The sequence below is a fragment of the Bombus pascuorum genome, chromosome 10, assembly GCF_905332965.1.
Source record: "Bombus pascuorum chromosome 10, iyBomPasc1.1, whole genome shotgun sequence".
Taxonomy (NCBI): domain Eukaryota; kingdom Metazoa; phylum Arthropoda; class Insecta; order Hymenoptera; family Apidae; genus Bombus; species Bombus pascuorum.
In genome coordinates, this window is record NC_083497.1 from 1,933,619 (window position 1) to 2,077,797 (window position 144,179).

At 36.7% G+C, this 144,179-nt stretch overlaps 3 long non-coding RNA genes, 7 other non-coding genes and 2 pseudogenes across 10 annotated transcripts; 3 read left to right on the plus strand and 9 right to left on the minus strand.

Annotated features, from left to right (window-relative positions):
* Window positions 1-30,617: 30,617 nt before the first annotated feature.
* On the plus strand, window positions 30,618-33,522 carry LOC132911144 (uncharacterized). Its single transcript, XR_009658921.1, has 3 exons — window positions 30,618-31,713; window positions 31,875-31,941; window positions 32,049-33,522. It is a non-coding gene; the product is annotated as an uncharacterized LOC132911144 (long non-coding RNA).
* A 4,952-nt stretch (window positions 33,523-38,474) lies between these two features.
* Window positions 38,475-39,419, plus strand: LOC132911048 (ras-related protein Rab-5C-like; annotated as a pseudogene).
* A 10,937-nt stretch (window positions 39,420-50,356) lies between these two features.
* LOC132911170 (uncharacterized) lies at window positions 50,357-89,903 on the minus strand. Its single transcript, XR_009658934.1, has 3 exons — window positions 89,621-89,903; window positions 89,185-89,571; window positions 50,357-50,404 (listed from the first exon to the last, which is right to left on the minus strand). It is a non-coding gene; the product is annotated as an uncharacterized LOC132911170 (long non-coding RNA).
* Window positions 61,662-61,782, minus strand: LOC132911561 (U6atac minor spliceosomal RNA; annotated as a pseudogene).
* LOC132911560 (5S ribosomal RNA) lies at window positions 77,401-77,519 on the plus strand. The gene has a single exon (XR_009659037.1). It is a non-coding gene; the product is annotated as a 5S ribosomal RNA (ribosomal RNA).
* Window positions 89,904-96,406: 6,503 nt separating the features above from the next.
* Window positions 96,407-96,525, minus strand: LOC132911562 (5S ribosomal RNA). Its single transcript, XR_009659038.1, has one exon. It is a non-coding gene; the product is annotated as a 5S ribosomal RNA (ribosomal RNA).
* A 1,749-nt stretch (window positions 96,526-98,274) lies between these two features.
* LOC132911563 (5S ribosomal RNA) lies at window positions 98,275-98,393 on the minus strand. Its single transcript, XR_009659039.1, has one exon. It is a non-coding gene; the product is annotated as a 5S ribosomal RNA (ribosomal RNA).
* Window positions 98,394-105,185: 6,792 nt separating this feature from the next.
* LOC132911550 (5S ribosomal RNA) lies at window positions 105,186-105,304 on the minus strand. Its single transcript, XR_009659028.1, has one exon. It is a non-coding gene; the product is annotated as a 5S ribosomal RNA (ribosomal RNA).
* A 1,750-nt stretch (window positions 105,305-107,054) lies between these two features.
* LOC132911552 (5S ribosomal RNA) lies at window positions 107,055-107,173 on the minus strand. Its single transcript, XR_009659030.1, has one exon. It is a non-coding gene; the product is annotated as a 5S ribosomal RNA (ribosomal RNA).
* Window positions 107,174-108,929: 1,756 nt separating this feature from the next.
* On the minus strand, window positions 108,930-109,048 carry LOC132911553 (5S ribosomal RNA). Its single transcript, XR_009659031.1, has one exon. It is a non-coding gene; the product is annotated as a 5S ribosomal RNA (ribosomal RNA).
* An 11,641-nt stretch (window positions 109,049-120,689) lies between these two features.
* LOC132911551 (5S ribosomal RNA) lies at window positions 120,690-120,808 on the minus strand. Its single transcript, XR_009659029.1, has one exon. It is a non-coding gene; the product is annotated as a 5S ribosomal RNA (ribosomal RNA).
* A 1,353-nt stretch (window positions 120,809-122,161) lies between these two features.
* LOC132911360 (uncharacterized) lies at window positions 122,162-122,705 on the minus strand. Its single transcript, XR_009658983.1, has 2 exons — window positions 122,381-122,705; window positions 122,162-122,312 (listed from the first exon to the last, which is right to left on the minus strand). It is a non-coding gene; the product is annotated as an uncharacterized LOC132911360 (long non-coding RNA).
* Between the last annotated feature and the right edge of the window lie 21,474 nt (window positions 122,706-144,179).

Consider the following 144,179-nt stretch of genomic DNA (forward strand, 5'->3'; position numbering starts at 1 on the left):
GCGCGCCCATTTCACAGGATAACAACATTGACGGAGGTTTCCACTAAATAACTCTCTTTGTTGATTTGTGTTGCGCAATCGTATCCTTTCGTCAAAAATAAATCGATTAGTTGGCAGAATCGAAACGATATATAAGAAATTGTAAAGTAAAATTCATCATATTTTTAACGATCATTAATTGTTACGCTGTCAAATTATAATATTAATTTATTGAATAACGTCTGACAGTTTTAATGGCTGTTGTAAATATCGATAGTAATAACTGGTTTGCTACATAATATATCTTTAATATATCTAAAGAATGAAGTCGTTATATTAATAATTAATTTACACGGAATCCACATGCTTTCCCCAATCGTTTTTATACGTTTTACTGCGTTTAATATTTTCTAAAGAAACAATGGGTGTGCAGCTAAACGTTCTTCTTTCAAATACTTTAGATGTGTAAATTTTTGTTTCTAGTACTTAAAAATAATATGAATTAAAGATAGTGTATGTATTTATTTACTAGATAATTATCAGACATTTTAAAGAATAATTTTAGAGTAATTACCTTACAGTTGTCGAGACAACTTTTAGCATAATTACTTGAACTTTAAAAAATAAGATGATGAATATACAAAGTGCTTAAGTAGCAACGATTAAAGTTATCAAAAATATTTCTTTATCTTTAGGACATCATATGGTGCGAATTATTTTTTTGCTATTAATCGCGAGGGAGATTTTAAAGTCAATTCCATCTTTTTGCATGGAACCGTATATTCTTTAATACATTAATAATTCTAATACGTTAATACATTAAACTTCACAAATTAAAATTAAATTATCTATATAAACTAACTCACTTGAATAGATTAATACTTTCTTTATAGGAAATGCCAAGATGCATAGGTTAATGTATTAAGAAATATATGGTTCTGTAAAGGTTATCAGATGTATGTGAATACAAAGGAACACGCGGATAAATGTAAGGTAGAAAATATATATTTTAAAACTAAAGCGTAAATTCAAAGTTCGGAATATAATTTGAGCTGATCCAGATCCGCACGCTAGCAGTGTTACCCTATGACTGAAAAATCCTGAAGCCATTGTCACGTAAAATAAAAAAGGGAAATCGAAGATGTAAATAAAAGATAAAAATAAAAAAGAGAATTTATTTCTTAACACTTGTTTTTCATTAGCTACAATTTACTTCTGAACTCTAGGCGCAACTTTTCAAGACTGAACCTCTTACAACTTGACTTTCGGCAGAATCTGATTCTTTTTCTTTGTCATCCCTAGATATCCCCACTATCCACGCGTTTGTTAGGCGTTCTCGAACATTCGGCGAAAGGACCGTTGGAATATTGAGGGTTCATTGGCGACACATTTTTATTTCTGTCGTCACCCTATCGGTTCCGAAGCGCAGCCTCATCTCTCATGTGGTTGGCATCACACCATCGTCCCTTGTCTACTGTTTATGGTTTGCCTTCAACGCGATCGATCCTTTATCTATACGCTATCGATGGCTTCAGTGCTTGAAAAAACTAAGGACCAGAAGTGATGACCACTTCAACAGTGGTCTGTTTCTGCTGGATCTGCAGAAAACTCACTTACGCTATATGATGTTCTCTTTAAGCCAAACAACTTTTGTTAAACATTTTTTTTTTGTAACTTTAATGCCCCGTCAGTAACTAAATATATTCTTTATCAATTAATTGTATTCATTTATCGTATTTTTCGGATCCTATTTAAGGTTTTATGACAAAGAAGTTGAGGTGGATAGGTCGTGATAGGTGCGGAGGAAACACTTGAGTGTATTTAACAATATATATTTAACATATACTCTATATGTACACTTTGCGTAGAACTCGCGATTACTATTAGCGGTTCGCGATTACAAGTTCGAATGATGATTGCTTAACATGTCGAGAAACTCGGATCAGTTATTACTACTAACTACCAACTATCGACTGGGGCCAACTACGTCTAACGACTGACTTTCCGCCACGATGATGCTGTAGAGGAAAACAATGATGGGTCTAAGGGCACGAGATCATCGGATTCGTCGAGGGAAGCCTTCGTTCGGAAAGTGAGGGAATTGGACGTTGCTGTTAACTGGTTAATTTCTATGTTGGTGTTGAAGAAGGATGCTAATCGCCCTTGAGAGAGAGTTGCTAGCGGGAAGCATTGTACGTGAGAAAAGCAAATTTTTCTCGTATCATCCCGTAGGAAATCACAGATTTAGGGCAAAGACTTTTTGTTCGTTAGAAAAACCTTAGCTAAATAAATCCTAAGATTTATAGCGGGTCCTTAGGTTAGCTGAAAATATACTGTGAGGGTTTTTGTGTAGCGAGCCACGGAACAGAAACCGTTGGAAAGTTTACTGTCTAGTGCCCCTACAAAGTATTTCGTATTGATCTTTCGTATTGATATAAATGTTTTTGCTTTTACAAACATTGCTATCGTGAATGAAATACGCGGGCGTATCAGTTTTCGTTAAAACTTATCCTCAAATACCGGGTATAGTTTGAATAAAATTTGTGTATATACTCTTCTTTCACTCGTAGCCATCGCTACTTCGTCATCTTATCGTTGTCGATTTCCCCAGATATTTGCCACAAGACAGTCAAAGATTCGCACACTTTCGTAATTCAGATACGCGTTTCAAAGAGATAGAGTAGGTTCCCTAGAGAACGTCTTTGAGGAGAGGATAGGAATAGGCGGTGAACTTATCAGGAATCCAGAAGGAGGAGCCGCAATATAACAATCGAAATCTCCTGTGCCTTGTGTCATTTGTTTGTTAGTTGGTGAGTCTTAAAGTAAGAAACATGAAAAGAAGATTGTCAGCTGATACGAGTAAGTTTTTAGCGTAAAATGTAATCGTTTATTACTCGAAAGATAAGCCTGAATCATTTTTCTTGAGGTTATCAGATATAAAGGAACGCGAATATAAAGGAATATAAAGGAACGCGAGGATAAATTGTAAGGTAGAAAATATATTTTAAATGCAGAAGTGTAAATACAAATCGGAATATAATTGAGCTAATCCAGATCCGCACGCTAGCAGTGTTACTGTTACGTCGAGTGACACTCTCCTCGACCGGACCACCTACCGCGGGCAGGCTGGCAACCAGATGTACGCACATCATCGCGGCGCGCCTTCAATAATCTCAAGGACCCATCCTTATTGTTTACTGCGGAAATATTCGTTCTGTCATGTACGGTGCTGTTACGCCGCAAGGTCTAGTATAGATCGTGTTTTTAACCGTCACCAGCGGTCCGTCGGCGTCGTATACCAATCGTCTCACCTTCCCGACGAAACATACAATGTATCGACGAGCGTATGGCTGCCGCTTGGCCGCGAGTTCCGAGAAACGTCCATTGTGGTCCCTTCTTTATCTTCACAAAGAAGTCGGCCTACGTGACCATCGGCACGAGCGGTGGCGTGATCCTAGGGTAGTGGGGGTTGTCTCCCCGGCAGACAAAGAATCGGTCTAAGATCATCCGTACGCCCCAACACATCGAACAAGCTGTAACGACACTTACAGAAACTATACAAGAAGCAGCCCGGGCAACCACTAAACCTGAAACTACCATTAGACAAATAAAACAAATCCCATCAGACATCCTCGCAAAAATTAGAGAAAAAAGAAAAGCGAAGGCAAAATGGCAAAAACATAGAACAAAAGAAAACAAAAAACACCTAAACAAACTCGCAAAGGAAATAAAAAACAAAATAAAAAAGCACGACAACAACGAATTCACAAAGTTCATAGAGTCACTATCCGCACACGAGAACTACAACTACTCACTATGGAAAGCCACAAAAAAATAAAGAAGGCGATAAAACCAGCCCCAGCAATCAGAAAAGCAGACAACACATGGGCAAGAAGCAACGAAGAGCAAGCCGAAGAATTTTCTAACCACCTATGCAACACATTTACACCACACAACATCAATAACAGCAACCACAACAGCCATATGGACGACGACGCGATAGCCACTAGCACTGCAATCGACAAGCAATACACCATACCCAAAACAACAGCACAAGAAATAAGAAAAATAATAGAAAAAACAAAAAACAACAAAGCACCAGGAATCGATCTAATCAATGGCAAAATATTGAAAAACCTCCTTCCAAAAGCGATACGACTAATCACTATAATATTCAATGCAATACTAAGAATACAATATTATCCTAAATTATTGAAACAGGCACAGATCATAATGTTACCCAAACCAGGCAAAGACCCACATGAAACAACATCTTACAGATCAATATCACTACTCCCCGTGCTCTCCAAAATACTAGAAAAAGTAATATACGCCCGACTAAAACCAATAATAGAGAAGGAAAAATTAATACCAGACCATCAATTTGGATTCGGAAACAAACACTCCACCATAGAACAAATGCACAGGCTTGTCAACGAAATAATACACACAATAGAAAACAAACAATATTGTACAGCCCTATTCATGGACATAGAGAAAGCATTCGACAAAATAAACCACGAAAGCCTAATTCAAACAATCAAGAAACAATTCCCGGAAAAAATATACCAAATAATAAAATCATACATAAGCAACAGAACCTTCACAGTAAAAATCAAGGACGCACACTCCGAAGCCAAAGACATCAAAGCAGGTGTTCCGCAAGGAAGCGTCCTAGGACCCATACTATACACACTATACACGGCCAACATTCCAACAACTACCAATAGCAAAATACTGACATTCGCGGACGACACAGCCGTGCTAGTCAGGCACACTAACCCTGTAACAGCAGCCGCAATACTACAAGAGCTCATCACAAAAGTAGAAAAGTGGCTACAAGACAAACAAATTAAAGCTAACCCTAACAAATGCAACCACATCACATTCACACTGCGAAAACAGATAACACCAAACATCTTCCTGAACGGCACGCAAATAACACAAACAAGGCAAGTCAAATACCTTGGACTTCACATAGATACACACTTCACATGGAAACAGCACATCAAATCAATAATAGACAAAATACAAATAGCAAGGAGACAAATGCACTGGCTAACAAGCCGAAAATCCAAACTAAGCACAGAAAACAAACTGAAAATATACAAAATAATCATAAAGCCAATCTGGACATACGGAATTCCACTATGGGGAACAGCAGCAATGAACCATATAAACAAAATAGAAACAATCCAAGCCAAAATCCTTAGAACAATGGTAAACGCCCCGTGGTACGTTAGAAACGGGGATATACGGAAAGACCTGGGAATACCAACGGTTAAGGAAGAGATTACCAGATTCGCAACAAGATACAGAGTAAGAATAGAAACACACCCGAACCAGCTGGCAGCTGAAACGTGCAACACAACAAATATCGCAAGAAGACTAAAAAGGAAACACCCAATAGACCTCATAAAAGATATAACTTAGAAAAAACGAAGCTGGCACCCCGCTGGGGGTAGCCGCCCACATGCTATATTTATTTTTTATTTTTATTTTTTTTTCTTCACCAACAAGATATAACACTTTACCAAATGTCCATAAGGACAAATTGTAAAATAACCAAAATTAAAAAAAAAAAAAAAAAAGATCATCCGTCTCAAACGAACATTCTAACTGAAGAGTTGCATTCGAAAACTCTATCTGTATGGTTACATCTAAATCAGTCTCAATCGAACACTATCTGAACAGTCACATTTACAAAGTCTCATACGAACATTCATACTGCACATATCGAAAATTGTCGGAAGTCGAGTCGAATCACTAACTGTATTTATCACGAAACAATTTGTGACGTCTTTACAATCATTTACCTTGTTGTTAAAAATACATGTTATCTTAACCTGTTAACACAGTGTTAAATTCATTGAACTACCCCTGTTATCCTAATCGAAACACGGGGAACGACTATTTCGCGGCGTCGATTACGCGAATCGTAGCGAGAATTTACGCCTCTCACTGACGCGTTTTCCTCGCGACCGCGTCTCTCCGCGAACGGTCGTAACAATTACCCTATGACTGAAAATCCTGAAGCTGTCACGTAAAATAAAAAAGAGATATCGAAGACGAAAAATAAAAGATAAAAATAAAGAAATAAAAAGAAAGAATTTATTTCTTAGCACTTGGTTTACACTAACTACAATTCACTTCTGAACTCCAGACGCGACTTCTCAAGACTGAAGCTCTTACAACTACTTCGGCGGAATCCGATTCTTTTTCTTTGTCATCCCTCCATATGCCCACTATCCATGCGTTTGTTAGGCGTTCTCGAACATTCGACAAAAGGACCGTTGGGATATTGAGGGTTCGTCAGGCACCTTGCTTCGGCGACATATGTTGTTGCCGAGTGCCGCCACATCTTTATTTCCGTTATCAGCCCATCGGTTCCGAAGCGCTGCTGGTCCCCGATCGGGACTGAGGTGTGGTTGATGTTACACTGTGTACTGTTTATGGTTTGCCTTCGACCCAGTCTTTTGTCTATACGCTGTCGATGGCTTCAGTGCTTGAGAAAACTAAAGACCAGATGTAGAGTTTTCTTAGAAGTGATGATCACTTCAACAATTTTTATACATGAACTTACCTCACCGACTCTGCAAATATCCACGTATTTTGTGACATCCTGTGTATATGGGCACCGATTTCTTAAAAATTCATTATGTTCATTAGTAGTTTTAAGAAACAACATTGTGACAAAATTAAGATTTCTATTACTATTAAAGTAATACTACAATATATAACATTTTATTAAATACAAAATTTACTTAGAACAAAATAACTATTTTATATATAACATAATAACTTAAAGTATTAACGAACACCGTCCTATTCTCTGATACATCTCAAATAAGAATGAATTTGTTTTATTGCACATTCATCCATTCAACGCATACGCTTGTCTCATGGCGTTTTCCTTTTGTTTTCCTTTTGTCTTCTTTCATTCCTCGCTCGTACAATACACATGTACACACATCTATTTTCCAGCAACTGCAAATGGTTTTCGACATAGTGTTATACTGCATTCATACTGGTCAGAATTGTTTGCGAATTGTTTATGAATAATTCGTAAGCTGTTCGTAAATTGTTCATTGATAGAAGTTCCACCCTACCCACACTAGAGTTTGAAAACAGTTCACCAAAGCCTCGTTTATATTGACGGATATTGTATGTATACATCGTTCATCGACACTCGTCAAAGACGTATCTACATTGTTTATGAGCAATGTCGTTTACTAAAAATGTACTCAGGTATATCTCAGCGTCGATGAGTTGAGGACTTGTTCGAGATGGAACAGATAGTTGAAATCTGTCTTTGCAGAAATGTGACCATCACCAAGCCAATATAATGAACCTTCTCAAGTATAAAGAAGAATACTTTAAACTTTTCAAATTCTTACTTTTAAATAATAAATACATACGTGCACTACTAGAATCGAATATCATATAAATATAAATAATTGATATTAAAACGATGAAAAAATTTTCTACTATAAAATACTACCTTTATGTTTGGCTGTTGATATTCAATGGAAACCTGTTAACGGAATTTAACGACTTTATTTACGTTTTCCAACTTTACCAAAAAGTTTGTGTGTTTAGTACTAATAGATTCTCGACAAAAATACATATGTTAATAACTTTTTATAGAGAACGTGATGACAGATTGATTAACACATCGATTAACACTTTGACTCTCACTCAGACCCGATAATTGCCTTCTCAACTCACCAGCGAGGTCTCGACTCCATGGAAAAATGGTTCCACAAAATAAAAATACTAAATAAAAAAGAGAGCACTTTGACTGCTACGTTGGTCATATATGACCAGCCACGGTTTCTCCTGTGACGCCACGGTGGTCATTGATGACCAGAGCGCTTCAACTTCTTACAATTATAAAAATTGTATGAAAATTGACAATTAAGGCACTTTGAATATAACCGATAAATAAAAGATACTTTGAAATAAAATGTGTCCCATTGAACAATTAAACATTTTTATTAGAACATTAATAAGAAAAGAAAAATGAGAACAAATCTTGCATTTAACGGTGCACTGTGTTTGCATCCATATCTTTGAGAGGTAATCTACGAATATTGTTATAAACATACCTTAGAAAATAATCGTAAATGCTGTTCTATAATTATATAATTGAAGTTAGAAATGTGCACGGATGGTTTGTCGAAATAAACGAAGCCTTGAAATAATATATCGCTATGAACTATTACCAAGGAGCCACGATGGTCACCTGTGACCACCAATAAGATAAACGGTCCATTGGGGAAGAAAGTTGTCTTACATCGTCAATTTATTATTATTTTGCCATTATATGCTTTGAATAATAAAAATACTCCCGTGTCAATGTATTCAAAAATGTATAGTTCTGTTTATAATGTACGAACAGAAATGAATTGGACTTTGTTCGTAGAAACCTTCTTGAGTTCAGGTAAAACTTCTTCGGACTCAAAACCATTGATAAGATTTTTTAGAAGAATTACAGTTGTAACGGCACGTGAGTCATCGGACGATTCGAATCGGGAATAACTCATATTGTTGTGCCTTAGAGCCTTATTGTTAACGCTGTTTCGATCTGATAGATTCAGGAAATAACGAACTCCGGATCAAAACATCATCACCGTTATTTGTAATCGCCAACCGGGATTACATTCGAACTTTTTATAATAACAACTGTAGTTGTAAATAGACGAACGTGCTCTCTAGTATCAGTATCCTCATCGAATATCATGGAGTATCTTTATAGCGAATCATCACGATAGTTTTCATAGCGATCAGCATAGCGAATTATCACAGCGAGTTCTACGATAGAATCGAGTGAGAGACGATTGCGACCGACGATTTAAAATACATTGACCGTTACATTTTACCACTCGTCTCTTTAATACACTAACACGTTTAATACCACTTCACAGTTTTCTTTCCTTCTTCGAAAGTATATGTATGAAATTCTATATTATTATCTGTTAACATCTTTTTAATAATATAAAAATCATTCAAATATTTAGTGTAGGCGCGGCAGACATTTCTTGCGATCACTTTAAGACGGTAAAGTTAAAAAAATTTAATTTACCGAATGTCCAGCTAGACAAATTGTAAAGTACAAATTAAATAATAATAATGGAAAAAGAAGAAACTTTAAAGCGGAAGTCTGAATATGGAGCGAGAATATTTTAAATATTACATCCCTTTTCAAGGTCAGTACAAAGTAAAATCAATATCAGAATGATACGTTTTTTTTTTTTTTTATTTTATTTTGGTTATTTTACAATTTGTCCTTGTGGACATTTGGTAAAGTGTTATATCTTGTTGGTGAAGAAAAAAAAAAATAAAAATAAAAAAAATAAATATAGCATGTGGGCGGCTACCCCCAGCGGGCTGCCAGCTTCGTTTTTTCTAAGTTATATCTTTTATGAGGTCTATTGGGTGTTTTCTTTTTAGTCTTCTTGCGATATTTGTTGTGTTGCACGTTTCAGCTGCCAGCTGGTTCGGGTGTCTTTCTATTCTTACTCTGTAGAATGATACGTCGCTCCCAAAATCGTGTAACACTTGTTTCAAACATTTTTTCGTGTCATCCATAATTTTCGAGATGTTTGCGTGTTTCTAAATGAAACGAACATATTGTATACTATATGCTGAGAATTTTATCGAAATCGGTTGATGCGGAAACAAGCGATAGGTGTCGAAAGATGTAGGCGTCTTTAGGTTTGTTACGAATATAAGCCAAAAGTTGTAAGCGAAAAACTGCGATTTTTACCATTTTTAATCGTTTATAGCTCATAGCAACGTTAACAGATTTCGATGAAATTTCCATCCAGATGTATATCTAACATAAATCTACGAAATGTACTTTTTAATTTTTCATTACATGCTCAGATAAAGAAATTGTAGAAACTGACCTTCGCTATTTTCTTTACCATTCCGACCAACTGCAATTTTTCCAATATTACACGTCATCTAATAATCAAATTGCTCTAACACCTAAAATAACTCAAGTCGTTTGGCCTAATTTTAAAAATGTTATCCTATTTTAGAGAGTGTACGAATATTTTCTACAACCACTGTATATCGTTGTCGAATAATTAACGAAGACAGACGTAACATAACATCGACGATGTGACTTTGCCTAATTATAAATAACTCTCCTTTTTGAAATCTTGTTCCCTATGTTTCTTTATACTTTAAATTTCCTAACTATTTCAAATAGTTTCTTGGGCTGTTTTTACTTTCTTTGTCATCATTGTACATTTTATTGCTTTTGGTCTAGTGCCAATTCCTTTTTTATTACTCAATTTTATCATCCAATTCTACTTCGTCGTATTTTTATTTGATCCTTAATGGGTTTTTATATCCTTGTATATACATGTTTAACACTAAAACTACCACGCCAGTCAAAATGACTGGTTTGACAATTTTATTTTAAAATTCCTACTTCATGTTAAATTTCTTCTCCGCAGTGATGTAATGACTTTTTCAGGGATAGCTAAAGGAATAATATAATAAACTTTAATTTTGTTTTATTCATTTATAATGAAAATAATTTTGCATCATGGCTACTTATACCAGTACCGGTCAAATGACTGATCATTCTGTAGAGCACAGTCGCTGGTATAAGACCTGATTTCTCGTTTTATAAAGCAATATTTTACAAGCCTTGAAAATGTAAACAACTGAAAGCATTCGAATTGTTGCAAAAACTGAGAAGGATATCAATGGAATGCTCTGATATCGAGGATAGTGAATTCTCTGAGTGTGAAGGAAGTGAACCAGGGGAAAAAGAAATTGAAATTTGTAGAGACTAACAGAAATAGTGACATTCGTGACAAAGAAAATGAGTCCTCAGAAAGTGAGTCAGAGAACATTTTGAATGTACGCAAAAGAAGACGTGCTCGGGTACTTTCAAGTTCCGGAAGTGAAACTGAAAATGTACAAACTAGTCCAAATGAAATTGCCGTAAACGGAACCAAGTGGGAAAGAATTCAAGAAGGGTCAGCTTCTGGGAGATTACTCTTGTACAATATATTCAAAGACACATTCGGCCTCACAGGATATGCAAATAAAAATTCATGAAAGATAAAGTAGTTAACGCATTTCCTCTACTAATTGACAGCCATATGTTGCAACGTATAATATCTTGCACCGAATCAGAAGCCTCTCGAGTTTTGGGTAAAAAATGGACCCTTACAGAAACAAAATTGAAAGCATTCCTTGGAATATTGTACGCACGGGGGGCATACGAAGCGAAAGATTTGAAACTTTCATATTTGTGGAATACAAAATGGGGATCAAGCTTCTTTTCCAGCACAATAAGTTGGAATGAGTTTCTTGAAATATTGAAGTTTATTCGATTTGACAAAAAGATGATAGAAGTCAACGTTTGAAAAATGACAGATTTACACTAATATCATCCGTATGGGATAAGTTTATTGAAAACAGCCAGAATTGCTATAAACCTGAGGCAAACATTACGATAGACGAGTTACTTTTCCCAACCAAAGCCAGATGCAGGTTTACGCAATATTTACTGAATAAACCTGACAAATTCGGAATTAAATTTTGGCTGGCATCTGATGTTCAAACAAAGTATGTTGTAAATGGATTTCCTTATTTAGGAAAAAGCGAAAAGGACCTACCTGAAACCCCTAGGACTATAGGGATTGGGGTTGCGCCCAACCAGCGCGCAAGGTACCCAGTACCTTGTTACCTGTATTAGTTAGGCCTGCAAGGACTGTCATTCATCTCAGGTCGAATGGGTAGTGTTAAAACATTCAAAGCTCTTAGATATTGTCAATTATATCAAAAGCTTATATACTATTGTATTATGGAACAATGGTAAGTATTCTATCATTGAGCCTTTTTGAATTTTCAGAATCTTTTTTATATCTAATTCCTTTCTTCTATCAAATATCCGTAAAGTTTCCGTAATATAACTTTATATTATTCATAGTATTGAGCTAGATTCGAAGAAATTTATTTTTCGCAGATATTTATTGATTTTTAAATTTTTAGATTTTCATTTATCAGAGTAATCAAATATTCGTACTATGTTAAATGAATAAATTATTTTTCGTATCATTGGAATATTTTTGATAATTCACCAGTTTACAAATCTTTCTTTTAAGTTCCAAGTTTCATTTTGAAATTCTAATAAATTAAATGGTTATGGAAACCAACTTAAAACAATTCACAACGTTTATTTTATATATTGAATTATTGGAACTTACAACTACAATAATTATTGGAATTTTATCAGAAACATTATTTGAATTGTTCTTAAAATCTTATTTTCACACGCCATATTTCTCAACTCAAAATTCTATTGCACACGAAGGCCATACCAGAAATATATGGAAAGACCATTTTTATTGAATTCCTTTTATGTCGCTTGGTGGCTAAAAGAAAGTACTATGTATATTTTAATATGAAATATACATTTTTTGAAAACAAATGATACATTTGCGATGTTTTGTAAGAGAGCTATATCAATTATCATTAGTTCAGTTGTTATATTAGTTTAGCTTTACAATTATTACTATTATTAATTACTTTTAGTGCAATTATTATTAACATCTTTTTAATGTTCCAAAAACCAAGGACTCTTTTTACAGAATGGACGTGTATCGTGTAAGAAAAGTCGTGTAGAAAAGGTCGTGAAACAATTGATTTGTAACAAAGCATAAAACTCGTACTAAACTATAGCAAACTGTGAAAAAAGCAATTTAACATACAGAAATGCATTAGATAACAACATTTTATTCAATAAATATACGAGAGAAATGGTAGCATGTTCAGGTAAATAAGAAAGATATTTTTTTTCAAAAGTCGAAATCTTATTTCTCGTCGCTCCTTATTATGTTTTGTATCTTATACAGATTTAAGAAATTTAAAAAAATATAATCTCAATTGTCTTCAAATCAAATCAAATCAAATCAAATCAAATTCGTTTTACTTGTTCAAGTACTGAACATTCAAACTGATGCTTATCGAACATACTCCTACTCTAATTCTAAAACACCTGTTTGTCTATCTCACAGCGATAACAAAATATGATTCGTATCTTGACGAAAGCGTTTGTCGATTTCCTGGATTTTTTTTTTATTTAGTAGATTATTTACAATCAATTCTCATACAGAATTTTAAGTAAATTTTTTTGGCGTGGTATTGTAACTTGGATTATAAAAGTTTATAGTATGTTTGATTCTAGTTGAATCTAATGCTTCGATCTAAGGGGTATTGCCTTTATAGTCCGCGGATCTGATCCATCGTGTCAAGTAATTGGGAAACTAACGCGTTTTGGTGGTTGTTAACTCTTATGTTATATCTGCTTCTGAACTTGGATATTTCTTCTTTGACTGTGGGTATCTTAAGGTCGCGATGTATCGTTTCGTTGGTAACGTACCAAGATGCATCTATTAAGGATCTTGATTTCCTGGATTTGAAGAGAAAACTGAGTAAAACGTATTAAGAAATCGTGCAAATACGAACGTGTTAAAGAAGTCGCATATCTGTAACCAAAACGTGTTAAATAAACCATGTAAAAGGTAATAAACACTGTGAAAAAACTATGTAGAAGTAAATAAAACCGTGTAAAACTGTATCCTATAAAAAATGTGCCGCGTAATAAGAGACCCAGGTGCATATGAAATTTAAAAATTGCTCTTTCATCAGAAATGGAACATCTGGCGGATCATATCTTTCATTTACGGCTTTCATATTACAGATATCCGAATCTACATTGCCGTCAATGTATTTTCATCGATGTCTTTACCGGTCCCTTAATTTTTATTTCTTTCCGGTCATTGTCCTTTGCTTTTGTCTATTGTGTAAGCCGCTTTCCCGTTCCCTGTGGATATCGTCGATGCTTCGAAGCTGGAAGTTTCGACGGTGCAATCGACACGCTTGGACGAAGTTACGAGGACATAACGTTACGTATAGAACATAAACGTAAAACGAGCAACGTAGCACGTAAGTCGTAAAAGCTTGGCAGTTGGTAGAACGCCATCCAATACGAATACAATCGCTCTGGGGCTGCAGCTAGCTGAGTTCTTCTCTCGATGCGCATATGTGTCGGCGTGTCTGTGAGCGTGCATAAAGTTTCCTCGAAGTAGAACTGTGAGCTGCTGGTATTAGAATGTATCGTGAGTAACGATATTCGAGTTTTACGCTCGAAGCGGTAGAAGTTAAAGGGCGTTTCATACGAAAGGACTGGGCTTCATCGGGAAAGCCGTGTTGCGATCACCGCAGAAAACGGTAAAACGGAAACGAGAGTTCGTAAGTCGAGAATCGGAAAGGGAATCGCGATCACTTGGAATTTTTCTTTTGGGAGATTTTCCACAATATCAAAGACGAGTACGAGGTGGGCTTTACTTTTTTATCAAATGCGTTGGTATAATGCGCGACATTGAAAATTTCCAATCAAAATTTTCATCCACTAACTGCAGTGTTATGGTACTTATGAGATTCAAGACAATGTATAAATGTTAAAATATGAAAAATATAATCTGTTAAAAAATTCATAGGTTTTCGAACAGCGAGGTGCGAAGAGTCAAATATAGTCGAGAAGCGAGAAAGTTAGTGGATTGTTGATTGTTAAATAAATTATATTATTGAACACCGAGAGTATTTCTTGTGCACCGCACGCCAAACACCATTTCAATATGAAAATATAAAATATATAACGATCTCCAATTTGCTGCTTCGTTTTTGAGAAAATTATGATTGAACATTTTTCATATACGCGGCCACTTGCAACGCTCGTGACATGATCGATCTTACTATACGTTAGTATTATATTTTGACAATATTACGAAGAATATTGATTAATACTACATTTTAGCTAAGACTTACAGTTGTTGAAATTATGCCAATGAATTTTTATTTATTTATTACACTTTTTGAGAAGATCAAGAAAGAAAGAAACGAGTGAATATAATACACACAGAGCTAAGAAAAATCACGTAATAAAGACTTTGTACGATTTAAAAATGAGGGAAAAGAACAGCCAAAAAAGTCGAGATAGTGAGTGTACGAATCTTCCTGTCCATTAATGCAATTGTTAGCAGCAACGTTAGTTCGATGTGAAGATAGATAGAATAACGGATAAAACCTAATAATAAAATGAAATTTTTCCAAGCGAGCTTAGAATCGTATCGTAATTATGGCAAGTTTTCGGAATATTGCTTATGGATTTTAATGACAGTGTGTAATAACGGATTCAACGTCGTTGATAAATAAGTTGAATAAAAGAGAACCAATGTTAGGGTCCGAAGGAAACTTCTATCTGTCTAGAGAATGTATTGATACATCTAACTGCTTGAACAGGACCTCTTAGATAACATGGCAACCAGGGGAGTGTCTCGTAAACTTGTGTAACGTTTATTTGCAGAATGCTTCGTTCAAGTAACATTCCTTACCTATGTATGTAGTCGTATCTATTTGTTCCTTATCATTGTCATTTCCTCTATCTTGTTCTGTTTCTTTTGTCCTGCCACTCCATTTTTAGCTTCTTTTTGCGAGGGAGTATTTCCTGTAAAGATGCGCAGAACGCTCGAGCGTTTCAGCGTATAATCTTTATGGAGTCCTTGGAAATTAAACTTAGTGCTGAGTCAGCAACTATGTTATATTCGTTGTAATTTACAAAGCTAACAACCTATCTTATAACGTGTATAAAGCTTCCAATTTTGATATAACGAATAAAAAGGAACCTGGCTAACACGATAATTCGTTTTTTTAATTGGTTATTTATAATAATAAACGATTATTGGCGATTCAATTGAAATCAGAAGTTGTATTTTATAATTTTTGGAAAAGACTAGTTTGGTTAAAAAATTTTGTGATAATTTACCTAAAATTATGTAAGTTATCTTTTATAGAAGAGAAATTAATATTAATTAATGTAGGATTCAGTATAATATCTGAGCTGCCTTCTAGAACTGCAAAATTTTTGGTCTGAATGCTTCTTTCTGGAAATATTTTGGACCAAAAATGAAGTCATTCTTCACGGAAATGATGATTTTAGCAGCACATCTTTATGAATATTTAGCCGACAAAGGTCTTGACTTTAAAAATACGCGTAAAGCCGTGATCAGCGTCCCATTTTTATTTCTTTCTAATATTTTATGAAAAAATTGGAATTTACTATTTTCTTATATTAGTGAAATATTTTTGTTAGACTTATGCTTTGCGCTTTAAAATTAATGTTTTCAGTTTTTGAATATTGATTAATATAAAAATTATTATAGCGACAATATGTCATTCTATATGAAGAATCGAAAATTCTACTTGAAAATAAAATTTTCACGCACCGTTTGTAAGGCTTTCTTGGTTTACTTGTTTTCGATATTTTCTTACTTTAGTTACGTGTAATTCTTCGTTACGTTCACACGTTTAGGTCATAATTGCCTAAAAGAATTAAACAACCCTTATACCTATCATATCAGTAAAAAGAAAATCTAATATCGATGATAGCAGTGAGAAGTATGTTATTGCGGATAGTGATTCGGTACGTTCTTCTGATAATGATAGTGATGGTAGCGATATTGTTTTCCTATTGTGTTTCATTGTTTCGTTTGTTTTCATTGTTTCCTACGAGTGTTTCAAAACATTTGTAGCGGTACGTGCGTTAGAGGACATTTCGAATCGAGGATGCCTCCTGTGGTTGTTTTCCACGGAGGATTAACACAGTTACGACGCACGAAATGTAATAAACGAACTCTGGACAAAGCAATATTCCCGCTACGTGAAACCGTCAGCCGAAGTCAAGTTCAAACCTTCCGGTACTATCTGACCAGTATAAATAGACGACCATGCCCTTGTGGCATGGACCACATCTTAATCTACATCAGAGGTAAGACTTCCTCCCCGACCTTAGGGCTCTTTCGCACGCGTCATCGTCTTATCGTCATAACCTACATCGAGCCCCTCAATCATCCCCAAAACAAAACATATATTAGCCGAGACTTCAACAAGCTCGGCCAGTTCTTATTCAGCCTTTCTCTGGTTCGATATATAATTCTACATCTGTAAAATCATTGTAATCATTGAATTTATAATAAAGTTTGATAAAAGAAAGTTAAGAGTTGGGTTACGGTTCAATCTTTTTTTACAATCTAAGTCTCAAGTTTACGTGACATTCTTCAAACATCATCAGTCGAGCGAATCAGTATAGCAATTGGTATCAGTATCGAGTATCCTTGTAACGTATAGCACCGAGCGAGTGTCACAGATGAAATTCTAGCAGGCATGGTCCGCGCGACATCCCTTATGGTCAGGCCACCTAGGCCTACCCATCGTCAACAGTGACCCGTATTAGGCCCAAGGAACCCCCATAAACCGCATCTGTTAACTATTAAGCTACGCCGGTCCCAAAAATCCGTTGGTTTATTGCACATCCTCGCTAATTACGAAGAAAGCAAATGTGTCCTGCGAAACTGCTGGGTTTTCCCCAAGAACAAAGACACCCATGAGCCAAATCTGCAGAAGACTTTCTCCTCGTATTATGTTTATTAACACTGGTCATAACCAGTGGGCATCGCGGATCGTTACCCTCGCTATTCTACCCAAATGAGTAAACAGCGAATCCGTGTCCTTCGTTCAGAAGGACACACCCTAAAATAAAATTTCCTAACTAATAAAAATACTACTAAAAGAAATTGTATCATCACGGTATTGTACAAATTGAGAAAAAAAATAAAGAACTCAATCTCCTATTCGGAAATTGACAAGTTTTTTTTGTTTTATCTTAATTTTTTACGTAACACGAGCAACGCTTACGACTAGCTCTGTATTGTACATTTAAAAATACTTGTGAATACATTTGACGAGATTACCTCGTCTCGTCATTATTTAAATTAACACGTTTCACCGTCCACCAGATTATTAATTTAAACTAAATATTAATTTAACAGATTATTAATTTAAACTAAATATTAATTTATAAATTGTTACTGATGCATTATCCACTTTTAAATAACAAATCATTCTTCTTCGCTGATTAATCGATCATAATTACTTCCCAAACATCTTAAAAGTATTAGTTGTGCCCAAACGTGTTTATTGTTTCACAATTCCTTTCGTTTGGCCGAAATACATATATTATAAGACGCATACATTTTGCGCAGGTTCGAGCACACGGCTAAATATCTAAATGGCTCGACGTATGACCGAGAGTTAGCGGGTAGGACAAAGGGTTAACTGTGTTTTACGAAGTTCTGGTTTATGACTACTATTTTCCTCTTTTCTCTCTTACCTGCTGCTTTTTGATTTTATTTCTCGCGCATTTTATCATAACGCGTACTTTGTTTCCAGTATTCTTGAATCCTCCGTAGTTGATATATTTTATTTATTTACTTTATTTATATAGTGTTTTATAGCGCAATCTGTATTTGTTTGTTCCCGACATTTTACTTTTGTAGAGAAATGATTTTTTTAATTGCTTTCTTCCGTTGCAAAATTTTATATATATTTTTTATTAAAATAGTGGGAATAGAATTATATCAACTGAATAACAAACCTTTTTGCTACTTAAATTGCCTTCAAATTTCATTCTTAATTTGTTGATTGTCTCCTAATGGTACCATTCTTTAGCTTTAAACAAGGAAAAATGTTATTAAATGATATATATTTTTACTGATTTTGAATCATTGAATTGAAACAGCTACCCAAATTACGTTGAGTTTTTTTTATATTTTACGAAACAAATAGAAAGAGTAAATATTAATTATATATTCATTTTAATTGACATGGAACTGCACGAAAAATATTTTTTGTCTATTTATATTATTTGCCTAAAAATAGAACTTTTACATAAAAGGAGATACAATACCGTTGTGATAGACGTTTTCCAAAATTTTCAGCAAAATTTAGTCTTCCAAGAACTTGACAAGTAGTAATTGAATTCATTGTAATTGAATTGGAGAACGTAATCTAAAATAGCATTGACTTTCATAGATCATATCAATACCGCCAGTTGTTTAGCAAATAATTTTTTTCTGTGCAGTTGAACTTTTAACGACCTTTCTGATACTAGAAAAAAGTCAAGATTAACCAATTTCATTCCAAACCTCTTCTACCTTCGATTTTAATGTACGAGAATGCTATTTTGTTCCCTCAAAATGAAATTCTCGAGGATATTCAAATTTATGTAGATAGATATTTATCGGGTAATAATTTTTCATGAATTATTTACTTTTACCTAAAATCATTATTTGTCCCATTTCATGATGTATCGTGTTCCATTTTCCGCTTCTTACTTAAATTTAAAACAAAATAGTTTATTTGCCACAAATTATTTGATTGCATATAGAAATATTATTTCCTTATATTTACATGATCAATTTAAATTTTCACCCTTTATTTAAAAAATCAATTTCACACCAATTTTATATTACAGCTTCAACGTTACTTTGATCGTACATATATATAGCGGAATCGGTTGAAAGGCACGGCAGGATTAGTTTGTAAAAACACAGACTTATAACATTGACATATATTTATTTGATCACATAACATTTATTTATTTGGTGCAGCGACATCTAGCGCTGAATGCTCGTACCATACTCGACAGGTATTCAACAACTACATGGTAAGTGAATCTTCTCGAAAATCGACCTCATTCGCGCGTACGATCAAATTCCGATCGCGACTCCGTTCGGGCTATTCGAAGCGGTAAATACTATGTTCGGATTTGGCAACGCAGCACAAACGTGTCAGAGATTCGTCGACGAAATTACGCACGGTTCAGATTACGTTTACGCGTACATCAACGATTTGCTGGTAGCCTCGGAAGACGAGAAGCAACACCGCGAACACTTACGAACGCTATTTAATCGCCTAAACGATTACAGCGTGGCAATAAATCTCGCGAAATGTGAATTAGGCGCGCGTGAAATCATATTTTTCGGGTATACGGTAGATGTCGATGGAATAAAACAGCTAGCCGAACGCGTGGATGCGATAATAAAAGTTCCGAAGTCCGCGACTGTTAAGCACCTGCGAAGGTACTTCGGTATGATTAACTTCTACCGACATTCCATACCGGAGGCCGCGAACATTCTCCATCCGCTTAACGATATGTTGAAAATCGTAAAGAAGAGCAACGCGCACATGACATCGATCAGAATAGGCGAAAGATGGCTTCCGCGAGTTAAACCACGCCCTCGCTGGTGTCACGTAGGAAACACAAAAAATTACGAAATTGATAGATCACCGGTGATCTGCTTGCGCCGCAGTTCGAACGTTTCACAAATAAGATAAAGAATTGAACTTTAGATATAGTAGTGAGGTGATATTGAGTATAGTGCGTTAAATAATCACTCGGTGTTTAGATCAACAATATATTTATTAACAAGTGTCTTTTGATCGCGTATCGCTCTCGGTTTCGCTAGTCAATCTTCCTGCCCGGTTACAATTCGACTTTTTCGCTTCCTGGTTCAAATTTAACTGTCGATCGGATTCAATTCTTTCCTTTCTGTCGCCCCTCAATATCCCCACCATCCACACGTTTGTTAGGCATCTGCGATCGTTGTCATGCACGCCTTCTTCTCGAACATTCGGCGGAAGGACCGTTGGGATATTGATGGCTCATTAGGCACTTCGCTTCAGCGATATACATTGTTGTCGAGTGCTGCTGCAGTAGTAACATTTATTGTACGAATCCAGAACAGAGTGACGGTTCAGAGTGTTAGAGAATGTCGAGAGCTGATTTTAGGAAGGTTTATATCTGCCGATTTACCAACTTTAACAAAAATAACCACAGCGACATTTGCTGATGATACAGCTTTATTAGCATCCTACTCGGACCCGGTAATTGCCTCCTCAACTCTCCAGTGAGGTCACGACTTTATGGAAAAGTAGTTCCACAAATGGCGTTTCAAAATAAATGAAAATAAATCTAGTCATATAACCTTTACGTTATGAAAACAATCCTACCCACAGGTGACCATAAATAATATTCCAATTCCAAACAAAGATACAGTCTTTATCTGGGTATAATTCTGGACAAAAGAATGACACGGAAACAGCATATCGTAGAGAAATCCAAATAACAAATCAAAACTAAAAAAATTCTATTGGCTCAATGGCAAACGCTCCAACTTAAACATGCAGAGTAAAATAATGCTATACAAAGCCATATTAAAATCTGTTTGGACCTATGGGATTCAACTATGGGGAACAGCGAGCAATTCCAACATAAAAATTCTCCAACGATTCCAATCAAAAGCTCTAAAATCCTTAATAGATGCACCTTAGTATGTTATCAACGAAACAATACACCGCGACCTTGAGATACCCACAGTTAAAGAAGAAATATCCAAACTCAGTAACAGATATAATACAAGAGTTAACAACCACCAAGACCCATTAATTACCCAATTACTTGACACGACGGATCAAATCTACAGACTAGAAATACAATACCCTTTAGATTGAAACATTAGATTAGACTAGAATCAAACATACTACGAACTCTTATAATCCAAGTTACAGTACCAGGCCAAAATAATTTACTTATAATTCTCAATGAGAATTGATTGTAAAAAGTCTACCAAATAAAATAAAAAAAATATTAAAAAAAATTTTTTAATTTATAGCTCTGTGACACTGACGCCACGATACTAGCCCATCCGATACCAGGCACGCCAGTCAGCCGACATGACCGTTAGACAGTAAACGCGTCCGATTACGCGGCTTGTAGCAGCGTGTGAACGACACATTGCAGCCGCTGGGATTCCTTACGAAAGCTCTCACTTCCGCACAGCGAAAGTACAGCGCATATAATCGCGAATTACTCACGATGTACACAGCGGTTAAACGGTTTAGACATGCCGTGAAAGGGAGAAACTTTGTGATTTTCACGTACGCGTTTAACCAAAACCTCGATATGTGTTCGGTTCACCAATTCCGACAGCTCGATTATATCGAGCAGTTTACGAGCGACATCCGGTATATCAAAGGTCTAGGCAATAACGTGGCTGACATTTTGTCCCAGATCGAAGCGATAGGAAAATCCGTGGACCATCAAACTCTCGTTGTCGCGTAAGAGAACCATACCGAGTTACGTGAAATCCTCAACTTCGACATGTACGCGTTACAACTAAAAAAGCTACGTTTCCCGATTAGGACATGGAAGTATTTTGTGACGTGTCAGGCGAAACCAGGAAGTACGACAGTATGTACCAAAAGTCACTAGGCACATATCTACAACTGCCTTAACATAGAACGTTAGCTGACCGTCTCAAGCACGTACACGTACACATACACATTATCGTTGTAGCGGCACACGAGCCATACGACGAGGTGACTCGAGAGCGACTCGTGTTCTTGTTTTGCCTCGGGACATTGACACCGCCTTGACGCACGAAACGTAACGATATATAAACTCCGGGCAAAACAATGTCGCCGCTGCGTGCAACCGTCGATCAAAGACAAATTCGAATTTTCCGACTCTCCCCCGACCAGTATAAATAAACGGACGCGATCGTGAGCGAGTCAGTTATTATTCGAGTTATTGTTGGAGTCATTATACGAGTTATCATACGAGTTGCTACACGAGATACTATACGAGTCATTATACGAATTAGTATCTACGAGTTTCTACCGAGTTATCGACGAGTATCTAGCGAGCATTTTATCAAGTATCAATTAGCAATTCGATTTTGCGATTTTTACTTTGTACAAACGACTCAGCGAATATAGTTTGTATACTAAATTATCATTGTAAATATATTCGACGATTACAACAACGAACTATAACATCGAGTAAATCTCACGATCAAACCTCCTATATACCAGTCCTCCACATCGTAATGCGATATTCGCAAGGTTACCGATATTGTCTAACGTGTATCGACCGTTTCTCACGTTGGCCCGAAGCCATCCCCACCACCAATATGGAAGCGTCAACCGTTGCTTCAGCTCTCCTTTCTTCCTGGATAGCTCGTTTTGGCGTTTCCTTGAGAATAACATCCGATCAATAACGCCAAATCGAGTCCAAACGGTTTGAAGAACTATGTCAGTTGCTCGGCGTCAAGCATTTGCGCACGACGGCCTATCATCCAGCATCCAACGGTATGGTAGAGTACATTGAAAGTTGAAAGCAGCAATCAAATGCCATGATACGAGCAACTGAATAGAAATTTTGCCGATTGATTTATTGGGGATACGAACTGTCAATAAGGAAGACCTGAACGCAACAGCTGCCGAAATGATTTGTGCCACTGGAATACGATTGTCAGCAGAATTCTTTGTGCCAACGGTTCAGCAAGCGTTTTTGAATACGCTACTCGGTTAAAAGAACGAATAGAAAAAGATCAAGCCACACCCGATCGCACGACATGGAACGAAGAAGATTTTCATTTTCCGCAAACTCGCGTCATCGCCATACGTATCTTCGCGTAATTACAAAGCAGTCAAAGGCTCCTTACAACCACCTTACGAGAGGCCATATGAGATAATACAATGAGGCGATAAAAGCTTTACAATAAAAATGATTACAACCCGCTTTCGATATACCCGACGACATCGAACAGCAAGACGAAAACGACACAGAAACCCGCAACGCGTTCATTAAGTAGATTAAGGAAATAAATTTAAATAGAAAATAGAATAAATTTGGCATATAGAATCTATCTGCGCGGAACAAAGACAGCCCTAATACTCAACAAAAAAAAAAAAAAAAAAAAAAAAAAAAAAAAAAAAAAAAAAAAAAAAAGAAGACGCTAGCACTGGTGATGAGGGTAATGTAACGGCACAAGGCTGTAAGGAAAGATCCAGGGTTGAAGCGTACGAGTTGATCACATAGTCCACGAAACGACGTCCGAGGCCAAGATATAGTAAAAAAGAAAACGCTGTAACTTACGAAAGAGCGCAAGGGGCTGCGACAAGAAAAAATCTATTTCCCTACTCAGAAAAAGAACGCTCGTGACAGAGAGTGCAAAGCAACAGTCCGAGTCCGGCTCAAGTAACACGCGCTAGTAACATTAATAAATGCACTGTTAAATTAATACGCCGAGTATTCTTGATATGACTATCATGCTTTCCTTTGAACTTGTTGCGCCATGCCGATGCCATTTTTTCCCCATCGTTATTTGGTTGACATATTCTTTATGTCACCTGCTCCACCAGCTTACCAGTGCTGTCTCGATGGTTGTATCTTTTACCATGGGAATAATTGATCTGTTTCGAATATAGTATCGTTAATCAGCCACGGTTTAAGAGATGACTTATTTTCAAAGGATCGAGGTCATTGGGAACCAAGAATAATGGGATTAATGGCCTGAACTTCAAATTCACTTCAATTGCTATCACGTTAGTGGATAATTCTTCGTATGCGAACGATGTGTTTCCTACCATGAAAATTATGTTGTGTTTGAGTGACCTTGTTGCGGCTGCCCATAGTCCGCCTAAGCATGCTGCGCGAGGTGGGATGAAATGCCAATTTATGCGCTTGTTTAACAAATAGTTTCATGATTGCATACTATATCTGCCAATTGAATCGCATGTGGTGTGTGTTATGTAGGGTGTTTCACACGCCTGTTCTTCGATAGAAAGAATTCTCGTTGAGGAGTATTCCTCTATGTTCGTAAAGATTTTAACATCGTACGGTAGTGCTGTAGCGGCACATGAGTCATAGGAAGAGAGGGAGGACTCGAGAGCGACTCGAGAGCGACTCATGTTGTTGTGCCTCGGAATACGGACACCGCCTTGACGCACGAAATATAACGTTAGATAATCTTCGGGCACAAGAATGTCGCCGTTGAGGGCAACCATCGATCTAAGACAACTTCAAATTTTCCGACTCCTCCCATCTCCGACCAGTATAAATAAACAGACGCGATCGCGTCTGAGGCAGTTATTATCGGAGTTATCATACGAGTTATTACATGAGCTACTTATCCGCGCTATTATTTGCGATTAACAGAGTATAGAGTTATCCGCGAGCGTTCACACTCTATCTTTGCGAATACGTTGTACGAGAGTCTATCGACGGTATTTATATATTTATATTTATTTAATTTATTCCAAATACATTTGACGGATTGCAGCAGCAATCTCTCCCGTTATTTTATAATACTGATCCTCTCACAATCCACCACAGTGCTTGAGCATTGCGTTGCGGATTGTTTCGTGTTATTGATAATTTCCTACCGTTTCGACCGTGACGATCCAGCTTACTTCTGTGTTATGTAATCGAATGAGTTCGGTCGCTAGGCTAATTTTATCTACGCGAAGGACGGTCCAAAACAGACGAGCTCCAAAGAGACCATTGACATCAGAAGATCGATCAAATTTGGGATCAGCAAATATTAAATTTTAAATTGTTGCGATTAATATTTTCCGACGAAACTAGTGACGATACTTCAATAAGAATTAAAAATGTTTATTCTGCCGTATAATTACGGGTGCGTAACTGGATTCGCGCTCGATTTGATTCATTTTTGATGTCATTTGATTGGTGCCGTGTAAGGATACAATTCTTTGCGTATTTGCCGAGACGCTTGCCCATTTTCTCGGATGAAACATGTGTCTCGCGGCAAGAATCCAGTAAGTCTATACACGGTTGTGCGTCTCCGTTGCGATTAGAACAAGATAACAGTTGCAAGTATATGGGACGAATGGCATTAGATGTGTTTGAGCTGGCTGCGATGAATGAAACCGTATTCGAATACAGAAAAGAATGGTACCGTTTATAGTAATGCGTGCACCTGTCTGCTTAACATTCGTAAACGGAACGAGTACTACGCAGACAATTGAAGCAAAAGTTTTTTCCTCTTAGGAGATTTAATCAGTCCGGTACGAACATGGACACGAATTTCTCGCAATTTCGTAAGGCGTGAGGACCATTGCAAAAACTACGCGTGATGATCGATGAATGATTGTCGTGGAGTTCGATTGAATTCGCAATTCTGATCGAATACCTTCCTGATTCTGATTGCGCAAATTATACCGACGGGGTGTAGATTCTGGTGATGTTTGATATTCTGATCCTACAGGTTTTAGTACATTGCCGCGATCTTGTAAAGATTTGAGTAGTTCCTTAACTCTTAGGACTGGTGTGTTTGATGGGTTTCGCGTATTAGCCTCGGCTTTTGCATTTTTAATTACATCTAGAGCGCGTTCTTTACACGTATTAAACGCTATTTTTAAGTTAATACGTTCCTGCATTGACTAATCTAAATAAATCTAAATATATCTAAATGCGACATATTCTGGCTCTAAATCGTTTAAAAAAACTTGAATGGCATTTACTGACCTTCCTTCATTAATTTATATATAATATATAATATCAAGTACCGCTTGAAACGAGGCTACTTTTCTCTTGTACGCTTCTTGATTCAGTTACAACTGTTTAATGCAGTTTTCTTAACTAGGAGCCATAGTGGATTCGCCTGAATTTTTGGGTTTCGTTGAAAACTCGTTTCTAGGAAAACTCTACCTCTGCTCTGTTCAGTTTTCGCTTTCCTTTGTATACCTGTGAGATGACCGTTGGTGGATTTGCCCACGAGAAATACTCTTGGTTTTCAACAAAATATTTATTAAACTATTAACAAGCAACAGTTAACAATTTACGATCAACAATTAACGATTAACGATTAACAACAATTCACGATTAACGATTAACTTTCAAGAGTCAATAATCACGTGTCTCTAGTTGTGTTTGCTTCACTATGAGAACCTTTCGCATTTCACAGGTCGGGACAGAATGAATCTTTGGTTCGAAACCAAACGAAGTCTTTCCTTCTTAACCCTCAATATCCCCATTACGTACGTGTTCATTAGATGTCCGTAACGGTTACAGGAAATGCATTTTTCCGAATATCCAGCGGAAGAACTGTAGGGATATTAACGGTACATCAGGCCTGCCGACCTTATTCTTCGAAGGTATAGCGCTTTGTGTCACGAAGCCGTTGGAATTTTCTGTGGTCGAGCATCGTCATACCTGTTAGTTGGAGCCCGCCGTTACAAAGGAAAGAAAATTTGATGAAATAAAAAGTAAAAAAGAAGGTCATATTATTGTTCTCTTGAATATTAATGTCGTTTGGGTTACAATATTCGGTATTTCTGCGAAAAATAATTTACACCTTGGACAGTTTGACGTTAAAACCGTATTCTTATATGGAAATTCGAAAGAAGATATCTACATGAAACAACCTGAGGGTTTTGATGATGGTACGAATCGCGTTTGTAAGTTGATAAAAAGCCTATATGGTTTAAAGCAGTCTCCGAGATGTTGGACGGAACGTTTGAAAAAATCCATTTTAAATTTAAGATTTTATCAGAGTAGCACAAATCCTTGTTTTTATGCTTATAGAGAAAATAACAAATTAATCTTCCTGATTATATACGTAGATGATGAACTGGTAGCAGTAACAGTATTTGAATTTCTAATCGATAAACTTTTCAATTATTTGAATAGAGAGTTCAAAATTACGAGTACAAAAGAAGTAGAGTTTTCTTGCAGTTAAAATTAGTGGGGCCTGCTGCTACTCTATCATAAAATCATATCTATTCAATAGGCTGTTTATGATTAAATACATAGATGATATAACCGCAACATTCCCGATAGAAGCTGGCATACCCCAAGGTAGTGTACTCGAACCTCTGTTGTTCACTGCGGATTTACCAACCTTAACAGAGATAACCACAGCGACATTTGCTGATGACACAGCTTTATTAGCATCCCACTCAGACCTGATAATTGCCTCCTTAATGCCCCAGCGAGGTCTCGATTCTATGGAAAAGTGGTTCCACAAATGGCGCTTCAAAATAAATGAAAATAAATCCAGTTCTATAACTTTCACGCTGCGGAAACAATCCTGCCCACAGGTGACTATAAATAATATTCCAATACCAAACAAAGATTCAGTCAGATATCTGGGCATGATTCTGGACAGAAGAATGACGTGAAAAATCACACACATTGTAGATAAATCCAAACAACTGAAATAAAAACTAAAAAAAATTCTACTGGCTCATGAGCAGACGCTCCAACTTAAACACGCAGAGTAAAATAATGCTATATAAAGCCATACTAAATCCTGTTTGGACCTATGGGATCCAACTATGGGAAACAATGAGTAATTCCAACATAGAAATTCTCGAACTATTCAGGTCAAAAACTCTAAGATCCTTAATGCACCTTGGTACATTACCAACGAAACCCACAGTCAAAGAAACAATATCCAAGTTCTAAAATCCGCAGACTAAAAAGACAATACCCTTTAGATTGAAGCATTAGATTCAACTAGAATCAAACATACTATAAACTCTATAATCTAAGTTACAGTACCACGCCAAAATAATTTACTTATAATTCTCAATGAGAATTGATTGGAAATAGTCTACCAAATAAAAAAAAAAAGCATTTCGATTGAGTTTCGCACGAGAAATCACCCCCGTTCGACTCGTGCTACGATTTTCGATACACCCTGTATACTTTTTTTGTCTACCGTAGATGTTACTAGCTTTCCACCTTTTCTGTTATCTAATTTATTTTTAAATCTGTAGTTTAATTCGCTCTATGTGTGCCACATGATGTAAATTACTGGATAATGTGAAATTTGTTAAAGTTTCCTAATAAATGTAAAATGTAGATGTAAAATGTAAAATGTAAACGTGTATTTAAATACGTAAAACAATTCACCGCCTGAGACTCTTTTCGTGTTGGCGACTGCGTTTTGACTTTGACTGTTGTCGAAATTTGACTCTGACTGCCGAGCTTTGTCTTCTGTCGATTGACTCTATCTGTTATCTCTATGAATTGATCGTTTGTCACCGACTTTTTGCTCTCGTGTCATTACGGAGGAAAGCACAGAGTGGCTTTATTTTAGGCACGAAGAAAACGGATTCGTTGCTCACACTTTTCCTTAGGAAAGTGAAGGTAAGTCAAAGTGTTTACGTTTTGCCGTCGGACCTTATGTTTATTTAGGGTCTGAATAACGGTACTGTAACATATATCGGCTAGCCTTTTCCGGAAATTTTTGTGGAAGCTACATATATAGAGTTATACGAAATACGTATTAAAAATTTGTATTAAAATTCTAATAAAAATTGAATTAAAAATTGTATTAAAAATTTGTTTAAAAATATTTATAACTAGATTAACCTTGATTTCCGGAGAGTTTAACAAAAGATTGACCTTTGTAACTATATTAACACCTTCCATATATAGTTTTTCCGTAATTAAAGGAAGGTTTTAATACAAGACGAAGCAGTACAATAGAATAACATGTAAAAAACTTTTATTCTTTGAATATACAGTATCGGACGAATGTATTCGTACATCTTTGAAAATAGAATAACTTTTTTTTTTAAAAAAGTTATTGAACCACGACTTAAGTTCTTTCTAGAAAATAAAAGGATTAATTTACTGTATGGCATGTAATTTTGAATAAATTGCAATTGGTCGGAATTATGAAGAAAAAAGTAAAAGTGGCTTTTTTTATCTGGACCTGTAATAAAAATTTAAACAACATATTTTGAAGATTTGTGCTAGCTATGTACATGCTAAAATTTCCATTGAAATCAATTAACATTGCTATGAGCTAGAAACAGTAAAAAATAATAAAAATCGCAGTATTTTCTAACTTTTGATTTAAGATCTAAATATTTTTTTCAATGATTTTCGCTTGTTCATATATAAACTTATTTCGATAAAATTTCAACATGCACATAGAAGGTATAAATCATCAAAATATTATTATTTTGAATGTAAGAAGCAATCTACTTTTTTCTTCGCGATTCCAGCCAATTGCAATTTTTGTCAAAAATTTAATAAAATTTTTTCAAAATCTAATAAACTAATGCTTCTCATTTCTCACAAAAAATCCAAATCGTTAGGTCCAATTTTTAAAAAGTTATTTTGTCTTAGAAGCTGTACAATGTACGATATAATCTGCTGTGTTGTAAAAGAAATGAAAATTTTATAGGTATAATACAAAGAACTAAAATAGTTTGAACTCTATTATCATAATTTATTCCTTATTACACCCTTCGTTATAGCACACATGTTTAACGTGTCTTTGATTAACGTTAATGAATCAATATAAATATAAATAATACGTATATAATATATAATATATAATATACAATTATATAACATATATAATTATATAATTATATAATACATATTATATATTATATATGTATATAAATAATCAAATAATATGTATTTGAATAATATCCATAATATATACTTGCATAATAAATAAAAGCCTAAAATTAGCTCTAAGAGAAGAATAAGAAACTATTTTAATGCTGAATACGAATATACGATTAGCTTAATATTTAAAGAGTAACGGTACAAGGCAATTAGGAAAGTAAGAATTTATGACACAGCTGTGAGGGATGTAAGAAGGGTGTTGGCTTAAAAATTTTTGATGGCTTAAGAATGTCGTAAATCACTCGGTAAATGAAGCAAATCTTTATATTTCCCCTTCCCGCGTTTTAAGCGGTCGGCAGCTGGGCAAATGGGGGAAATCAGTCGTCAATAAATATTGTTTTCCATCTTACGAGAACCGATGGGTATGGAGTGGGGCTGAAGGACGTCCTGAACGACTAGAGCTCTCTACCTCCGTCTCACAACCGTAGCTTGTTCGGACGAGATCACATGGTTTTTCGGGGCCGATACTCATACTGTGGGTGATAGTGATAGTGTACTACGCAGCAAAGCTTGTATTGCAGTGTGTCGTGTTTTGTGTATTGCTTCTTTTACTTTAAACGAGAAATGTCAACGAAACCAACTCTCAGTTCACTGAAACGTCATCGCACTCTAATTAATGCATCCCTCTCGAGGTTCAATGCTTTCTGGCGTACTCATGGAAGAATTGCATCAATCGAAACGATTTGTGAGTGGGTAGTGAAGAGTTCGTTATTAATTGATGATTATATGTTTATTCAAGAACAAATTCATAGCTTCTTCATAAAGGGAAGTGCGGAGGAACAAGCTCACATTGCATTAACGGACAGTTTTGAGGAACTTTTCTATGAACTGATGAACGAGGCTCAGCAATGTATAGATTTTTATATGTTTCGAAAAGCCACTCGCTATTAACAGCGAGAATCGGCCAACTAAAAATGAATGCATGTTCCGCAATGTCTGCAGTCGCGGCTACGGTAAAATTACCGTCTATTCCACTGTCGTTCTCGCATCACTTGCATGTACTTCTGCGATAGCGTCGAATCGCTGATCAATCAAAACGAATCCTTGAGCAACATCTAACGATTTCACCATTTATATTTGACGATATACGATAACGACAACTATAATGCCGCATGGAAACTTTAGTAGATTTGGAGAATGTTTCTTGAACGGACATACTAAACTCGAGCAATGGTCATTGATAATTACAATGACACAATCTCATGGAGGGATGATCCTTTGCAGTCGATCCATGTTTACGAGTCCACAGATGCGTTCTTAAATTCTTTTCAGTGGATCATTGCACGCAGAGAAATTTAGAAATTATTCTATGTAAATTAAAGAAATTTATTCTAAGAATCGTGGATATTTAGTGGATGCTATTCGTATCGCTACTTCAGAACATTTTTGCTTCCGTACTATGGTGGTGGTGGTGAAGGAGGGTTGCCATCCGTCTTTACGTTGCAAATTCGACCGTATCACCGAGATGTATCGTGGCAAGGGTGAAGAGACCGACTTGTCAGACCGACAGTCTCAGAACAAGCTGAACAATATCCAATCCTATGCATTCAACACATATACGGGTATGTATATAAAGTAGTTTATTATATAATCATTGTAATTAATTACATTGCCAATTCATAGAATTGAACATAATCTCTAGTCATTGTATATCCATATACACTGTATATAATAGAATCTATAGTTATAGTATAGTTAGTAAAATTATACTGTATAACTGCAGACGAAAGCGCATGAGCGAAAGACACGGATAGGAGTCGCAAGGCTGTGACACTCAGAAGACACCAATGGTAATGAATTAATTACAATGAATTAATAAAAGGTGTTTACACATAAACACATATATCTATTTTTTACTTTCTATGTTATACGTTGTTTTAATAAGAATAAATTGCAGATTCCTACTCGATGCGCGTCCATCAAATTTTGTGCTTTCTACAAACCCCGAAGCTGTCCATACGACTATCATCGTGAAGAGGTTGTAGAACTGCGGTTGAATGAGAACCCCTTAAAAGGTCAAAAGTTCGTTCTCTTTGCGTGCACCCTGCGTGACATCCTCGAGGGTCGCTAGTGCCGTTGCCTGGCAACGCTGCTTATATTCGACCAATGAGCGAAGCAGAGAAAACAAGAAAGAAAAGGGATAGAAAATGGATGGAAAAGAGAGGGGAAAATAGGATGGGGAGCCCCTTCCTTTCCTTTTTCTACCTCCACTCTCTTTTCCCGCAACTAGCTTTATTTCTACGCACTACTCGACTCATCGTCAAGCGCTAGAGTTCCCCTTCTTACTTTGAAGGATGCCAGCCTTGTATCCGAAAAACCACACTTCTGTCTTTGAAACTCCCGTACTTGCGCCGTGAAAGACCCCTGTTTCCTCCTTTGCATTTGCTGCACCTTTTAGAAGATTCAGGAGCGCTCGAAAGAGGGAACTTTAATATATGCTTTCGTTCCGAGATTGTTTGTGCACGTCCTTGGCTCTTTGCGCACGACTTTATCAGAATATCGACGTCGTTGGAAATCGCAAAAGTTCAACGAAATATTGATTTTATAGAACGTTGACAAAACATTTCTTCGAAGATACAAACCTAGCGAATTAGAATTGAAAGACACCTAGTTTTCACGCGTTTCCTCACCAGCTTCGATTATCGTCACGTAATTGTCGCGCTCTGATTACACTCGGTCGTCCATTAATTGTACGCAAATTATGCAGCATACTTGAACCTAAATTTATGACTCGAAATTGCACGTACGCAACAGCCGATAGTTCGACGGTACAAAGCACCTAATAATTTCGCTCGGAAACGTAATCGTGACAGGTGATTTCTAAAATAGAAATGACAAGCTAGTGGTCTTAAAATTCTAAAACGAAGAATTAAAATTCCAAGAACGATGTAGTAAATATAGAATTGATTGTAATTTATCTTGTATCATTTCTAGATCTTAGAGAAGATGTTGAGCATAAATAATGTTAATGGTAACGTCAGACAAGAATGACTGCGGTAGCGATTGTTATATTCAAATGGAGTAAAGAAAAATAGGAAATAAGAGTTAAGCTTAATGTTCTACGACAACCGAAAATACAAAATTATCAAAATACAAATAGTTAGACAATAAAAATATCCACATTAGATAACGTAAAAGATTGTAAGTTACAGTAGGAGACACGAAATATCCCATTTTCAATATTGCGTCATATGCGTAGCAAACAGAGATTAATGTTTCGACAATACCAGAAGTGAATATTTTTTACTCCGTTTCAATAGTCTACAATGTTCATCTCGAAGAAAAATTATGGTAGTGTGAAGCAATTACTGTTCTTGTTTTTCATCATTTTTCTGACACTTAATTAGCACGTAAATACCTTATTATGAACAATACAGTTAAATACAATGTTATTTCTTTACTGGACAAAAATAATAAAAACTGGTGCTCTTAACAAAGCTGTTTTTTTACATTTCTTATTTTCCGCCTTATCTCGCATATCTAAAAACCTCTTAACGTGTCGTTTAGTTGAAAATGCGTCGTGATTTTATCTATCTATGTGGTCATTTACCTCAACAACGGACAGATTCTATATCAATTTCAATCAAGTCGATCTTATCTTATTCAATCTAACTTAATTTGCAAATAGATGATATGCAAAGTCATTAACAATGATTTGTCACAATAATCGTGATTTTTTTATCTTGAGTGAATTTGCTCACAGTGATCGTAATTCTTGATTTTAACACTAGAACTACCACACCGGTCAAATTGGCTAGTTTTACAATTTTATTTTTAAATTCCTACTTCATGTTATATTTTCTTTCCGCAATGACGTAATGACTTTCGCAACTAAACTAAAAGAATAATATAATGAATTTTATTTTGTTTTTTATGTATTCAAACCGAAAATAACTTCGTATCAAGATTATTTATATCAATAACAGTAAAAATGACTAGTACTTGTCAAAGTGTAAACGGGTGATGTAATCTGTTTACCGAATCCCAATTAACCTCGTTTCCTCGTTTTGTACAACTTTGCGCACGTTTTGAACATTTTTAGCGCGTATCATTCGATATGACGATATCAGTTATCAGGAAATTTCAAATCGATCGCTAGATCGCTAGATGCTAACACTAGAAATATCATAGCAGTCAAAATGACTGTTTCTACAATTTTATAAACGCGTCAACCTTTGTTTAGGTCGATTATGGTCTCAGATGGATTAATAATACCAAAAATATATTACATAACATGGAATTGCTTATGTAAGAAAATGATAAATCAATAAATATAAAAATATTCTATTATTCCGTATTTTTTAAAGACCAATCATTTTGACTGGCTTTGGTAGAAATAATAAAATAGCTTCGTGTTAACTATCGGTAGTTCTAGTGTTAATTGAATTATTTCTTATAAGATACTTTTATATTCATTGCGTAGGAACATTTGCTGATAATGTTAATTTAAGATCAATTTTCGTTTTCCTCATACTCTCTTTTCTTTATCCTATATCAGTATCTCGAAGAGTAAGCTATTAATTTCTCTCTAGATTTCAAAATCGTATTATACTCTCCAGCAATCAGAAGCGATCACGAAAATTCATAAATCAGTATAAAATAATCAGTATAAATGTCATCGAATCACTCGTGATTCTAAAGTAGCAGTTCGTTTCTACGAATAAAGTCAATGAATAAATATCAATGAGTGTCGCTTCTTAAAGCTGTAGTTTACAACAATGCTATATTAGTTCCATCTACTGTAAATATTGTTTTTGTTAAATCCAAGCTGCCAACATATCGCACGCAACTTTGCATTAGATAGGTTCGTGTTCTGTAGCGTGAAAGCTGCGATGCGCACAAAGTATTCCCTGAATTCAATAAAACGGAGGAAGGTAGAATGTAGCCTCGTAAACGGGTAATCTGCTATTCAGGTCATAACCTAGTACGCGTCAAGCCAGCGCGGTCGTTTTCTCGGCAGCTATTGTGCTTCTCTATTGTGATTCTCTCCTCCTACTTTGGGACTCTACAAGATACGATGCAGAGAACGAAAAGGACAAACTTGGGGAAAAGGCTGTAGGGATGCGCGCGACATTTATAACTCACTACTCTCGGATCGAATGGTTATTTCCGAAAATTATCTTGGATATGATATTTTCAATGACAACAACTAGAATCAACCTTTGTTACAATACGAGCAACTTTTCAGTTTCTTACGAGTCGGAAATTATTAATAAGGCCAGAATTGGAAACGGTGAACATAATAACTAGACTCGGATATTTATCCAGATTGATATTTTGATAAACACGACTGAAGGAATAAAAGCTAAGTACAGACTTTTTCTCTTACTTAATATATATATTTGTTGAAGTGGTCACCACTTCTAAGAAAAATCTACATCTGGTCTTTCAGTTTTCTCAAGCACTGAAGCCATCGACAGCGTACAGACAAGACTGGGTCGAAGGCAAACCATGAACAGTACACAGGCAACGTTGGCTTCACGGTTTTCAGCTCAATTATATTCCGATTTGTATTTACACTTTAGTTTTAAGATATATATTTTCTACCTTATAATTTATCCACGCGTTCCTTCGTATTCACATACATCCAATAACCTCAACAATGTTATAATAGATACTATAGATTGAATATTTTATATATTTTCCAGCATTATACACGTGCATTGTGTATATTTTTTAAACATCAGCAGTTTAATAATTTAAAGAATTTTGAAATTTACTTTCACGGAATTGTTAATTGTTCTTGTTATTGTTAGTTGTTTTGTTAATTAGTATACGTTTTTAGAAATACTTATCTTTTATACATAAGATATTTGTATATTTGAAATATTCATTTTAAGCGATGGCTCTGAAAAATAAAATTATTTATATACTTTGAGTATATAAATATCAACATACTTTCAAATCTACCAGATTAAACGTAGAATTGATAATATCTGATTTAATACTTTTCATATTAAATATAGAAGAGATAATTGTATGAAATTTTTCCTCGATTTCAAGAGTATTTTCGAAAGCTAGTTAATTTAATTTAATTGTCATTTACTTGTTATTTTTATCTAAGAATTCAAAATAAGGCAAAAGGACGTTTAATTAGTGAATTAATTTATAAACTCTGATATTGATAACATAGAACTTTCAATATATTTACTAAATTTATCATTATTATTTCTACCAATAGAAGGTAGAATTAAACCGAAGATTTCCTCATAGATAAAGATTCAAAGGATTCGTGTTTATTGGTCAAAGTATACAACAAAATATTATAGAGATAGTTTATGACAGTGCAATGTTTATATTGAACCCAAGCACATACTATGTATACAACGGATGAGTGTTTACAAATTTTCATTATTGATTGCCCTAAATTCATATGCTTTGCTTTCTCTTTTCTATTTATTTTTGTTTTTTACATATCTATTATTGTAGACATTGAAACAGTAGTTTATAAGTAGAGTTTAAAACTGATTTTTACATAGATTTCTGTTGAAAATGACAACGTGAGTTCGTGCTCGCCAATCATATGCAGATGCGCTAGTTACAATAAATAATAACTAGAAGATTGTTCTAGATACAATCGATAGATTTAATCGATAGGTTTAAGATGTTCTTTTGCTTTTATCCCTAGTCCATGTAGGAATGTGCAATAAAGTTTTTTTTCGGCTCAAAACGGTGTGATAGATTTATCCAAAAAATAAAATAATAGTTATTGTGATCCTACCTCTGAATATAGAAATAACAACAGGTTATGGGCCCAGGTTCAATAATTAGTTATTATTTTTATTGAAAATAAGATAATCTAAAAACAAAAAAAAAGTGCGTGATCGATGATTCAGTGTTGAATATCATAAGGGCGCTTTATCCAATATATAATAATTGCTTACGTGATAATACAGTTATCAAAAGAACATAAAAATGTCGAGGGGGAGGGGTTTAAGTATTGAAAAGCAAAATAAAGAAAATTACGACATATGGAAATTGCAAATGGAGACAATACTCATTAACGATGAATTGTGGGAATATGTAAATGGTTCAATAATTAAATCTGAAACAGCGGATGAAGCCTCTTTATGGAATAAAAGGGATGGTAAAGTCAGAGCCGATATTATTCTTATCATGTCATGTGAAGCATTGCAAAACATCACATGAATTATGGAATAAATCACTTAAATAATTTTTTCAGTTACGTGGATAAATTAAAAGAAATGGATATTGTAGTCGCTGATGATTTGTTGTCAATCCTATTATTATATAGCATCCCGAATACATACGAAAATTTTAGATGTGCGATCGAATCTCGGGACCAATTACTTACCCCAGATGCGCTTAAGATAAAATTATTAAAAGAAGCTAATTCTCGTTCTAATTCAAATGTTGTGAATGATCATCAAGAAGCCCTACGAATGAAAGATTCAAATAAGTACAAAAGGTAAATAAATAATAAAAATAGAAATTCTTCAAATAAAAATAGATTTATTAAAGCTAATAAAGTAAAACACATTGAATGTTTTTATTGTCACAAACGTGGACATAAGGTAAATCAATATTTGAAGAAGAAAAACGATGATCATAAAGTTCAACTAGCACAAGTTCCTGAAATATCCAAAACTGAAGAATACTTACGTGCTTCTAATATTCAGGATGAAGATAATCAGAGTAATAGTATTATTACTGATGTTTCATTGAATATAAACATGGAACTGCCAATGGAATGGTGCATTGACAGCGGTGCTAAGTCACATATGTGCTGTGACATAAACTGTTTTGAATCCATAGAACCAATCAAAACTCAAAAAGTAAAATTAGCGAATGACAAATTAGCTGAAATCAAAGGTAAAGGTACTGCAATATTATTTAATTATATAAAAAAGCAAACAAGAAATTTCAATTGGAAAACGCATTATAAGTACCAGAATTAAAAGCAAATTTGATCTCAGATCTCTTTGATCTTTGATATATTTGGAAAGAAGGATGAAATCGTTATTACTGCTATTTGTAAAAGGGATTTATATATTGTAGATACAAAACCCGAATATATTGGTATGGTATATGAAAACAGAAATACACTTATGGATTGGCACTATCGATATGGACACTTAAATGAATCTGGTCTTTGGAGATCAATAAATTAAAATATGGTAATTGTTTACCTAACGTAAGATTGAGTAAAAATGAAAATTGCATTCAAGATAAATTTGTGGTCAAGAAGGGGCAAGGAAGGCCAAACATAATATCAACAGGAAATACAAGTGTAAGTGGTCAAGGTCGCTGATTAGTTGAGACAAAAGGACAAACGGCAGCAATTGGCAATTGTTGCAAGTGATTATCCAAATCTGTGATCGTGGCTAAGTGGGATACAGCCCAGAGGCCGAATGGTTTAACACAAGGGAAGATATGTCAGTTTAAGTTGGTGGAAAAATCAAGTTTTGTCTTGAGCTTTGTGAAAGGACAGTTCCATGAGTACCAAGAAAGTACTATTAGAGCTGCATTTTTAACACAAACTGTATGCCTGGATGATATAACTGTAAGTTTGAGATTTGGGATACAGCAGGGCAGGAACGTTATCATAGTCTTGTACCAGTGTATTATCGTAGTGTGCAAGCAGCCGTTGCTGTATATGATATAACAAACCAAGACACATTTGTATATGCTCAAATATGGATGAAAGAACTGCAACGACAAGCCAGTCCAAATATAGTTATACCATTAGCTGGAAATAAAGCCGATCTTTCAAATAAAAGAGTTGTAGAATTTGGCGAAGCTCAAACTTATGTAGATGAAAATGGCATTCTTTTCATGGTAGCTTCAGCCAAAACAGCGCAATTACTTAATGATAATTCGACTGAGACATAGATGAATTGTTATCCAGACCTCTTGACCTTTGCTTTTATCCCTAATCTATGTAAGAATATGCTATAAAGATCTTTTTAGGTCAAAGCGGTGTGATTTATCCAAAGAATGAAATAATAGCTATTGTGATTCTACCTCTGAATATAGAAGTAACAGTTTCACGTTGTGCGATTGTGTTGTAGTATGTATGATTTGTATGTATGCAGTATGTATGTATGACAAATATGCTATATATTTTTTCATTTAACTTATCTATCGATTATCACAATATCATAGTACATTTCTGGAAATAAAATCAGAACATTTAATTGTAATACTTGTTCCGTAACCTTGACAAACAGTTCAATTTTATGGGATGGAATTGCGAAATGGCCATCAGGTTTTATAAATTCTTGGAAATAAGCACGCTACGTGGTTTTACATTGCAATGTTATGGGACTTTGTATGGGTTTTGTATGCATTTTCCAATAATAATCTTAATATTTGTAACTGGAATACTTAATACTTAACCTCTTAAGTACGATACACTGCTATAGTAGCTCCCCCAGATGTCATCTTATATTACGACGCGTCATTATAGTGGCTCACTCTACTACTCATTCGGTCACCGTTTGAATTAAAGAATCTTTGTCACATTTTTTTACAATATACAGACAGAATATATAGTTTTTGTTTTTGATACGCCAGTGTCATAATACTATTATTGTCAAATATACTATTATTAGATGCTCTTTTTAACACGCCGATTCGTATCCTTATAATATTTTAGAATCTTCAACCTCAAAATGTCGCATCAAATTATAAAACGAAGAGCAATTTGAAAAACACTATTATGCTATGAGTGTGAAAATTGTGACGTGGGTCTATGTGTCGTACCGTGCTTTAAAATATATCACACTCAATTGTATTATTAATTATTAAAGTAAATTATTAAAGTTAAATTATATGCATCATATCTTTAAGAAAAATTATAATTTAATTATCAAAAGCTTCGTTCCAATGGGTTTGCGTAGAGCACAAGAATGCAGTGTCGTATCGTTTACGTGTAATTCGCGTTAAACTCTGCCGTACAGAAAAACAGTCTCGCGCGAAATTTAACCGTACCTAAGAGGTTAAACATCGGACATACATATCTGGATTTCAGAGACTGAGTATTAAGTCATATTTCTCAAATTTTAGAGAGTAAATCAAAGCTACAATTACCTTGTAACATCATATGCACTTAACACTTAGCCAACCGCGCGCGCCACAGAGAGCTATACGTTTCCATCGCGCTCGGACAAGCCAAGCTATCCACAGCACATTTTTCCAAGTATCGAGGACTAATATTCACTACTTAAACTACAAAGAAGTCTAAAAATTATTTAAGTGATCAATTATATTTTGCGGTAATGATTTTATTGAACGATTTCACATATTGTTCATACAGATTAAAAGTATATATTAAAAGTATAAAAATATATAGGTAAAATTACAAACATTAAAGATGACTAAAGATAAATAACACGACTTGAACGTGAAATTCATAATGCATTTTAATATTGTTTTACAATGTGGTATCGTTCGATTATAACTTTCTTTAGTCATAACTGATAGTGTTGTGTCAGCCGACTTTCTACCTAGACTTTCTACCTGAAGATTCTCAACGACTGACTGTAAATTCTTTTTTCTTTTTCTACCCTTTGCAAGTATATCCCACCAGGGCAGGGGATTCAAACTCCCGATGGCGTCGTTTTCAGCTTAGGACCTTAACGAACGTAGCTAGCTGCCCCACGACTGACCGTAAATATCAGAAAATTTTAGCTAAAGTCTTTCAGATCAAACAAAAATCTTTTTACGAAAGCGTTTTCTAAGGTTTATGGTTTGTTACGGGAAAACACGGGAAAGTTAGTTTTCCTCACGTGCGATGCTTTCTACTACCAACTTTCTATCTAGGGCGGCTAAAACCCTTCCTAGTCCACAAACAGTCTTAATAGCCAATCAGAAACAATGTCTATTACCTTCACTTTCCCGACCAAAAATGTCATTAACAAATCCGATGGTTCCGTGCGTTAACACACCCTTCACTAGCTCTCCTCCGACACAGCATCGTCACTTTCGTACCACTTTCTTTTTGTCGTTAGAACAGTCAGCAAGTCTGTAACGGGTTCTACCCTTAAACCAGTTCTTCTTCGTCGTTAGAACATTTAACAAGTCTGTAACGGGTTCTGCCCTTAAATCAAAGTACTACTTCCTTCTCGTCGTTGTAGTAGTCAAAACGTCTGTGACGGGTTTCTTACTAATTTTGTACCGACGCATCAGTGTAACTATTCATCTTTACAAAGCTGCTGAAATAGACGATATTATAACATATTAACACAGTGTAAACTCAACCTAACCACCCCTATTATCGTAACAGAAATAAGGGGATCGATCAGTTCGTGGCGTCGATTGTATAATCGTGACGGGAATTTACGACTCCCGTTGACGTGCTCTCTCGCGATCGCGTCTCTCCGCGAACGGTCGTAACAGATAGTGTAACTGTTGAATTAATTTTAGCACCACTAGATTGGTGTATTTTATTATATACTGTACTTTATAAAAGCAGAAAAAATGGCGCAATTAATTGGGAACAATTCCAGGTAAACAATAATTGATAATAACAAAAAAAAAGAAAACGCATTGGAAAAGTAAAAAAGGGAGATCTCCTCGTTCGGTCACGCAACGATGTATTTTACAGAGAGGAGATCTCCCTATTCGGTTGACTAAGTGTTAATACGATTTTTACACTTTTATATTAAAAACTAAACTATTTAGAACGGCAAAATTTTTACATTTTTTGACAATAAACTCTGGCTCTGCAGTCTAGATAAGTTTATATTTATGAACTCTTTGCGGATGTCACGTAGGAGGAGAAATCAGGAAATTAACAGATCACCGGTGATTTAGTTTGAACGTTTCGTAGGTAAGGTAAAAAATTCGGACTTTAGATATGATAGTGAAATTTATTGTATGAATCCAACAGAGTAACGGTTCAGAGTATTATAACAGACTGTGTCGAGTGCTGATTTTGGGAACGTTTATATGCTAGGGTTTGAGTCCTCTGGAGAGGTTATCGCCGGGTGCCTTATCCTGTTACTGTCTTCTTCTTGAAAAGTAGGGTTTCAGTCTGTTGCCATGGATTCTTCGCGTTTGACCATTAGAATATTCAATAAGATAGGTAGGTGGATTGGATAAGAGGACTTCTGCTGATCCTAGCCATTCTGACCGCTATGTACCCACTTTATCTTTCATTTAGAATATCGTTTGTGTTTTAATAATCTTTCATATCTGATCTCTCTGACATCGCCTTTTGTTTGATTAGGTGATTTGTCTTGCTTTGTACTGTCTTTGTATTATTATTACATATGCATACAGAAAATAATATTATGCCCATGTACATATATGTGTATGCAAATATACAGTGTGCTCGGTATATCTCGAATCGTTCAAATGTCTCGAATGACATGAATAATACGAAAAAGCGTTTCAGACAAAAATTGCATTTCATGGAGAGGGAAATATGACACCCTTATGTGTTTGACCTTGACAGTACAATTTTTAAATGTAGACTTCCGTCTTTCATTTGGTAATCGTAAAGCTGATAGTCGGACGTTTTCGATACACTATAAACTTGTATTTTTCACATTATACAGTATCGTGATATAATCTTTCAAATTCGACAGAGTAGTAATTAGTGTTAACATAACTAATGTTTAACATAAGTAATGTTTTTGAAAACATTAGTGTTATTTCGTCCAGTCGCGGGGAGACGCGTCAATGGGAGTAGTAAATTCCCGTTACGATATACGAATCGACACCGCGAGCAGGGCGATCCCCTTATTTCGGTTAGGAGAATAGGGGTGGTTGTGGTGGAATAACTGTAGTCTACAGTTATCTAATGTGTCTGACTCATCTCGTACTATTTAGGAGGAAAGCTCGGTGTGGGTGTACCCTTGGTCTTGGGAAAAACCAGCTGTTTAGCAGGGCATATCTGCTTTCCCTGTAATTAGCAAGAGTGTGCAATAAACCTAATGACTGTTCAAAGGACCATCCATAAACCGAAAATATTTGTGTGAATCGAAATTAAGCTGAAAAGATTCGGTTTATAGTGGTTCCTTGGGTTTCTTGCAGGTCAGTGTAACGAGGGGTAGGCCTTGGCGGCCAGACCGAAAGGGACGTCGCACGGACCGTCTCGCGCGACGTAACATACTCCCCCCGTTGAGAGGATACCGATCAAAATTCTATACCAGCTTAATATTAAAAAGTCAAAAGAATTTAACGAATAGTTAATTAAAAAAGAAATCTTGCACGATTTCCAGAAGACCTCGTTTCGCTTTGCACAAACATCGTTCAGAAAATTGTAATTTCTGGCATAGACGCGTACTGCAGAAAGGTATTTTAACGGTCCATAAAAGTGAAGTTGCGAAGATCATATAAATTCCTGAAAAAACAATAAATTCCCTATAACTAGGAACTCTTTTTATTGACATCTCAACAAACATCTAATATGATATTTTAGTGACTTTTTAAATGATTCTAGCAAGATATGTTATTGAATTTATTAAACATTAATAATAGAGCAAGGATATACTTACATAAAGTTTGTATATTAAGTATCATAGTTTTGTAGTATGTACAATATGTCGGATAAGTATCAATGTATTCAACAATGTGTTTTGTTAGAACAACGAAAAATTACGTAAGAAGTCTTATGTGTTAAGTAATATGAAGAATAGAATTAAAGACTATTTTAACAGTCATCGTTTGAATACTTGCTGGCAGATCGAGATAATTTAAATTTCAAGATATAATATTCCATAATTCCAATAATTATACCATTTTCTATTTCCAGATCTGTGTTGCACGTGAAATTTTATACGCGCATGTGTCAAAATCTAAGTATAGAAATAAAAGATCAAACGAATAATTTATTAATAGATTAAAATTATTCAGAAATATAAGAAAATCATTTTGTGACCATGAGAAAATAAAGAACAATTCACATTCTTTCTTTCTTCTTCTCTTTCTTTCTTTGAAAAGTCGATAGGTGACGCCTATTCAATCGCTTTGAAGTAGGAGATTCAAACAAATGTCGTTAATCCCAAATTAATCATTCTTCCAAGTTTGAATGATGGAACGGTCCACATAAGTACCTTGTGCACATATATGCATCACTGTACGTGCATACGCGTGTCTATATATACATGTCGGAAATGAAAAGACACCGGAGTCTGTACAAACGAGTTGTAAGCAGACTTTTATTGCTGTTTTTTGTAACCTTCAGCTAGTATTGCACACCAAGGTTAATTTTTTGGTAATGTCCTTTGCTACATATAAATGTATCAATGTGCTCCCTATCATATTTTATTGTAATGTGACACTGCTAGAGCGAGGATCTGGATCAGCATATACTTATGCTTATACTTATATCTACTTCGATATATATATATGTCGGAGATGAAGGGACGCCGGAGCCTTTCCTTCGGAATATTTGGGAAGGTCCCCAATACTTTAGTTCAGACTTTTTATTATAACCGCACTTAAACAATAGAACTGAGAAATAGCTGTTTATGAGTCAAGTCAATTATGATTACTCGAGATTATGACAGTGGGCTTGGGCTCGAAGTGACATAATGGGATTAGGTCACGGGAGGAACGTGTACCTAACAGTGGTATAAAATAATTAAATAACTCTTCTTAAAAACAGGGATTGACCCGAGGAATACGGAGAGGAGTATATAAGGGCAGTTCCACTTGGACTGAGGTTCATTCCAATAAGTTCGACTAGCCCAGTGAACATGTACATCGAGTTTCTAATTGCAATCGTCGTCCCGTTGACCGTGTATTCGTTATCGAACCTAAACTCATCGTCACCGACATCTCAATTATTCACTCAACTTGTTAACCTTTACAATACATTCGCTTCAATCAAAATCTTCTGGTATACAACAATGATTTTTTTTATTTTTTTATTTTATTTTGGTTATTTTACAATTTGTCCTTATGGACATTTGGTAAAGTGTTATATCTTGTTGGTGAAGAAAAAAAAAATAAAAAATAAATATAGCATGTGGGCGGCTACCCCCAGCGGGGTGCTAGCTTCGTTTTTTCTAAGTTATATCTTTTATGTATACAACAATGATGGACAAGAAAGATTCATTACACGCCCCGTTTTCCAAAGACGACCCAACATATATATATTTGTCTATGAAACGGAAGTGGGTTCGTGAGGTGCATTGATCCGGTGCAGAGTTTGTGTGTGCAGTGCAGCAACGTGGATTGGTTGGACCGGTGAGAGAAGAGATCGGCGAGGAGTAATAGACAAGTAGACAGAGAAAGCGAGAGCGAGAGTGAGAGAGAGAGAGAGAGAGAAAGGGAAAGAAAGAGACTCGCGGAGGGTCGAAATGAGCTGTTTAAAGGATGCCCGCAGGGCCGTAACGAGAATAATAGTACACCGGATGATGCTAAGGAGGAAGTAGAAATAGAAAGAATGGAAAATACTGGTAGAGTTGTGCGCCTTTATCATTCGTTTATTACTCAAATGTAAACAATTTGGTTAATTTCATTATCGTTTGCATATTTTCGTATATTTCAAACTTCGTACGTAATTATCTGTAATTTTAGCAACCACGTGCACATGTATATGTTACAAAGTTTGAAACGGTTGTAAATACATACCATATACATTTTTGCTACATTCTAACGAATTTGAATGCAACTTAATATTTTTGTCACGTCTACAAAGGTTCAAAAGATCATCGTGATATAATTGCTAATTTATTGCGTTAATAACCTAGTTGCTGAGTTGTTGTTTGGCTACTTGATTACATTCATTATATGATATATAGAATGATAGTTTATATTGTTTCCTGGTATCTGTGTATACGAATATAGAATATTACCAAGAATCCGAATATTTTAACGCCTTAACGTCTTTATGACAGAACATTTATAAAGTTTAATATTTTAGAAAATGCATAACAAAATGCTTTAACCATTATACCAACATCAATTAACTGCGTTTTCTTTAATTCGCCATCGAGGTAAATAAGAATTTACTTTTTTCTTATCAGGAAATTTTGCTAATAATTCTCTGCTCTCATTACCAGTTTATGTCGTTGGTTTGCTAGAAAATCGATACATCCAAAAAATTATATTTACTATCTAACAAGAAGAATGTCAATCATAAAAAAATCATAATATTAAAGTTATTAACTGAATGATAAAGGTAACAAATTTTCTTACCGTTAGATGATATTGCTAAATGAAAAGAAGTCTAACTAATATAATAAGTGCAGTATAATAAGTATAAGTGCAAACAGAACATGTGTCCAAATATTATAATATGTACATTCAAAACTCCATATAATAAACATATTTTCAATAAGAAAAGATAGCTGCGGTAGATTATTATTCAGATTTTTATTCTTACCTCGAATCTTCTTTTTATCAAAATGTTCCAGCGCAGATTTACTTTTAAGTAAGAGAAACAATATTTTTGTTAAAAGATTTATTGCATAATCGGTGCTGCAAATATACATATATATATAAATATAAATAAATATACATATGTAATAAAAAGTAATATTTAGGTAAGAAGTGATGAAGTACGTTATGTAAAAGGATATTCACGCAGTTCGTGTCGGAAATGATTTTTTTGAAGCTTGAACTTTCTGATAGGGAGAAAAAATTCTTGATTACGATACTGGGCTGTACTACGGGAAAAGCGTGGAGTTCGGTCGCCTAGCAACTCCAAAGCCGTATAACTCGTATAGCTTCTCATGTCATGTGTACCTACCAAAGTAAATACATATGTGTGCTTTATATACGTACGGATAGCTAGAGAGCTGTTACGTATCTTTGTACACTTATAGCGTACATAAGTTTTCAACCCCGTAACCCACTGAACCCTCTTGTTCGCGCACTCTTCCATTTACCTCTCTTTCGAATTGTTTCTTCGACTAAAAATATTACTGAGAAGTACGATTAGTGTCGATTTTATAGTATAGTTTGTATTCTAATATATGATAAAAAAATAAAAATATACAGAGCGTCTCAACTAATCTGAACATTCTACTTTCGTTTACTATAATCAGAGTTTAGTTATAGAAACTAATGCATCAATGTTTACAATTTTACTCAATGAGTAATGTTGGCGTAGAACCTGTGAGCAAACGTGTTTACTGATATTAATCGAGCTTCAAGCGGTGGAAAATTTCTGAAAACATAAAGAAGATCCCAGGTCTCAATTAGTTCATTTTTCCAGATTTTCGTGTTACACTATTTCCACTAACAATGTTAAAATAAATTTTCCTCCAACAATCTTTTAATCGCGGTTATTTCACTAGCTGCGTCAATTACCTAACTTTTATGGATCTCTTATATTCAAGGTCATGTGAAAGTGACAGTATTACAGGTCCTTGAATTCGCCTTGATCTTAACTGTCACATCGCAGTGTTAAAGTATGTAGCCTCGATTAAAAACTTCCATGAACTTGAAATCTCGAAAGAGATGGTCTTGAGGAAATCTCTTGCCTATTATCACGTTTTCCCCTTCGAGCCAGATATTCTTCTTTGATATTTTTTCGTATCATAAAAAATAAGCCAACTGTGCACGTAGGATGCTCAAGTTAGGCGGAACATCCTGTATATCTCTTTGACTACGTGGTTTTGACAATCGCCGTGACAGTTGGAGATCGGTCGCCTAGATGGCGCACGATGCTCAGAGAAAAATACTGTAGCTAAGCGCCTGTAGCGGATGATGCGAGGAGATTGAATTTAAATTATAACGCTGAAAAAATTGCTATTATAATCGTCAAATATATTTCGAATAGATATTATTATAAGGGTTTGTAAGTTCCATCGATAGACGTTCGTACAATCGTAGTCACGAATATAGATAATAAAATGCTCGCGGATAACTCAAAGACTCGTATACTCCGTTAATTCTCAAATAATGACTCGGTAATATGTCGGTAATAGTTCGATGATAATAGCTGCTCGGTCGCGATCGTGTCTATATACTGGTCGGGGGGGGGGGGGGCAGTCGGAAGATCCAAATTAGTCTTAGAACGACGGTTGTCCTCCACGGCGACATTGTTTTTGTCTAGAGATAATCTAACGTTAATTTCGTGTGTCGAGGCGGTGTCCGTGATCCGAGGCACAACAACAACATGAGACGCTCTCGCTTCGCATCGTCCTATGACTCATGTGTCGCTATGCGTCTATCGGCGCTGTTCGCGCGAAAGGAATATACAGTAGATTCTCAATTATCCGAATTAATTGGGGAACAAGGTTGTTGGGGTAAAATAGTTTACGGATAATAATAGGACGGACGATTACTCGCCTAACGTACATCTTGCTGTAGATATTTGAAAAAAGAAGACAAATATTAATAATAGCAATTACAAATGATGCAATTAAATATAATTCGATGAAAGATTTGCGAGCTAAAAATATTTTTATCTACTGAATCACACAACTGTTTTAGTGGATTTAATTTGGTAAAGTAACATTCCTTTGGTGCCTCGTACCATTTTAATCCTATTTCTAATAGCTTTAATCGCTTTAATAGCCTTAAGTGCTTAAATGCTTCAAATGTTGAGCAACATTGCCATCGCTATTATATTCGTATCCCGATTCGTTATTCGAAGCACACATACCACTAGTATCATGGTCAATTGAAGAAGTTCCATCACGTTAAAACCATTTTATCACGTCGACGTTATCGCAATCACCGAATGCTGCAATTGTATTCAGCGTGGAAGGAGTTTCTTCTAGATCTGTTATAATTTCATCTTTCACTTTTTCCACGAAGTGCATTAGTTTTTTTATGTCTTTTTTAGTATCACATACTTAGCGCCAGTCCAAGCGTATACTATACCACTGTATAACAGCAATCCTTTAATCGCTTCCAAAGTTGTATCATCTTTTTGCCAGTTGTATCGTTGATCATCGATACAAATTTTTGTAGGAGATTAAACTTTTTAGATGCGAAACGTGTTTGGACAATGGAATGTTTGTATAATAGAGAAAATAGAGAATTTGAATAACAGGAGTTTCGGCAATCGAAGATCTACCGTATATTTATTTCTCGACCATTGCTTGATATAAAACATTAAGATGATATAAAAATTGCTTGATATAAAACATTAAGTTGATATAAAAATTGCTTGATATAAAACATTAAGTTTACAAATCATAAACTTTTAATTCAACTTCTTAGGTACGATGCGTCATTATAGTGGTTTTCGTGGATGTCATCTTATATTACGACGCGCCACTATAGTGGCTTTCGTGGATGTCATCTTATATTACGACGCGCCACTATAGTGGCTGTCGCGGATGTCATCTTATATTACGACGCGCCACTATAGTGACTTTCGTGGATGTCATCTTATATTACGACGCGCCACTATAGTGACTTTCGTGGATGATCATCTTATATTACGACGCGTCACTATAGTGGCTGACTCTACTGACTCATTTTGTCCGTTTGAACTAAACGATCTTTTTAATTTGTCTTGCTTCACACTTTTTATAACAGTGTTAACAATATAAAGGCAGAAAATATAGTTTTTGTTTTTGATACGCCAATGTCAGATATCAATGGTTGCTTTCCGTTAAAATAAATATATCATTATTAGATGCTTAAGATGGAAAACGAAGAGCAATTTGAAAAATACTATGGCGCAATTTTTTTTGTTATTTGATAGATTATTTATAATCAATTCTCATACAGAATTTTAAGTAAATTATTTTGGCGTGGCACTGTAACTTGGATTATAAGAGTTTATAGTATGTTTGATTCTAGTTTAATCTAATGCTTCGATCTAAGGGGTATTTCCTTTTTAGTCTGCGGATCTGATCCGTCGTGTCAAGCAACTGGGTAACTAATGGATTTTGGTGGATGTTAACTTTTATATTATATCTGTTTCTGAACTTGGATATTTCTTCTTTGACTGTGGGTATCTTAAAGTCGCGATGTATTGTTTCGTTGGTAACGTACCAAGGTGCATCTATTAAGGATCTTAGAGTTTTTGATTGGAATCGTTGAAGAATTTCTATGTTGCAGTTGCTCGCTGTTCCCCATAGTTGGATCGCGCTAAAAGTATGAAAATTGTGACGTAGGTCTATGTGTCGTACCGTGCTTTAAAATATATCACACTCAATTGTATTATTAATTATTAAAGTAATTATTAAGGTTAAAGTATATGCATCATATCTTTAAGAAAAATTATAATTTAATTATCAAACACTTCGTTGCAATGTGCTTCCATAAGGAACAGCGTTATCCATCACACATTGCAGTGCTGTATCATTTACGTGTAATTCGCGTCAAACAAAGAAACAGCTCCGCGCAAAATTCAGCCATACCGAAGAGCTTAAAATCTAGAACCTGTATCCTTAAAATCTAACTGGTTGACTAATGTATAATAATTATGTACATATAATAAATAAATATTTATTAATTATTGGTAGTTAATTAAAGACAGGAATTGTTACGTCCGGTGACTATATATAAACTACAATAGAATCCATCCTTCATCACTAGCTGTGCAAATATAATTCGTCAAAGCGCAATAATACTAAGAAAGGGTCCTAAAAGAAAACATTTTTACATTACCTTAATTTCTACAAAAGATCTTTCAAGTCGAGGCATTCCTTAGGGTTATTTTCCAATCAGATAAAAGATGGGAAAAGCAAGCTTCACCGAACTTCACGATTTTTTCATCCGTTGACCAGGCAATATCTCGATTGGTTTTCCGTTTATTGATCAGTTATCAGTTTAACTTGCTATTTATACCTAATATTATATTATTCTAACCGAAATAGGGGATCGACCGACTCGTGGCGTCGATTATCAAATCATAACAGGAATTTACGACTCTCGTTGGCGCGCTTCTTCGCGACCGCGTCTCTCCGCGAACGGTCGAATAGGAATAGTCTCACGAGAAACGAAATTCCTTCCTAATTCAGCTATGGTCCATGAATTAACATTTTTTTAAAAACAAACTGAGAGTATAAATTTGTTTGCATGATATGACTGGAAAATTCCAGTGCTCCACAAACAAAATATCATTTAAATGAAAAAAATACAGAGTGTTATACATTTCGCTTTATATCTACAAAACTGTCGTACGTAAAAGAATTTCAGTAGAAAGTTGTAGCTAATAAAATTATCCGTGAAATGAAACCTGTTACGTCGTGGTAAACGTGACTTTTAGATTGCGTAGAAGGCCATTTTTCTTAAACAGTGTTTTACGAAAACTTTAGTAACAATTATCGCGCAACATGATACGTAAGCACTAATAATACTAAAATAAGGTACCAAATTTCCAGTTGATCCGTTTGCTATTTTTTGTACGATTAATTCGTCAACTTACAAAACAGGAAATTTTTATTTGCAATAGAAATAAAATACAATATACAGAGTGAGTGAGAACATGTGGGAGTATGTTACCAACGAAACGATACATCGCGACCCTGAGATACCCACAGTCAAAGAAGAAATATCCAACTTCAGTAACAGATATAATACAAGAGTTAACAACCACCAAAACCCATTAGTTAGCCAACTACTTTTTTTTTTATTTGCGTTTATTTTACAATCAATTCTCGTTAGAGAATTTTAAGTAAATTTATCTGGCGTGGTACTATGACATGGTTAATAAATGTTTATAATATGTTTGATTCTATTTGAATCTAGTGCTTAGGTCTAAGGTGTAATGTCTTTTTAGCCTGCGGATCTGTTCCGATGTGTCGAGTAGTTGAATAATTAGAGGAGTTTGGTGGTTGTTAACTCTTGTGCTATGTCTATTGTTACTTTTGGATAATTCTTCTTTGACTGTGGGTATCTTGAGGTCGTGATGTACTGTTTCGTTGGTGATATACCAAGGTGCATCTATTAGGAATCTTAAGGTTTTCGATTGGAATCGTTGAAAAATTTCTATGTTGGAATTACTTGCTGTTCCCCATAGTTGGATTCCATATGTCCAGGTTTTAATATGGCTTTGTACAGTGTAATTTTACTTTGCGTGGAACAGATATAATATAAGAGTTAACAACCACCTAAACCCACTAGTTTCCCAATTACTTGACACGACGAATCAGATCCGCAGACTAAAAAGACATTACCCTTTAGATTTAAACATTAGATTCAACTAGAATCAAACATACTATAAACTCTTATAATCCAAGTTACAGTACCACGCCAAAATAATTTATTTATAATTCTCAATAAGAATTGATTGTAAAAAGTCTACCAAATAAAAAAAGCCTCGCCTATTATTGTTATTGAATATCGTTCTGGTTATGAACAATCCTTGCGGACTGTTTGTAAAATTTTCCCTAAATAGATGAAGGAATTCATCATCCATTAATGAATAACAGTTATTTTATCCAATATTTAGTTATTTTATAGAATTACACACTGATCGTTATTTTAACAAGCTTCTGTTTATTCAGGAAAAGCCTTCGAAAACAAAAAGATATTCTAGGAACGTATTGAAACATTTTTTTAACAAAAGGATATAAAGTTATATAAAATTGTTATGATGAAGTTATTCAATCAATAAAGAGTAGAAAAAGATTAAATGTACATCTTCCAATTATAATTGTCTATGGGAATTGATTGTAAATGGTCTACTAATTTAAGAAAAAAAAAAAAGAAAAAAACATGTAGGAAGCAGATTAAAATAAGTTCGTGTAAATGTTGTAGCTAATTTTGCGATGCCAAACATTTCTTAGATCAACGATTTCCTGGCAAATGGATAGCTCGCGTTGGATAACTCTTCGTCAACATGACGATCAAAGTCGCAGACAAATTCGCGTAAACTGTTGGAACCAGTTCGACAATTTATGATGCGATATTTCACGTTTTTGTTCAAGCTAGATTTGGTCACTTGGAGCAATTTCTCTGAAGGTAAGTAAGCAATTGTTACAGCATGAAAGTGGAACGAAGGAGGAAGAAGATTTTTTTTTTTATTTTTATTTTGATTTTTACAATTTGTCCTGAAGGACATTTGGTAAAGTGTTATATCTCATTGGTAAATAAAAAAATAAAATAAAATAAATATAGCATGTGGGTGGCTACCCCCAGCGGGGTGCCAGCTTCGTGTTTTCTAAGTTACATCTTTTATGAAGAGGAGGAAGATGCTGAGGAATTTGCTGCCGGGGTCAATGAGCAGGTGCATCACACAGAACGGACAAAGGATCCTAAATTCTTCTTTGATATTCTGAGAGTAACGAACCAGACTGGTGGCTTGACCACCAAGCGTAAGGTTTCTGACTGAAACAAATTTCTCGAACGAACGATCTTAAAGTAATCCGATGTCTCGCACACCGGGACAAAATTTCAAAGATCCGATATGGAATTCGATGCCTCTAAAACTGTCGTTTCGTTATGGGAATCTAGTAAGATCACCTGCGTGAGAAACATAATTTATTGTTTTGTTTGTAACTTTAGCTATGTATAAACGTCGTGTGATGCGCTAATATGAGCAATTCGTTGAATATATTTTTATTTAAATTTTTTAAAAACTTACAAGCCTATTTAAATGATTAGTTGAAACCAGGTGTGTGTAATGTAGAAGTTTAAGTGTTAATTTGAATTAAATAATTATTCATTTTTATCATTTAAATTTATTATTTTTTAATTTCTAATTTAATTTAAATAATTTTTTGATTACTGCATTTGCTTAAAGTATAGTTAATAGTGCAGTTCATGAAGTTTATAAACTACGATGATTTCTAATAACTTATCCCACAGCATTTCACTCGCTTAATAATGGCACCGTGATTTTTTCACTTATTTATGAATACATTCAAGGATATAAAAATTCCACTATCACATAAAAATTATCTACTATTTCTCATCAGAATTCCTTCTAATTTTTTATTAAATATTTACTCGCAGATCGTAGGTAATGTTAATTCTTTAAGCCTTGCAAAACCGAATTTTTTGTAGGGTACGAGAAAAATCTTTCTTTACCAACTATTAATAATAGCAACACATTTTTCATACTAAAATTTGAAATCAATTTTATCAATAACAGATACACTAGGATTTCGTATGACGCGATTAAACAATTGCTACTGCTCTCGTATAACGTAATTTAGAAAATAACAGTGAAAGTAAAATATTTCTTAATGAAATAATATTAAAAACAAGATTTCCAAATAAAAAACACATAAACTCCGAGGTTGAAGAAATTGTATCAATACCCAAAAACTATTGTTGGTAGAACTTAATTTTAAATGTTTCTAACAGAGGTTAGATTTCAGTTTCATCAGCTTTTCCATTTTAAATTATTCTACATATATTGCTTAAAAATAAAATAAAACGCATGTTGTTTTTTATTATATTAAAAAATTCTAAAATTCTTATATCGAAAAACATTTTAACGTTAAACGCTTTGGATTTCGTATAATACGAAAATTTTTTCTTGTTATATGTTGCATATATGCAGCATTGATCAGTGAGAAACAAAAGCGATGAAGAAAAGGTTAAATATGATAAAAATAAATTGTGATTCAAGCGAATTTACTGATTTGAATCCAATTAAATCAGATTGTATCTTACTTTTACTGTGGCGCAAATTTGCATTCTTTGTGACGTTATCTAATTATGTCAAACACATTCGACACGAGAACAAACTTCTCTCGAACGACCAAAAATTGTTTTGCGTTTGTAATAAAAAATAAGTGAAACTAATCAATGTGGGAATAAGAAAACGCGTTTTAGACAATTTCTATTTAAAAATGTGGCATGACACATATGTCATCGTGTAGTCGTGATAATTTTGATGGTCAAACGATCATGTGACATAGCACGCATGTCATCCGAGTAAAATTTAAAGAAGATACACACGCAAAAGGTAATGATATTTCTGTATTTCAAGGACAAGAAGATTATATAACATTATATAAGGAAAATAACTTTTCTTCGTCGCTTTTGTCTTTCACTGATCAATGCTGCATATATGCAACATATATCAAGAAAAACGGGAAATATACACATTTTACTTTATAAAAATTTCGTATTATACGGAATCCAAAGCGTTTAACGTTAGTTATAAAAGAAAAAAAATATTTTTACAGTCACTGCATTTTTCGGTCATTGCGACGAGAAACTAGCGTATATACTATACCTTGGATTTCAAATATGTTAATGAAAATATCATCGATGGGAAGATATTGCGAGGAATAAAAAAAACGCCGATCGTTATTTCTTTGCGGCTGCGGTGAGGTCGGCGCGAGGAAGACTATGAATGCGGGAAGATATGTTGGATAAAGACAGCGCTTTTACCAAACCACTGCTCTGTCAGATACCCACCTTTCACGGACGACTTCGTCTAGACCTACAATCAGGGCAAGATGGTAGACATCTGCTGGCCATCTGCTAGCAGCTTTCCGAAGAACCCTGATGGACAACAGGACCCTCCCTCTGATTCCTCTCACAAGGTGCACAAGATGCGTGTCCGAAATCAGAAGCGAACCTCCTCGGTTTTTTCTTTCTATCTTTCTATCTTTCTTCTTCTCTTCCTCTCCTCTTCTCTGCATCTCTTCTTCTTTCGTTACCCCGTTGCTCTTTGTCGTTCAGTGGCGTGTAAGTATCGGTATGTTCGACGCAAGGTGTGACTCACACGAGGTCCGATCCAGATTTAAAGCGCTATAAAAACACCTGTATTCACTGATTCATAAATGTGAGGTCATATTCGCGTGCAAGTACAGCTCTTTAAACAAAATGAAAGAAGGGAAATTATTTATTTATTCTTTCAAAGTTATATTCACGCAGAGCAGTTATTAACACGCGTATTGTTTTATAGAAATTTGAATTTATAACCTAAACCAAATCAAACAAATTAATATGTTGAAGAATTTTCTATTTTAATAAATTCTTTAATGTATTCTCTATTATAGCTTGGTACTGTCCCTTTTATCGCCGCTGCCGTAAATAAGACGAATTATGCTACACGGAATTAATCTTATTCCATGTGAAGGGCGTGAGTAAGTTTTTATTATTTGAAGGACGTGAACGATTTTATTTTATATAACCGATTTTTACTGTCGTTTGTTTTGTTTGCCGTTTTCATTTGAACAATAAAGTTGGGATTACTTAAAGAATATCGTTACATGGGAAATCATTACAGGATTTTCTTGTACAATGAATTTTCAGTTTGATAATAAAACAAGTAAAATTTTACAAATATATTTTACAAAATTAGAAGTCAGCTGATTTTCGTAAAGCTACAGATAAAACAGTAAAAACTATATGTTGCTACAATAGGAGTCATTTGTCAATACTATTATTTTAGTATTATTGATAAATTAATATTACAACACAAAGGGCATTCAGTTCTTATTAACCATGTAACAGTATACAATACCAAGAAAAGTTTTTTTTTTAATTAATATTTCTTTTTATTTTTAATTTGTGCTTTACAGTTTGTCCAGCTGGACATTTGCTAAATTATCAAGAAGAGTGTAATCGTCTTCTTAAAGCTTAGTCCAGTCTAATAGATATTGTCTGTAGAAAATTTATATAGATTGTCGATTATGTATGTAGACTGTCGATAGGTAATGTCGTGTGTCCACATCTAATTTATGCATTGACATCAATTCTTCTTTTCCACTCTAATGGAAAACAAAATACAGATAACATACCAATATTTAGCGCGGAGTGCTTCTGGACTTGTATTGATCATTCCATAAGTAACTTTTCTTATTGATCAAATTAAATGACACATTATTTTACAGTTATTGCTTAATTCAAGAATATGTTTGTTATGCGAGACATATTTTACGAAAAATGCCACAAAAATTAAGAAAGTTTGAATGGAAAATTGTGAAAAGCCACCTTCCTTCGATGTCAGATTATCACCTTTCCGATTTTTAAAACCGTCTCAATGGAAAATTTTTTCACTGAGAATACGACGTCCGACGAGAGGTCGATCGATTCTTCGGATTAAAACACAAAAGTAATAAATTCAATAAAGTATTGAAAATTTAAAATTAAGATAGAAGCAAGTTGTAAACGATAGCGGTAAATTCACGTATCTTAGATTAAAGTTCTTGTGTTATTTTCAATTATCTATCTCTCTGGGCTAGGCATAAGTTTCTTTACTTAAGTTTAATATATTTTTAAATATATTTATTAAGTTTCTTACTTTAGAAATTGGAGCAAAAGATTTTAATTAAACAGTATTTATAACTATCGCAAAATTCTTGAAGACTCAAATTTTTTGTGGCTATATATTTTAGTTAACTAGAAATTTCCACAAGAGTGAAACGCTTACTTTGAATTGATAAACATAAACTATGCATCTATATACAGGATATCTCATCTGATACTGACATCTTAATTTACGTCACTATTATTATTTGTAGCGAAAAATATTTTACAGTTTATTAGTTTTTTTTTGTAAATGGACGCGTAAAGGTCATAAGAAAGACAACTTTATTTTTTCAAGTGGAATTATACTTTTTAATACATTAATCGATACAGCTAGATATTCTCTATGAAAAGTTAATAACATATTTATGTCGAATGACTATTAGTGTTACGTCCGGTGGTCCTTTACGTTCGAGGGAGATCAGCTGTGCACATAAAATTAAGCGTGTTACGACCGTTCGCGGAGAAACGCAGTCGCGAGCAAAACGCGTCAGCGAGAGGCGTAAATTCTCGCTACGATTCGTATAATCGACGCCGCGAATTAATCGTCCACCTGTTTCGGTTAAGATAACAAAGGAGGTAGTTCAATGAATTTAACGCTGTATCAATAGGTTAATATAGCTTGTATATTTAACAACAAATTATATAATAATAAAAACGTCACAAATTATTTAACGATGAATACAGTTAATGTGTTACAGAAATTCGACCCGACTTTACCATATCTCTCGATGAATTCGTTAGACTAAGCGACTTTAATTTCAATCGTCAAACATCTCGATGTATGTCGTTTGAATCTTCAAATGAGATTGATTACCCTTCGATCATTTCTTTGTCTTCTCGGGGAGACGACCCCCACTACACCGGGTCACGCCACCGCTTTCGCCTATGATCACGTATGCCACCTTCTTTGTGTGGATGAAATAACGTACCGAAAACGATGTTTGGAACTCGCTGCTTGGTGACAACTATGCGCTCGTAAATACATTGTATATTTTCCGTCGGGCAGGTAAGACGATCTGTCTGCGACACTGTAGAACCAAGAGCGACAGTTACAAATACGGCCTATACTAAGCCTCGTGGCGTAACAAAGCGGACCGCAATAATCCTAAGGAACTGTCATAACACGAGGATTCTTTATTTATTGTTAAAACCGTTAAGTGGCATAAAGCATTTTCGAGACAAAAGGTTCCTTATTGTTATTGCTCCAACAGATAAGAACTAGGGAAACGTGATTTTCTAATGTTTCCCGGGATTCCACCCGCGAGCGATCAGTGGTGGGGCGATCACCACCGAGCAAGAGTTTTCTTTTGCAACAGCATCGTCACCGGACTTTACTGGTTCATCGACTTTAGAACAGTTAACGTCTCTTTACCGGGTTTTCACCCTTCGATCATTCACCTAGTTAACTTTATACCTTACTCACCAGCGTAACTATCTTTTCTCTACAAAGTTGTTGGATATATATAATATCTTTGAACTGTTAATCAAGTGTTATTAATTAAATCACCTCTATTATCCTAACCGAAATAGGGGATCGATCTGTTCGTGGCGTCGATTGTCTAATCGTAACGGGAATTTAAGACTCCCGTTGGCGCGCTTCCTCGCGATCGCGTCTCTCCGTGAATGGTTGAAAAACAATTGGTTTAGTAGATATTTTAACTTGTGTTTTATAAAACTTATCGCATGAAACACAAGGAAAAACGTAAGGCACTACTTCTGTATTTCTTTTTCTTACTATAACATAGCACTATGTTTGTATTTGTTACTTTGTATAAGACAGGATGTTTGTTTAAATATCGCGTTGCTTCTGTTACGAGAATAAAAGCCATTTATTGTAACCTGAAAATACGTAAGCAACTCCTTTCATAAATAATACTGTTTAATTGTACAATATATCTTAACAGGGAAGAGGTTGTCCTTTCTGTTTCTTAAATTCAGTGCGCTCTTTTTCTCTACATCTTCTAACAACGTCTATTATAATTAGTAATATCCTCTACTCCTTTCTTTATGATAAATTACCCGTTGTCTTTGTGGTGGATTGTGTGGTGGATCGATATTATAAAATAACGAGAGATTGCTGCTGCAACCCGTCAAATATATTTGGAATAAATTAAATAAATATAAGTAAATATAAATACCGTCGAGAGACGCTCGTACAACGTATTCGCAAAGATAGAGTATGAACGCTCGCGGTTAACTCGATTGTCACGTGCCGCGACCCGCGCGATCCGTGGCGCGAAAGTAAAATTGATAAATTCTTTTAAAGCGAGATAATTTAAAACGTTTATTCGAAACCGTGTTTACAGTATTTGAAGTGAAAGGCAGTTAAAGCCGCTAAAAGCTATATCTTGCGAAAACTCTTACACAGTCACCCATACACATGAAAGATATAACTTTATTTTTATAATTTTATATAATTTTATTTTATTTTTTTCACCAATAAGATATAATACTGTACCAAATGTCCATAAGGACAAATTGTAAAAAAAATTGTAAAAAAAAATTGTAAAAAAAAAAAAAAAAAAAAAAAAAAAAACAGTCACCCATACAGGCATTTGAACAGGACACTTACACAGGTCATACTCATTACCGTATAGAGAGTGCGGTTCAAAATATTTAAGGGATCATGGGTCATTACCTACGTCTAGTCTGAGAGTAACTGGCCAACTGTCAATAATCTCCATACGTTGTTAATTATATCACTCGCTTATATACATTTGGTTTTGTAATTCTGTTTAATAAATATAATTGAATATTATTTTAACACTAACATTGTGTCTTCCACAGATTATTAATCTTAACTTTAAGATTGAATTCTAACAATTGTCAATATCGAAATCGAGTAAGATTTGAATAAATCATTACATATTGTTAATTTAATTTCGAATAACTTTAATCCTCTCCCGTGCCAGTATTCCCGCACATAATAGGTTAGCCGAAAGTGGAGATTATTGCCAGTTGCATTAAACGTCAGTTGACGCTACCTTCTCGTCGGCTACTAAATAGAACGTTACATCGATAACTCGTAGACTCCGTTAATCGCAGATAATAACTCGGATAAGTAGTTCGTGTAATAATTCGGATAATAACGGACGGGGAGAGTCGGGAAATTTGAATTCGTCTTAGATCGACGGTTGCCCTTGTCACGTAAAATAAAAAAAGAAATTTAAAAAAAAAACTTTATTTTTTTCTTGTTTGCAATACACTTCCGAGCTCTAGGCTTAATTGTTCAAGACTGCCTTGGATGATTTTAAGGAGAGTATTTAAATTCTTTTATTCGTGGGAGTGGAAAAAGGCTTCAATCATATATTTCTGAGAACGGATAGAGTGACCGGATGTTATCCCCATGGTCACTCATGCTAAGGCGCTTGGAATTTCGCTATCTTATCGCTTTGTATAGTCGGATTTCGTCTGTGACGCCCTCAACGGCGACATTGTTTTGCTCGAAGATTATTTATCGTTATATTTTGTGCGTCAAGGCGGTGTCCGTGTTCCGAGGCACAACACAACATGAGTCGCTCTCGATTCGCCTCGTCCTATGACTCATGTGCCGCTACATCTTTTACCAAAACTATCTTCTCCTTATCATAATATGTTAAAATTCTTGGTGCATTATACAGATGTTGATGTTAATTTCTTCTGGCATTGATTATATAAAATAAATCTATTTCGTAGTTGGAATCGTTTCTAAAAATTGTTAGGTAATTATTGCAGTATTGTAACTACTATAATTAGTTTATTAATGATAAGTAGATTAAACAGATTGTAATTGAACAGAAAACAATGGCTATTAAACATGAACTAGTCGCAGCAAACGTATAATAATTAATACAACTAAGTAATTAATTAACGATTCTCGTTAACGCAATCCGCACTCTCTGACTTCTCAACTCATACAGCTGTTAATTCGTTTATTGTCCCCTAACAACCCCTTGTCTTTTGTCTTAGCCTCACTACGTACATGCTCAGCAACCGCTTGTTTATAATCCGCACAACACCCTCCAGGCCCCTCGTCCATGATACTACATTATCTGCAAAAGCTTATTCTACGTCGATTTCAGTGACCTCGAAATATGTTGTCACGCACATGATTCTGAACAATTTTTCCCATAAACGTTACCGTTGCTCCACCTTAGCTTTTGAGATATACGCAAAAATATTTTTATCACCATGCACTTTTAATACTATATATGTATTTTTCAAGTTATAGTCTTTTCGGTTAAATTAAGGTTATCGATTAAAGCTCAATCTACATACTTTTTTTTTTTCTTTTTCACGTGGAGAAATCCTCGTGGACACTCCGCTACTGCGGACAGAGTTTTAGTCGGACTCTTACTGACTAAAACTCCACGATGGCCTGCTGCGCGTATGATAAGAACGCTCCGTGCTCTCGTTCTTTGCGAATTACTATCTGTGCATTCCCCGCAACCCCTTAATCGAGCCGGTCCTAATGTATTGGCATAAAAAAAAATCTGGTAAGTGCCGCCGCTCTGGTAAGTTCACTAAGACATGTTAGAAAGGCGATTTATATGTTCCATTTTTGTCTAAAGGGAATGCTGACCGTCTCTCCTTTCATACTACGCTCTACTCTCAAGTACTCTCTACTTTCAACTACTAATTCTAAGTAATTTTTCATTTTCTCCATATTTTTGTTTAAACTCTGCTTTACTCAAAAAAGTAAAGGTAACGTGTAGCAGTAAAAGCTATTGGATGATATTCTAGGAATCTGCAAGGGTATGTAAAAACTTGTGGGATTTTTTTGAAGCACAGAAACTTGAAGGAAACTGTTAAATGTATATTAAAATACGCGGTCGATCAACGCGACGAACGTAATTTTTTCCCAATAATACGAAAACGTATTCGTTGTAATATAATAGAGAGTGACGATGAATAAAATATTAATCTTTGAAAACAAAATGTTTTTTATTTTCCTCAACACGTTATTTTTTTTCTCGTGTGTCTATCGAATAAAATGTTGTTATCGAACGCAGTTCTATATCTCAAGTTGTTTTCTCTATTGCTTTCTTATTCTCGGTTTGATACAAGCTTCGTACTTTGTTGCAAATCGATTGTTTCACGACTTGTTTTACACGACATTTTTTACACCGTACGTGCTCACCGGGTGGGAAGAAACTGGTATGCTAGTATACTATATATTACTTTTTTGTTGTTAAATTTACTCGCATGTAAATATAAATGAGAGAAATGAAAAATTTATACTACAGATATGATCCTATAGATTCGTATGTATCTTGTGGATGAATATTTAATCAAATTGGTATCGTGTACGAGCATTCATCGCTACATTAAACTGCATACAAAAGGTTCGTATACGTTCCACGGCGAGCTAATTAGGAATTAACTCTGCACGGTTTATGGTTCTGCACGAGCCGCTCGTTAAATTAATCTTCTCTATGTGGACGTCAATTCTCCATTGTGGTTGCATCTGGTCCGCTTATTTTAGCCAAGGTTTTACAATTAGTGTGAGCCTCGCTATTGCAAAATTTAAATTGAAATAATTTCCATTTGTTCCGTTTTATTTTTAAAAAGTCTTCTTATCAAAAGCTTTCTGCTATATTTTTATATTAACACGTTGACGCCGGCGTGCGCCATCGGCAGGTCACACGTGCCTGTTCCGAGGGGCGGCGATGGGTCACACATGTATTTCACAAAATAGGTAGTACAAAATAGGTCTATATTATTTTATCTCAACATTATAAGCAGACATACAATAGTAAAAACATAACAATTCAATATTATAAATTTAACGTAACTATTTCCTTTTTTCATGCAATTTTTTAAAACATGTTAGACAGAGTGCCAGCTGGTCCTTACAACGATCACAATATATTGTTACCTTTTTGGTTCTTTTCGCGGCATACTCTCTACCTTTTATTTTAGAAATACGTTTATAACATTCTTTACACCGCCGTTTCGTTTTGCTCGCGAGCCCTTGGTACGAGTGCAGAAAATGTAATCGTTTTTTGGGCAGTACTTCATTTTCACTTGGCATTTCTTCTCTGTGGGGATTCACTATATTTAAAAGGTGGTAAATAATTTCTTCGCGAAATTTTAAAATTTTAATACTTTTAGTACCCCATTTTCTATGTATATACCACGCATTTACGAGGCGAGTCCCGCATATTAATTCCATTACAATTTATTTATATTATTTTATGGTTCTGCGCAAACAACTATAATAGGATGACGTCTGATCGAATAGATCAACCTCCTTTTTAGCATCATTATAAAAAAAACACAGTGTTTGGCTTTAATTTACTATTTTTTTTTTTACTATTTTTCCCCTGAACAATAACACACCTATGATTTTTGGAAGTAGCTAGCATACATACTGGCCTTTTGTCAGTCCATTTTACGTAACCTAACACTATTTTCGTCGTGCATGTTCCTTAAGCGCACCGTTGTTCTCCGACGGACATGCATGACTATTCTTTTTTCTTGTACGGAATTGAAAAATTTTTTGATTCGCACCATGAACGTTTCTCATAGAAAACTGTTCACAGAATTGCGTGCGATGGTCAGAATTCGCGTTAGACCTCTACTTTTTGAGAAAAATCGAAAAGAGTACAAAATTAGGTCTAAGCTGATCCCGTCAGATTTACTTAACACTTATAGACATATGGAAATTGATATTGCCAAACGATTGTATATCTATGTATTAGTTGAAGTCCACGGAATTCATTGAACCCAACAGGAATCGTATAGCTTTTCCTATAAATTGAGGTTAAAGTTGAAAAATTGCGGTCGTGTCGAACAATCTAATGTGACCCAGCGCCGTTCCACGAAGCAGACAGTAAATTCGGGCACCGCCTCACGGAGAAAACCATGAATATCGGTGCCGGAGTCAACGTGTTAAAAGTATTTCAACATTTTTGTATGTTATAAGCAAAAGCTTTTATATCGTTTATACTTGCACAGTTCGATTAAATGTGGTACGAAGAAGGTATTGCGAAATTACTCTGAAGAATGATAAACATATACAAGATTCAGTTTTTTTACTGTCACAGTTTAATTTATAACATATACTTTATACTATTCCTTTAAATCACTTCTATATTATTTTCTATTTACTATCTAAAATAACTTTGCAACCTAACGTAATAACGTTAATAATTTATTATAGTACATCTCGGTATCAGAAAATAATGAAATAATTAATGTTTTCTAATTAATATACACCGCAGAAAAGAAAGATTTGAAACTTATAGTAAGTTATTTCGTATGTACGTGTTAGAATTTAATCTTAAAGTTAAGATTTATAATCTGTGGAAGATACAATGTTTATGTTAAAATAACATTCGGTGATATTTATTAAACAGAACTACAGAACCAAATGTATATAAGCGAGTGATATAATTAACAACTTATGGAGATTATTGATAGTTGGCCAGTTACTCTCAGACTAGACGTAGGTAATGACCCATGATCCCTTAAATATTTTGAACCGCACTCTCTATACGGTAATGAGTAAGACCTGTGTAAGTGCCCTATTCAAAAGCCTGTGTGGGTGTCTGTGTAAGAGTATTTGTGCCTATGCGTGTAATATCGTTGTATTCCAACAGTATGCACTATTTGAACACGCTTAATTAAGAATCAGCTCGATATACGCGTAATCGACAAATTTTCAAATACGATTTTCTCGGAAACGAAATTACAGGAAAAAAGATTGTTTGGTTTTGTCTAGTCTTGCAGTTAGGAATTATGCAAATTCACATATGTTTCATAAGTTTTCCAACTACAGTTTCTCAAGACCGAAACCTTCACTGCTGTAGCTTTGTTATTGATTTTGATTTACTTATTTTGCACCACAGAATCCCCTGGCTTTACTTATATCACGAATATAGATCAATAACATATATACAGTACTTTCACTAATTAGCGGAAAGCCTGTAAAATAAAATAACTTTTTCAAGATTGGACCAAACGAGCATTTCATTTTTTGAGAATTTAAAAGAATTAGTTTAGTAGACGACGCGTAAAAACTTTATTAAAAAAATTGTAATTGGTCGGAATCGCGAACAAAAAGGTAACGGTCGTTTTTGCAACTTTTTTATCTGGACCTACAATGGAAATTCAAACAATACATTTTTGAAGATTTACGCCAGTTATAGAAGAGAGTCGTGCAGTACCGATCGATATTTGTTCTGGTTTTTCCAGCAGATATTTGAATAAACTTTTATTTGAATAAACAAATGAATATAACAATTCTGCGTAACACAGTTCATACCCACTTTGTGTATTCTATTGTTTTCACTGTTTTGACACGTCAAACATGTAGGTTGATCTTTTTCTATTGTGTATACTATATTTATATATACTATAATATTTATATATACCTTTTTTAAATTACATAATAATATATAGTTATATAATAATAATTATTACATAATAATAATATTTATATATACCTGGAAGAGAAGGGCAACACAAGACGGGGAGGAATGACAATAAGGAAGCACAGCAAGGAGGCAAAAGTCCAAAAGTTGCCATAGTTTTAGAGATATATTATATAATGGAGTGCAATATAACAGAGTGGATAAGAGGGGAGGTAGATATATAAGAAAAGAGTTTAGATAGATATAAGGGAGGAGGCAATAAGGTGGCTTTTCTTCTCCATTTTCTCTCTGTTTAGCCTGTCGAACGCTGTTTTTAAGTCCGCGAAGCAGGCATATAGTTTCCCCTTTTCTCCGCTCAACTGTTTATCTGTTATGTGGTTTATAACGAATATTGCGTCGGTCACTCTTCTTCCTTTCCTAAATCCGAATTGGCTTTCTTCCAGTTTGGTTTCTATTTCTGCCTTCAGCCGTTCGTTCAGTATCCCTGCGTAGATCTTGTGTGCTGCGTCCATTAGTGTTACTCCTCTGTAACTTTTCGCTACTCTCTTGCCCCCCTTTTGTATATCGGACATATTACACCTTTTTTCCAGTCTTCTGGTATCCCCTCCCCATTCCATATTTTCCTTAACAAATCCCATAGCTCTGCCCCCACTTCCTTCAGTGCATACTTCCATACTTCATTTTCCAACCCGTTTCCCCCATTGTTTTCTTCTCCTTCAAGTATCTTAGTTGGTAGATCACCTCTTGGTATGTAAATATGAAACCGGAATTTTCATATAGAAAATGCACGTTTATTGTATGAAAATGATTAAAAATATTTTATTCGAAGTATTGCCCATCGCTAGCTATACATTTTTCCCACCTGTCTGGTAATTGATGGATGCCACGCCAAAAAAACTGTCTCTCTTTTGAGGCAAACCAGTCATCGAGCCATTTTCGTACATTTTCGTAAGAAGTGAAGTGCTGGTCAGAAAGTGCGTGTCCCATCGATGCAAATAAATAGTAATCGGACGGAGCTAAGTCTGGTGAGTAAGTCGCGTGCGAAAGTATTTCCCAACTGAACGCTTCAATCGTTTCCTTGACCGGTTTCGCTGTATGCGATGGTGCATTATCATGGAGCAAAATTACTTTGTGTTGCCTTTTTTGATATTTTGGTCGTTTTTCACGCAAAGTTTGATTCAAATCGATCATTTGTTGTCGGTAACGTTCAGTATTAACGGTTTCGCCAGGTTTTAACAGCTCATAATAGATCGCACCCTTCTGATCCCACCAAACACAGAGCATTGTCTTCCGTCCATAGCGATTTGGTCTTGTAGTCGATGTCGATGGATCGCCTGGAGCTACCCATGATCTTTTACGCTTAGGATTCTCAAAATATATCCACTTGTCATCGCCAGTCACAATTCGGTGGAGAAATGACTTTCTTCTGTATCTGGCGAGCAGCATTTCGCAAGTGGTTTTTCGGTTTTCCTGCTGTCTTTCATTCAGTTCATGTGGAACCCATTTTCCCACCTTCTTTCCCATGGCTTTCAAACGTATGGAGACGGCTTCTCGTGTCACGTTTAATTGATCAGCGAGTTGTTGTTGCGTTTGAGCGTCATCCTTATCCAACAATGCTTGCAATTCGCTGTCTTGAAATTTTTTCGGTGGTCTTCCACGTCCTTCGTTCCTCATTTCAAAATTGCCACTTCTGAATTTTTTAAACCACTCAAAGCACTGTGATTTACCAAGAGCATGCTCACCGTAAGCTTCGACAAGCATTCGATGCGATTCTGCAGCAGTTTTCTTCAAATGGTAACAGAAAATCAATGCTGTCCGCAAATCGTAGTTTCCAGGCACAAAATTCGACATGTTCAACGCTATTACAAACTATGCAGTTGTATGAAACTTGTATTGTTGTAAGTCCACTCCTTATCGTACTCCTTTCCCTGTTTGTCGCCATCTGCCGTTTCCCTACCTTACTTATTTTTTGTCGCGTTTCTGGCCTCCTAACCTCTTCTTTTCTAGTTTTTTTTATTTGTAGCTCACTCTAGTTCTTGACTTCCTTTTCTCTTTTCTCTCTTGTTTACTATTTACAGATGATGTTTCAGTGCCATGTAAATACACGTCACGCAACAAACGGCATATTATATAAATTTTAAAAATATGCGATTTTCGCTATAATGTTATATTAAATGAACTTTTAGAAATTTAAGTAATGTGCCGTCTCTTACGTGATGTAAACTGTGTATTTACATATCACTAACGTATGATTTGTAAATAGTAAACAAGAGATATAAAATAAAGTATAAAAATAAGAAATCTAGGAAATAAAAATTTTGGACTTGAATATCATTTTTGATATCATTGTAATCTTCCCAGTGCCTCCGTTTTTCAATTTAAACCTTTTTTCTGTAAAAGCATTGTTTCTTTCTGTATGCGGAAAACCCCGTCGTTCGTACCTTTATACCTTTTTTAACACTAGAACTACCGAAAGTTAACCCAAAGCTATTTCTACCAAAGCCAGTCCAAACGAGTGGTCTTTAAAAAATACGTAATAATAATTTTTATATTTATTGATTTATTACTTTCTTACAGAAGAAATTCCATGTTATATAGTACACTTTTATTAATCCATTTGCAATCATGATCCCTAAAAGAGGGTTGGCATATTTATAAAATTGTAAAACCAGTCAATTTGACTGATGTGGTAGTTCTAGTGTTAAACAATGACGTCTAATTTGTCATAAATTTCAAATACATACATTTCATTTCTGATGACTTTGCGAACCACTTTATTTAAAAAGGTTGCTGTTTACCATTTTTTCCGCTTTTCGGATATTTTGGAAGCTAATTCGACTGGTTTTCCTAAGCCGCGTGACGCTGTTGCCGAAAGATGGCACCTTCTTCATCTTTCGTAGCAGGCTATCCTAACTGCACGAATGGTAATATGAACATTTTTTTTCTTTATTTATTTAATTTGTACTTTACAATTTGTCTACCTGAACATTTAGTACATCTTTCTAACTTACATGTACATGATGTAATATTTCCCCTTATAGTTAGAGGGCTCCATATCTAAAAGGCTCTGTAGGTCCCTCGTCCATAACCTTCACCAAACGCGGAGATCTCACTTTTTGACTTTTGCAACGCGTTTTCTTTTTTTTTTTTTTTTTTTTTTTGTTATTATCGGTTATTGCATCGCTTTTCTGCATCGCTTTTCTGCTTTTATAAAGTATAGTATATAATAAAATATACCAATCTAGTGGTGTTAAAATTAATTCGAAAGTTACACTATCTGTTACGACTAAATAAGGTTATGATCGAACGATACTACATTGTAAAAAAATATTAAAATTTTTAATTATGAATTTTTAATTTCACGTTCAAATCGTGTTATTTATCTTTAGTCATTTTTAATGTTTTTAATTTTACCTACATTTTTTTATACTTTTAATATATACTTTCGATTTGATGTTTTGTATAAACAATATGTGAAATCGTTAAATAAAATCATTACCGAAAAATATAATTAACTACTTAAATAATTTTTTACTTTTTCGTGTTTTAAGTAGTGAATATTAAAAAAATGAGCGGTGGGAACGTATAGCCGCTGTGGCACGCGCGCTTGACTATGTGTTAACATGTTGACGCCGGATTGATCCATCGGCGGGTCACACGTGTCTGTTCCCGAGGGGCATTCACAAAAGGGGTATTTCACAAAATAGGTAGTACAAAATAGGTCTATATTATTTTATCTCAACATTATAAGCAGACATACAATAGTAAAAACATAACAATTCAATATTATAAATTTAACGTAACTATTTCCTTTTTTCATGCAATTTTTTAAAACATGTTAGACAGAGTGCCAGCTGGTCCTTACAACGATCACAATATCTTGTTACTTTTTTCGTTCTTTTCGCGGCATACTCTCTACCTTTTATTTTAGAAATACGTTTATAAAATTCTTTACACCGCCGTCTCGTTTTGCTCGCGAGCCCTTGGTACGAGTGCAGAAAATGTAATCGTTTTTTGGGCAGTACTTCATTTTCACTTGGCATTTCTTCTTTGTGGGGATTCACTATATTTAAAAGCTGGTAAATAATTTCTTCGCGAAATTTTAAAATTTTAATACTTTTAGTACCCCATTTTCTATGTATATACCACGCATTTACGAGGCAAGTCCCGCATATTAATTCCATTACAATTTATTTATATTATTTTATGGTTCTGCGCAAACAAGTATAATAGGATGACATCTGATCGGATAGATCAACCTCCTTTTTAGCATCATTATAAAAAAAAACACAGTGTTTGGCTTTAATTTACTATTTTTCCCCTGAACAATAACACACCTATGATTTTTGGAAGTAGCTAGCATACATACTGGCCTTTTGTCAGTCCATTTTACGTAACCTAACACTATTTTCGTCGTGCATGTTCCTCACGCGCACCGTTGTTCTCCGACGGACATGCATGACTATTCTTTTTTCTTATACTGAATTGAAAAATTTTTTGATTCGCACCATGAACGTTTCTCATAGAAAAATGTTCACAGAATTGCGTGCGATGGTCAGAATTCGCGTTAGACCTCTACTTTTTGAGAAAAATCGAAAAGAGTACAAAATTAAGGCCAAAGATAGTCCCGTAAGCTTTACTTAAGCGACATAGGCCGGGTGTACTGCTGAAACTGGTGAAAATCTAATACGAGTTTCTAACGCTAGTACTAGTTCGATTAAATTTTACTGATATCTCACTTGCACTATCTGTCCATTTATTTTTGTCCTTCACTGTAATAACAATATCGACTTAAACTATAGTTTTTAGACTTGAATGCATATGCACTTAATTAATAGTAGTTAATATAATAATAACAATAATAATATAAACATAGTTAATAGATATAATTACTTTATTAAGATATTTAACGTGACCTTAGAGTCGAGATTACTGCCTGTCGATTGGAAGTGGATCAGGGTAATACTCATTACGAAACGGAGTAAGCAAATTCTAACGACTTTCGATCGTTGTATATAATTTCGTCGATAGTAAAAAGTATCGTTATTGGGAAAGTATCGTTAAGACTAAAATAGAAAAGACCATCGATCAGGATGGTTTGTGTCAAAATCAACATGATTGCTGTATGAGCAAGAGCTCGATCGGTACAATTAAAAGAATCATCGAATCGGTCGAGGTCCGTAAAAAAAAACGCATTCAATTTCCCTAAAAGTGGAACGAAATTATTATTATTATATTATATGTAATTATCTTAGTATAGAAAAGTTACATGCTATACTGTTGACGCTCTTAAAAATTATTTTGAAGAATATTCGATGAGTTTCAAATTGAAGGAAAGATGTTCAAGGAAATGCCTCAGAGTTTCATACTTGGAGCTGTATTCAAAAATATGACGTGTGATGTATTTAGCTCCTTACACTCGACGACTTTTCAGTCGAGATGATTTTGGGCTTATGTTCTTTTTTTATATTTAATTTATGCTTTACAATCTGTCCAGCAGGAGATTTGGTAAATTTTTGTAACTTTGTTGCTAAATAACGTGTTAATAATAACGCTACCCTCAACGGGATACCATCTTCGAGTTCGTCTATTTTATTTCTTTAGTGAGGTCAGTGGCATGTCTTCTTTTTATATGAGTTTTGCTCGTTTCCTTGCCATTCTTTTCTTGTATTTTTTGCGTATCTTATCACATTGTTGACCGGTCACGAGTTATCTCGTGTTTTCATGACCAAACGTTGCTGACTGGCCACGAGTAAACTCGTGATGCGCTTTTTTTCGCATCAGCATCGTTTTCTCAGTACGCTGTTGGAGATCATACAGTGCAATTGTTGGTCAGCATATCTAAAGCTGCGTCTCTCGCTTATAAGACCCGTCAAGTTGCGTCAGAATTTTTTTTTTTTTTTTATTTTATTTTGGTTATTTTACAATTTGTCCTTGTGGACATTTGGTAAAGTGTTATATCTTGTTGGTGAAGGAAAAAAAAAAATATAAATAAAAAATAAATATAGCATATGGGCGGCTACTCCCAGCGGGGTGCCAGCTTCGTTTTTTCTAAGTTATATCTTTTATGTCGTCAAAAATGGAAAAGAAATTATATAGATGATACAAAACCTACGTGCATATTATACTACAACAAGCATATGAAAGGGGTAGATCGTGCAGATCAGTATTTGGCGAACAGCAGTATTTTATGAAAAACTTTAAAGTAGTCTAAGAAATTAGCATTTTTTCTGATAAACTGCACCTTGTTCAAGGCATATAAAACGTACTGTACCTATCTACCAGAAAATAAAACAAGATACAAAAGATTGATACTGGAAGTAGCTAAAGAATGGATAACTGTGGATTCCAAAAAATGCAGCATTGCACCTGACACTTCTCTAATTTCTAAAACAGCTCCTTATAATGAGGCACCCTTCAGGTTTCAGGACAACTAAATGACCACGTCTTAGAAAAAATAGTCACTGGCAGAAAACTAAATCCGACCAGAGCGTGTAGAGTATGCTCTTCAAAAGGAAAACGCAGCGAAACTTTTAGGTTGCCCGAAAAATTTCTTTCGTTTTATAAGGAAATAATGGATGCATAACATTTTCCGTTTTATGCTACTTTTTCATACTTAGATCAGTCACCTCTTGACTGGCTTTCCGTTCATTGATCAGTCATCGATTTAACTTGTTACTTATACCTCGCTGAGAATACATCTACACGCATCACGCGTAACTAAATCTGCAAGGTTGTTGGAATAAAGTGTATATTGTAACCTGTTAATTCAGTGTTATAATCAGTTCAAGCATCTTTATTATCCTAACCGAAATAGGGGATCGACCGACTCATGGCATCAATTACGAAATCGTAACCTACTATGTCGTTTCTAACGACACGTCGAATCGTAACCTACTAAGTATAGTATAAAGAGTGGTCGAGAGTTTAGATTAACATCCTAAGCGCTCGACGGCTCCGCCCAATAGTAAACAACGTGTCATAATTTTCAACACCATGTGAGAACTCGACGATAGACCAAGGACGATGTTAGCACGTGTACGTTACGCTACGCACCCTCGACCAGGTACGCACAAGACGCACCATGTGCAAGACGTCCATATCAGTTCGACAGTCACAGATTTCCGTCTCACTCTCACGAAACATTGATGAAAACACACACACCCTAGACGGACAGTTAGAATGTATAAGCACCAGGAGCTTCGAGGGAAAGCAGGATATAAAATTAAAAAAAGGATATAAAATTATATAAAATTGTTATGATGAAGTTATTCAATAAATAAAGAGTAGGAAAAAATCAAATGTACATCTTCCAATTTAATTTCGGTTACATTAGGTTGAACTTTCAAATAAAAAAAAGCTGATTGGTTGCTATTAGACGACAAACACATGGAAACCTTTTAGATTATAATGTGTATAATATACAAAGAAAATTACAGAAATGGGACTAATAAGCTAGATATAATATATATGATAGAAGATCATTTTCTGCCTTGAAATATAAAATATCAGCTCTAGAAAACAATTTTGAACGTTTAAAATATCAACGTAAACGTTTAACATTGTACAAACTTTTAACAATTATTGTAAACGTTTAAAACAATGGAATAAATAATGTGAAGTATGTTATACGAAATTGTTATATTCATTTGTTTATTCAAATAAGATACTAATATGTGATAAAAAAAGCCTAATAAATTAATAAAAATTAATAAGCATTTATGGAAAAATTAAGAAAGAAACATAATTTTTGATATATTATTTACACGAACCAATTTTTTAAAAATCATTTACATAGTCAGATTCGTCGTCGAAGAATGCGAAATTCATTCATCCACAAAATTTAAAAAATAATTAGAAGGTCGTTATTTAATCGCCTAATTATTTTATTATATAGATATATGTAGTATTGTGGAAAGGTCGCCTAAGAAATAGCCGATGAACTATAAACAAAGTTGCGAGAAAACCTAAGAGCCGACAGATCAAAACGGTAAGGAAACATCAATAGGCCATAAATATATCCTCGGTCCTTCAGTCAAATAGTTACTCAGAAGAAGGCGTACGGCCATGAATGCCGACGGTTACAGAATTTTTTTTTTTATTTGGTTGTCTATTTACAATCAATTCTTACAGAGAATTATAAGTAAATTATTTTGGCGTGGTACTGTATCTTGGATTATAAGAGTTTATTGTATGTTTTATTCTAGTTGAATATAATGCTTAAATCTAAAGGGTAATGTCTTTTTAGTCTGCGGATCTGATCCCTCGCGTCAAGTAGTTGGGTAACTAATGGGTTTAGGTGGTTGCTAACTCTTATGTTATATCTGTTACTGAATTTGACTTTGGGTTTTTAACTGTGGGTATCTTAAGGTTGCGATGTATCGTTTCGTTGGTAACGTACCAAAGTGCATCTATTAAGAATCTTAGAGTTTTTGATTGGAATCGTTGGAGAATTTCTATGTTGGAATTGCTCGCTGTTCCCCATAGTTGGATCCCATAGGTCCAAACAGGTTTTAATATGGCTTTGTATAGCATTATTTTACTCTGCATGTTTAAGTTGGAGCGTTTGCCAATGAGCCAGTAGAATTTTTTTAGTTTTGATTTCAGTTGTTTGAATTTATCTACGATGTGCCGTTTGCATGTCATTCTTCCGCCCAGGATCATGCCCAGATATCTGACTGTATCTTTGTTTGGAATTGGAATGTTATTTATGGTCACCTGTGGGCAGGATTGTTTTTGCAGCGTGAAGGTTATATGACTGGATTTATTTTCATTTATTTTGAAGCTTCATTTGACGGTTACGGAATACGTACGAATTGAAAGTCTAGTTGCGAGGAGTTACTTACTTGCGAGTTGAGTCGAGAAAGAGTTGAGAACGAGTTGCGAGTCGTTATGAGTTGTTAATTGTTAGTTGTGAGTTGTGAATTATCAATTTAGTTGTCTTAATTATATCACATTATTGCATTAAGTTCATATTAGATAACCATCGTTTACTGTTTAAATCACTGTAAATAAATTCATCTATCAATAAATTTATCATATGGAATAAAAATCACTGAAAATCCTAATTTCTCGTAATTCTGATGATCACTCGATATATAAATGTTTATAAAACTTAAAATGCTATTTTTGGCAAAACGTTTCTATTTTATGATGCAAGATTGAACATACTTGAGAGAAAGAATTTTAACTTAGTAAATTATGTAAATATAATATAATATACACAGTATATATAATATTTATTATAACTGTAATATATTGTACTATAGAACATTCTGAACATTCAAATCCTTGTTATTTGAATACCCTGATATCTGTTATTAACAGATACTTTCTTCTGATAAATACTATCATTGTATTATATGTATTATTATATGTATAATATGTCTTTCATAGTTGCGAAAAAAATCCCATTAAAATACTGGATATAAAATTTTACTAAGAAACTGTATGAGTGAATGCATAAGAAATTAGTATATATAATTTTGCGATTGACCAGCTTTGTTTATCAATAATCATTATGCCGTAAACATAAATTTTACGCAAATTGGAATTACGACGAAAATCATAAGAATTTGGTTACGCCGAAGTATTCGAGCCATTGGAAGAAGTGTTGGTTTTAGGAAGAGATGATACTCAGGTAGATAATAAGATAGGTACAGATTGAAACATTAAAAAAATGTACCTAACTCTATTGTGTGGAAAATTTATGTAATTCAATAACCAAAAAATATGGGATTCTCACGTTTTCAAATATGTTGACAATTTCTTACTAACTTTTTTTTTAGCTTTATTTACATGAATAAAATTTAATATTAGAAAAAAGATTATTCTATTGCATTTTAATTTTAATTTCCTTATTCAAATATGTGGGACTTTACTAGACTACACAGACCATACAAGATGTTTCGGATACTGCAAATGAATTGAGTATGATTTTACGCGAAAAAATAAGTCGAAAATATATAATAAATTTTTTTCATTCGAGACTTCATTTACAAAAAAATCGAGTTAGAAAATTTGTCAAGTATAGGTAAACTAGGCTAATTTCAGTCTGGACGAATAATCGGCAGGAGGTTATTCTACGTGTGAAAGTTGAAAATGTAAAACAAAATTTCTTCATAGGACGCTATATTTCTGAGAATATTTGAAAATTGACCAAGTACGCGAGTAGCAGGCATATTCTTTACTAAACACATTGAAATATTATTTTTTTTATATAAAGTTTTATATTGTTCGCTCATTTCCACATGTGGGATAACCTCTCGCTGATTGTTAGTCGTACTCATTAGCCAAATTCACATATTATTATGCTAATCGAATTTTCAAACTCGATTTTCTCGGAAATGAAGCCTCAAATGAAAACGTTTATAGTATATTTTCGACTTGTATTTTCATGTAGAATCATCGCCTCATTTGTATTATTAATCCTGAGACAGCCTGTATTATGAATTTAAAGGATTAATCTACAAAAATTTGAAAAGCAAAGTGCGAATTTTTTTGTTAACTTGACAAGATCTCTTTTTGTCACGGTCAAGTATATCTTCTGCATTTTTCCGAATCCATAATATGAATATCGTTTAATATATTCGTCGCATGAGTAGCTAGCGATATAATGGCAAGCGGTACAAATATCCGACGGATGAATAGAGACAGCCAAAGATGGAAAAAGATTTTGTCGTATTTTTAAACTCATATCACGGTAAACGGCGTTTACTATTGCGTCACTACGAGTCAAGCATCATTTAACGGAACGATATTAGGAAATCACCGGCGAGCGTCATTATAATTCGCTCTACATAGTCTGCACATTCAATTCCAAATACAACCGATTTCCTATATAATTTTACGCGGCGATGTGTCCGTGTGATTGAATATTCTGAACTACTATTGAATGGGGTCATTTAGTATGCTTGCTATATTCCTGGCCTTCGTAGCTGCATTTGTCCTAAGCTGTTAATCTAGGCAATCCAATAAGTAAATACCATCCAACTAAACAGCCATTAAATCTGAAGATCATTTCAAACTATTTGATCAAACTGTTTTTGGAAGTAATAAACGTATATTTATAGTTTCTTTCTCTAAATTTCCTTATTCTTAACGCTTAGCCAACCGAATAGGGAGATCTCCTGTTTGTAAAGTACATCACTGCGTGACCAAATGGGACAACTCCCTTTTTGAATCTAATGTCACGTCGGAGACACAAGAAATTGCGAAATTACCAGATCGCCGGTAATCTCCTCGCGTCGCAGTTCGAACAAAATAATTTTTTCACGAATAGGATGAAGAAATTGAAATTCGTACATGATAATCGAATTTATTATATAAATCCAGCAGAGTGACGATTCAAAGTGTTACAACAGAATAATGTGTGGAGCACTTATTTAAGAGGGTTTTTATATTGAGTTTTTAGCCCCTTTGGAGGGCTTATCGTCCGGTGTGTATCAGAGGTGGTGAGATAATAGACTGTTTACGAGATACTGAGAAAACATAAGCAAGGCTGCTTCGAAACGTAAGTGCCGACAGACCTAATGAGTCAACCATATGCCTACGGTCTTCCCGCCAAATACTCGGAAGAAGGGGTACGTAACCACGGGAGGGGATGTGTACCGAACGCGTGCGTAGTGGGGATATTGAGAGGTGACAGAAGAAACGAAAACAATTCTCCGAATAGAGATCAGTTATGAACTAGAAGCGTGTTTTGTTTTTGACAAAACCTAGTATTTGAAAACGGAGGCAGATAAAATTTTACACATCTGGATTCAAATAGGTTCATCACACATTCGTATGTCCTATTAGATAGTTTCTGCATATTAATATCGAGTAACAAAATTATTTCTTTCAGCCAACGCTCATACCGCGTTGAGAGCACTCGTTCTCGTCCGATCACGAAAGTTAAGCAACGCTGGGCACGGGTAGTACTTAGATGGGTGACCGCTTGGGAACTCCGTGTGGTGTTGGCTTTTTCTTTTCTTGCCACATTTTTTATTTTTTTTTTTTTTTAATGATCCATGATCGTATACACCGAGAAAAAGATATTAGGTTGGGATCAGTGCCAATTTTTCGGCCGGCGTGGGACGGCCAGTCAAACTAGTACGTACTAATTTTTGACGAATTTAACTGCAGCTCGTGATGACAAGCATGCGCAAAATACAGAATCCACTTGGCGGTCAACTAAGGAACTGGATGAGGGGGAGAAATCGTATTCATGACGATGACTTTGTCGATCACCTGTGCGAATTTTTGTGCCGCTGTTTTTATCGTCATAACAACATCGATTCGATGGCATCGTTGATGGAAGCGATCGAAACACAATACATTTTTTAAAGAGCTAGCAGATGTCAAGAGCATGTGACTGCTGATGTCTCCGGATCAGTTAGGTGCTGCTGTCTGTGTGGTCCACTCATTGGACGTATGAATAGAAGCCAGTATGGTGTCAAATGACATATAAAATACTGTAATGCCCAGTTTTATATAACCATAACTTTCGAACCACTGCATTCTGCAACTTGAAACTTGCATTGTCAGATTTTATGCAACGGAAGCTCCATGATTGCATAAGAAAGTCAATAATTTTTTATCTTCTGAATAAAACCCAAGGAGAAGAAGAATTGTTTTTTTATTAGCCTCACACGAACTACATTTGCGTAAAGATTCCAATTTGTTTGAATCTTCGAGTGGTGGAACTTCCCTTATAAGTTACAGTATATATACATTAGCAGCAAGTGACTTGTAATTTCTACATATGTATATGTTATAACTTTAACCTAAGAAGACTTTACTCTTTCGTAATTCCGAGATAATTGCCGTGCAGTCTCTCACAATCCGCTTACCAAAAATGCATCGTTGTCTCCCCTCGTCCTATGGTCAGATTCTTTAAACAAAGTCTGTATTCTTTAACGATACAACATCGGATCGCCATTATCTCTACCTTAATATATTGTTAAATTATTTCGCGCATCCTCTAAGCTCTAAACGGTCATATCCTCGACACCTCATAGCTCGGCGACTTCGAGTCGCCGGCTATCGATTATTTTCGAAACATTTACTCAAGCACCCTGCCGTGCTCTTTATTGGGTCCTCAGTCCAGCCATAAATTACGGTAAGGCTAAATAGTGACGGGCTATCGACCATTAATTGTCACGAAGATGCATTGCCGCTAATATATAAATATCTAATATATATACGTACGCTAATATATTTATACATCTTCAGATCACTTTGAAATATTACCAAGTAATATTATGATGATCGGGTTTCATTGTACTGCTAATAAAATTTCAAAATGTTTCGTAGTCATGGGTCACTGTATATTGCACTGTATTTATAAACACGAACATTGCCATGATTAGCTGCTATCATTGATGTAGCTGTCGGTCTGTACCATCAGTTTTATTTTTATTACCAAATAAAAATCTTATTAACGATGTACCGAAGAAAAGAAAGTTAGTACTTACGTGTATATCTGATGGATTTTCAAAATTGTTTTTCTAGAAAATCAACATTTTGCATTCCCGACGAAGATGCATTGCTAGTTCTTGCTCGTTTTTAACTACTTATTTACTCCCTGTTTTTATTCCCATAACGTCCTTTACCCTCAAATCTTCAAATTGGGATACAACGTGAAAAATTGTATTAATTTCTATCTCTGTTAATACAAAAAAATAAATTTCTAAAGTTTATGCAAAAATATGTGTAAAATATTTACTTTCGTTTATTTTTGTTAGAAATTGTAATTTTTTTATTATATTCCACTATTTTATCGAATACCACGAAAGCTCAACTCAAACATAAAAAATTGATGCTTCGTGTCTGTGCAAAAGCGATCACCATTGACAATAACTGTGTCGTGATTATTTTTTTAAATTCTGTTTTCCTGACTATGATCGATGACGTTCACGTTATTGTTAGAATTTATGAAAAAAGTCGTCGTCCATTTAAATAAGCACAATAAAAAAAGTAAAATAATAACGTCCTGTTATCCACGAATCGATGCTGCTTTCGATACTTTTCATCATTCTTTTACCATTTATTTATTTTTTTTTTTTTTGTTATTCCGTAATTTTAAGACAGGATTGACTAGCAAACTTTTATTCAAATAATTATTCAAATAAAACTTTTTTGTATATTTGTTTTATACTAAATATTATTTTATATCATATTTATTAATGATATACGGAACTTCTACTCTTTTTACAGCAAACGTATTTGCATGTGCAAGTGTAACCTTTTTATACTTTTTAACTTTCTCGCTTCTTGATCCGAAAAAATGATATTATGTTCCTCATACAATTTCTCATGCACAAAAGACATTTATTTATTGTCTTATTTCAAATAATCAAATATTTCGCAAATTATTTAAGAATAATTTACTCGAATAAGATTTTGGAATTTATTCGCAAACAACTTTATTTTCAAATAAATTCAAGGTAATTTGAGGTAATTTGTTCTTTTCATTTCAAATAGAAAGTGCGTAATACAGTTCCACAATACTTTGCATTTATGTTAATAGAATGTAAACGAATGTAATAGAATGTAAAATTTACACTTAATGTGAAAAATTTGATACATGATTAAAAAAAAGAAAGAAAAAAAATGCAAAATTTTTCCTACCATGGTATACGTCTGATCTTGGTGATATTGATTATTTTAATCCCCGTAATGTCACGTTTCCGTGAAACCTTTAGGAGACGAGAGATGCAAGCGTATAAAGTATAAAGAATGTGGTCGATATGACAGCGCTCCTTCGCATCAGCGTGCCCCTTTGAACGACTACGCCGTGCCGCGCCGCCGGCAAACGAACAGGAATTTTCTAAACGATGCTTGCGTGTCAACGATGTGCACGCACTTCGACGAACATTGCAACCGCGACGAGCACAGCGTTTGAGATCCGCCATCATCGTTTCACCCTAGCGCAGCACGCACAGCGAAGGGTAATTGCGCGCACTTGTTATAGGGGTGGAAACGGTGAAAGCGATGAATGCAGTGCACTGAACTTCGTGCACCGGGCATGTCACTTGATGGAACCTTCGTTGGATCTTTTGTCTTGATTGGAGGGTGACAAGCACTTTATATGTAGAGAAATTATTAAGAATAGCTTAACATGTTTGTTCAACAGCGTGACAACTTTTTATCCAGGAAATCTTATATGAATTTTACTTTTTATAAATATATTTGATGCACTAAACAGTTTAAAGATAGCTTGTCAAAAATCATTTATGATCTTCATTGACTTTAAATAAAGAAACCAAAATATACATATGTATAACTTGAAAATAATCATTTGTACGCTATTAAATATCCAACAAATATACATGTATGGAATGTACCTATCTATATGTATACCTCAACAAATTAGCTAGCATGTTTATTCAATTTGAAACGCCTTGACTTTTTTCTGTAAAGTTAGTTAAAGGATAAAACATTTCGTACTGTATAAATTTCTTAGAAAATCGTAACTTTAGATAAGACTACATTATGGCAATAATTAAAATCATTTTAATTCAAAAATGAAAATATTTCTTTAAAAATGTATATACAGTGTGTCGGAACATTATTTTCCATAACTTTAGGAGGTGATTCTACACCTTCGGATCGCTGGAAATCTATTCAAAAAATGCACTGTAAAATTAACCATTAGCATGATTTTCAATTTTTTTATTGTATCGTACTCATTGCAAGGAAAAGGGTACTCAGGTACTCACGTAGCCAGGTATAAAAGGTACTCAGAAAAGGGTCGAAGCTCAATAGTTCTTCTGAAAAAGGTATTAAAGTTGCATTAGTTCTCGAACTTATTTTATTTGCTTGTAATGTACTTATATTTTGTTGAATAATAAAGAATTACAAAAAAAGATAGCGAAAATAACGAAGTAGAAGAAGAGGAAGAAAAAGAGGAAGAAGAAGAAGCAGGAAGACATTCAAAATAAGAGACGAAAGTTAGATTAGGTAAATAATATATTTATAATTTCGGCTTGGATATATGGTTTATAATGTGTATATATCTACACAATAACATTTAATTTTTGCAAAATACTTTTTCGTATCTACGCACTTTTTTTTAACAATGTTACCTATATCATTTAGATTGTTGAGAATTTTTTAGTCTATGAAATTTACCTTATTCTCATCATTCTGTAATATAATACGCTGACAATTTTATTTAACCAAATTCAAACATTATTCGTTGTAATGAATTTCATAATGTAACTCACCAATGACCCACCGTGGTATTTAACGCGTTAAGAATAGTTTTGTAAGTATCACGCCTCCATTCTGTCGAGATCACGCTGTGTACATAGTGTTTCCTGGGTCAGTGGAATGAAAAACATTTAGGTTGTGGCGTATGATGTGAGGAGATTGAATTTAAATTATAACGCAAGGATTACTATTGCAATCGTCAAGTATATTTCGAATAGATATTATTATAAAGGTTTATAAATTCCGTCGATAGACGTTCATACAATCGTAGTCGCGAAGATAGATAATAAAATGCTCGCGGATAACTCAAAGACTCCGTTAATTCGCAAATAATAATTCGGTAATAATTCGATGATAATAACTGCCCACTCGCGATCGTGTCTGTTTATTTATACTGGTCGGGGGGAGTCGGAAGATTCAAATTAGCTTAGAACGACGGTTGCCCTCCACGGCAACATTGTTTTTGTCTAGAGATAATCTAACGCTATTTTCGTGTGTCGAGGCGGTGTCCGTGTTCCGAGGCACAACAGCAACATGAGACGCTCTCGCTTCGCCTCGTCCTATGACTCATATGTCGCTACAAGGTTATCGGCGAATAGTATCGAAAACATGTAGAAATGGCATTCAAATATTAAAACAGTGTTTAAACAGTCCATTTACTATTTTTTCCATGCATATAATACTGGAAGAGATGGAATATGAATTGATGCCGGCAAGAGAGCAGCTAAATACAAAGAACGAACGAAAACGAGAGGTGGAAACAAAATAATCAAGGAATAACGAAGAGAGATCAGTTTGAAGCCTGAAGAAGAAATGTGAAGTGGGAGAGGGCTAGAACGAGGTGCTATGAACAGAAAGATAGACAGAAAGATAGAGAGACAGATAGACGAAACCTACTGGAACGGAACGGATGCTCGTGGATTTGGTACAGGTAAACCGAAATGAGTAGAGGCAGCAGAGGAACAATATGAAAAACCGCGGAAGGAAGATGTAACAAGGGATATTGGAAAGTTAGAGAAGACAGAGCAGAGTATTTAACCCTTTCGCTGCGACCACTCAGAGACGAAATGCTCTCTGAGCAGTCAGCGTGACAGTAGCAGATCTGTCGCGCGAATGGCACGATACTCGGAGAAAGATACTGTGGTTGAGCGCCTATAGGCGCTGTTCGCAGCGAAGTACAGGGAAGGCATCGAGCAATGATCGCAAGATTTAGATGCAGAAATGAAAGAACAGCAAACAAATACCGGAAAAAGGCAAAGGACAAAATGTATACTACGCGGAAAAATACGAATAATAAAATAAAGAATACGAGGGAATGATTAGGACGGAAGGATAGATAGAGACAAGAAATAGCAAGAAGACAAGAAAGAGGAAAGATATGGATGAGGAAGACAATGAAAAGAAGGGAAAAGCCAAAGATTAAATTTTTAAGTTAACAAAAAAAAGAACTTTCTTTTATTTATTATGTATTTGAAAGTAACTTACGTTGATATATTTGCTTTTTGCTTTCTAAAATTAGCGTCGTATTTTGTTCTTCTCTATTTTTCTTTTAAGAAAGAATTGCAATCAAAAATCTCCTTTTTCAAAGCTGCAAGGCAGAAAAATAAACTATTAGTACTACTACAATTTACTATTCAATAACATAGTCATTAGTTAAATTAATACTAAATCCCAGTACTTAAAAGTAGATATTTAAATATACTAAATACTAAATAGATTGTGGATACTAGAAATTCGTTTCAAATATTGATTTAAAAATCTTATTGCTAATATCCGTGTATCAATCCATTGATTTTAAATAACATAGATATCTCACCGCATATCACTCATGTTTCTGGTAATCTAATACAATGAAGTTTCGTGTAACACGGATCTAAGAATAAATCACTGAAACTGTCTGTTCATTCAATTGACGGTACAGACTAAATTAAAGTTTTTCTCTACGATAACAGATTAGTCATACAGGCGATTATATTTGCCTAAAGTATTTGTCATATACACTAGACGTATTGGTTTAATAGTTACATACTGATAATGTTTAAGATATGTACTTGTCTCTTACTAATAAATAACGAAAATCGCCTCGACATTCAATTACTTTGGGAGAAATAGTAAAAACCAGTTATTACGCCGCGATTGGTCATATACCTTATACGTACACAACAAATATGTGAAATGTGCATTTCGAATATTCCTTACAATACATTTTTACAATTATTCCAATGTATCATAGGGTTAAACTTAGAAAGACTCACTAGATTTCGATTTGGTATTTGGTATAGTTTACGTTACAATAAATTATAAGTACTAATATATGTCGCGTTATAGCTAGGTTTAGGGGCGTGTAACGAATCTTCATTCGGACTAGCTCTATCGTTGTTGTACAACAGAGATTATATTTACTGGTATAAATATGATTTTTACAAAGTTTGACAAACAACCGTGATGATTAGACACTCGAGATGTTATTGACAATGTTCTTAGGTTCAATAACGAATCCACGATCAACGGGATAACTTTTTGTTAAACTTGGAATATATTTTGAAACACAAAGTAACGTTCATTGTGACGCTCGGTATATACTGCACGTAAAGACAATGTGAAAAACTGTCCAAGGTGATGGCAAGAATAAAAGACTGATGAAAACTTTCCTCTCCTTACGATCGCGCTCGTTTTGTTGAATATTGGCCGAGGATACCAACAAAATTGCAGCCGCCGTTGCTAGGCAGACCCCCAGGTAGCTGCAACCTTGCTTTTACCCGGGGTTTGATTATTAACACAACGTGTGTCTCATAATATTGACACTTCTCTGTTAAATAAAAACGTCCATCTCGTGACCGTGGCCACGCTCAGCGACCAATCACGTCACCCCGAGCCCAAGCTCACCGTCATAAATCCTGGGTAAACACAATCGGATTGAATCACAGCAACTACTTCTAAGTTTCACTATTTAAGCACAGCTATAATAAATAGTCTAAACTATAGTATTGGGAATCCTCTCGGAAGTTCCAAAAGAAAGGCCCCGATGTCCTTCCATCTCCGATATATATATTACTTATCTAATCTAATAAATAATAATAAAGTATAAATTCTTATAAGCAGATTATTTTAGATGCTAAAATAAGTGAAAAATGTACAGTAATATCTTTCTTGTTTTCAAGAAAATAGAATTTAAACACGTTTAGATAAAACCGATACACGTGCACTAGATTAATTTCCAAAGTTAATTTCCTGGGAAACGAAGAGTCATATGACAAAATCTCATTGTACACTTTCGATTTATTTTTCACGGAGAATCGTTTCCTCGCCGATTGTATCATTAATACTGGAGCATTCTTCGTGATTATCTGATGAGTTTAATTCACAAGATACTACAATGGTACTGCATATTGTGTTTGCTTACTTCTCAATGTTTTGTAAATGTCGATGGCTGTGTCACGTACGAAATACCGCAGACAAAATCCGACTAAACAAAGCGATAAGATAACGAAATTCCAAGCGCCTTAGCATAAGTAAGCACCGGATAACATCCGGTCACTCTATACGTTCTCAGAAATATATGACCGAAGCCTTTTCCCACTCCCACGAACAAAAGAATTTAAATACTCACCCCAAAATCATCCAAGTCAGTCTTGAACAATCACGCCTAGAGCTCGGAAGTGTATCGCAAATAAAAGTTCCTTTTTTTAATTTCTTCTTCTTTTTTTTTTCTTTATTATTTTACGTGACAGCTGCGTGACGCCAACCACATGAGAGCAGGCCGCGCTTCGGAACCGATGGGCTAATGACGGAAATAAAGATGTGGCGGCACTCGGCGACAATGTATGTCGCCGAAGCGAGGTGCCTAATGAACCCTCAATATCTCAACAGTCCTTTCGCCGAATGTTCGAGAACGCCTAACAAACGCGTGGATAGTGGGGATATTGAGGGATGACAAAGAAAAAGAATCAGATTCCGCCGAAAGTCAAGTTGTAAGAGTTTCAGTCTTGAAAAGTTGCGTCTAGAGTTCAGAAGCAAATTGTAGCCAGTGAAAAACAAGTGTAAGAAATAAATTCTCTTTCTTTATTTATTTTTTATTTTTATCTCCTATTTACATCTTCGATTCTTTTTTTTTTTATTTTACGTGACAGTTGCCATACCAGAAGATATGCAAGAAAGAATTTTACACGCTTAGTTATAGTGGCAGTTTTCCTATGGGTATCGTGCAAAGAATTGTTTTATATTCCTTATATAAAGAGGCCTTGTATCCGTGGTGGACAGTGAGACGTGTTGTTGGTTAAATTAATAACGAGTTGATTTCGTTAACTATATTTACAGATATTTTAAAATGTAGAATACAAATTAATCGCAAGCGTTGCTCGCTCGATGATATTCGTTATAAGATTGCGCGATACTGCGGTACTGATACCAATTGTTATGCTGACTCGCTCGACCGATGATCTCGATGACTCGATACTGATATCAATTCGCGCGACTGACTATATCTGGAGAACATGGTCGTCTATTCATACTGGTCCAGGGGGGGGGTACCGGAAGGTTTGAACTTGTTGCCGGTTATCGGTTACACGTAGCAGCGAAATTGCTTTGCCCAGAGTTTGTTCATTATATTATGTGCGTCGTACAGTGTTCATCCTCTGTGGCAAATCAACTACGTGAGACATCTTCGAACCCAAATGTCCTAAGACGCATACATATGCCGCTAATGAAAATCATACTGAGCAATAGCTATGGAACAAACATTTTGCACAGAAAACAAGGAATGTTAATCTTCCGAATCTCTTTTAAACTAGCATGACTTTTTCATACAAGGTCATTTGAAAATCGTTGTGTTGTAGATTGTTCAATTTGTTTTGACGAAAAATGTACGATGACATTAGTAACTCGAAACAAAAATCTTTAGAGAAAAAGGTAATGAAATGAGATTTCTAAAAAAAACAATTTTGTGATTCAACAACTTTTTCTATCGGCAAATATAACACGTATAAGACATTCAAAGATAAGGAAACCAAGTTAGAGGAAATACTCTGTATGTTGGAAAAAGACAATACTTACCTTGACGACATACTTCAAAGTCGTCGGAATCGATCACGTATATCCTATTCTGCATTACTTTCATTTCTTTACCTACATTAAAAAGCGAAGATTAGAATATTTTCACTTACTCAATCACGATATGATTCGTCAAACGCTATATTCAGAATTGGGCAATATTTTATTCGGATAATAGATAACGGACAAAAGGAAAGAATCCAATTTTTTTTCACCAATGAATAAATATTTATTCGAATAAGAAATTATACAAAAAAAGATATCTGAATAAAAATTTACTCGAATACTTTATTATGAGGATTTGTTTATTCGGATAAAAATTTTCTTATGTTATATCGCGGATGAACAAGACAAGAACATATAGATTGAACTAAATATGAAATATATTCTTAAGCTTTATTGTCCAATTGCTGTTATTTTGGTTTTTATTATTGCTCTTTGATCAATTAATTATTTTATAACTTAATAATAGGAATTGGACTAATCGTGAATATATGTATGTACAAGATTGTACGTATTTGTGAAGAATGTATTCGTAAAAGGATTCGTACAAAATTACGCGAAAATAAACAACTGTTCTTATCATGGTTCGAATAAATAGAAAACATAATTTGTTACGAATAATGAATAATTATTACGCGGATTGAATTCAAATAAAATGAATTTATCTGTATCACAATCTTAGACACGTAGATATTTATTTAAAACAAATGAAATTGTTACGTCGCGTGATATGGCCGTGCGACGTCCCTCCTGGTCTGGCTGCTAAGGCTTACACATTGTTACATTGACCCGCAATAAACCTAAGGAACCACCATAAACCGAATCTTTTTAGCTTAATCTCTATTCATATAAGTATTTTCGTTTTATGTATGATCCTTAAATTAGTCCTTATGTTTATTGCACGCTCTTACCAATTACGGAGAAAGCGGGTGTTCGTCTATCGAAATAGCAGGTTTTTCTCATGAACAAGGACATCCATGAGCCACATCTACAGGAGACTTTCTCCTCATAATTTTATTTATTAACGTAGGCTACAACCAATGGGCATCGCGGATCGTTACCCTCACTTTCCTACCGAAAAGTGTGAACAACGAATCCGCGTTCTTAGTTCAAAAAGGCACACACACACCGAGCTTTCCACCTTAACAGTACGAGACGGATCTACTACTGTTCTTCCAATCTTCGTGTAGTCAAGTCAACGGTCTTATCCTTAGATCAGTCAAATCTATTGTTCTTTCAATCTCGACGTAGTCATCTCATGAAGTCAGTAAACTCCTGATCCAGTAACAGGACATCATTCTCACTACGGTCTACGCGACATCAAGTTAATATATTAAATATATCTTCCGACACGGCGTAATAATAAGTGTAATAAATTATTAAAAAATATAAATTTTATAAAACTGTTTATTACAGTTTTATTACACAACAAACACTCCTATTATACCACAACAAATAAGGGGATCGACCTGTTCCTGGTGTCGATTGTTATAATCGTAACGAGAATTTACGACTCCTGTCGACGCGCTTCAAAACGCGATCGCGTCTCTCCGCGATTGGACGAAAAAGCATAAATAATGCCCAACTCTGACTGTAATGTCAAATTATGTGCATATGAGGTGGTAGGACGTGTAGGGTACCAAAGAAATACTCCATGGATTGATTTAACAACAAGTTTATTAATGTGGCGAGAAGACTTGACAGTTTTACTAGCGCGTGTTCGCTGTCGACTCGACTTCACTAATCACTCGCAACGCTCTCTCTCTCTCTCACTCTTCCTCGTTTCCCTTTATATAGGGTGCCGAAATTCCCGAAAGTTCCAGGGTACGGAAGCTGTTCTTTTTATGTCGAAAGCCCTTGCGCTTTTGTAAGTCCCAGGGTTTATTCTTTTACGACGTTTCGCAGGCCATGTAGCTAACACATGCGCTTAACCGTTTTAGCGCCACGCAGCGCAATCGCGCTGTTCACGTACTGTGTAGACTGTATCGCGATATTTCTTCGCGATCGTCGATTCACTACGCGCTCGGTTTCGAATGTAGCTTGTCGCGAGTTATATCAGAGTTCCCTCTCGTGTTTACTTTTTTGTAAATAACCGTAAATCACCTGCGAAGCGCAATCACGTCGATCGGCATTTTTCGCAAATAAATGAACGAGGCGCTATCGCGCTACATGGCATAACCCGACACGGATTCTTAAAAACCCCTGGCACTAAAACGGTTAATCTCTTAGGTACGGTTGAATTTTGTGCGAATTACGTGTAAACGATATAGCATTGCAATGTGTGACGGACAATGCTGTTCTCTATGCAAGTACATTGGAATAAAGTTTTTGATAATTAAATTATAATTTTTCTTCAAGATATGACGCATATACTTTAACTTTAATAATTTTCCTTAACAATTAATAATACAATTGAGTGTGATATATTTTAAAGCACGGTACGACACATAGACCCATTTTTACAATTTTCACACTCATAGCGCGATAGTGTTTTCCAAATTGCTCTTCGTTTGCTCCATTTTGAAGCGACATTTTAACCCCTTGGCCTATAACCACGAGCGAGACTCGTGGTAAGGGATTTGTGCCATAAGCAAAAACCACGAGTCTGACTCGTGGTAATTTACAAATTGCTAGTGATTCATTATCCACTTTGAAATAATAAATTGTGTTTGTTAACTGATCAATTGATCATGATTACACCCTAGACGTCTTAAAAACAGTATTTGTCCTCAAACGTTTATTATTTCACAATTCCTTTTGTAGCACCTTAATATACATGTCATAAAAAGTATACATTTTGCGCCAGATCGGGCACACGGCTGAACAGATGAATGGCACGGCGCGCGACCGAAATTCTTGCTTACTATGGCTCGCGCGATCGGCAGATAGCGTGTAGGTCAAGGGGTTAAGGTTGAAGATTTTAAAAAATTATAAAGCTACGGATCGACATGTTAAAAAGAGCATCTAATAATGGTATATTTATTTTATACGGAAAGTAACAATTGATATCTGACACTGGCATATCAAAAACAAAGACTACATATTCTGTCTGTATTTTCTCAACTCTTATAAAACATTGCCAGGACAAGAAAAGTATGAAACACGACAAACGAAGAAGGTCGTTTAGTTCAAACGGTGAGCGAATGAGTCGGTAAAGTGAGCCACTATAATCCCACTAAAACTCGTTATATAAGTAGTAGTAATGACACACGTATGTGAGTATGAGTGTATGGAAGTATGTGTATGCACAGCGTCTCGAAAAACAGACGAATGCAACTGTTTCGTTAGTAGTTTGGTATAGAAGATAGTGAGACAGAATGCTGAGACGTGTGCAAATGTATATCGACGAAGATCCTGTAAATCATTTATTAAATAAATCTGAAACTATCTTAATATAAATTCTAAGTGTGATCTAAGTGTTCCTTTACTTTTATTTCGGCAATTAATATCCACAATTTTTAACAATCAGTTTTTTGTTTGTGGCTGTTTGGTACATAATATGTGCATTTACTATAGTTGCTCCTAAGAGTAAATGTAGTGCTAATTTCCGATATCGTTTGATGCCTTTCCGTATCGTAGTGGTATATGAGACCATCTGGTCACTTCTGCCGATACCACTTTTTCCATTATTGTATGTAATTACCGCCAAAAGGTTTCTGTTTCGAAGGACGTCCGAGATATATAAAATTGCAGCTTAAAATTATAATGGGTGCATGTTTTGTTGATAATATTCTAACATCTCGAACATCTCTCCATTTGAGCATCACAATACCCTTCTTATCTTCCCGTGCTATCATTTCTCTTCTCTTCAACGGGTACGACGTTACGAAATTGGGCGTATATTTTTTATTGTACCCTACAATTCCAACGACATGCGTCCTAAAGTTAATTCTTCTCAGCACTTGACCTATCATCCGGTTTTCATCAAATCCCTATGGACGAAAACTCAAAGAAATACACCGCTTTCTCAACACCGCAAGGACATTTCCAATTTAACAGAATGCCTTTTGGACTCAAAAACGCACCAGCCACATTCCAAAGAATGATGGATACAGCGTTATGCGGATTAATTAATAAACACTGCTTTGCATATTTAGACGACATTATTATATTTGGAAGCACTATTCAAAAACATAATGAGAACTTAGCCATAGTATTACAAAGACTAAGAGAATTAGGACAAAAAATCCAACCAGATAAATGTGAATTTCTAAAACCAGAACTCGAATATTTAGGACACATAGTAACGAAGGACTAGGAGCCGTACTATCACAAGACGGACACCCGTGCTGTTACATCTCTCGAACGCTAAACCCTCCAGAGAAAAATTATACGACTACAGAAAAAGAATTATTAGCTATCGTATGGGCATTGAAACGACTACGACAATACTTGTTAGGACGAAAATTTGTTATTAGAACAACAGACCATCAAGCCTTGAAATGGTTGAATAATTGCAAAGACCCGTCGTCTAGATTAATGCGATGGAGACTAAAACTAGAAGAGTACGAATACACGATCGAATACGTTAAAGGCAAAGAAAACCCAGTCGCAGATAGCTTATCTAGAATTCACGCGATTCAAAAAGTAGAAATCCCTGAAGGAACAGTAGCCTTAGATTTCTTACAACATTTTACTAAATGGAAAAAGAAGCCAGAAATCCCAAAACGATTAGAAATGAAACCTAACGATCAATCCTTCTATCAGTTAACTAAAACAGAATTAGGAGAGTTCGACGAGGCAATATGGTTACGGAAAATCGACAACATATTACGAAATAACAAGAAAGTAGGTATAGGAGACAAGAGGTTTGCAGAATTAGAAAAAAACCAGATCAAACTCATACTTATATATTTCAATGATACCCGATACCCTGTCATTTTCGCGTGGGACCTAATCCAAGAATTAACCGAGGAAGAGATAGAGAAAATAATTCACGAAAATCATAACGGTACGATAGGACATTTAGGGGTACAAAAGACCTACCAAAGAATAAAGGAACGATATAAAATTCCATGTTTATTGAATAAAGTCGAAGAGTTTATAAAGAAATGTGAAGCTTGTCAAAAGGAGAAATTAACGCGTATTAGACCGAAAGAAGAACCAATAATATCTGACACACCATTACAACCTAACGACAAAATTGCTATGGACATCATAGGACCTATGACCAAAACTAAGAAAGGAAACCAATTTATACTCTCAATACATGACGAACTGACAAAATACTTGATCCTAGTACCACTAAAAACACAACGGACAGAATCCATAATAAATGCACTCTTAGAACACTACATTTACATATTTTCTGCACCCAAAACAATTCTAACAGACCAGGGACAAAACTTCATTAGTGAACTTATGTTAAAATTCGAAGAGGCATTTAAGATTAAACACATTAAAACCACTAGCTGTCACCCTCAGTCAAATGGATCTCTAGAAAGAACACACGCCGTAGTAAAAGATTTAATCCGTACAAGTCTGCATGATAACAATGATAAAGAATGGGATGAGATATTAAACTTCATATGTTTGGGTTATAACACAGCCGTGCACGAAGGTACCGGATTTTCACCTTTTAAACTAACGTTCGGTAGAGACGCAAATCTACCATCGGCAATCGCGAAAACTTCGAATTCAACTTACAATGATATGTTCTCACTCTGGCAAAAGCAGTTAAATAAATCTTTAGATATCGCGAGAAAAACATTAATAAACAGTAAGAAACGATACCTTCGAGACCAGAAGAGAAAGATAGTTCCAACTCAAACGGTATTTAAAGAAGGAGATTTTATATTAATCTATAATGATCACAAAAGGGACAAATTAGACACTGAATGGTTAGGACCATACAGAATCCACTCTGTCAAAACTCCTTATTACGAAATCTTAATTGATAACATTATAAAGAAAATACACGGTAATCGTTTAAAACCTTACTTTCCAGGTCGACGCTCCTCTTTATCAGAATAATATCCGCGCAAATAAATATTACACCACTAGAAGGAAACTCTGTATTCATAGAAAACATAAGGAAAGGATATTTGTATAGCGATACTGCCAATATTATTGTAGGATTAGACACTAGCGACATACACGAGCAAATAAACACGATGGAATTACATAAATCGACAATAAACTCACGCGCAATCAGCAAAGAATACACTGAAGAGTTAGACAGTTTACAAACTCGTATCAATAACCTGAAACAACTCGCAAAACACTTGAAAACGTTAATACACACCCGAAGCAAACGAGGTTTACTTAACATCATAGGTTCCGTATCGAAAAGCCTATTCGGAACTCTCGACGAGGACGATCTTACACTCATAAACGAAAACATAGATAAACTATTCGACAACAACAATAAAATCAGGACTGTAATAGCAGATCAGACAGCACTTATTAGGAAAATTGTAAACTCGGAAAACCTAAATCACCTAGAGGAAACATATAACGATGTATTAAGACAACAACAACAGGCAAATATCGACAGATTTACGCTTAAAATGATTATGAAACTCGACACCGCGATACAAACTTTACACTTTCAATTAGACGAGATACTTAACGTCATAATATTAGGCAAACAGGGAATAATTAGTCCACAAATACTCGACCCCGATGAATTTATAGAAAACTACGCCAAAGCAATAGGCAGGCAGACGTACAACACCGCAATCTCTGCCAAAACCGAACATTTTCAGTTCATACTCGACATCAGTGATCTTAAAATCTTCACAATAGGTGACAAAATATTCTTTAAAATCATAGTACCTTTAGTCTCTAACACGGAATGGAATATATTACAGGTATATCCTATCCCGAGTAAGAGAAACGGAGTATTTTTGACTCCAGTAGTCGAACATCAGATCTATTTAACTTCAGGACTTTCATTTATAAACACTGATATCGAATATCTCGACAAACTTTGTAAAGAACGAGCCGGAACCACTATATGCAAGCAAACAATACCAATCCATGACAGAAACTCGAGAACCGATTGTCACAGCGAAATAATAAACTTCAAAAATCATATCGAACATTGCCAAATAACTGTGTTTAAGATTGAAGACATTAGCTTTATACCACTCAGAACTAGCAACAGCTACATTGCGATACCGGCGAACCCGATAGAAATAGACACAATTTGCCAAACGAAACACACCTTGCAAAAACTTGACAAGCCCTCTATTATAAGAGCCAACACTTCCTGCGATTTATTGTACAAAGATGAACACATGCGTATAGGCGAGACGAAACACGAAGTCAAATACGAAATCAAAACTAAGATCCTAGCGCTCAAAACAAACGATAGCTTCACTCATCTGTTAGATAAACTCGAGCGAGCACCAAAGATAATAGATAACTTACAAGGGTATAAGACCACGATCGATAAAATAGGTGACGAGATAAAAAATCTTAATTTCGAACATAGAATCAAGAGTATACAGTATTGGGGGTTAACCACGATCAAGATATTAGGGTACATAGCATTAAGCATGTTAGGTATATACGGATTAAACAAGATGGGAGTATTCAAATGCGTCAAGAAATGTATACCGAATAGTTTATGTATTAATTTATTTTGCTGTCGAAATGAAACCGTGATCAATAGCCACAATGCTACATCCCCACCAAGCGCCCCGGTCGCAACATCCAACATCCATACCCCAACCGACTCATACCACCTCGAAGAAGAAGAGGAATCAGCTGTGATTTTCAAGCCACGTCGAGTCCGATTCCACAAAAGTCTCCTGAGGAAAACTTGAGGGACCAAGTTCAATCTAAGAAGGGGGGAATGTCACATACGAAATATCGCAGACGAAATCCGACTAAACAAACAGATAAGATAGCGAAATTCCAAGCGCCTTAGCATAAGTAAGCATCGGATAACATCCGGTCACTCTATCCGTTCTCAGAAATATATGACCGAAGCCTTTTCCCACTCCCACGAACAAAAGAATTTAAATACTCACCCCAAAATCATCCAAGTCAGTCTTGAACAATCACGCCTAGAGCTCGGAAGTATATCACAAATAAAAGAAAAAAAAAAAAATAAAAGTTTCTTTTTTCTTTAATTTCTTTTTTCTTTATTATTTTACGTGACACATACATGGAGACATCCTGCTATCGATGTAATGACACTTTCAATACTTTCTCATGTTTCTCGAACTTGTTAAAGCGCTTAATCAATTTTCTGACCAAGTGTTCCGATAATCGGTAGGTGTCTTGTATACAAAAAATTTCAAGTAACTCTACAAGAAAGAATCTAATGAATGCATGCATTGAAATACAAGGAAGCCATTTTCAGCATCTTTTATGGAAATAGTCAGGGATGAGATGGTAGAACACAGAATTCGCTACATCTCGTAAACGAGATACAACAGAATATACATTGATGTAAACACTTTTTATAGTTCTTGTATACTGAATTCAATTATTAAATATTACTCACTTATTATAAAACTTTCTGTATATTCCGAAAAGCTTTTTGGGAAAATAGATACCGATCCCAACCCAAACCAATCTCGCTTACTTACAAATTACAGGCTATTGTGACGCCAACCACATCTCAATCCCCATAAGAGACCAGACAACGCTTCGGAACCGATAAACTGATTACGGAAATAAAGATATAGCGGCACTCGGCGACAATGTATGTCGCCAAAGTACCATCAATATTCTAACGATCATTTCACCGAATGATCGAGAAGAAGGCGTGCGTGGCAAAGCTCGCGGAATCCTAACAAACGCATGGATAACGGAGAAATTGCGGGCTGACAAAGAAAAGAGTCGAATCCCACTGAAGGTCAAGTTGTAGGAGCTGCAGCCTTGAAAGATCTAGGTGCTGGACCCTACAGTACCCGGGAACCATCAAGCAGTCCGGTTGGGGATCCGGACGGCCTCTGGGAGAGGACGCGACGTAACATGGCAGCACGCCGCGCCATTTGTGGACAGAATGATGTGCGCGGGGGGAGGGGGGCCTGGTGTGTCGCCTCAGCGGTTCCCGGGTATCCCTCGATCGCAAGAGTGACGGTCATCGTGTCAGAGAGTCCGACACTACCTCACCGCTCTTCCGCCTAGAAGCGCGGCGGGTGTCCGTGCGGATTTCCTCCCCGAAAAAAATGAAAAATAAAAGGGAAAAAAAAGCCTTGAAAGGTCGCGGCTGGAGTTCGCAAGTGAATTGTAATCAGTGTGAACAAAGCGGTGAACAAAATTAAGAAATAAAATCTCTTTTTTATTATTATTATTATTTTTCATCTTCGATTTCTTTTTATTTTTTTTTATTATTATTTTACGTGACAAAAACAGTGGCACAAAAATTCGCACAGATGATCGGCAAAATTATCGTCATGAATACGATTTCTCCCCCTCATCCACCAGTTCCTTAGTTGACCGCCAAGTGGATTCTGTATTTTGCGCATGCTTGTCATCACGAGCTACAATTGAATTCGTCAAAAATTAGTACGTACTAGTTTGATTGGCCGTCCCACGCCGGCCGAAAAATTGGCACTGATCCCAACCTAATATCTTTTTCTCGGTGCATAGGATCATTAAAAAAAAAAAAAAAAAAAAAAAAAAATGGCAAGAAAAGAAAAGCCAACACCACACGGAGTTCCCAAGCGGTCACCCATCTAAGTACTACCCGTGCCCAGCGTTGCTTAACTTTCGTGATCGGACGAGAACGAGTGCTCTCAACGCGGTATGAGCGTTGGCTGAAAGAAATAATTTTGTTACTCAACATTAATATGCAGAAACTATCTAATAGGACATACGAATGTGTGATGAACCTATTTGAATCCAGATGTGTAAAATTTTATCTGCCTCCGTTTTCAAATACTAGGTTTTGTCAAAAACAAAACACGCTTCTAGTTCATAATTGATCTCTATTCGGAGAATTGTTTTCGTTTCTTCTGTCACCTCTCAATATCCCCACTACGCACGCGTTCGGTACACATCCCCTACCGTGGTCACGTACCCCTTCTTCCGAGTATTTGGCGGGAAGACCGTAGGCATATGGTTGACTCATTAGGTCTCTCGGCACTTACGTTTCGAAGCAGCCTTGCTTATGTATCGTCGGTCTCTCGTAAACAGTCTATTGTCTCACGCTCAAGAAGGACACCCGCTGAGTAATCAGGTAGACGATACATCCTCCCTACTACAGCTATTGAAACAATAACGAAAAAGTAACTTTTGAAAACGACACTGGAAGAAACTACTTGTTAGACAAGATTGAGAGAACACCTAAGATCTTTAGTCATATTCCAAAATATCAAAATAATTTGAACCAGATATATGATCAAATCAATCAACTAACGTATTCTCATCAAATACAATCAATTAAATCATGGGGACATTCATTTCGGCAGATAGCAGGTTACGTTGCCTTAGGATTGACAGGGATCTACCTTTTTAACAAAATAGGGATATTCGTTTCTATCGAAGAAATGTTTACCGACGAAATTGTGTATCCACCTACTATGCTGTAAAACAAAAAATAACATTGAAAACATTGCGACAATCCCTACACGCCTAAATAATTATACAGAAGTACTACAGACACCACAGGCATCAACAATACTCAAAAGCATAAGATACCACGACGAAGAAGAACAAATATATATCGAGCCAGCCAGAGTCCAATTCCACCGCTCCACACTGCAGAAACACTGAGATTTTTGAGGGCCAAAATCAATCTGCGGAGGGGGTTATGTGACGCCAACCACATCGCAATCCACATCAGAGACCAGACCGCGCTTCGGGACCGATGGGGTTCATAATGGAAATAAAGAAGTGGCGGCACTCGGCGACAATGTATGTCGCCGAAGCGTGGTGCCTAATGAATCATCAATATCCCAACGGCCATTTCGCCGAATGTTCGAGAAGACGTGCGTGACAAAAATCGCGAACGCCAAACAAAAGCGTGGATAGTGGAGATATTCAGGGGTGAAAAAGAAAAGAATCTGATTCCAGCGAAAGTCAAGTTGTAACAGCTTCAGTTTTGAAAGTTCACGGCTGGAGTTCCGAAGTGAATTGTAAAGTGAAGTGTGAACAAAGCGCGTTAAGAGGTACATTCATTTTTTCAGTATTATTATTAATCTTCGATTTCTTTTCTTTTTTATTATTATAATTTTACGTGACAATGCCATCTAATCGATGTTGTTATGACGATAAAAACAGCGGCACAAAAATTCGCACAGGTGATCGACAAAGTCATCGTCATGAATACGATTTCTCCCCCTCATCCAGTTCCTTAGTTGACCGCCAAGTGGATTCTGTATTTTGCGCATGCTTATCATCACGAGCTGCAGTTAAATTTGTCAAAAATTAGTACGTACTAGTTTGACTGGCCGTCCCACGCCGGCCGAAAAATTGGCACTGATCCCAACCTAATATCTTTTTCTCGGTGTATACGATCATGGATTATTAAAAAAAAAAAATAAAAAATATGGCAAGAAAAGAAAAAGCCAACACCACACGGAGTTCCCAAGCGGTCACCCATCTAAGTACTACCCGTGCCCAGCGTTGCTTAACTTTCGTGATCGGACGAGAACGAGTGCTCTCAACGCGGTATGAGCGTTGGCTGAAAGAAATAATTTTGTTACTCAACATTAATATGCAGAAACTATCTAATAGGACATACGAATGTGTGATGAACCTATTTGAATCCAGATGTGTAAAATTTTATCTGCCTCCGTTTTCAAATAATAGGTTTTGTCAAAAACAAAACACGCTTCTAGTTCATAACTGATCTCTATTCGGAGAATTGTTTTCGTTTCTTGTCACCTCTCAATATCCCCACTACGCACGCGTTCGGTACACATCCCCTACCGTGGTCACGTACCCCTTCTACCGAGTATTTGGCGGGAAGACCGTAGGCATATGGTTGACTCATTAGGTCTGTCGGCACTTACGTTTCGAAGCAGCCTTGCTTATGTATCGTCGGTCTCTCGTAAACAGTCTATCAACAGTGGTACTCTATGTACCGACGAAACCATTGGAAAGTTCTTTGCTGTTGAGTGCCGATACAACATTTCTAATCTCGTTTTACATGGGGAATCACTCCAGTTCGACTTTTATCACGATTTTCGGTACACTCTGTATATCGTATATTATACAGGCTGTTTCATGCTAAGCAGAATATATTTAAGGGAACGAATCTAACTACTAAAAAAAAAAAAAAAAAAAATGTTGATATCGACATATATGCCATTTGAACTCGTTTAGGAGGTTTAGCGACTTTTATACCCTAACATTTCGTGTCTGGTTACCTTCACACGAGATGCTCAAAATGACTTTTTTGTATCTCGATGCATATGTCACGACCGGCTCACTTTAAAATCGGAGATAAAGATGTGGCGGCACTCGGCGACAATGTATATCGCTGAAGTGCCTAATGAACCATCAACATCCCAACGGTCCTTCCACCGAAGGCTCTAGAAGAAAGAGCGCGTGGCAACGGCCGCGGACGCCTGGCAAATGCGTGGACGGTGGGGATGTTGAGGGATAACAAAAGAAAGCGATCGGATCCGATCGAAAGTAAAAAATCATAAGAGCTTCAGTCTTAAAAGGTCACGCTTAGAGCTCTGAAGTAGATTGTAAAACCAAGTGTTAGAAGAAAAATAAAGTTTCTTTTTTTTTATTCTTTTTTGTTGTTCTTTTGCATAATTTTACGTGACATTTTGGCGATCCTGCCAGGATAGTGAAAAGTGTTTGTTCGGAAACCAAAAGACATTCATCATCTACGGAAGATAGAATTATTTGGGACTACGGTCATCCGCAACAACAAAGTAACTATCACGAACCAAGCGAAGTGACAATAAAAGTGAAATCAGCGCAATAATGTCTAAGGCAACCGAATCTCAAACTTCAACCTCAACTGACCCAATGTTGCGAGCGATATGGGACAGTATTCAAAAACAGAATGAGAATATTGCCCTTTTACGAGAGGAAATGTTACGTTTGTCTATGCAAAATGACGAAGAGAACAGACACAGGACAGCAGAAATCGAGAATCTCGGGAAAACCGTCGCAGAGCTACGGACTGGGTTCGGATCCCCTGCGACCGATGACTTTGCTTCCATTATCACCGAAGACAATGAAAGTGCGTCGACAGCAATCAGTCGCACCGGGAATATGGCAGAAGCACGCAAACTGTCAGGGTTAGCAGCTCCAGACATCCCACCTGTTCACCTCAACATCGAACAACCCGAGGTGGAAGAAAGAGGCTATTTTCCGCCCGCTTCTCCCACTCTACGAGCTAAGGATGCAATACGCTACATCCCAACGCTCAACGGAGATGATGATGTAGGAGTTGAATACTTCATCAAAGAAGTGAGAAGTATGAAGGATCGCTGTATGGAGCAAGATCTGTTGCTAAAAGCAATAAAAGTGGAAAAAATCGTGGGAAAAGCAGCCCAAAATATTCGCAACATTCCTATTGAGTGTTACAGTGATCTGTACGACGCACTGAGAAATAACTTAGCAGCACAAGTGACTTCGGATGAGTACCAAGAACAATTACGAGAGTTGAGACAGGGGCGCGAGGAATCAGTGCAAAGTTTTAATATTCGGTTTAGAAGAATACTCAACCGTTTGCTGTACGCAGTAACCAATGAGTACCCACAACCACTGACACGTAAAATTATCACCGAAGAAATCACGAAGAAGACTGTTCGTGTGTACCTAAAGGGACTCAGACGCGACATAGGGCGAATATTATTAAGCAGTGAACCCTTGAATCTTCCGGAAGCTGAAAAAAAGGCAGCCGATGTAGAACGCTACTTGCGAGAAGAACGACAACCTAATTGGTCATGTAATCGCTTACCTTCCGCTAGTAATCGCGCAAACAACCAGCCAATGCAGGTAAGACGATCTAATGTACCATCAAGATCGCCTAACACGCCAGCAGCTCAGAAACCTGCTACATTTAACCAAATAGAAAATAGACCACCTGCTGAACGCGCGCAGATGAAGTGCTTCAAGTGCGGAAAGCTGGGACATATTGCCAACAAGTGTCAAAATTTTCTACCACCGAGCCAGCGCGATCGACCACCCGCAAGGATTCAGGCAGTCCAGGAAAGGGACGAAATACAAGGAACAACATCGAACCAGGAGATGGACGAACCGTACGAGACATACGAGTCAACATCGCCACGGGAAGACTACTCGCAATACCTTTGTCAACCGGAACCGAAGAGCGAGTATTTCTGGTCGACACAGGAGCAGGCATAAACCTGGTGAAACGTAACAAAACTGTCAACGCGATACAAATAGGGCCTAAACAAAAATTTTCTATGGGACGAGACAAATACGAAACTAACGAATACGTAACGAAACGAATTTTTGGACAAAATCACATTTTTCACATAGTACCGAACAACTTCCCTATTATCGAAGATGGAATCATTGGGCTACCATGTTTAGAGAAGTATAACTATTCAATATCCAATGACAAAATCCGACTAAACGACAAAACCATTTTATTTCAGAAACCAATACACTTAACTCCTGGAGAAAACAGAGTTCAAACAATCTATCTGGAAGGCAAACCAACTAAAGTATGTTTTATCAATACTGGTGAGCAAAACATTGAAATTTCTAGCAATATTCAAAATTCTCATGACTTTTCCAACGTATCAAAACTAAAAAGCCTAGTGAGAACAGATCACATTGAAAAACCAATCCGTGAATCCATCGAAAAGATTATTCTCCATTATATTGACATCTTTAATTTAGAAACCGATCTTTTGCCCTGTACTAATTTAACTCAGCACACAATTTCGTTAACTAAAGACAAAATCATTAACACACGATCGTATAGACCACCGGAATGTCACCGTGACGAGATTTCGCGACAAATAGGAGACATGTTGAAGAAAAATATTATAGAAGAATCCGAATCTCCTTATAACTCTCCGGTATGGGTAGTTCCAAAAAAATTAGACGCCTCAGGAAAACAGAAATGGAGGATAGTTATCGATTTCAGGAAACTAAATGAACTCACAGAACAAGACGCTTACCCTTTACCCGATATAGACGACATTTTAACACAATTAGGAAACGCAAAATTCTTTTCGGCACTTGATTTATCCTCAGGATTCCACCAAATTCCAATGAACGAGAAATCTAAAAAATATACCGCTTTTTCGACACCGCAAGGGCATTTTCAGTTCAATCGAATGCCATTCGGACTTAAAAACGCACCCGCTACCTTTCAAAGATTAATGGACAGAGCCTTGACTGGACTTGTAGGAAAATACTGCTTTGTTTATTTGGACGACATAGTGATATTCGGAAAAACGATTCAAGAACATAACGAAAACCTCGCGATAGTATTTCAGAGACTCAGAGAATTAGGACTTAAATTGCAACCGGACAAATGTGAATTCGTAAAACCGGAACTAGAATACTTAGGCCATGTAGTTTCATCCGAAGGAGTTAAACCAAACCCCAAGAAATTAGACGCTGTAAAAAACTTTCGATTACCCCGCAATGCCACGGACGTGAAATCATTCTTAGGTTTAGCAGGTTATTACCGCAAATTCATTCGAAACTTTTCCAAAATCGCGAAAAGCCTTACAGACTTAACAAAAAAGGACACACCATTTCATTGGACTGACAAACACCAGACTAGCTTTGATACTTTAAAAGACAAACTCTGTAATTTCCCAATATTAGCTTATCCAGACTTTAACAAAACCTTTACCTTAACTACCGACGCAAGTAACGAAGGACTAGGAGCAATACTGTCACAGGACGGTCATCCTTGTTGTTACATTTCAAGAACACTGAATCCACCCGAACGAAACTATACCACGACAGAAAAAGAACTTCTAGCCATCGTATGGGCCGTGAAAAGATTAAGACAATACTTGTTAGGACGACGCTTCATTATTCGAACCGACCACCAAGCTCTTAAGTGGTTGCACAATTGCAAAGACCCTTCTAGCAGACTGATCCGTTGGAGACTTAAACTCGAAGAATATGACTATGAAATCGAATATACAAAAGGTAAAGATAACACAGCTGCAGATGCTTTATCCAGAGTTCACGCGGTAACTCGCGACGAAGTAGTTAACCTCGACCTAGTAATTGATCACACTAATTCATTCAACGCATGGAAAGAGAACAACGAAAATCCGAAACTCTTAGAAATTAAACCGAATGACCAAACATTTTACCAATTAACTCGAAACGACTTAGGAGAATACGACGAGACACTTTGGATCAGAAGACTTTACAAAATTCTTAAAGATACAACAAAAATCGGCATAGGAAATAACGATTTCACTGAATTAGAGAAAACGCAGATTAAACTCATGCTAATATATTTTAACGACACGTACAAGAAAATTACTTATGCACCTAATCCCATCTTAAAACGACGAAAACGAAATACTACAAGCAATAAAGGAAAACCATAACGACACCGTAGGACATTTAGGGATACAAAAAACGTATCAACGGATCAAGGATAAATTCAAAATTTCCGGACTTTTAGAAAGAGTAGAAAACTTTGTGAAAACATGCGACACATGTCAAAAGGAGAAACTAACACGTATCAGGCCCAAAGAATCCCCACAAATCTCAGACACGCCACTTAACCCTAACGACAAAATCGCTATGGACATCATAGGACCGATGACGAAAACCAAACGCGGAAACCAATACATACTTTCAATTCACGATGAACTTACGAAATATCTGATACTAGTTCCCCTTAAAACGCAACGAACTGAATCCATAATTAATGCGCTCATTGAACACTATATTTACATATTTTCGGCACCAAAAACGATCCTAACAGACCAGGGACAAAATTTTGTTAGCGATTTAATGACGAAATTTGAAGAAGCTTTTAAAATCAAACACATCAAAACAACTTCATTTCACCCACGGAGTAACGGATCTCTCGAAAGAACGCATGCCTCAGTTAAAGATTTAATTCGTACTACATTACACGACAATGACAAAGAATGGGACGAAGTACTTAATTTCATTTGTTTAGGGTACAACACCGCGAAACATGAAGGAACAGGATTCTCTCCCTTTGAATTGACCTTTGGGCGAAAAGCTAACTTACCTTCCGCAATATCCAAATTCCCCACACTTACCTATGATGATATGTACTCACTTTGGCAAAAACAACTGAATAAATATTGGGAAACAGCTCACAAAACGCTTATTCAGAATAAGCAACGATACAAGCGAGACCAAGAAAGAAAGATTGTTAAAACTCAGACCGTGTTTAGAAAAGGAGACTTTGTTTTAATTCACAACGACCATAAAAGAGATAAGTTGCACATTGAATGGTTAGGACCTTACAGGATTAACGATGTGAAAACTCCTTATTACATTATTTCTATCGACAATGCTAAGAAAAAGATACATGGTAACCGACTGAAAGCGTACTTTTTTCAGGATAATGCTGACCCTAGCACTAGTAATAATACCCTTAATTAGATGCCTTGAATTCACGGGATAGGAATTACGCTTTGTAAACAAACCCAACCAATTCACGATCGAAAACTACAACATGATTACGCCTCTGAAATTGTTAGCTTCCCGAACACTAACAAATATTGTAAAATTGCTATATTTAAGATTAACGAAATAACTTTTGTACCATTACATGCAGAAAACCAATTCATAATGATCCCTAAAAAAAAAGGGGGGTAAACATATCCTTCGATCTACATTTAAATAATTCCATTCTACTAAGATCTTAGAGGACCAAGATCAATCTAACCAGGGGGGTATGTCACGACCGGCTCACTTTAAAATCGGAGATAAAGATGTGGCGGCACTCGGCGACAATGTATATCGCTGAAGTGCCTAATGAACCATCAACATCCCAACGGTCCTTCCACCGAAGGCTCTAGAAGAAAGAGCGCGTGTCAACGGCCGCGGACGCCAGGCAAATGCGTGGACGGTGGGGATGTTGAGGGATAACAAAAGAAAGCGATCGGATCCGATCGAAAGTAAAAAATCATAAGAGCTTCAGTCTTAAAAGGTCACGCTTAGAGCTCGGAAATAGATTGTAAAACCAAGTGTTAGAAGAAAAATAAAGTTTCTTTTTTTTATTCTTTTTTGTTGTTCTTTTGCATAATTTTACGTGACATCATCGTCATGAATACGATTTCTCCCCCTCATCCAGTTCCTTAGTTGACCGCCAAGTGGATTCTGTATTTTGCGCATGCTTATCATCACGAGCTGCAGTTAAATTCGTCAAAAATTAGTACGTACTAGTTTGACTGGCCGTCCCACGCCGGCCGAAAAATTGGCACTGATCCCAACCTAATATCTTTTTCTCGGTGCATAGGATCATTAAAAAAAAAAAAAAAAAAAAAAAAAAAAATGGCAAGAAAAGAAAAAGCCAACACCACACGGAGTTCCCAAGCGGTCACCCATCTAAGTACTACCCGTGCCCAGCGTTGCTTAACTTTCGTGATCGGACGAGAACGAGTGCTCTCAACGCGGTATGAGCGTTGGCTGAAAGAAATAATTTTGTTACTCAACATTAATATGCAGAAACTATCTAATAGGACATACGAATGTGTGATGAACCTATTTGAATCCAGATGTGTAAAATTTTATCTGCCTCCGTTTTCAAATACTAGGTTTTGTCAAAAACAAAACACGCTTCTAGTTCATAATTGATCTCTATTCGGAGAATTGTTTTCGTTTCTTCTGTCACCTCTCAATATCCCCACTACGCACGCGTTCGGTACACATCCCCTACCGTGGTCACGTACCCCTTCTTCCGAGTATTTGGCGGGAAGACCGTAGGCATATGGTTGACTCATTAGGTCTCTCGGCACTTACGTTTCGAAGCAGCCTTGCTTATGTATCGTCGGTCTCTCGTAAACAGTCTATTGTCTCACGCTCAAGAAGGACACCCGCTGAGTAATCAGGTAGACGATACATCCTCCCTACTACAGCTATTGAAACAATAACGAAAAAGTAACTTTTGAAAACGACACTGGAAGAAACTACTTGTTAGACAAGATTGAGAGAACACCTAAGATCTTTAGTCATATTCCAAAATATCAAAATAATTTGAACCAGATATATGATCAAATCAATCAACTAACGTATTCTCATCAAATACAATCAATTAAATCATGGGGACATTCATTTCGGCAGATAGCAGGTTACGTTGCCTTAGGATTGACAGGGATCTACCTTTTTAACAAAATAGGGATATTCGTTTCTATCGAAGAAATGTTTACCGACGAAATTGTGTATCCACCTACTATGCTGTAAAACAAAAAATAACATTGAAAACATTGCGACAATCCCTACACGCCTAAATAATTATACAGAAGTACTACAGACACCACAGGCATCAACAATACTCAAAAGCATAAGATACCACGACGAAGAAGAACAAATATATATCGAGCCAGCCAGAGTCCAATTCCACCGCTCCACACTGCAGAAACACTGAGATTTTTGAGGGCCAAAATCAATCTGCGGAGGGGGTTATGTGACGCCAACCACATCGCAATCCACATCAGAGACCAGACCGCGCTTCGGGACCGATGGGGTTCATAATGGAAATAAAGAAGTGGCGGCACTCGGCGACAATGTATGTCGCCGAAGCGTGGTGCCTAATGAATCATCAATATCCCAACGGCCATTTCGCCGAATGTTCGAGAAGACGTGCGTGACAAAAATCGCGAACGCCAAACAAAAGCGTGGATAGTGGAGATATTCAGGGGTGAAAAAGAAAAGAATCTGATTCCAGCGAAAGTCAAGTTGTAACAGCTTCAGTTTTGAAAGTTCACGGCTGGAGTTCCGAAGTGAATTGTAAAGTGAAGTGTGAACAAAGCGCGTTAAGAGGTACATTCATTTTTTCAGTATTATTATTAATCTTCGATTTCTTTTCTTTTTTATTATTATAATTTTACGTGACAATGCCATCTAATCGATGTTGTTATGACGATAAAAACAGCGGCACAAAAATTCGCACAGACGATCGACAAAGTCATCGTCATGAATACGATTTCTCCCCCTCACCCAGTTCCTTAGTTGACCGCCAAGTGGATTCTGTATTTTGCGCATGCTTATCATCACGAGCTGCAGTTAAATTCGTCAAAAATTAGTACGTACTAGTTTGACTGGCCGTCCCACGCCGGCCGAAAAATTGGCACTGATCCCAACCTAATATCTTTTTCTCGGTGCATAGGATCATTAAAAAAAAAAAAAAAAAAAAAAAAAAAAATGGCAAGAAAAGAAAAAGCCAACACCACACGGAGTTCCCAAGCGGTCACCCATCTAAGTACTACCCGTGCCCAGCATTGCTTAACTTTCGTGATCGGACGAGAACGAGTGCTCTCAACGCGGTATGAGCGTTGGCTGAAAGAAATAATTTTGTTACTCGACATTAATATGCAGAAACTATCTAATAGGACATACGAATGTGTGATGAACCTATTTGAATCCAGATGTGTAAAATTTTATCTGCCTCCGTTTTCAAATAATAGGTTTTGTCAAAAACAAAACACGCTTCTAGTTCATAACTGATCTCTATTCGGAGAATTGTTTTCGTTTCTTCTGTCACCTCTCAATATCCCCACTACGCACGCGTTCGGTACACATCACCTACCGTGGTCACGTACCCCTTCTTCCGAGTATTTGGCGGGAAGACCGTAGGCATATGGTTGACTCATTAGGTCTGTCGGCACTTACGTTTCGAAGCAGCCTTGCTTATGTATCGTCGGTCTCTCGTAAACAGTCTATTGTCTCACGCTCAAGAAGGACACCCGCTGAGTAATCAGGTAGACTAAACATCCTGCATACCACAGTTATCGAAACAATAACGAAAAAGTAACTTTTGAAAACGACACTGGAAGAAACTACTTGTTAGACAAGATTGAGAGAATACCTAAAATCTTTAGTTATATTCCAAAATATCAAAATAATTTGAACCAGATGTATGATCAAATCAATCAAGTAACGTATTCTCATCGTATACGATCAATTAAATCATGGAGACTTTCATTTCGGCAGATAGCAGGTTACGTTGCCTTAGGATTGACAGGGATCTACCTTTTTAACAAAATAGGGATATTCGTTTCTATCGAAGAAATGTTTACCGACGAAATTGTGTATCCACCTACTATGCTGTAAAACAAAAAATAACATTGAAAACATTGCGACAATCCCTACACTCCTAAATAATTATACAGAAGTACTATAGACACCACAGGCATCAACAAAACTCAAAAGCATAAGATACCACGACGAAGAAGAACAAATATATATCGAGCCAGCCAGAGTCCAATTCCACCGCTCCACACTGCAGAAACACTGAGATTTTTGAGGGCCAAAATCAATCTGTGGAGGAGGTTATGTGACGCCAACCACATCGCAATCCACATCAGAGACCAGACCGCGCTTCGGGACCGATGGGGCTCATAATGGAAATAAAGAAGTGGCGGCACTCGGCGACAATGTATGTCGCCGAAGCGTGGTGCCTAATGAATCATCAATATCCCAACGGCCATTTCGCCGAATGTTCGAGAAGACGTGCGTGACAAAAATCGCGAACGCCAAACAAAAGCGTGGATAGTGGAGATATTCAGGGGTGAAAAAGAAAAGAATCTGATTCCAGCGAAAGTCAAGTTGTAACAGCTTCAGTTTTGAAAGTTCACGGCTGGAGTTCCGAAGTGAATTGTAAAGTGAAGTGTGAACAAAGCGCGTTAAGAGGTACATTCATTTTTTCAGTATTATTATTAATCTTCGATTTCTTTTCTTTTTTATTATTATAATTTTACGTGACAATGCCATCTAATCGATGTTGTTATGACGATAAAAACAGCGGCACAAAAATTCGCACAGACGATCGACAAAGTCATCGTCATGAATACGATTTCTCCCCCTCACCCAGTTCCTTAGTTGACCGCCAAGTGGATTCTGTATTTTGCGCATGCTTATCATCACGAGCTGCAGTTAAATTCGTCAAAAATTAGTACGTACTAGTTTGACTGGCCGTCCCACGCCGGCCGAAAAATTGGCACTGATCCCAACCTAATATCTTTTTCTCGGTGTATACGATCATGGATCATTAAAAAAAAAAAAAAAAAAATAAAAAATGTGGCAAGAAAAGAAAAAGCCAACACCACACGGAGTTCCCAAGCGGTCACCCATCTAAGTACTACCCGTGCCCAGCATTGCTTAACTTTCGTGATCGGACGAGAACGAGTGCTCTCAACGCGGTATGAGCGTTGGCTGAAAGAAATAATTTTGTTACTCGACATTAATATGCAGAAACTATCTAATAGGACATACGAATGTGTGATGAACCTATTTGAATCCAGATGTGTAAAATTTTATCTGCCTCCGTTTTCAAATAATAGGTTTTGTCAAAAACAAAACACGCTTCTAGTTCATAACTGATCTCTATTCGGAGAATTGTTTTCGTTTCTTCTGTCACCTCTCAATATCCCCACTACGCACGCGTTCGGTACACATCCCCTACCGTGGTCACGTACCCCTTCTTCCGAGTATTTGGCGGGAAGACCGTAGGCATATGGTTGACTCATTAGGTCTGTCGGCACTTACGTTTCGAAGCAGCCTTGCTTATGTATCGTCGGTCTCTCGTAAACAGTCTATTATCTCACCACTTCTGATACACACCGGACGATAACCCCCCCAAAGGGGCTAAAAACTCAATATAAAAACCCTCCTAAATAAGCACCCGATGTATTATTCTGTTGTAACATTTTGAACAGTCACTCAGTTGGATTTATATAATGAATTCCATCACCATATACGAAGTTCAATTTCTAAGCTTTATTCATGAAACGTTCGAACTGCGACACGAGGAGATTACCGACCATCTATCTTTGTGATTTCTTGTGTCTCCGACGTGACAACAGCGTGGCCACCTTTGAACTATGCCCCGGCGACACCCCCGGCGACACTCCTTCCATAAGAGCCAAACTCACAGTATATAAAACTTTCGAAAATATGCTCTGAACACTCTGTTCTAACATTCTTAATAGTCATTCTGTTTAATTCACATAATAAACTCTGCCAGCACATCTAAAGTCTGAATTTTTCTTACCTTGCTCGTGAAATCATAAAAGATGTAACTTAGAAAACACGAAGTTGGCACCCCGGTGGGGATAGCCACCCACAACTATATTTATTTTTATTTTATTTTTTTTTATTACCAATGAGATATAACACTTCGAATGTCCTTCAGGACAAATTGTAAAAACCAAACTAAACTATAAAAAAAAACCTTGCTCGTGAAACGTTTAAACCTACGCGAAATCATTCGAACGACGCGAGGAAACCACCAGATTTCTTAACTTTAGCACTCCCCGTGTCTGTGACGTGACACTTGTGTGAGCGTTAAATACGCAATACTAAAAACGTCATGGAAAAGCCTAATGAATTACATCGAAGACAGCATACAAAAAAACGCGGAAAATAATAGTACGATAGATAATATAAAAGGAATTTCGTCGTGCATTGAATGCAATATCAGTTTTTATGATTGTGATAACGGTAACGTGATAGAATGGTCTCAACGTGTTACGTCGCGTGAGATGGTCCGCGCGACATCCCTCATGGTCAGGCCCGCCTAGGCCTACCCATCGTCACAGTGACCCGTATTAAGCCCAAGGAACCCGCATAAACCACATCTGTTAACCATTAAACTATGGTCGTATAAACATCGCCGGTTTATGGAGGGTCCCAAAAATCCGTAGGTTTATTGCACACTCTCGCTAATTACGGAGAAAGTAGATGTGCCCTGCGAAACTGCTGGGTTTTCCCAAGAACAAGGACACCCATGAGCCATAACTGCAGGAGCATTTCTCCTCATATTTTGGTTATTAACATTGGCTATAACCAATGGGCATCGCGGATCGTTACCCTCGCTATTATACTGGAAGGTGTGAACAACGAATCCGCGTCCTTAGTTCAGCAAGGGTACACCCACACCGAGATTTCCTCCTAAATAGTATGAGAAGGGTCAGTCGTCACTGCTCTTCAAGTCATTACGCTCAACGGTCAAACACTGCTCTACGACGCCACGTAGAGTCAAGTCACTTCTCGTCAACGATTCGGTCAAACACGTCTATTCTACACATCGGAGAGTCAAGTATTGCTATTACGCTCATTGGGCAGTCACGTCTACTAATCTAACGCGGGATCGGCATTCAACGCGCTAACGCTAACAACCCTCGGGTTAAACATTGTACTTTCCGCCGACATCTAAACATTCTCTGTATATGTTCCACGTGGTGTAATCGGGTATAAATATATTTACATTAGATAGTTATCTAATAGACTAGAGTTATTCAACCACAACTACCCCTATTATCCCAACAGAAATAAGGGGATCGGCCTGCTCGCGGTGTCGATTCGTATAATCGTAACGGGAATTTACGACTCCCGTTAACACGCCTCAAAGCGAACGCGTCTCCCCGCGACTGGACGAAAATACACAACGTGATGAAACTTCTTCAATTAACTATGATACTAGTGATTTGTGTGCTTCGAGTAAAGTAATTGGAACGTAATTATAATGACAATGGTGATACTCCTCAATATTTTGAAACATTTGAGGCTTGCGAAATAAAGTTAAGACGGTACTAGTCGCAAAAAGAATGTAGCTTTACCAAATTTAATAAGCTAAAAAGATTGTGTGATTTAGTAAATAAAAGAATTAGGACCCACAAATCTTGAATCGAATTATATTTAATTTCATCATTTGTATCGCTATTATTAATATTTATATTCTTTTTCTGAAATATGATCATGCAAATGGCATCGCAGAGAGGGTAAATAGAACGATAGAGCCGGGCCGGTTGATACTGTATACAAAAACAAATCTATCGCTGTTCTTATGGGCCGAAACCATGAACACCGCAGTGCAGGCAGGTCATAACAAGACGGGGTCGACGAGACAGGACAATAAAACGCCGTATGAATTTGTCAGTTGTAGAAAAGTTTTCTGTATTGAGTGTACGCGTGTACGTGCCGAGCGTGAGAGATGTAATATGGAGCCGCGACGTAAAGATTAAACCTGGACAAGTATCGATGGAAAGTGGTAATTTCAGTTTGCCAAAAAATAACGAACGCGAAGATATGCATGCGCAGAGCGATGAAGTACAAACGTATGAAAGTGCAGAGAGCGAGCAGAAAACCATAGAACAACCTTAGGTAGTTAGCGAGACTGTGAGACAATTGAGGGATAGACGTGCGATCAAAAGAACCGATTTTTATCGTTGCCCGTTGTTGTATGTTTGTTCGTCCAGTCGCGGGGAGACGAGTCTCCGTTAGGAGCGTCAACGGGAGTCGTAAATTCCCGTTACGATCGAATGATCGACACCGCGAGCAGGGCGATCCCCTGATTTCAGTTACGACAATAGGGGTGGTTAATTGAAATAACTGTAGTCTCCAGTTATCTATTTTTCTTTATTTCGCCACCTTTCACAACACTTGGAACGTATATAAATATGTTGAGATGTATATCGGTTAACGCGATGAATCCCGATATCGTGTGAAACTATTAGACTAGCTTGCCGAATGAATGCAAGAACCGTCCGACGTATGTTGACGCGAAGAATCGAATGTCTCGTTCGCGTGAATTGAAGTTACTACTTAGTGCCTCGATGGCTAGAATTATACTTGAATGACTTGCCGAATGTTAGATTGCGACTTTGCGATACTTCTCAATGAGTTCGTTGGACCGAGCGATCGTGGTAGACGTGTTGATTGACTTGACGACGGAGATGAACTGACTTGATCGTGACGATGCTGTGTCGGAGGTGAGCTAAGGATGGGTGTGTCTAACGCACGGAGTCATCTGATTTGTTGATGACAGTTTTTGGTTGGAGAAGTGAGGGTAATAGAAACTGTTTCTATTGGTTAGTAAGACTATCGATGGACTAGGAAGGGTATTAGCCACCCTCGATGGAAAGTTGGGAGTAGGAGGCATCGCACGTGTGAACACTTAGCGTTCACGTGTTTTCCAGATGCTAACCAGAAACCTTGGAAAACGCTTTCGCGGAAAAGTCCTTGTTTGCAATGAAAGACTTTCGCCAGATTTTTCTGTGATTTATAGTCGGGCTGCGAGTATTTTCAAGAGTACGCGATAAGGATGTGCGGACATCTGGCTGCCATCCGTCCGCGATGTGAGGTCCGGCCCAGGTAGAGAGTCGGGCGACGTAACATTGTACGTAGCGGAAAAATTATCGGTAGACTTTAACGAAGCGATATTCATTCATCAAAGTAAATATATTAACAATATATTAGAGAAATTTAATATGAATGGGGCAAATAGCGTTTCGACACTTATCGAGACGAATTGGAGCGAAGGCAATGTAAGCAATAATAGTAAAGTGCCGTACAGAGAAATCGTAGGAAACTTGATGTTTCTACAGACTGTAAGTAAATCAGACATTAGTTTTGCAGTAAACATAGCGTCGAGACACTTAGAAAAACCAAGGGAGTATCAGTGGCAATAAGTTATGCGAATTTTGTGCTACCTAAAAGGGACCACACACATGGGACTATTATATACCAAAGCAGGTAGTCTCGAAACCTTCAGCGATGCTGACTATGCGGGAGACAAAGAAACAAGAAAGTCGATATCAGGCGTGGTATGTAAATATACGAATACGGTCATTACATGGCAAAGTAAGCGATAGCAATTAGTAGCTCTATCTATGACAGAAGCCGAATATATTAGTGCAGCCTCAGAAGTGAAAGAAATTTTGTGGCTGAAGAAAATCTTTCATGAATATAATATAGAGAATATTCAGTATATGTTATGTACAGTCAATACAAACGCTTTCAAATTAGTCAAAAATCCGGAATTTCACCAAAGAAGTAAACATTCGACGTAACATACCATTTCTTGCGAGATTTATATAATAAAGTCGAAATTGATGTAACTTATGTAAAAAGCGAAGATCAATTGGCAGATATATTTACGAAGGCGTTACCAAAACCAAGGTTCGAGTAATTACGACAAAAATTAGGTTTGAAAAACAAGAACGAGATTAAAAGGTAATTGTTTGTAAAGATGTAGAGTTTTAGGGAAGGTGTTGATGTGGATCCTACCTCAAGCAAAAATCCACATCTTTTCTAAAGTTTAGTTTTCTTAGACCTCGAAGCCATTGAGTATTGCTTAGCACTAAATCAATTTGAAGGGCCTCTCAGCCTCATAGTTTTCCAGGAACATGCCTTGCGCAGATGATCTAATTACTCAACTACTCGACAGGTCGGAACAGTTCCGCAGGCTAAAAAGACATTAACACCTTAGACCTAAGCACTAAATTCAAGCAGAATCAAACATACTATAAACACTTATTAATCATGTCATAGTACCACGCCAGACAAATGTACTTGAAATTCTCTACGAGAATTGATAGTAAATTAAACGCAAATAAAAAAAAAAAAAAAGATGACGCAGCGTGATACAGAGAGGCCAGTTTTTCGTAATTGTATAAATACCCATAGATCCATGGCTTCGAAGCTCTTTTCGTAAAGAGTTGAAAGCGTGCGGATCTGAACTAGCATATACATTGTAAATATATAAACTTAAACTTGATTAAATATATTTTCTATTATACACTCATCCACGCAGTTCCCTCTCCCTCCCTCTCTCTCTCTCTCTCTCTCTCTCTCTCTCTCTATCTTTATTCCCAGATAAGACCTTAATAAATAAAAATTAAAAAATTCTGGTATAAGGACGTAGGTAGGCCGCGGAGTGGGGGTAGTGGCCGCATGCGGTGACGCTTGCGAACAGGTCTGAATTGAAATTGCGCCTCAAAATTGCTGGCATCTACACTATCTCAGCAGTAGTTTTTCAAATTAACGTAAAACGATGATTTTTTTGTTAAATCTAAGGTAGCTTGACAAGATATTAACAAATATCATAATCAATTCTAAACAAATTATACTCAAGACCAAAATTTTCAATTTTTTGATTTCATATTTCGTATATTATAGTGGTCGAGTCTGTTTCTGAATTGTAGCAAATTGCTCTTCGTTTTCTATTTTGTAGCGACATTTTGAAGTTGAAGATTCTAAAAAAATTATAAGAGTACGGATCGACATGTTAAAAAGAACGTCTAATAATGATATATTTATTTTAACGAAAAGCAACAATTGATATCTGACACTGGCGTATCAAAAACAAAGAGGATATATTCTGTCTGTGTTATATTGTTAACACTGTTATAAAACGTAGTGAAGGCAAAAAGAGTGTGAAGCAAGACAAATTAAAAAGATCGTTTGGTTCAAACGGTGAGCGAATGAGTGAGTAGAGTGAGCCATTATAGTGGCGCGTCGTAATATAAGATGACATCCGCGAAAACCACTATAGTAGCGCATCGTACCTAAGAGGTTAAACCCTGGGACTTTCTTTATAACCATGGGCCGCTACATTTTTTTCTCTTTTTTACAAACGTTGTTGCGTACATATGGTCCTACGACTTCGCTCGTTACGTCGCAAAATATATCCATGTCGTGGTCAAGGAAACGTACCTTTTTTTTCGCTGGAACGCGCACGTGCCGGAGTTGACGATTTCGCGTAACTCGGTATTCGTTCTCTTACACGGCTGCTTCGGTGGTCGATCGATTTCCCTATCGTTTCGATGCGAGGTAAAGCGTCAGCTTCGTTGTTGTCTGACTCTTTGATATATCGAATGTCGCTCGTAAACTACCCGATATAATCGAGGTGTCGGAATTAGGGCGGCGAACACTTATCGAGGTTTTGGTTAAACGCGTATGTGAGAGGTTTGTGCTCTATGAAAATCATAAAATTTCTCCCTTCCATGGCATGTCTAAACCGTTTAACCGCTGCGTACATCACGAGTAATTCGCGATCACACGCGCTGCACTTTCGCTGCACGGGGGTGACACATTTTGTAAAGAATCCCAGCGGTTGCAATTTGTCGTTCACACGCTGTTGCAAGATCGCTTCTACCGTGTAATCGGACGTGATCATCGCGAGGCTGAGCAGCGCGCCTGGTATCGGATGAGCTAGCATCGGGGCGTTTGCGAGAGCGCGTTTCGACTCGCGGAAGGCATTTTCAACCTGTTCCGACCACGTCGTGGGCGTATTTCCCTTCTTTACTCCTTTCAACATATCGTTAAGCGCTTGGAAAATGTTTGCGGCCCCCGGTATGAAACGACGGTAGGGGGGTTAATCATACCGAGGTACCTTCGCGGGTGCTTGGCGGTCGCGGGCTTCCGAACTTTTGTTATCGCATCCATGCGTTCGGCTAGCGTTCTATTCCATCGGCATCTACCGTATACCCGAAAAATGTGGTTTCACGCGCGCTAATTCACATTTCGCAAGGTTTATTACTACACTGTAACCGTTTAGGCAATTAAATAGCGTTCGTAAGTGTTCGCAGAGTTGTTTCTCGTCTTCCGAGGCTACCAGAAAATCGTCGATGTACGCGCAAACGATATCTAAACCGCTCGTAATTTCGTCGACGAATCTCTGACACGTTTGTGCCGCATTGCGAAGTCCAAACGTTGCATTTACCGCTTCGAATAGTCCGAACGGAGTCGCGATCGCTGTCTTTTCGATGCAGCGAACGGAATTTGATGGTACGCGCGGACGAGGTCGATTTTCGAGAAGATTCGCTTACCATGCAGTTGTTGCGCGAAGTCTTCGATATGCGGCGGCGAATACCTGCCGGGGGCATGGCGCGGGCGTTCAGCGCCCAGTGGTCGCAGCACGGTCGCAGTCTTCCGTCTTTTTCGGGCACGACATGCAGGGATGGACGTCGGGGGCGATGCCCACGGGCTCTTCGATGACAATCACTCCTTGTTCCAATATCATTCCGAATTCCGCCTTCACCTGTTTAAAGCGGTTGGGGACGAGGCATCTTGTTGTAGACGGGTGGGTCCTTATGTTTCTCGTCGTGCCGGATTCTTCCTCCTGCGAAGACGGGCGGACAGGTTAGGCCCGGGAATTCCGCGAGGAGCTCGTGGTACATCGATTCGCCGATGATATATTTTATCGACGCAGTGTCGGCCTTGGTCGGGTATCCCGTTGACGGCAGGTTGGCGGTCGGATCGACGAGGCGTTTGTTTCGCGGGTCCACCAGCACCCGTAGTAAGTAGGCGCGTTAACGTCCGCCATTACGAAACGCCATTTGAAGTCACGTCGAAGACACAGGTTCAGAGAGATCGGGATAGTACGGCACGTCGCGATGCGTGTCCCGTTAACCGCGAATGTATTCGTTTCTGTTCGCGGATCCGCGTAATCTATTGCGCGGGTACACGCATAGGTCGGCTGCAGTGTCCACGAGGAAGGAAATCCTCGAACTATTGTTTTGATAAATGGAACTATTCACAGTGGATTAATAAACAGGAAACGATGGTTATTATAACGTGAACTAAACACAGTAACTTGCTATAACTAAGAAAACTAAATGAATAATTCACAACTCACAACTAATAGTTTGCAATTCACAACAACTCGGCAACTCTTTCTCGACTCAATTCTAGACTCCTCACAACTCGACTCTCAACTAACGACTCCTCACAATTCGACTTTCAGTTAACGACTGCTGGTTAATTCGTGTTCCTCCTTTAAGCATCCTGTGTCGTCTTTTCGTACCCCCACCACGTACGTACTTCGTAACCGTTCGCATTGGTGGCTACGTACGACTTCTCCCGAGTAACTATTCGACGACACATTGATAGGAAGGACATACGGAAAGACCTGGGAACACCAACGGTCAATGAGGAGATTACCAGACTCGCAAGAAGGTACAGAGAAAAAATAGAAACACACCCGAACCAGCTGGCAGCTGAAACGTGCAACACAACAAATATCGCAAGAAGACTAAAAAGGAAACACCCAATAGACCTCATAAAAGATATAACCTAGCAAACACGAAGATGGCACCCCGCTGGGGGTAGCCACCCACATGCTATATTTTATTTTTTTTCCCAATATAGAAGATATAATACTTTACCAAATGTCCTTCAGGACAAATTGTAAAAAAAAAAAAAAAACTAAAATAAACTAAAAAAAAAAAAACATTGATAGGCCTCTTTTGGCCCATTCAAGTTTCCCGACCCTTTCGGCCTGTCGGCACTTCGGCTTTCTCGCAATATTGTTTATACAATAGTTCACCCGATATTTTTTACGCAATCTGTCCATGATACAATACATTGTTTCAATGGTCTATTATATTTTGCGGTAACGGTTTTATTTAAAGGTTTCATATATTCTTCATACAAAACATCGAATTAAAAGTATATATTTAAGGTATAAGAAAATATAACATTAAAAATGAAATTTTTTAAAAGTACAATTAAAAACATTAAAAACGATTAAAGATAAATAACGCGACTTGAATGTGAAATTAAAAATTCATTATGCATTTTAATATTTTTTTCACAGTGTGGTATCGTTCGATTATAATTATATTTAGTCATAACTGATAGTGTAACTGTTGAATTAATTTTGTCACCACCAGATTGGTGTATTTTATCATATATGAGGTGGATAGGTCATGATAGGTACTGAAGGAGTACTAGGGTATAATTAACAGTATATTTATTAACGACACTCTCAATGTACACGAGATCATCGTAGAAGAAAACCTTCGTTAGGGAAGTGAGGGAAATGGACGTAGCTGTTAATTGGTTAATCTCTAGGTTGGTGGTTGAGAAAGGATGCTAACCACCCTCGAGAGAAAGTTGCTTGCGGAAAGCATCGCACATGAGAAAAAGCAGATTTCCCGTATCTCTCTATGAAGATGTTTCGACATCTGTTAATCATCTTGTCCGAAGGATAGGGTCTTTGTGTAGCAAGCCACGGAACAGAAACCGTTGGAAGGTTTGCTGTCGAATGCGGCTACATATACGATACTTTATGAAAGCAGCAAAGTAGTGCAATTAATTTGGAACAATTTCGGCTAAACAATAACTGATAATAACAACAAAAAAAAGGAAAACGCGTTGCTAGTGTCACATGCTCAAGAGGGCCACCCGCTCAGTAATCAGGTAGACTAAACATCCTGCATACCACAGTTATCGAAACAATAACGAAAAAGTAACTTTTGAAAACGACACTGGAAGAAACTACTTGTTAGACAAGATTGAGAGAATACCTAAAATCTTTAGTTATATTCCAAAATATCAAAATAATTTGAACCAGATGTATGATCAAATCAATCAAGTAACGTATTCTCATCGTATACGATCAATTAAATCATGGAGACTTTCATTTCGGCAGATAGCAGGTTACGTTGCCTTAGGGTTGACAGGGATCTACCTTTTTAACAAAATAGGGATATTCATTTCTATCGAAGAAATGTTTACCGACGAAATTGTGTATCCACCTACTATGCTGTAAAACAAAAAATAACATTGAAAACATTGCGACAATCCCTACACTCCTAAATAATTATACAGAAGTACTATAGACACCACAGGCATCAACAAAACTCAAAAGCATAAGATACCACGACGAAGAAGAACAAATATATATCGAGCCAGCCAGAGTCCAATTCCACCGCTCCACACTGCAGAAACACTGAGATTTTTGAGGGCCAAAATCAATCTGCGGAGGGGGTTATGTGACGCCAACCACATCGCAATCCACATCAGAGACCAGACCGCGCTTCGGGACCGATGGGGCTCATAATGGAAATAAAGAAGTGGCGGCACTCGGCGACAATGTATGTCGCCGAAGCGTGGTGCCTAATGAATCATCAATATCCCAACGGCCATTTCGCCGAATGTTCGAGAAGAAGACGTGCGTGACAAAAATCGCGAACGCCAAACAAAAGCGTGGATAGTGGAGATATTCAGGGGTGAAAAAGAAAAGAATCTGATTCCAGCGAAAGTCAAGTTGTAACAGCTTCAGTTTTGAAAGTTCACGGCTGGAGTTCCGAAGTGAATTGTAAAGTGAAGTGTGAACAAAGCGCGTTAAGAGGTACATTCATTTTTTCAGTATTATTATTAATCTTCGATTTCTTTTCTTTTTTATTATTATAATTTTACGTGACAATGCCATCTAATCGATGTTGTTATGACGATAAAAACAGCGGCACAAAAATTCGCACAGGCGATCGACAAAGTTGTCACGAATCAATTTTCCTTTTTACCATGTGGCACGCCAGATGTGACGGTCCTTGCGAGATTCCCCGTAGTCCGGACGCCAAGACCTATCTATTGTTCTATTAACTCGCAACAGACCTAGGAAGACAAACATAAACCGAATCTGTTCAGTTTCAGTTTCCTTCACGTAAACATTTTCGGTTTATGTTTGTTGCACGCTCTTACCTAATACGGAGAAAGCGGGTGTCTGGCAAGATAAGAGTTTTTCCATGAACAAGGATGCCCACGAGCCATATCTAGCTCTCCTTGTCTTTACTACCTAATTCATTTACCAATGGGCATCGTGGATCATTACCCTCACTTTTCCACCAAAAAGTGTGGACAACGAATCCGCGTTTTGAATTCCAAAGGGAACACCCACACCGAGTTTTCTCCTCAGTAAGAGCAGTAGAGCAGTCAGATAGTCTTGAACGGTCACGTCTAGAGCTCGGAAGTGTATTGTAAACAAAAGAGAAAAATAAAAGTTTCTTTTCTCCTTAAATTCATTATTATTTTACGTGACAAAGTCATCGTCATGAATACGATTTCTCCCCCTCATCCAGTTCCTTAGTTGACCGCCAAGTGGATTCTGTATTTTGCGCATGCTTGTCATCACGAGCTACAATTGAATTCGTCAAAAATTAGTACGTACTAGTTTGATTGGCCGTCCCACGCCGGCCGAAAAATTGACACTGATCCCAACCTAATATCTTTTTCTCGGTGCATAGGATCATTAAAAAAAAAAAAAAAAAAAATATGGCAAGAAAAGAAAAAGCCAACACCACACGGAGTTCCCAAGCGGTCACCCATCTAAGTACTACCCGTGCCCAGCGTTGCTTAACTTTCGTGATCGGACGAGAACGAGTGCTCTCAACGCGGTATGAGCGTTGGCTGAAAGAAATAATTTTGTTACTCAACATTAATATGCAGAAACTATCTAATAGGACATACGAATGTGTGATGAACCTATTTGAATCCAGATGTGTAAAATTTTATCTGCCTCCGTTTTCAAATACTAGGTTTTGTCAAAAACAAAACACGCTTCTATTTCATAACTGATCTCTATTCGGAGAATTGTTTTCGTTTCTTCTGTCACCTCTTTTTCTCAATATCCCCACTACGCACGCGTTCGGTACACATCCCCTACCGTGGTCACGTACCCCTTCTACCGAATATTTGGCGGGAAGACCGTAGGCATATGGTTGACTCATTAGGTCTGTCGGCACTTACGTTTCGAAGCAGCCTTGCTTATGTATTGTCGGTCTCTCGTAAACAGTCTATCAACAGTGGTACTCTATGTACCGACGAAACCATTGGAAAGTTCTTTGCTGTTGAGTGCCGATACAACATTTCTAATCTCGTTTTACATGGGGAATCACTCCAGTTCGACTTTTATCACGATTTTCGGTACACTCTGTATATCGTATATTGTACAGGCTGTTTCATGATAAGCAGAAAATATTTAAGGGAACGAATCTAACTACTAAAAAAAAAAAAAGAAAAAAATGCTGATATCGACATATATGCCATTTGAACTCGTTTAGAAGGTTTAGCGACTTTTATACCCTAACATTTCGTGTCTGGTTACTTTCTCACGAGATGCTCAAAATGACGTTTTTGTATCTCGATGCATACATGGAGACATCCTGCTATCGATGTAATGACACTTTCAATACTTTCTCATGTTTCTCGAACTTGTTAAAGCGCTTAATCAATTTTCTGACCAAGTGTTCCGATAATCGGTAGATGTCTTGTATAAATACATTTCAAGTAATTCCACAAGAAAAAATCTAATTCATTTTCGGCATTTTTAATGAAAATACTGGAAGACGAGATGGTAGAACACAAAATTCGCTACATCTCGTAAACGAGATAAAGCAGAATATATGTTGATATAAACACTTTTTATTGTATTCGAATACTAAATTTGTCTTTTAAATACTGATTACTTATTATAAAACACCCTGCACGTTGCGAAAAGGTTTCTGTAAGTATCCAAATATTTTCGTGAGCCGCTATGCATACACGAACAAAAACAGTGGTCTGTTAAATCGAGTTTCACAGGTAGTATATCAAATGGATATTTAAAACCAGTTTCTCAAAACAAAGCATTACACGCTAACATTTTATTTTTCATTTATGGTTTATTTTTCACGACAAACAACCTTCATCCCGATCATATCGTGGCATTACGATTGCAGAAATACCTTCTATAAAGACAAATACGTTTTATTCATATTTACGCATACCTCCATTTTTCTGGCAGGCTGGAATTCATGTGCGCATGTATACGTTTCGTAACTGCAATGGGTTTATCGCGAGCCCAGCTGGCGTGGTTCCATAAACTACGCTCGTAAAAACTGTGCAGGTTTCCCCTCGTGAGCTTAAAACTGCTGCTGCAACGAGAAAGTATAAGCTTGGTCGGAAGGGATAAAATTAAGTTCTTCGATGTACACGTACGCACAGGTTAACCCAACCGGAAACGGTCCAGGATTCCTCCTCCTAGTCGCGCGTATGTGTATGTAGGTCAAAGGAAAATCATTCCTTTACACACTTTCCTCTCAAGGATACTTAATCGTGCTCCATCGATCCAGCCCGGTTTTTCTGCGGAAGCAACTTCAATAACTTCTTGAGTAGCTTATCTTTTGCTCGACATTATTATGTAGCTACAGAGAATGGAGAGCTAGTGCGCCAATCCTTGTATCGTGCAAACTTTTAAAAGTTTGACACCCTTACTTCAGAGATTAAGATGAAGATCCTTTATGATTTGACTTTACCTATTCAATCGCTGTTAATAATGTCGTTGACATTATACGTAGGTTAGTCAATAAATAACTTATCCCCAACCGGACTGCTTGGTGCCTCCCGAGTGCTCGAAGGTCCAGCACCTAACTTCGTTCCCCTTCGGAGGTCGCTGCGGCTCTCACGCGCCTCATACAGGCGCGTCCACGGGCACCGCCGCGCCCTTGTCACGAATCAACTTTCCTTTTTGCCATGTGGTACGCCAGATGTGACGGTCCTTGCGAGATTCCCCGTAGTCCGGACGCCAAGACCTATCCATTGTTCTAGTAACTCGCAGCAGGCCTAAGAAGACGACATAAACCAAATCTGTTCAGTTTCAGTTTTCTTCACTTAAACATTTTCGGTTTACAGATGGTCCTTATGTTTGTTGCACTCGACTCTTACCTAATACGGAGAAAGCGGGTGCCTGGCAAGATAAGACTTTTCCCATAAACAAGGATGCCCACGAGCCATATCTAGCTCTCCTTGTCTTTACTACCTAATTCATTTACTAATGGGCATCGCGGATCGTTACCCTCACTTTTCCACCAAAAAGTGTGGACAACGAATCCGCGTTCTGAGTTCCAAAGGAAACACCCACACCGAGCTTTCTTCTTTGATGGTACGAGACCGTTCAAACAGTTCCATTTCTAATTCCAATTCAGTTACAATATTGACCTTTGTAATAAAACACTAAGTCTAAAGAATAAAGACTATTCTACAAATCAACAGTTGCGTAATTATTCAAAAATTACGCGACACCCTCGTCGGCCAATCCTCTCGGGATGGGAAGCCCGCTCCCTCTCCCTCCGTAGCATAACTAGCTCGCAGAAGGAGGCTACGGCCTTCCTGCCCCTCTCGCTCGTCAACAGCGCTTCAAAGATCGCCGGTGGCGAGAGGTCGAATCCTATTTCCCCGATGAGAGAGTGTCGCGGCGCTGCCCACGCCGGGCAATGTTCCAGAGTGTGCTGTGCCGAGTCCACCCTTGCGTCGCAGTGATGGCAACGCGCGGTCGCCTCCTTCCCGATTCGGCGCAAATACTCGCCGAAGCATCCATGTTCCGTGAGCACCTGCGTCACTCTGTAGGTCAGGGGAGGTGCGCCTCCGTCCAGCCAAACGTCCCAGTTTGGGAGGACGGCCCCGAGGACCCTCAGCCCCGGCGCGCCAGTTCTTGTGTCGAGGCCGGCGCGCCATCTGTCGAGCAGCTCTCGCCGAGCCCGCGCCTCCGTGTCCGCGTCACTCGCTTCAACTTCGCCCAGCAGACCCTGGTTGCGGAGATAGATCTCGCGACACCTCAGGGCCTGCAGCTCGAACGGGGGAAGCCCGGCGAGCACCGCCGCTGCTGCCGCCGAAATGGTGCGAAAACCCCTCGTGATTCTGATGGCCACCAACCTGTGCAGTCTCCTGATCGCTCGGAGACTGCGGCTGCCGGCCCCTCAGGTCCCCTGCTCAAATCGAAGCTCCGTAGAGGAGCTTTGCTCGCATCACGCCGGCGTACAGCCTACGCATTCCGACCCCGGGCCCGCCCAGCCGAGGTAGCAAACGTCCCAAGGCGTTCGCCGTCGCCTCGACCGACGGTATTAGACGCTCGAAGTGAGCGCCGAATGTCCAGTGACTGTCGAGAGTGAGGCCCAAGTATTTCATACTGGTCCCGACCCAGATCTCTGCCCCCGCCAACCTCAGGCGATAGTCCGCCGGAGGCGTCCCGTGATCGACCCTCCGGCAAAACCACATCGCCTCGGACTTCTCGGAGGTACCTCCAGCCCCAACCCTTTGAATAGCGCTTGTGCCTGGTATTATTTTATGCTTTTTGTGAGCTGTTGCTACCTTCCAGTTTTCATCTTGATAGGAGAATTCGTCATTGTAGGTATTCTCCTCTTCCTTTTGCAATGTTTCCACTTCTTTTATAACTGAACTTTCCTGTTCTTCGTTGAGTGGTTGTTTTCGGTTTAGCGTATTTGTAGTTTTGTTTAAGTAGTATATTTCACCTTTGTTTGCTATTTTGATTGGCAGCATTTGTTACTTGCAGCTTTTACTAATTGGCGAAATTGGCGAATAAAGCGAAAGATGCAATGTCAAAATGGTGTCAGGAAACCGGACGTAAATTGTTTAAAGATGTGATTTGTTGAATATAAGTTAAATATATATACGTTGAATATCAGATTACGTTAGTAATAAAATATTTTTTCTATATATTCATATTCTTCTTAAATAGAGGAAATAAATTAATTATTTACTACCGTACGTGCGAGTATTGCACTAAAGTTTGGAATCATTTCTAGTATTTATCGTTTATGGAAGGGAGAAAGATACGAAATAAATGTAACTTAATTTTATTTGGTTTGGTAATTAGTGGTCAGGTTTTCTCGCAGATTTCGATTCCCTTAAAATTTTAAAAACGTTGCAATTGATCAGAATCGCGAAGAGAAACTTCTTTACCTTGGTCTGTTATGAAAATTTAAACACAGTTTACAAATTTATGTCAGTTATATACATACATACATGTACTGAAAATTTGATCGAAATCGATTGTTCGATAAGTGACGAAAATCTGCGATTTTTATCACTTTCAACCGTTTGTAGCTTATAGCAACGTTAATCGATTTCGATGAAATTTTGTATGTATATATAACTGGCATAAATCTTCAAAATGTGTTGTTTAAATTTTCATTACACACCCAGATGAAAAAATAGATCTTTGAAACAGTTGATGAGAGATTTGATAAAAAGTGCTTTTTTTGACTGACATTTTTCTTCGCAATTGCGACCAATTGCGATTTAAAAAATATTTTTTATACGTCATCTAGTAAACTATTTCTTCCAATTTAAAAGAAAACTCAAATTGTTTGGTTCAATTTTAAAAAAGTTACCCTTAGATGTCCGAATATCAATGAGAATAACTGTATCTTGGAAACTAAGGCAGCACGGCTATTATTTGCTTTGGAAAAAGTTGTTCAAAATGATTACATTGACAATGTGTTTGAAGGGCATCGAAATCAGCGAGAAGACAGAACTTCTAAACGATTAACATGTAATTTTGTTTATTAGAAAAGATAAGTGCATATTGTAAATAATTTAAACAAAATTGCATGAAGCAGATGAAATTGCACGAAAAGTTGTTTACCACGTTTATATAACATTGGAACAGAAATAGGGATCGGAATTATCGAGCGAAGGCAGTCATTGATGTTGGGATAGAGAAATTTCCTGAGCGTACGGAACGCAAACGAAAATAATCGACACGGTTGAAATCATTGGTGATTATCGTTTCCAACCGAGATACAGCTGCGTTTCTATGGAGCGGCAATCAGGAAGATTAAACAGTGAAACGAGAACTGTCGGCTTCACCGAAATGCAAATTTGGTCACATCAAATTAAACTGACCACCACGAAGGCGCCAGTCGTGTACTCTCGCAGTGGAAATGTCAATCGAAATGCTCGAAACGTGTTTTCAGAGGCAATTAAACGTTGAAAGGATGAACTATGACATCGAGGATTATTTGCCATTTTGTATTGTATATTGTATATATATACACATGTATGTTATATATACACTGCGGATCATAAATATTGTGATATCTGTTAGTTTTACATAAAACCTGATAATCGATTGACATTATCAGAAAAACGATTAATCGGACAGAATTAAAAACAGAGTAAAAAGCGTAAACATCGCCTCTACAATTTTCTGGTTTTTAAAGCTAATCGGTATACGATAAAAAGATTTGTACGATCATTTTGAAACCACAGTTATGAGGTCTTGTAATCAATTTTTCATAAAAATTCTTTCCAGTTGCTCTAAATCACGAAATTTCACTTCTTCTGTATATAAAAATCCAGAAGCAAAGTGCAAATAACAAAGAAATAAATCATAGATTCGTAGCCGTAGGGCACCATGGAATCCCATTTAAAATATAATGCAAAAAGGAAAAGTTTTCTTCCTTTATTTTAATCTTAAATATTCGGTATTTTCATACATTTTTGAGACTTGAAATAAACGAAATAAATAAAATGAGTAAATACACAAATCAGATAATAATTTTCTTACGATTCTCAGGTTTACCTCATTTTTCATAAATATTCTAATATTTAGGAATAGTGTAAGTATCTAAGTAATAAAAGTAAAACGGCACAAAATAAATAAAGTTTATAGATTTGTATGAAATACGTTTAGTGTGTGAGCGCGTCTTTAGGAAAAGGTACAGCAACACGCTTTGTATTACCGAAGTATGGTTGAACACTGGACAGGGACCGCTTTGTCAGACACGTTCCCACGTACCTGCGACTATAGTTAAACGTGCGCGACCGCCTATTGATTTAGTCCCCTCGAAAACCACAACACAGGATCACGCAAAATCAAAAGTGTTGAGGTTATTAGATGTATGAACAAAGGAACGCGTGGCGATAAATTGTAAGGTAGAAAATATATTTTAAATACAGAAGTGTAAATACAAATCGGATTATAATTGAGCTGAAAGCCCTGAAGCCATTGTCACGTAAAATAAAAATAAATTTAAGGAGAAAAGAAACTTTTATTTTTTCCTTTTGTTTACAATACACTTCCGAGCTCTAGGCGTGACTGTTCGAATGCGACTGATGAGTTAGAATGTTCGAATGCGACTGACGAGTTAGAATGTTCGATGGAGAAAAGACTGTCTTGGACCGATTCTTTTGTCTTTCGGAGAGACAACCCCCACCACCCTAGGATCACGCCACCGCACGCGCCAGTGAACACGTAGGCCGATTTCTTCGTAAAATTAAACAGATCTCAATCGAAGTCTCTGGAACTCGCGGCCAGGCGGCAACCATACGCTCGTCGATACATTGTATTGATATACCACGCCGGCGGACCGCTGGCGACGGTTAGAAACACGACATTGAAGGCGCGCCGCGACAATGTACGGACTTCTGGTTGCCAGCCTGCCCGCGGTATGTGATCCGGTGGAGGAGAGTGTTACTCGACGTAACAGATTAAATACATAGGTTCTTACATATGCTATATTACAACTAAACAGGGCAAGATCCCCAATCTTACAGATTTGTGTGTATGCTAATTTTACTTGAACTGAGTACTCGATAGCATGGTGTAGTACTAGTACGGAAACAACCAGAACAATAAGCTTGAACACTGTCATTTAGCTCCCTGATATTATTTACCGGTCGAAAATATACTTTGTACAGCGGTAAGTGCTAATTTGTATTCAAAACGGTCTGGAAAGATTCCACAAAGGCAGGGAGAATGATTGTGCAACGGAATCTTTTGATTTTCAGCGAGTAGCAAGTTGACATGCTTGTCCGTTTTCGCGCGGTTAGATGAAGCTGTTCACGCGCTTTGATTTCTCATCCGTAAACGTTTATAGATATGTCGTTGCGTTTCTTAAACCTACATATCATGGGTATAGATTCGTGACACCATCGTCGCCTGTGTACTGTTTATGGTCTGCCCTCGTCCCAGTCTTTTGTCTATACGCTGTCGATGGCTTCAGTGCTTGAGAAAACTAAAAGACCAAATGTAGAGTTCTTTTAGGAGTGATAATCAGAAATTAAATAAAAAGAAATTTTAAATCGGCCACTGCCTCAGATTAACGACATTACGACGCTGAAAGCAGTGAAAGACAAATTTAATACGTACTTTTTGCAAAACAAGAATATAATTTTCGAAAGATTCAACTCAAGAGTATACAGATGGACAAAAATGTTGATTCGTCTGTTACGGCGAATTCGTCTGATACGTTGGACGAAACGTGCGATTACGGCACTCGTTAAAAGTAGATCTAATTTGTGCTCGTACTATCATTAACGTGAGCAATATAGAAACGTCAGAGCGTTTAAAACTAACACCCGATTTGATCGAGAAAACGATACGCTTGCTATGCAAAGAGGTAACAAATCACAACAAGACCAACCGTGTGTATAAACAAATTGAGACTTCTTGAAGCATTTTCAAGAATAAGAAGCTGCAAGAGGAAAGGACCTGTACGCAGAAAAGAAAGAACAGTGCGCAGTGCCGCACTGATGTGATCTTCATAGACGTTCGGATTCGAATAGCATCCCTGCGCTTCGACGAACTTGTCACAAATGCAAGAAAGTCGGATATTGGGATCGAGTGTGTAAATCGAATAGCGTTCAACGATTGGAGAAAGATGTTCGCGATGCGGTGTTTTTAGGACCGATAATTGGAAATGCGTCAGCTGGAAAATGCGATTTTTTGATTAACTTGGATATATTTGATTTTGTCGAAAATGCATATTCTTTTATAGATATGTCGGAGATGAAAGGACATCGGGCTCCCCGTTGGAATTCTTTGGAAAACCCTCAATACTGTAGCTTTTACAAAATAACCCAAACACAATTGTTCGAGGCTTGAGATAATGAGCTTGGGCTCGAGGCGACAACTAGTCGCCAAACATAGCCGCGGTCACGGGATGAACGTTTTACCTAACAGAGGTATAGAATTGCATAGCTCTCCTTTAAAGAAATAGCTGTACCGACACTTAACAGTAAACATTCCAACGGCCTTTGCCCTGTAACATCAACCACATCTCAGTTTGCATCGGGGACCAGGCCGCACTTCGGAACCGATGGGCTAATGACGGAAATAAAGATGTGGCGGCACTCGGCGACAATGTATGTCGCCGAAGCGAGGTGCCTAATGAACCCTCAATATCTCAACAGTCCTTTCGCCGAATGTTCGAGAACGCCTAACAAACGCGTGGATAGTGGGGATATTGAGGGATGACAAAGAAAAAGAATCAGATTCCGCCGAAAGTCAAGTTGTAAGAGCTTCAGTCTTGAAAAGTCGCGCCTAGAGTTCAGAAGTAAATTGTAGCTAGTGAAAAACAAGTGTTAAGAAATAAATTCTCTCTTTTTTATTTTTATCTTTTATTTACATCTTCGATTCCCTTTTTTTATTTGATGTCGATGCATCATTCACGGTATATGTTCAGCTAGCCTGCGGACCCGCTATAAATCTTAGGATTTAGTTAACTAACTCCTTCAAATTGACAAACAGTCTTTATCCTATCAGCCCGTAAATCTGTCACCTACTACAGGAAGATACGGGTGATCTGCTTTCCTCACGTACGACGCTTCCCGCTAGCAACCTTCTCTCAAGGGCGGCTAGCATACTTTTCAAACCACCAACATAGAAATTAACCAATTAACAGCGACGTCCATTTCCCTCACCTTCCGAGCGGAGGCTTTCCTCCACGAATTTGATGATCCTGTGCCCTTAGGCACACCCCATTATAATTTTTCTCCGCAACGTCATCGTGACGGAAAGTCATTCCCTTTCTTGCAGTCTCATTAGCTATACGCCTAGTGTGCTTGTACGATCGGTGAATAATCTACGTCTTAACAAAGAGCTAATCAAGCGATCCTTGTATCACGAGTAGTAAGTCGAGTCCGACTTAGACTTCGAGTATAGTATATTAGACTTCTAGTATATCCGTTATCCCGTGGACCGTGGATTCGCTATATCGAACCTAGGGTCATTGTCATTAGTGTCTAATTACCGCGGCCACTTGCCAATCATTTAAGATCCATAATCGCGTTAATAAACATTACCTCGATTGTGTGACAATGATGAATAATTCCGATGAAGACTCATTACACGCCCCTAACCCTAATCTTAATGATAACCCGACAAATATTTTATGGATATTTTACAGATGTAGATTGACGCAGAGTTATTTACAGGACAAATGGTAAGAAACTATTAGTCGATGTTTCATCAAGCTTAATTTTGCGAGAAATTCTGTTGGTAAATTCAAAGTTTGTCTCTTGCAAAATCTACTCGGAAAACCCGAAATGCGAAAATTAAAGTTAGTAAATGAGGTAAATAATCTTTGAACAGTGGATTCTGTAAATGCGAAAATAATTCGCGAGTTTGATCAAAGATGAAGTAAATCCATTTAAGAGAGAGTATTGAATATTTTCCTTAATCCATTCCGTATGCCAGTGAAGCAGATATACATACCGTTATTTCCGAAACTAAAAGAACTAGATAAGCTTATTAGGCAGAGGGTGATAAAACTGGCACGTTATCCGGCGGATGACGTAACCCTATCGCAGTCGTAAAAAGAACATCAACGAAATTCTTTGCTGCGATTACACAAAGCTTAATAGTAGCGTGACTCACTCGTTGCTTAAGGTAGATGACATTAACACTAAACCTACCGACACTTCGTGTATATCTATTCCTACCGTGTGCGGTCAAAATGACCGGCGATTAAAGAAGTAATAGTTTTTATGATTTAACTTGGACAATGGTTAATTTAACTAAATATATACGAAATGATTAACTTTCATAAAATTTCGTCCAAATTTACTTTTGTTTAATTCCGATTATAGACTTAAATAGAATTATACTTTTATTTATATAGAGATATATCTTATTCAACTTTGCTGCGTACTTTTACAAATTATCTTATTGTCAAATGTACATTTGCCGCATAAATATTTCTCGCATCTTAAACAAATTTTCGTAATTTTGTAACCTTTACAATTTTTTTTTGACAAGGTTTTTGCAGTAATGAATCTGAACCTGTTGATAGTTTTATTGCATGGTTTTTTTCTCGCGATTCTTTATATAAAAATAATGTATGCACCAGGTTTATAATAATTTTGTAAATTCTCTGTAAATTGGCCCCATACTGTAGATACAATTGCAAATTTATTGGTTCGTAAACGTTGGCTTTTTTCGCTCTTCTTATCAAATCGTATAAACTTCATAATCTCAGCAAAGTCATTCCTGCTCATTGTTTTTGAAAAAAATGCAGGTCTCCAAATTTTATTCCACAAATATGAGACATCTAAATTTTTTATATAGCATATAACATATAGCAGAGCAATGAATGCATTTAGTTTTGTTGCATTTAGCTCCCTCTTAGTCTCAAATATTCTAAATGGTTCTTCTTCTGTACATTTTATTATATTCATAAAAGATATAACTTAGAAAAAACGAAGCTGGCACCCCGCTGGGGGTAGCCGCCCACATGCTATATTTATTTTTTATTTATATTTTTTTTTCTTCACCAACAAGATATAACACTTTACCAAATGTCCACAAGGACAAATTGTAAAATAACCAAAATAAAAAAAAAAAAAAATTTATTATATGGTCCCTTATACGGTGATCAATGGCGAGATAAAATGTCGTCTTTACTTGTTTTTTCATTATATGCCGTTTATTATGTATGTATTATGTATGTACGATGTCCTGGCAGGTTTGGGACTGGCATCTATTTCTTTCCAAACTGTCCCATCGGGCCCGGTTTCGATACGTTGTTTCTCTACATTAGTCTCACTCTTTGCCGTCAACGACAATTTCTTTCCTTTTTGCCCTGGACGTGAACGCTTATTTATAAATAATATTCAACTCTGATTCGGTTGTAAATAGCTTTTTATGTGTTTTTATGCCGTTTTCAGTTGCTGAAGTTTCTTGTTTATCGCACACTGAACAGTCTTCTTCCATGTCCGTTATTTCGTTTTATAATTTTTTTTTAAGTTGACATTTTTAAGCTAAATAGTTATCACAGAATAATACCATGTACGGAATACAAAATTATTATAAAATTTGATATACTTTACTTTTCCTTTTACAACAACTTTACACAAAACGCTTTGAGATGCTTCCTGCCTGAGTTTTAGAGATAACAAGTTTAGATGTCGACTGATTGACTAACAAACTGAGATGTATTCTAATCGAAAGGACAATAGCAAGTAAAAATATGGTCTGTGACAACGATGTTTATACGAAAATATTGATGAGTATTGGCCGTTCTCCACCAACGGTTATTCGAGGGTGGAGTTGGGAAAGCTTTTCCCGTGTTTTATCGCAATAAGCAATAACCCTAAGAAACTTCTCGATTTTTAAAATGTTTGCAACAATGGACTGTAAAAAATGCTAAATTTGTGGTGGTTCCTTAGGATTATTATGGGTTGATATGATTATTATGAGTTAATATGAGTCTTGACAGGTGGTGGTCACCTTGTTTGAGGGATGGATTATTTTTTATGACTAGATTACGGATGAAACAGCTGTTATTATTTGTTATTACTGATTTTGTTTGTCATCTGACTTTAAGATAGCCTTTTCTTTGTCGTCTCGTAGTGTCTCAATAGTACGTATGGCCTCTCCTGCTTGAAGGCCTTGTATTTCGCCGCAGTCGTTTCTTTGTCTAATCGCGACGTGACTAATTCGTGGTCTTTGTAAAGCATCTAGTCCGTCGGTTTCGTCGTCTGTCACGTTCTCGGCACCGGTTTCTAATTGGGTGCTGATCTGTGGCTGGTCGGTTTCAGTGTCGTATTTCACTCTTATAGTTTTTGCAAGGTCACGTATTTCCTTAGCCCGGTTTCTATCACTAGTTTCCGTAAATTCTTTTATTTTGTTAATGTTTTGCTCAGTAGTACTTCTAAAGTTTCTAAACTCGTGAGCTAAACTTTGAAGTTGTTCGAGAATAGTAGCAATTAGTTCGTTTTGCTTTGCCGTACTCTTGTCAGTTGGATTCATGTTGATAGATACGATACTTTCAGCAGAAGAAGAGTCACTATTTTCAGAACGTATTTCGGGTCTACTGTTTCGATAATGTACAAAAGCCAGCTTACCGAGATTCTTTGTAGATCCTTTTAATCAAGGAGGTGACCGTCGTCCTTCGCTGTAGAATCTGTAGAGTTCCCGTTGAAGTTTGATGCATTGAATCCTGACAAGGATCGCTAATTTTGTCACGTAGGAGACACAAGAAATCACGAAAATGATAGATCGCTGGTGATCTTGTGACATCAACCACATCTTAATCTATACCAGAGATAAATCATCGACCCCTCAGTTTCGGACTCTTTCGCATAGCATAATCTACACCTAACCTAACACACATAACCTGACCTAAACCAAAACTTATGTAAGCTTATGATTTAGTATTATTCTACCTCTGTAAAACCATTGTATTTATAATAAAGTCTGATAAAAGAAAGTTAGTTGGGTTACGACTCAACCTTCTTCTTTTTTATAATTTAAGTATTAAGTTTACGTGACATTTTAACGATCCTCCGAGGATTGTGAAACGTCGCTTCGTTTGGAAAACAAGGACATCCATAACAAGGATTCAACTTGGACTACGGGTTATCCTCGACGATAAATTCACAATGTACGAACCCAGAACACCTTTGGAACTGGAAGCATCTACAGAAGCTAACAAATCGAGGTAAACGCTGGATTCATTTTTTACATATAAAGACAGGCGATCTAGCTTTAAACAAAACTTAGACTAAGAGGTAGAAATATTTAGGAGGATGTCGAAAGATAAAGCATCCACCAGTAGAGACGATGACAAACTGGGACAAACAAACAGCAAGAAGAACTCTCGCAAAACCAACTTGAAGCGCAAAGACGCATGGATAACATAGTCTGACAAGCAAACGAAGAAAACAAACAACGGGCAAAAGAAATCGAGATATTGGGACGTGCAGTAGTCGAATTAAAGATAGGGCTGGGCGGCAGCCAAGCTACGATAATAACCGTAGACTTTGAATCAGTTCGCGATAATACACCTCGACGCACCCGGCCGTCTGTGCCAGAGATAGAAAGCGATGACGATGACTCGCAAATGCAACCAGGAAACACACAGCAACGACTTCTGACAGCAGAAGAAGCAATGAAATATATCCCAATACTAAACAGTGACGACGACATAGACGTAGAAGACTTCATAACAGAAGTCCGATTAATGAGAAACCTTTGTTCGGAAAAGGAATTATTACTAAAGGCCCTTAAAATCTAGAAAATAATAGGCAAGGCAGCACAAAGCATTCAAAATAAAGGAATCGAGAACTATACCGATCTGTTCGACGCATTACGACAGAACGTAGCAGCCCAAGTAACGTCTGACGAATACGCAGAACAGATCAGGGAACTAAGGCAAGGAAGAGACAAGTCAGTTCCATCTTTCAACATTAGATTCCGACGAGTGCTCAACAAACTAACCTATGCAATAACCAACGAAAACCCACAACCACTAACGCGAAAAGTAATGCTCGAGAAGCTAATGCAGAGAGTAAGCCACATATATTTTAAAAGACTACGTACAGACATAGGACGAATGGTAATACCAAGCAAACCAGCAACCTTAGTAGAAGCCGAGAAAGAAGCTGGAGACATTGAAAGATATTTATGGGAAGAACAATGAAGACAAGTACGACCTATGAACAGATACTCAGAGGGACGACTCCAAAGCTAGCGATGAACCGCGAACCAAGGAGCTATACCACGCAGAAACCCAGTACCGATGAATGAAAGAATGCAAACTAAGTGCTTCAAGTGTGGAAAAATCGGACACATCGCTCCTCAATGTTCAAATTTTCAGCCAACCCAGTCAAAGAAACCGATCAGCTTCACAGATCAACCAAATAGAATCGGAATCGGACAACATAATGGAGCGACAAAGATATCGGAACGAGGAATACCAAGAATCAGCACAACCACAGGAAGATTGCTCACCTTGCAGTTCGAGTGGAATGACGGACCAGTAACACATTTAGTCGACACAGGAGCTGGCATCAATCTAATTAAAGAGAATCGAGTGACATCAGATGTTTTTAGTATAAACGAGCCGCAAACATTTTATATGTTAAAGGCAAAGACAATCCAGTTATAGGCAGCTTATCTAGAATTCACGCGATCCTAAAAGTAGAAAATTTTAGATTTTTTACATTTTACGGAATGGAAAGAGATTAGAAATTCCAAAACGATTAGAAATGAAACCTAATGATAAATCCTTCTATCAAGTGATTAAAACTAGGAGAGTTTGACGAGACAATATGATTACGAAAAATTAATAACATATTACGGAATAACAAGAAAGTATATAGGTATAGGAGACAATACGTTTACAGAATTAGAAAAGAATCAAATCAAACTTATGCTTCTATACTTTAACGATACCCGACACCCTGTCACTTTTGCATGGGACCCAATCCAGGAATTAACCGAGGAAGAGATAGAAAAAATAATTCAGGAAAATCACGACGGCACGATAGGACATTTAGCAATCCAAAAGAAATACCAAAGAATTAAAGAACGATATAAGATCCCAAATTTAAATAGAATCGAAGATTTTATTAAAAATTGTGACGTTTGCCAAAAAGAAAAACTAGTTAGAATACGACCTAAGGAAGAACTAGTAATTTCAGACGCACCTTTCAACCCCAACGACAAAATAGCCATGGACATTATAGGACCAATGGTAAAGACTAAGCGAGAAAACCAATTTATTCTATCAATTCGCGACGAGCTGACGAAATACTTGATACTAGTTCCATTAAAGACGCAACAAAGCGAATCCATTATTAACACGCTATCGAACTATTACATTTATATATCCTCTGCACCCAAGACAATCCTTACTGACCAAGGATAGAATTTTATTAGCGAGCTCATAACGAAGTTTGACGAACCTATTAAGATCAAACATATCAAACCGACTAGTTTTTATCCTGAATCCAACGGATCGTTAGAACGTACTCACGTAGTAGTTAAAGATCTAATTCGTACTAGCCTAGGGGATAACGACGATAAAGAATGGGATAAGATACTCAAATTTATATGTTTAGGGTATAATACAGCAGTTCACGAAGGAACAGGATTTACTCCTTTTGAATTAACGTTCGGAAGAAAAGCTAATTTACCTTACGCGATTGTAAAAGCCACTAACCTAACATATAATGATATGTTATCTCTATGGCAGAAACAGTTGAACAAATATTTAGAATTAGCGAGATAAACACTAATAAGTAGTAAGAAACGATACGCTCGAAATCAGAAAAGAAAGATCGTGCGAACTCAAACAATTTTCAAATAAGGAGACTTTGTATTAATTCAAAACGATCACAAGAAAGACAAAATGGATACCGAATGATTAGGACCATTTCGAATCCATCGAGTCAAAACACCATATTATGAGATGATATGTGGCGGCACTCGACAGCAAATAACACCGGACGAACGTTCGGGACCCGGGTCCAAATCCTGGTGACCGTAGTCTGATTTTTCTTCCACGCATCTAAATTAGAAGAAAAGCAGCAATACCCCAACAGCGATATCTACATACGCAGCAGAAACTATAGTGTTCTCTACAGCCAGCAACTACACCTATCACCGACTACTACCACACCTCAGATAATTGACAAAATCATTAAGAAAATTCACGGTAATAGGTCAAAAACTTATTTTTCAGGACGTTCATCGTAACCACAACACTAATTTACGCTAAGTTTGGCGAAGGAATTAACGTTTTACGATTAGATGGCAGCGGGATATTTCATGAAAAGATTAAGCAAGTATACTTATATTCCGACGAAATTAATATGTATATAGGGACAGATATAAACGATGTATACGAAAAACTGAATCATATAAAAGCGAATGTCATGTTCATCGAAAAAGTATGTAAAAACAAATGCGAAGTTCATATCGAAACAATATCTCTAAACCGACGCGTAGAAAAATTAGAATCCTTAGCATACCAATTTAACACACAATTATACACTGACTAAGAGAGGATTGTTGAATATTGTTGGATCTATATCGAAAAGTCTATTCGGAACTCTTGATACCGATGCCTTGGACCTAATAAACACCAACATTGACAAATATTTCAGGACGGAAATGAATTAAAAACTATAATTAAACTAAAATTATAAAATTCGACAGTATTAAACTAATCGATGAAGTAAGAGTAAAATTTAACGAATATGGTCAATAACACTAGAGAAAAACTAATAACATAGTTATTAATTTACATAGTATAATGAAAATAGGACAATCTAAAGTCAACGTAACGTTTGAGTATAAACTTAAAACGATTCCTTTTGGAAACGACACTAGAATAAACTACTTGTTAGACAAGATTAGAGAACACCTAGAATCTTTAGTCACATTCCAGAATATCAAAATAATTTGAACCAGATGTATGATCAAATCAATCAACTAACGTATTTTTACCGAATACAATCAATTAAATAATGGGGACTTTCATTTTTGTGAATAGCAAGTTACGTTGCCTTAGGATTGACAGGAATCTACCTTCTTAACAAAATAGGAATATTCGATTTGTCTAAGAAATGTTTACCGACGAAATTATGTATCCACCTACTATGCTGTAAAACAGAAAATAACATTCAAGACATTGCGACAAACCCTACACCCTTAAATAATTATTCAGAAGTACCACAGTCACCACAGGCATCAACAAAGGTCAACAGCATAAGATACCACGACGAAGAAGAACAAATAGAGATCGAGCCAGTTGGAGTCTAATTCCACCGCTCCGTACTGAAGAAACACTAAGATTTTGGAGGATCAAAATCAATCTAAGGAGGAGGGTATGTGACATCAGCCACATCTTAATCTACACCAGAGATAAGATATCGACCTACGATCTTCGGACACTTTTGCACATTATAACTTACACAGAGCCCCTCAACATCCTCAAACGAAAACTTATATAAGCCGAGATTTCAACCAGCTGGGGCAGTTCTTGTTCAGTCTTTACTATTACTATTATTATTTACTATTATTTACTATTTATTTACTATTATTCTACCTCTGTAAAATCATTGTATTTATAATAAAGTGTGATAAAAGAAAGTTAATAGTTGGGTTACGGCTCAACCTTTTTTTTTTTATAATTGAAGTTTCAAGTTTACGTGACAATCTCCTCGCGTCGCAGTTCGAACGTTTCAGAAATAAGGTGAAGAAATTGAAGTTTGTATATGTAATGGAATTTATTATATAAATCCAACTGAGTGACTGTTCAAAATGTTACAACAGAATAATACGTCGGGCGCTTATTTAGGAGGGTTTTTATATTGAGTTTTTAGCCCCTTTGGGGGGGTTATCGTCCGGTGTGTATCAGAGGCGGCTATTTTGTTACTGTCCGGTTATTGTTTCGATAGCTGTAGTATGGAGGATGTATCGTCTACCTGATTACTCAGCGGGTAGCCTTCTTGAGCGTGAGACAATAGACTGTTCACGAGATACCGAGAAACCATAAGCAAGGCTGCTTCGAAACGTAAGTGCCGACAAACCTAATGAATCAACCATATGCCTACGGTCTTCCCGCCAAATACTCGGAAGAAGGGGTACGCGACCACGGTAGGGGATGTGTACCGAACGCGTGCGTAGTGGGGATATTGAGAGGTGACAGAAGAAACGAAAACAATTCTCCGAATAGCGATCAGTTATGAACTAGAAGCGTGTTTTGTTTTTGACAAAACCTAGTATTTGAAAACGGAGGCAGATAAAATTTTACACATCTGGATTCAAATAGGTTCATCACACATTCGTACGTCCTATTAGATAGTTTCTGCATAATAATGTTGAGTAACAAAATTACATGTTTCAGCCAACGCTCATACCGCGTTGAGAGCACTCGTTCTCGTCCCTCCCCTTCCCTCTCACCCCCCCCCCAAAATCCCACAACGCATAAAAGTAATACACCGAGGAGTCCTATTTTGCGGCCAAGTTTCAGGACAAAATACAACACACACAAGAATACACAAAAATCACGCACCAATGCGACTTAAACCCAAAAAACAAAAAAATAAACGCAAAAACCGAAAATCCACGACACATATTAGACCATGGCTACGTCGTACCGACGCGTATCGGTACTTTTGCCTAAACACACTATACTCAAATTCATTGTTTATTGTGAATCTCAAAAATGTACAAAAAATCAAATATTGGCTAAATAAACTATTTAAAAAAAAAAAAAAAAAGCACTCGTTTTCGTCCGATCACGAAAGTTAAGCAACGCTGGGCACGGGTAGTACTTAGATGGGTGACCGCTTGGGAACTCCGTGTGGTGTTGGCTTTTTCTTTTCTTGCCATTTTTTTTTTTTTTTTTTTTTTAATGATCCTATGCACCGAGAAAAAGATATTAGGTTGGGATCAGTGCCAATTTTTCGGCCGGCGTGGGACGGCCAATCAAACTAGTACATACTAATTTGGGCTATCCCCAATCGAGAATCGATTTTCAGCGTCCTGAGCTACCGATCTTTCTCCGTCAATCTTCAGTATTTTAAATAATTATTCTGTGATCTTGTCCATCTCTGATGTTGCCCTCTGTCCGTCCGTTTGGGAAATGAGTGTCTCTCAAAATGGTTGTCCGTAAAACAAAAGAAGGTCGCTCTGTCAGTGAAACAAAGAAAGTTACTTATATTTATTAGGATTATGTATCATAGTGCTTCGAATTTAGCAATGTGATCTTTTCCAGCCAGAAACAACTTGGTTTCTACATTTAGTTTAGGCTTGTTGCTATTACACAATAGTTTTGTGATGTGTCTTTACTTTGATAGCGGATAACGTATTTTCTTCCGGATATACCATACACGATTGTAGTTTCTTCCGAACTATCGTCTCGCAGTTTTTCACTTTCTTCGAGATTCGAAGGCACTTCTTTTTTTACTTGATTGACTAACTGCCATACTGGCTCAGCCAATTAGGTATTTGTTTATCACTCTTATCACACTTCCTGCTCTCTTAGTACGCTTCAAGATCGGAGTGCTACTTGGCGGGAAATTTGTAGATGTGATGCCGTGGGACTTCTTCCGGGCTCGAGCCACTTGACGTAGTTTGCTCTGGTCAGCGGAACATCGACAAGTAGGGTCTTTAGAAACTCGGAATTTATGACTCTTGCGAACACTATCGAGACTGGTGACAAAACTTGATCGGAAAAATGCATACACGCAAAAGTAACGAAAGCGATGGATAAAAAACAGCTTCCTCGAAAATAGCTTCGCTGACGCGCGTGTCATAAATTGTACCAATCATTGGCACGCAAAAGATTTTTGCTTGTGCATGTCCTTGATCATCACAGGTATTTCTCAATGAGCCAGTATAAATTTTCTCTTTTAACAATTTGATCTGCAGGTTGATCTGTAAAGCAATGTTCGTTAGATTTGATATTCCAGAAGTCTCGAGAACCGACTATGGCACGCAATTTTTCACCGATCTTGGTCGGTTTGCGGGTGATTTAGACATTGAACAAGTTCATCAACAACGTAGCAAGTTCTCCAAGATTCTCGTAGAGCAATGGCGTTGCCGAAGCCACGGTGGAGATTGCTAAAAGCATCATAAAAAATGCGAAGGTATTAGGGTAGGACTTTTATCTTCTAGAAAAACGCCACTAGAAAATGCTTATTCGCCTGCAGAGTTAATAATCCGAGAAGGATTCGGTCTCATATTCCTATTTTTCCGAAAACCTCGGGCTCTTTCGTAGAACAATATAAAGTAGCTCTCAAAGAAAATATGAGAAAAGAGAAGCAGGGGAAATTGTACGATAAGCGACACCGTTTGAAGAAGCTACCTGAATCGAGTAAAGACAACAAAGACTGAGTGGTAGACATGAGATTGTATGGCGAAGATGTATATCAGGATAATAATCCTAATCCGTATATAACCAGAACGGAAAAAAGTAACACAGTTCGACGAAATGGATGACTCGTTATGCTTGCTGCTTACCAGCACGATCTGGAGCAATGTGATTGTGCACGAATAATTCGTAATCTTATGCAAACCAGCGCAGCGTGCAAAATGGAAAGCAATGTAAATCGTCTGCAGTCAGGCGTCTCCAGACATTGAGAATCTGCGATCAGCGGAAGCTGAGCCAACTCCACCGAGTATAAACAATGCATCAATCGTAATCAACAACCGAGTTAAGAACAGCGAAACCCATCGCGAGTGCAGCGAAGATGTTACAGGCGATAAGCTCAATGGCGAAGAAAAATTGATTTTTCTTGTATAATCGTGCAACTCCTATTTATATACCTTCAAATAAAAGAAACCGCGTTCTGGCTGACTAGACTAAGGCTGAACCACAATCATATAAACAAGTCTCGATATTCATATACCGAAGCTTAGGGAAAACTATTAAAAAATTGAGTCCTAGCTAATTGTGAAAAATCAACATGGAAGACAAAAATGTCTCAGACAGAGACACTCTACTCTGTCTATTTCGCAAGAACTCGAACTTTGTTGTCTTCCATGTTGATTTTTTACAATTAGTCACGACTCAATTTTTGGACGGCTTTTCCTAGCGAGTATTGAGATCTGTTTATATAATCGCCAGCTAAACACTGGACACGAGTCGCTTCGTTAGAGACGCGTCCCTATGTGCCTGTGGCTGCAGTTAAATATGCGTGACCGCCTATTTACTTATTTCCCTTCGAAAATCACAACAAGCTTGTAGCAACTACGCGACAATGCGACAACACTGTGTGGCAGAGAGGGGACGATTTATTGTTGTTCTGGCTTCAATTATGTTTGTTATTTTATTATGGTGGGTGATTCAGCGGCAAGTAACAACGGGGCATACCAAAAGCAATTTTAATAACGAATCTCTAAAGATCATAAAAGCAAACCGCTCAAAATATGGAAAAAGTGAGGAAACTGTGCAATTGTACGGACGACATAATGTTTATTTTATTTCTATATTGTTACATAATTAAATTAGCAACATAAGTATTAACGTTTTGAAAATACTTAAAATATTTTAAAAGCATTTGTATGGAAAAATTAATGTTTAAAATCACAAAAAAAAAGGACGAAAATTATACTAAATGGTACCGATGGCCGCCAATCCGGACAAAAATGGATATGATCCTGCGAGACAGCAGACGTGAAATATAAAATATTAGTTTCGGGAAATGCATTTCAAAGATACTGGTCTCTGTATGATGTTCTTTTTCGAGAAAATCAACCTTTAAAATTTGACAAACTTGACGCTTGAACTTAACCAAATACCGACAAAAACCATCGCTAGGAGATTATTCAACGTGCGAAAATAACTCAAAGCATCAAAAACGTAAAATATAATTTGTCCGTTTAAGGCCTTGTGGTGGATGATTTAACACGTTGACTGTCACGACATCCGTATTCGGGTGTCAGCAAAGTTCCTGGGCCGCGTAACTCGTATTCGGATGTCGCTTATTTGACTACTTGCGAAGGATCATCGTAGGAATTTGAAAAGATATTCCATAATAATAAAACTGTTGAATTGTTATAAAAGTAATACGAAAATGGTTTATTAAAAAAATTATTTAGAATGTAAAACTTTAAAGCATTCTATACATAGCTGAGGTTGGTCGGGACAATTTGGACAATCAGTTGTTGTTTTCTTTAAATTCTTTTGTGTCCTTGTTCGGTCCATTCGACGTATTTTATTTGCATGCGCGTCTAACGCTTCCTCCGGAATCATTTTTCCCAAAGCGATATTATGCTGACTCCGTCGAAGACAAGGATTTTTTGTATTTTCAGACAACCCTAATGATTTTGTAGCTAATAACTCTCTAAATATTTTAATATTTATATCCTTCTTTGTTGCAAGTTTCTAAACCGTCAAAGCGTTTACAACAGAAATTCCCAGAAGGAGTTGGACGCCAAGTTTTCTGTACCATTTGATTCCTTTTCTAATTTTGGTGGCATAAGAAACCATTTGGTCGGAATAATCTATACCACACTTTCCTTCGTTATATTCAACAGCAGCTAGTGGTTTGAATATTGCGAACAAACGAAACGAGACACCATTCTTGAGACCACCACTTGAGCTATTCGCATTACTAAAATATCGGTGTGAGTATCTAGCAGAGAACGCTGGGTACTGCGGCACGCGTGGCCTGACGGAGATGCCTTTGAAAACAAGCGTGGCAGTCAACGTGTTTTAAATGTGTTGTTTTATATAATAACGAGACAAGTTGATATTGTCAAATGTACTTCAAATTATTCTAAGTATAGATTACCGAGTTAATTGTCGTTCGCTCAATGTCACTCGATATATGGTACTCTCTGTAAGAATGCTCGATACTCGTATACTAGGTAATGCTTACGTTCGTTCGATACTAACTAGCGTTGGCAACGCTAAAAATATTTATTATATGTATTCACGGATCTCACTCAGCAAGTTCCGTTCCTGGAAAATTTACAGATTAACTCTGTAAATGATTTGATGAACCTGACCTCGCGAAAGTCTATTGCAATATCGGGGGAAGGATACTACTTAATAATAAATAATGATTAATGATGGTTCATTTACAAGGAATGGATTGATACAGATGTTGATTAGACAGGAAACGATGGTTATTTAACATGAACTAATCGCAATAACGTACCGTACTTTAGACGACTCAATAATTAATTTGCAACTCTCGTCACAATGGATCCAACGCTCTTTCTCTCACGCGGACCATACTCTCTCGACAACGCTAGCAACACTATATTGACAACGCAACTCGCACTCTCTGACTTCTCGATTTACACCTTCTGATTTCTCCACTGACACTGACTGTGAATTTGTCTCTCTGCCTTAGTATCCCTTTTATCCCTTTGTCTTAGTCCCACCACGCACGTGTTACTAGAGTCAAGGCCTTTTCTACGAAACTCTTCAGCTAAAGGACCGACGACACATTGATGGGCCTGTTGGCACCTC